This window comes from Dermacentor variabilis, chromosome 1 (genome assembly GCF_050947875.1).
Source record: "Dermacentor variabilis isolate Ectoservices chromosome 1, ASM5094787v1, whole genome shotgun sequence".
Classification (NCBI taxonomy): Eukaryota; Metazoa; Arthropoda; class Arachnida; order Ixodida; family Ixodidae; genus Dermacentor; species Dermacentor variabilis.
In genome coordinates, this window is record NC_134568.1 from 96,396,430 (window position 1) to 96,540,608 (window position 144,179).

Genomic DNA, 144,179 nt, shown 5'->3' on the forward strand with positions numbered 1-144,179 from the left:
TCAGATAAAGGCAACGTGGGTTCGCCCAAGACTTCACGGCACGAATGGTCATATACGAGACCCGACGTGATTTGCATCTCGTCTAACAGCAGAACCGCATGGCGTTCCTCTGGCTTCATGAGACTGACCTGCAGAATGCAAATCAATACTAGGAATGACTCAACGTAAACTCACAACAGTTTTAACGGACGACGTAGCATACAGATCGAAAACGCGCAGGATAGACCATTCAACTAAATAAAGCAGAAGCACAGCAAAAGATGTGGATATACATACTTCACATATTAGCTGTGTACTGGCGAAAAGAAAGGTAAAGAGTGTCGCGCATCTTAGCTTTATAGGATAGCCAGGCAAAGAGATCTGACACTAGGCAAGCCCACAATGTAGCAGGCGTGGGAAATATTAACTATATACCTTTATCTTGAGGGGTTCCAAACTATCAGTAAGCAGTCCGGGTCGAAACTTTGCATGCTCGATGTGCCTTTGCAGGGTGCGTTCTGTGGGCAAAGGGTAACCATATTACCTGGGGAAATTGTAGCCCTGCGTCCCGCATGCCAGCCTCAGCCTCAGTGACATGACAAGTGTGTTAGCTTCCCACCGCGATCCCTGAGTTGACAACCACTCTAGTGATGCCATCCGCTCATTACTGAAAAAGGTGCCTGATTTTTTTCTTCAGCTGTGCCTTTTCTGCTTCGCTGTTCAAGTATATTTTTTGCGGCTTGTAATTTCCTCTTAGAATCCTCTTGATCACGCTCCAATGCAGCTATGCGCTCCAAGAGTGCCTGGTGGGATGCTGAAAAAAGAAAGTTTTTAGTACCTACAATGCATGGGTAGTTTAAGCACACACTGAATCATTAAAAGCATTGCGTGCAGGGCTTGCAGAGAGGAACGGAAAGCCCTCTCTCTGCGACGTAGTATGCAAGAAAGTTGGGGTGTGTGAACAATGCCGTTTCGAAACCGAATCGGATACAGATAGTGTAGCTAAAAACTGAATGGAATACAAATAGAATATTTGTGTGTATATTCGCTACTTGTGCAAATATTCATACAGAACGAATATTCATGCGAAAGAGGTAAGCTCTAGCGGCGAGCCATTGAATTACAGCTCTAGCTGTCGAACGACGCAATTACGGATGTCCACATAGGGGACGCGCAACTCGAAATATGTATATTAACTCTGTTACCTTCATGTAATACTCATAGGAAAATTGCAATTTGCTACTGGTGATGAGAACCTACAAACTAAGGCCAAATTCCATTTGGTGAAAGGAACGAGAATTTGAGTCATGGCTTCCGTATTAAGTATACCAGCAGCGTTTGCTGAACGTGGCTGACTCTTTAGCTGAAACCTGCCGCGTCGCACTATCTTGAAGGCCATAAATGAACATTGTGAATGCGATTTTTGCGCTAATGATGGTTGGATGTCAGCAGAAATTCTTGCTGCTATAAAGGAAAAAGATATGCTTTGGAGTCTGTGTCGCCGAGCCCCTAACTGCAAGACACTTCGGTTAAAATTTAAACTTTGCAGAAATAGGGTTAATGCAGCTATTCGCCTTGCAAAACGCAATCACTTTCGCAACAAGTTTACGAATGCCCGGTTTGATAGCCGTAAAACCTGGTCCCTAATAAATGACCTCAGAGGTGTAGGTAAAAATCTACGCAATGATAACTACTTCCTTTCCCACTTTTCATCTGATAGCCAGAGTATAGCTAATGATTTCAACGATTTCTTTTCTAGAATATCGGGTATTTCTAGACCACACCCGGATACATGTACATTAAAAGCAAGTAACCTACAATCGGCTTATCTACCGTTGCTGACTGATTGTGATCTGAAAACAATCCTTTGTAGTTTTAAACTCAACAAGTCCGTAGGTGCCGATGGCATCTCTGTCATAGAGCTTCGAAGAAACTACAGTTACATCAAGGACGTTTTGATTGCAATAATTAATCACATCTTGTCATGCGGCGTTATTCCAATCAGACTGAAAACGGCAATCATTATACCACTCCATAAGAAAGGATCTCGAGGCAAAGTTGAAAACTACCGCCCCATATCAGTTCTACCTTGCATAGCACAAATTTTAGAGAAACACATGCTGTTCACTATGAATAGCTTCCTTGATACTAACAACATGTTATCACCGCAGCAATACGGCTTTATAAAAGGCAAAGGCACTCAGGCACTTTTGGATGATTTTTCTGATTTCCTTAACCTCTGTTTCGAAACTAACCAGGTAGCGTGCGCATTGTTTCTTGACGTAAGCAAGGCATTTGACAGTGTCTGCCATGACTTGTTGTTAACAAAGCTTTCTATGATGGGATTCCGTGGTTTGTTTCTGTCACTTCTTGATAATTTTCTCCGGGACCGGTTTCAGTACGTTTCAGTTCAAAACTTTCACAGCAGCCTTTCTCCAATCAAAGCCGGTGTTCCACAAGGTTCTGTATTAAGCCCTCTCCTATTTAACATTTACGTTAATGACCTGTCTAAGGCAGTCCCCATTACGATATTTCAGTATGCAGACGATACAGTGTTAGTGTCTCATGCAAGTCAATATTCTGATGCAGCTTCTCATCTACAAGAAGCAGCAACGAAGGCAATAGACTGGTTCGCCACAAATTTAATCGACATTAACGTATTAAAAACACAACTTGTCTGCTTTCGCAGTCCATTAAAGAGAGTACACTTGACTAGGGAAGTAACATTACATAATTCACATTGTAATCCATGTTCTTGCGCCTTTATCAACTACACATCATCCATAAAATATGTCGGTTTGCGTTTTGACAGCGATCTGTCATGGAAATCGCATGTTTCTTATGTCTGTCAGAGGATTCGCTCAGTGCTTTGCTTACTTTATAAAATCCGTCACCTCATGCCTATATCAGTCAGGAAAACCACCGCGCATGCGTTGTGCTACAGTGTTGTCCGATACGGAATTACTGCCTATGGACATTGTGCTCTTCGTTATCAAAAAAGAATTAACGCACTAATGCGCTCCCTTTTAAAAGTTATAGGATATGACTTGTGTCTTGAAGGCAACTCCGACATTTTTAAGGCATTATCCATGCCAGATTATTCTTCGGTTCTGCTGCACACAATAGCCCTGAGACATTTCTGGGACAGTCGTTATAAAGTACCATATGTAACTCCCCGTAGCCTTAGACCAAAATGGAGTTATCAAATACCTCGTTGTGCAACAAAATACCGCAAGAGAATGCGCGAATACTATGTTCCTGCGTTGTTTAATTATTTACCCCGTAACGTGCTGCAATCAACATCAAAATACAAGCTCAAGAAAGCACTAAAGCGTGCGCATTTAAGCGGCTATAACATGTAAAGAAATAAACCTCGCCCACCTCCTCCTGCATTGCGCCCACAGAGTGGCTTTGGTACTGGCATTGGCTGGCACAGAGAAGAAAAATATGATCAGAAAGTTTGTTCCCGCACAGCTTTTACTGAAACATTTGTGGTTTTTGACTCATTTTATTACTTATAATCATCTACTTATTTTGTGCCACGCAAAGTAATCATGAGGCATGTTGCTACTTGTACGCGCCAGATGTCTTTTCAAACCTATATATGTGCATATACGTACACCTGTTATAAATGAGTACAACGTGAGTATCAGTGTATGTATATACATTTATCCCTTTCCTGTATCTCTACTTCTTTCTTTCTTTTTTCTTCGTCTCCTTATTTTTCGATATTGTGACAGTTTGTACGCTGCCTGTCACGCTCTGCCAGTCAAGCCCAATGTGGCTTTGGCAGGCCTGATGAATGTATTTAGTTTTATAGAAATAATAAAAGAGTTTATTATTATTATTTATTATTATTATTATCACACAAAAGGCCCAGGTAGCACAAAAGAGATACGTAACGTTTTCGTAGCGTTTATCCAAGACGATAAAAACGGGTTAAGGAAGACACGAGTGAGAGAACTTCGGCGGGAAAACGTCGTATATCTCTGCTAATGTCCGGCTTAATTACTTTCTTGAGACGATCTAGAACAGGTCTGCAAGACGTATTCGCAAAGCTGGTCTAGAAATAGGATTGGGAAAGACACAAGTAATCCCTTTGCCAAAACTATTCGTAACCAATTTCTAAACGTTTTTAGGACGTTATCAAAAAGCTGGTCTAGAAGCGGTCTTGAAGGGTTTACGATCATCTGAAGCTAATTTTCGCGGGTGACGGGCGCGATCAGACATCGTTGTTCAAAACACGCGTTTAGTTTCGCCTCACGCGAAACAAGCCTCATTGGCCTAGGCCGCTGGCACAGCATAGGCCAATCGCGTGAGGTGAAACTGATCGGGCGTTTCGAACAACGATCTCCAATCGCGCCCCAGATGAGTAGAAGCGTCAGCGGTGACTGTAAAAGCCATGGCGCAGTGTCAAGCACTGTTCCCCGCATGGCCGGCGCATCCTCAACCAAGTCTCACGAAAATGAGCATGTTAGGAATAATGAATCCTCAATACCACCTTTAGTAAGCTACGATGCTTACAACCACAATGGGAATGACATCCTGCAAAGAACAAATGGCCACGTCTTGGCCGGTGGCCAGACCAAGCCCTTCATGCCAAGAGTGCATGAAATGAGAACATTGTGACAAAGCAAAAACACTTTATTCAAATGTAATGCTTATGCAAGGTTCGAACAAACTGTGTGAGAAATGCAAATAGAAGTAAAAGTACATCAACAATGACAAAAGTCGCAGAAATGATTCGTATTGAACTCGAAAGTGAACATTCACTAGCACATAAACAAAATTCCAAGTACACATACAAAAATGAACAGAAAAACCTGGAGTGTACTAAAGTGTCTAATTTATCATAGTAAAGTGCACGTGCTATTAGATGGACTAGAGTTATGCAGAAGTGACATCGGAGCGAATGGAAGAAGTAGACTGAAAAATGCAAGAGTATGAATGGGATGGTAACTGCCTCCAAGGAGTGTTACCAATCAGCTAGAAGCCTGAAAAGAGCACAAAAAGAAATACCACCGCATACCATCATAAAACAATCCTGTGGCAGAAATAAAAAAATGGGAACAATGCAAAATTGGAAATATATTGCCTTTAGGATATATCAAAGAAGGTAATGGCGAGAAAAAATAACCATACAACAAAAAAGCAATAAAGTGAAATTAGTGCACAATACTTAAACGTGTAACAAGTGTAACAAGTGAACACTTCCGTAGTACAGCGAACGATGAGACAGTAATGCTGCATCTTGCCACTCCAGAACGTGAGAAATGAATATGCAAGCCTCATATTAGAAACTTACATAAACATGGAAATAAACTGGAATGCACTGGAAGCTGCATTTGTGTAACAAAGGAAGCAATAATCATAATAAATAGTAAGTGTTTTATCTAAAAAGCCCTTTACAAGAGGCAAAGTTGTACCTCTCTGGCAAAAACAAAGTTGCAACGAATAATTTGCAAACCAGCAAATACATTAATTAGCACACTGACATGTCACACTTTGCGCACATCTCCAGTCTCCTAAAGTAAAAAAAAGCACTCTGAAAGAGAAAAACGTTTAACACATGTAGCCCAGAGCAAATTCTTTGCCAGTTCACTCACACTTTCACGTCCAAAAACATTTGCCACGAAGTCCAGGCACAGTTCCACTGATGTTTACCAATTCACCCCCACTATCACGTCCAAAAATATTTGGCACACAGTCCAGGCAGAGCTTCATAGATAAACAGCTTGAGAGCACCCTACTGATTATTGTGCAGTCCCGCTAGAAATAGAACAGCCGCACATGCTGGTGGTGGTTTCAATGTAGACACACTTGCTGCCCTGGACAGGTATGCTCAGATATCTGCACTGGTGCTCCATTTTGTTGAAGTAGACACATTGATGCACTACGCTGGTAATTGAAATGTTTTGAATGCACAAGTATTGGCTTCACCAGAAAGACTTGCCCACATACCACCACTGGCATATATATGCACTTGCTCTTCACTCAGTAGGATTGAACTTAAAGTGTTCCCTATGTGGGAGTCATGTGTAAAACCGGTGTCACACGACCACTCTCGATCGCGATCAAGCCCGATGCGGATCGAAATTATCGATGCGACTGGCTCACTCTCGTAGCTTGCGCAGAGGAGCCAATCACGACCGAGAAATTCGATTTGTAACGGACTGGATAGCGGCTAAAAGAGCCCCGTGTGAAACCGGTATCAAATAATGCACAGACGTACGCTAGGAAAATGTGTTGCACAAGGACAAAGAACTGCGACATGCCCTGTTGTGCGAAGCGCGTGAACAGAACACATGTATATATATATATATATATATATATATATATATATATATATATATATATATATATATAAACAGCCAGAGTGCTTCGCGAACTCTATGCGCACACATGGCACCCGCACGAACTCGGCAGGCCACCGTAAAGCGCGAAGGGAGCACAGCGTACATTCCGACACATGTCTCAAACTGCAAACAATCGTACTACCTAACGCATACAAGTTATTTTATACCAAGGGCATACTCGACTCACGTATGCAGTATCCACAAGCGAGTTATGCAGCGTACATGCTGTATCCATTCGCCAAATAGTAAAATTGATAACAAGCACAAAGCTACAAGGGACTCAATACATTACTACCATTTGAGGCGTCAAATAAAATCGAATTTGGCCGTTTCATATATTGGACACAATATATGGACACATGTGGTACCCGGTAAGACCATGAAATACCCATCACGTGGGTAAAGGGGGCGAAAACACAATCGAGAACCTGAAGCGCAAACGATAAAAGCACGGTATGGTGCACGCAAAATTCTGTCAGTGCGCTGTAGCGCGAGGGAAGAAAATAGGGCGAGCACTCGACCTCACCTTTTGGGATACCGCACTAGTACTGAATCATTAAAAAAAAGCCTGTTTGAACCAGTTCCCTTGTCTGCAACACTCTTGCTAAACGGAAGACTAAAATACCACGATGACGGCTCTATTGCGGAGATCGGCAAGGTGCGCACAGACAGAAATTTTGCCGCCTTTCTTCGCATTCTGCAAAATGCTTTCTTGTTAGGATCACGCATAGCGGCCGATCCCGACGCTAGGGACACACAGGCACGATTTCGTCCCTCTAACTTTCGTCCTTATACTGCCCTTAACGCCTTAATTACAGCGTCAGTGAAAAGGCGCCTCACATAACATGACAATGAACTTGAAGAGCTGATTAGTGCCCTCCACTCCGCGCCCTCCAATTGAAAACACTACTGATTTCCAAATTAAACTACACAAACAGATCGCACAACCCAAACTAATCACAGAACGTCGTTTTCTTGACGGCAAAACCCTGCAACAATTACATGACAAAAGGCAGCGGCAGCACATTCAGAACAGCCGCTATCATACCACAGCGCAATGCAAGTGCGATAACGCTATTATGCCCGGCTCAAACAGATCGCACAACCCAAACTAATCACAGAATGTCGTTTTCTTGACAGCAAAGCACTGCAACACTTACATGACAAAGGGCAGCGGCAGCACATTCAGAACAGTCGCAAACAGACCATAGTGCCATGCGGGTGCGATAACGCAACTATGCCCGGCTTCACGAATAACGTGGCCGTTTTGGTCACATAACAATTGAAAACACTACTGATTTCCAAATTAAAACCATACAAACATATCGCACGACCCAAACTGATCACAGAATATCGTTTTCTTGACAGCAAAACTCTGCAACACTTAGATAGCAAAGGGCAGCGGCAGCACATTCAGAACAGCCGCAAACACACCACAGCGCGATGCGAGTGTGGTGACGCGACGACGCCATGACGACGCGACTATGCCCGGCTCGCCCGGCTGCCCGGCCAGCCCGGCATCACGAATCACGTGGCCACCTTGGTCACATGATTTGACGACGGTATCACCACCTTGCGCAAAGTTGGATCGCGTTGATGGGTTGTTGAATATTGTAGAGGCCGCTAAAGAGGCTGACGCGCCGTGGCGTGGCGGTGGCGCCTTGAGTCGTTTTCAAAACGTATTCACCCCTCGTTTTTAAGCTGCCTGGCTTCCAACGTTATCAAAACGTATTCACCCCTCGTTTTTAAGCTATCTTGTTTGGAACGTCTTTGATGCGTCGATTTTGGTCAAAAATCCGTTTCAGACGTTGAATCCCTTAATACGACGTTTTCAAGACTTTGTGTGCTACCTGGGGGACAGCGTCGCGGCATTTAACCCGCCTTTCTGTCTGATCGTGGCAGTATGCTGTGCGGCGTCGAAATGGGCTTCTTCTTCTTCTTCTTCTTTTTTTTTTGTACAGTCCTCGAGAAAACTGGACAACGCACTATTCTCACTTCGTGGTATTTATTCGAACACTATTCGAAAACTTGAGAACGAATTCGATTCATTTCGAATAATGTCATTCACTATTTAATTCGCTTACCCAATCGAATACAAGCATATTCGATTCGACATTCGGAAATTTCGAATATTCGCACACCCCTACAAGGTCTGGTGGCAGCAGGGACTGCTTTGAAGATCACAGTGCCATTGGCTACCACTACGTAATGAATAAAAGGTGCCATTTACTAATGGCCAAAACCGGTTCATGGCAAGCAACAGGTAGGTCACGGCAGTCTTGAGATGGTGCTGATGGAGGAATTAGAATTACTGCATGAGCGTACGGCCGCTCACTGACTTCGTGTGTACTTAAAGAAACAATAGCTTAAAGCAGGATTCACTTGGTGAAGCCACAGGCCCTATTACCGGGTCATTGTTGTTTTCGGGCAAGCATGCATGTAGTGGCCGCAGGCGCTGTGTAAAAGATCGTATATAAAGCCGTAGGATGCAACAACAAAATGAATAAAAGGTGCCATTTACCATTGATAAGATTTGGTTCGTCGCATGCACCAGGTAGGTCGCTGCAGTCTTGAGATGGTGCTTATGGAGGAATTAGAATTACTGCATGAGCGCACGGCCGCTCACTGACTTCGTGTGTACTTAAAGAAACAATAGCTTAAAGCAGGGTTCACTTGGTGAAGCGGCAGGCCCTATTACCGGGTCATTGTTGTTTTCGGGCAAGCATGCATGTAGTGGCCACAGGCGCTGTGTAAAAGATCGTATATAAAGCCGTAGGATGCAACAACAAAATGAATAAAAGGTGCCATTTACCATTGATAAGATTTGGTTCGTCGCATGCACCAGGTAGGTCACCGCAGTCTTGAGATGGTGCTTATGGAGGAATTAGAATTACTGCATGAGCGCACGGCCGCATGCTAAATTCGTGTGTGAAAAGAGAAAATGGCTTACAGCTGGGTTCACTCGGAGAAGTGGCGGGCCTTATTGCAGGCACATTGTAGTTTGCGGCAAAACCTGCCGTGGCGACAGGCCCTGCATAAAGGGTCATAGTGTCCTTGGATGGGTCGTTAAACCACCAAGAACATTGCTGCTGAAGTTATTAGAGGTCGGACAAACAGCAAGCAGCAGCAATCACTTACTACTGTTAGTTCGAGGTTCGTGTCTCTCTCGAGGGGGCTTCCTGTGCTTCACGACAGGTCGGTGGGAGAAAATTGTTGGAACTGGTTGCGCTTCAGCTTTTTCTTCCCAAGTTCTTGCAATATGCGCGGCTCAAATTGGTCTTCAGTGAAATGTAGCCAGAACAATTAGCGAAGAGTTAATCACTCAGGCAGGATGTATAAAACGTCTTTATACATTTATAATAATACGTTGCACTGCTAAACATTATGGCCTGCAGAATATTATCTGCATTACTACATCATTTCCACAATTACGATTGATTGCTCAACCTTCATAATCAAAGCGCATTGATGCAATGATTTCGGCTCGTGTTAAATCGATGGAAAAAAATTACCCACCGAACAAAACTGCTGAAAGGTGGTTTTAAAACATTCGCTATTGAAGCGAAGATTCCCGGCCTCCGCCTAGATGTCGATATCAATAGCAAGCATGCGCAATCATGTGAACACCCCCTGCGAATTGCCTGTATCCGTGAGAAAACCAAATAATAATCGTCGCCCACTCACGCGTGCGTGGAAGCGCAGTTTATAGCAAATGCCAAAAATCAAAGGTGTCGCTAGCTATCGCCCAAGAGACGGGAATGCGAAAGCGTTGTAAAGCCTACTGTAATTCACCTTAATCCCCTTCAATAAATCCTAATCCACGCTAATGGGTATTAATCCTCCATAAATCCCAATTACCTTAATACACACTAATCGACCTTAATCCTCCCTAATCAACGCAATAATTCTTAATCCTTGTTCAAGTTCTTTAATCCATCCTAATTCCCCTTAATCCATTCTAATCGGTCTTAGTACTCCATGAACCCTAATCCACCCTAATCCACATTAATGCTCCTTCATCCACCTTAATACAACTTAATACTCCCAATCCACCTTAATACACCCTAATCCACCTACATCGCCCCTAATCCACTTAAACCTACCCTAATTGGTCCTAATCCTCCTTTATCAACTCTAATTCACCTTAATTCACCCTAATCGACATTAAATCTCCTTCATCCACCTTAATACTTCCTAATCCTTGTTCATGCACCCTAATCCACCCTAACTGGTCTTAATACCGTTTCATCAACCCATTACCTTAATCCACCATATTTGGCCGTAATCCACCGAATCCTCCTTAATCCCTGTTAATCACCTTAATCCACCCAATTCCTTTTAATCCATCCTAATCGATCTTAATACTCAATTAACCCTAGTTCACCTTAGTGCACCTTAATGCACCTTAATGCTCCTTCATCCACCTTCATCCAGCTTAATACTCCCAATCCACCTTAATACACCCTAATCCACCTACATTGTCCCTAGTAACCTTAGGCTACTCTATACGGCCTTAATCCTCCTTTATCAACCCTAATCCACCACAATCCGCTTTAATCCTCCTTCATCTACGTTAATCCTTATTCATGCACCTTAATCCAAGCTAATCCTGCTTAATAGTCCCAATCTACCTTAATATATTCTAATCCACCTCTATCAAACCTAATCCAGCTCCACGGTCCCTAATCCACCTTAATCTACCCTAATCCATCCTAATCGGTCTTAATCCTCCTTTATCAACCCGAATCGCCTTAATCCACCTTAATCGACCTTAATCTTCCTTCATCCACCCTAATCCCCCCTAATCCTTGTTCATGCACCCTAATCGGCCTTAATACCCTTTTTAAACCATTCACCTTAATCCACCATATTCCGCCTTAAACACCCCGTTCACACTGAGACATTCGGCGTCTGGAGCGGCGCCCAGTTCGGCGGAACCCAGTTCGGCGGCGGCGAGATCCGCCGGAATAGCCCCTTCCGCGCCGATCGCTCCCGTCTCCACCCACCTTAATCTTTATTCATGCATCTTTATTTTTAATGCACTCTAATCAACCCTAATCTTCTTTAATACACTCTAATCAACCTTAATTCTCCCTAATCCACCTTATTTCAACCACTAATGATTCATTAATTAACTTGGGTAATCATTCTCTTACACAAGGGTGGACATGCTCTGGGTCACCTCTGGCCTTCCTTGGGTCACGTGATATTTCCAGTTCACAACGCGACCTCAAAACATAGAGATCTAAAGGCTTTCGCCTTAAAACTTAAAAAAAACGCAATGTGGACTAGCTAACGCTAATCACCTGCAATACCACGGGTATACTTGCCACTAATTTTTTCAGGGCGTAAAGCAGAACCTATAATGCTACACTTCCGACCGAATAACAACAGTTGGCGACGTGCGATGTGATGCAGCTGCCGCAGATACTGAGGACAACCGCATTCTATGCGACGTACAAATTTCTGCAACAAAAACGCTGGTCAGCAGACCGGAAGCATTACTAGATGTATTACGAGATGTTTTGCTACGAGCAATAAGAAAGACGCCTCACCTCGAAATAACGCTGTTCTTTGTCGGGACAAAGTTAATTCGGCCAATGTTATGCAGCCACTGCTTCCTGTGCAAGCCGTCACGCTTTCCTTGTTGTATCATAAAAACGGCATAATCATCTTCAGGCTTCTTGCTGCAGTTATATGCGCAGCAGCACGGCATAGCGCTAGCACATAGAGCAGGAAACACAGCGTACAACATCCGCTACGCCGAGCTAAAGCGCCGAGCCAGCCGTGCTCAGGAGAAAAATGGCGCGTACGAAAAAGAAAAACACAAGCAAAACTCAAGATCCGCGCGTTTCCAAGGGCAACTGCAGGGAGACCAATCGTCGTGCAGAAAAACGGGGGCACAACTGGTTGCCGCCAGGGTGGGGGGGGGGACGCGAAAAGGGCGAGGAGGAGGAGAGGAAGTCGCGCGGCGGCGGCAGAGTTCAAAGAGTGTCGTTACTTTCAAATTATCAAGGGACTTTACCGCTTCTCCCCTTCGTCTCGTTTGAGCGCATTGCGGCCGTGCGGGGACCGGTGCGAGGATGCCCAATACCCTTGCGTTTAATAAGTTTTCTCGCTCTCTCCCCTTCCAAATTCCAGCGTGCGTCACTCGAAACCTCGTGTTTAGGCGACGCTGCTCCTCTTTCTGCTCACAGCGCGATTCCTAGGTGCAGCGTCCGATGCGGGACGCCTCTGACGTGATCGCTGCGCCGTAGCGCGTCTGGTGGGAAAGCGTACCCTGCGATGTGTGCCGTGCTGCTGGCGAGGAGTCATGCGTCTGCGTGGTGCTCCCAAGCGAGATAGAGGACGATCCTATCGAGGCGTCAGCCCCATGATCGCGTCCGCCTTCATGGCGCGTCGCGGACCGGCTGTCCGTGCTGATCACGACGTTTGGCTCGCGTAGATCGTTATGTCTTTGTGTGACTCAAGAGCAAGCCGAGCAAATAAGTGGATGGTGCGAACGGGGTGCGATAACGCTATCGCGTTCTACTTTTGAAGGCGAAGCTTAAGCGTCCTCCAATCTTTTTCGCCTCTGACGGCAGCGCGGAAAAATTTGTTTCCGACACGAAATAACTCAGAGTAAAGTGACCTCGAAAGTGTGCATCTCATAAAACGTTGAAGTAGTAAATCATTGGCGTGACTTTGACTCTCAAGCGGTCAGCGCAGCCGCCGCAGCAATCATCTCTGCGAAGCGGCTTGCCTGGCTAACGTGTTTTCTCATCGCTACCAACGGCGGCGGGAAAACTAATTGTATTGTCACTTATAAGCAACATAAATGCGCAGACGTTGATTGTGTTGACGAATATAGGTGCTTTACTACGAGCTGTGGACGGATCGCATGTGCCGTCGGCCTCGGATCCGACGGCCAACAAGCTAGACCTATGCCGTTTCCTAGCGATCGCCAGCTCGACTGGCTTGCTCGTTCGATACTGTCGGCGTACTTCGATGAGCGGCAGAAGTGGTCCGAGTTCGCGCACGCCGCTGGACGCTTAGAATGTACCCCGTTGAAGAGCAGCGAGATATTTGCTCATTTCGAGCGCGCCCGGTATAAACAAAACCCGCCGAGCTTAGAGCAGACCGATGATCTTCCACCAAGACTACGTACAGGCGCCCAAATCTTTAACTGGTGTGCGCGAGCGGCGACTTTTCCGTGCGTCAGCGCCGTATGACGGGGCGCGGCTGGAAAGAGTCTGAGGCTAAGCGCATGCGGACAAAGCGCGCTCAGCTGGGCCCATCGTCTGCTAAGCTGTTTCCAGCCTCGCCCCGTCATACGGCGCCGACACACGGAAAAGTCGCCGCTCGCGCACACCAGTTAAAGATTTGGGCGCCTGTACTCCCAAGCCTAATGCTGTGCCGACTTTTACCCCGCCTTGTGTCCTGCTCCGGAATATGCGTCATTCCCAAAGCGCCCTCGACGAATGGTTCGTACTACATGTACCGGTACGCGCGGATATTGGTAGCTGTCTAGCCGAACTTTCCGAGTCGCTGCTTTGTGGTGGATCCAATCAAAAGCGGTTGGCCACATCTAATACGGCGGCAACTCCCGCCTGCAGGAAATAGTCGCCGCTGGTGGACGAAAACAAGGACGGTGATGATGGCGAGGACATCGCAAAGCACGCGCAGACGTAGCAGACGAACTAGCAACACGAAGCTCGCGCGCGTACGTTACAGTTTTGTGCGATAACGGGGCCAGCTGTGTTTACTTTCCTTCTTCGGCCATCTCGTTGCTCTCTGACACCGAAACTTGGACTGGTCGCTACAAACAAGACTCCAAATGATTACCTGTCGTGCTCTGAAGCAAATGATGTGTCGTGCCGTGATTACTGGGTCATTAGCTACTTATTGCAGCGGAAAAACCATGACCGAACATTTTTGTGTCAGTACTCCTTTAAGCTTCGCCTTTAAGAGTAGAACGCGATAGCATTAAAAGACCCCTGACTGCTTCGCACGCGCGTAATGTTTACCGGGAAACGCTCGCGGCGGACGCTACCTGGTAGAAACGCGCGGCCTCTTGCGTGGCCCGTGATGGATGGATGGATGCTATGAGCGTCCCCTTTCGAACGGGTGGTGGGTTGCACCGTCAAGCTCTTGTTATTTTGCCTAATGCCCTACATATTTAAAGAAGAAAAAGAAAAGGAAAAAAGTTCACGATGAATTCCCTTAACCAAACTTTCTGAACCCTTATTGTGAACTTTGTTTTTGTATGCCTCCGTTGTTTGTCGTTTCTCTACTTTTCTTCCATCGATCTTTCAATCGCCTCTTACTAATGTCTATTGCGGACATGGTTACTTTCCCGCTGCTCTCGCTAAATCCAAGGGCTTCAAGGAGGCCAGAGGTGCCTAAATCACCCGCCGTGGTTGCTCAGTGACTATGGTGTTGGGCTGCTGAGCACGAGGTTGCGGGATCGAATCCCGGCCTAGGCGGCCGCATTTCGATGGGGGCGAAATGCGAAAACACCCGTGTGCTTAGATTTAGGTGCACGTTAAAGAACCCCAGGTGGTTAAAATTTCCGGAGTCCTCCACTACGGCGTGCCTCATAATCAGAAAGTGGTTTTGGCACGTAAAACCCCAAATATTATTATGCCTAAATCGACCGCTGGGCAGATATCTCCACATTCTAATAAAACATGCTCCATTGTTTCCCAAGCTTTAGAGCAGCAAGCATATGCTTCTTCTTCCTTCTCGCATCTCGCTTTATATGTGCGTCTTCTAAGGCATCCTGATCTCGTCTCAAAAAGTAATGAGCTTCCCTTTGAGTTATCATAAATTGTTTCTTTACTGATTTCGTTTTTACAGCGAAGCTGTATACCTCTTCCGTCCAAAAACATTTTCGTGTCGTAAGCGAAAAAAACTCCCCATACGTGGGCCAATCCGGGAGATAGTGCTATGCCGGGCAGACACGCGGCGGAGGTGAAGCAGGCGTAATCCCCATACGTGGGCCGATCCCGAAGATAGTACAATGCCGGGTCGACCCGCAGCGGAGGTTGTTGCATTTGGAGGCGATCCCACCGCTAGCAACCAGTTGTAAGAGTTGAGGAGGACGTCGGGATGATGAAACTTAGGAGGTTTATTTACATTATTTACAGTGAGAGTTAATTAACAGTCTTAAAGTCATTAGGGGCCGGCAGCAACTCGGACGCTGCGGCCCGTGGCAAGAAGCACGAAAGAGATGAATCAAGGAATGCTCTAGGAATGCTCCCCTGCTGCTTCCGGTTTATGTCTTTTAAGCACTTCGGTGTCTCGAAGACACGTCACGTTCGGCCACCAATGGGCGAGCCCTCTCAGATGACGCCATTTTCGGCCAATCGGCGAGTCCGCTCAAGTGTCGTCGTTTTGGGACAATGGTAGGCGCCCGTGCGATGGAGTCACACCCGGCGAAGAGAGTCGCTGCTTGGTCCCCCTGCGGTCTTGCCTTGCTGACTTGCAATGCGCCGTCACAATAGAAGGATGGGGGCGACGTCGCCAGGTTTTCACGGCGCATTACAGCCGTCTTGCTTCGGGACCCACTTTACCCGCAACAGTGCCAGGCTCTCGCTTCACTTTCGGGAAGAGTCAAGCACTGAATAACTCCACCGGCGGCACACGAAGTGGGGGCCGCCAACTAGTTTGCACGTGCCGCGCCTCAGGAATGTGGTATCCGTGCTTCTGCGCTCCTTAATCAGCTGTGGTGCGATTCGATGTGGTCTGGGGAAATCGAAGTAGGCTCAGGAAACGGTCCCGTATCTAACAAGGTGAAGCAGGCGTTAAGCGCTTACCATACGTGGGCCGACCCCGAAAATTGTGCAATGCCGGTCCGACCTGCGGCAAGATAGTGCAACGCCGGGCTGGCTCCCGGTGGAGCTGAAGAAGGCGTTAAGCACTCCCCATACGTGCATCGATCCCGAAGATAGTGCAATGCCGGGGCGACCCGTGGCGGAGGTGAAGCAGGCGTTAAGCACTCCCGATACGTGGGCCGATCCCGAAGATAGTGAAATGCCGGGCCGACCCGTGGTGGAGGTGAAGCAGGAGTGAAGCATACAACATACGTGGGCCGATCTTGAAGATAGCCTGGCCGACGCGCGCGGCGGAGGTGAAGCAGGCGTTAAGCACTCCCCATACGTACAGTCTTGGTCAAAAAACTTAAACCCGCTGTGAACGGCCGGGGAGCAGCTGCGCTCCGCTATCGCGGCGCTGCCATCGTCGGCGCACGCCGCTGTTCGCTTGCGCCGAGGATAAAGAGGGCGAGGAAGCATGTCTCTCACTCTCAAGCGTCGTTTGATAACAGCACTCGTGAAAAGCTAGTACGACGAGCGCGGCGCAAACGCGACGGTGGCGAAGCGGAAGCCACACGACCGGCTAGCATGCTGTTTGCAGCGTATGCTGTATGAGCGGGCGGGGCTCTCTGGCGACCGCTGTCAAACGTGATAGGCTCAAATTTCACAATTCCAGGTATCGTAATCATTAGTTATTGTTTTCAGGGACCAAATTAAAGGAACAGCGCTTTGAATAGCCCTGCGCATGCTCGAACAAGGGCACCTTGCGAGGATCGTAGCTGATATCCGACTTCAGTAACTTACTGATATATTAAATAACGTGCCACAATGGCATCTCGAATTTGTAATCATGAATGTCACAAGTAGCAAATTAATCAAGAAAGCATAAGCTTCAGGGTGGCACCAGCGTCTCTCGACGAAATCACAGGGGTTAGCATGCCTTCAAGGCATTGTGTGTGGCTTGGTCTGTGGTTGCCCCGAACAATTGCAGCTTACCCATGTGCTTGACTGTAAACTAGCCAAGGTCTCTGTTTGAAAGGACGCTACGTATAGCACTTTCTTTTAAACTTCCTGTGAAACCCTCTCTAGTAGGGACGAACAATACCTGAGTAAACTATATCTAAAATACTCCTTCCAGTGAACCCGTGACAGCGACAGCACCGCCGGTGTGACGCCTTCACTATGAGAGAATCCTATAATCTTGTGGCCCTGGTCTACTTTAGGCGATTCAAACGCGTGATGCCTAATGCAAAGGGGATGAAGCTACACTGGCCTCATGTGTGCATGAAAGTGGGCCCTAACGACAATGAGGCAGTATGCACGAAGATACGAAAAAAGGCGAGGTATTGGGCACTTTCCAAAATGCCCAGGGAATGGGTCTAACTCAATCGGCTACCGATGCAGGGCAAACATCTTCTAGTCCCGAAAGGTTTTCATAATCTCACTGTGGGTTTAATTAAAAAACTTGAACGCCAAACGCACTCGTTTGGTCGTTTCTTAATGGAGAAGTGCGGTCAACGTATTTCAAATATTACAACGGTGGTTACAGGCCCTTCCCCAAGAGAGCCTTTGTAGTCGAAATTGCTGCTTCTGGTCTTTTCTAAACGAACGATGATTGAATTGCCCGCATATTATAATAAAACCTGGAACAACGCTAGACAGCACTGAGAGATATTAGTTTATTTTTTATCTTTTGTTTTCATCGCACTTAGAAACACATTCAAAATGTTTATCTAAAAGCATAATTTGAGGGCTCTCGCCTTTTAATGTGTAGGATAAAATTGAAATAAATTTCGATAATTAGGAAAATTTTGTACTATAATGCGCTGCATGGAAGCCGGGCAGTTTTGCCCAGACGAGCGCATTTGCTTGCACAAAGCGCCGTACCACGGCGGCCGCAAGACGACCTCGCAGCTGGCAGAGTGAACGTTGCACTAGTTTTTCACGAGCCCTGTTATAAAAGCATGCTTGAGAGTAAGAGGCATTCTTCCCTCGCTCTCTTTATCCTCGGCGCAAGCTAACAGCGGCGCGCGCCGGCGGCGGCAGCGCCGCGATAGCGGAGCGCAGCAGCTCCCCCACCGTTCACAGCGGGTTCAAGTTTTTTGACTAAGACTGTACGTGGGCCGATTCCGAAGATAGTGCAATGCCGGGCCGACTCGCGGCGGAGGTGATGAAGCAGCCGTTAAGCACCAAATATGAACTACTTCTCTACAAGAAAAGACCTAGAGGGCGGTGGTTATAGTGAATGGAAAGCGGCGTCCGAAAGCGAAATACGGCTTTTCACTGGTGACGGGTCCCCGGTGCCCAGAGTGGACTCGCTACGAATATTGGGGATGTATATCGAGTCTAACGGAGCCAATGGAACCGCACTCAGAAAGATAACCGCCAAGACGGAGAGTGCTCTCGGTCTCATCCGGAGGATCGCCAACAGGCACAAGGGAATCAAGGAAGACAATCTGATCCGCATTATACATGCTTTTGTTCTCTGCCACCTTTCATACTCGGCGGCCATGCATAATTGGCATGTTGCACAGAGGAACAAGCTCCAAATCTCTCATCAGAAAGGTCTTCCAGCTTGCCCTCGGCTTACCTGTCAGCACCCATACCGAAAACCTGCCTAAGAGTTCACAACACGCTCGAAGAAATAATCGAGGCACAAGAGCGCGCTCACAGCTGCTCAGGCTATCCAGCACCCAGGCGGGCCGCAAGATACTCGACGAGATGGGCCTCAACCCTGTCGACCAGTGCCCCGACGCCAGGCGGATTCCCAACGACATCAGGTCTCAACTGCACATCGCGCCCGTTCCCCGCAATATGCTCCATGCAAACAACGTCGGCAGACGTCGGGCCAGGGGTACAGCTCTACTCGAGCATGTCCGCAACAACCACATTGAGGCAAGCTTCGTGGATGCCGCGGTATATGTCCATCAAGAGGCATTCGCCGTCTCCACTGTCGACTCCAATTCAAGGCTCACTTTCTGCGCCATGGTACGCACTTCGAGGTCCGTGGTAGCCGGACAGGTTGCAATCGCGCTGGCTGTGCTCGATGGTCGCATAGAGGCAATATATAGCGATTCAAAGGCAGCCATTAAGGCCTACCAAACCGGAATGGTCTCCCCTCAGGCCCTCCGCATTCTCCAAAGCGCCAAAAGTATATCTCGGCATCCTATCACTTGGTTTCCCGCTCACTTGGGGTCGACTGAGGGCTCTCCTTCTAAACCTAGCGAGGGTGCGCACGAGGCCGCCCGAGGACTCACTGACCACGCCACCTCTGCAGTTCCCGTGCCCCGCGAGGAACCCTTGCTCACGTTCCATGAGGTTACCTCACACTACTACCTGTCAAGGCGGGCATTCCCCCTCCCGCACACCGCCTTATGCAGGGCGCGGGCGGGGACCCTTCGACATTTACAAGCCCGTGCGTACCCTAACCTTGCGGTTCTTCATGCAATACACCCTGAAAGGTATCCCAGTGCTGACTGCCCTGCCTGTGGACTAACGGCAACATTGGACCATGTGTTGTGGAAGTGCGAAGCCATCGGCTCCTCCTTCAGCGAGGATAGGTGGGCTGCGCTCTTGGGCAGCCCCGAACTCAACGACCAAACCCAGGCCGTCCAGAGTGCCCGCGATCGGGCCGTCAAGCTCGGCTTGGTGGTCCCTACGTGGGACTAGCCGGGTGGCGTGGGGTCTCCCCTGCGTCTTCTCTGGATCTATTAAAGTTATCTCACTCACTCACTCACTCACTCACTCACTCACTCACTCACTCACTCACTCACTCACTCACTCACTCACTCACTCACTCACTCACTCACTATACGTGGGCCGATGCCGAAGATCATGCAATGCCGGGCCGACCCGCGTCGGAGGTACAGTTTGCCATTAAGGGGCCCTACACAACTTCACTGGTCATCCTTTACAGAGTAGAAGGGCACTGAGTTTTTTTTTTTATTGCGATAGAAATTGTAGGAACACTCCTGTCGAAATGCCGCTGACGCGGACGTGCGCGTGAATTGTGGCACGGCCGCTGGATGTAACTGCAATGTAATTTTCGTACACATTACTGACACGTTTTGTTGCATACTTTACAGCCATGCTGTGTTCCTACCATCAGCCTGCATGTTCCCGCGCATCTGTAGGGTCGAAGGTCGGGTAAGCTTGGCTCTGGAAACGCATCGCAGCTAGAAGCAGCAGGAAGCGATCGCTTGTCGCTGCTGCCTTGCTTCATCATGCCATCGTTCCTACAGCGTGTTTACCGTCAGTGAAATATGCGTTCATGTTTGGCTTTGCGCACAATACCAAGTTTGTTAATTTAACAAGGAAGCGAAGGTTTACTGTAATTTACACTGGCGATATACACGTACAGCTGGTTAATTATAGCTGTCTGGTAATTTGCTGTCGCAATCGCTGCTTCGCTTTTCGGACGAAACTGCGATGTTTTTTGCTGTTATCAGCTCGCTTGACATAGCTGCTGACGTAGAGACTAGAATAATTCCTTTTATCTTTGTACAGAGTTGAAATCATTACAACTTATTTTCTGATAACTGTTAGCTCAGAAAGTTTGTACAAAGCCACAAGGAAGCAATGTTGCTGTCAGAACCAACAGATTGCTGTTAAAAGTGCAGGTTGTTAACATGCACACGGTGGATAGTAATTTTCGTACACATTTCTGACACGTTTTGTTGCATACTTTACAGCCATGCTGTGTTCCTGCCATCAGCTTGGTACCATCTTGGGTCGACATCATTCTTCATTGATGATCAGCACAGAAACAAACGCACGGAAAGCTGCTTTTTTAGTACCCCCGATCTCAACAGTGAATTTTAGTGTCTGCGACTGCTGGAACCGATCCTGCAGAATGACTAGCAAATTGTGTAACATACCAGTGATCTCTTCTGTTCTACATCTGCAACCATGGATGAAAGGCTACACCCAGCGTGTGGTAACTTCCTTATGGGCCGATGTACCTGTGAACTCTAGGTAAATTTTGTCTCTGTGACTGTTCAAGCAAGTCCACAGAAATGCTCGGCTAGATTTCTTAGTACTTATAACTGCAATGTAATTGTCTGCGACCGCTGAGCTAGCCTGCAGCGAGCCTTAGTAAAATGTTTATTCGCCAAGATGCCTGTGATCTTTTCAGAAGTATTTGTATCTGCTGCCAAGGAAGAATAGCCACGCTCTGCCTCTGGTAACAAACCACCGAGACTGTCTGATACCCGTGAATTTTTAGGATGAACTTGTGTTTGTGTGTGGCCGCTGAAGCAAGCCCACACAAATCCTCTGTTAACTTTTGGTACAAGTGAACTCATAACAGTGCATTTTTGTGTCTATGACTGGTGAAGCGAGCATGCTGCAAACCTTTAGTTAATTACGTAGTCGCCAAGGTACCTGCGGCGGCTTCAGCAATATTTGGCTGCGACCACGGAAAGGTCGCATTCAGCTTGTTTACTAGCTTAGAGGCATTCGAGCCTGTGAACACTTACGGTGAATTTGTGTCTGTGACCGCTCAAGTACAGCAAGTATCTTGTAACTTCTAGTACCTGTGAAATCAGTTTGGTTTTGTGTCAAAGCAAGTGTCTTAACTGCTTTTGTACCTGTGAACTCTCCCGTAATGTTCGTTTTTGCAACTGCTTGAGTGATCTTTGAGTAATTTTATTAATGCCCATCTATCAAATCTTTAGTACTGTTACTGCGTGCAACCACCGAAGCAGGCCTGCAGAAAGTCTGGAGTAGCTTCCTTCATGGCTAAGACACCTGTGAACTGTTCAACAAATATTGCATTTATGTGCCTGCAACCGTTGAAGTGAGCCAGCCCGCAGTAGCCCTCCTACTAACTTCCCTTGTACGCCCACCCTTGCAGAGGGCTTTTAGAGTTCTTTTACTGGCAGAGGTGCATCTGCAAAATATTAACCCAACCGAAATGGACTCATCACTACATCAAAGTGTCAATGTTTGCTCTGGCGACTTTTACCAGAACTTGTGGATGCATAGTGCATTTGTTCTATAAATGGGTGATCATACAGCAGCTGTTTGTGTCTATATATGACCACTGAACTAGTCTCAAGTAATTTCATTAATGGCTAATGTAGTTGTGACATCTTTAGCATAACTCGCGTTAGTGTGTGTAACTACTGAATATGCCTAAGGAAATGCTCTGGCAACATCAAGTGGCTAACGTACCTCAACTGTTCAGCAAATTTAGCATTAATGTGCCTGCGACCATGGAATTGCGCCCACAGCAAGCCTCGTGATAACTTTCGTAGCGGCCCCACTGCGAATTCTTGAATTTTATTGCTACCGAAAGTGCATTTGTAAACAGTTTAATTTATGGGCACTTTTACTAACCATTGTGCGTCATAAATAACTCCTAATGGCTGAGCTTGTACGATGAAATTATTGAGTTTTATTTGTTCGCATTGATGTGCTTTACTGAAAACTGCTGAGTGCATTTGAGAGTTGAACTCATGATCTTCCTGAAACGGTTTTGTTGAAATAAATGCTCTATTTTTAATGAGATTGACAAAAGATTCAGAAGCCTGCAGAACTTAGTTCTTTATAGCTTCGTTCCTGTTAGCACAAAAAGTATAGCTTGCATGTGTATATGTTTTGAATTATAGTATATTTATCAAGTTGTATGTAATGTATTAGCTTACCATAGCAAGGAATTATATGCACAATGCTTAGCTACACTGCAGCCTTCTTTAACGTGCTTTGAGATGCGGTGGGCTGTATTCTTGGCCCGTCTCTTAGTACTTAAGCTTTTACATGACAAAAATGTTTAGTTGCCTAATTGGGCCGCTGGGATGAACCTTCAAGCCATGCAATTCCTTTTCATCATGGCCCCACAAGCCAACGGAAAACCAAGCCAAACTTAGTTTGTTAATGGTATGTAAAATGCAGCAGGCCTGCTGCACTGCTAAGACACATTATGAGGAACGTCCCTATTTTGTTAATTTATAATCAGTAAGGACGTCCAGTGGATATCCTAAATTCACATGCAAATGTCCCACAAACGTCCTTTGGATGATTGGTAACACAATGTCCCAGAAGCGTCCTACATCACAAGAAAAATGTCCTTAGGATGTACTCGGGATTATGCAAAAGAATAATTCATATTTAAACATCTCTTGGACGCCCAGATATCCCATTATGATGTTCGTGGGACGTTTCTATGAACGTCAATTCGCGTGCATGGGACGATCCCATGGACGATCCAGGGACGTTCGAGTGTCCCGTTTTGGATCTCTGTTGGACATCTGTAGTACGTTGGTGGTCCAATGGGTTATCACCAAACGTCCTGTGGACATCTGAATATCCGATTTTGATGTACGATGGACGTTCTTTGGATGTGCTTTATTGCGTCGGACGAGCCTACGGACATCCGTAGTACGTCATTGGGACTTCTGTGGATATCCGACGGACGTCATAATATAGGTTGTACGATGTCCTTTGCTTGTTCACTGGACATCTGTGGTCCAGTATAGCGAGTCTGCAGTACTTTTTGATAAACCTTCATTCTGCTCCATAACAGCAAATACTAACATTAAAGATTCACTGAAAAGAATAAAGAAGGCTACTAGGAAAGCTAAGGAAAATGGAACGAAAACATTTGCAAAATACACTCGCCGGTAGGAGCGCTCACTTGTGTATGTACGGCAAAGCAAACAACATCTTGCATGTATGGTACTCAGCAATGTTACATTCATAAATTTTCTTACACACGGATGAAAAAAGGAAAGGAAAAGAAAGAGAGAAAGAAAAAAAGAACCTTTCGTTGGCAACAATTGTGAAGCATCAACTATCACCCCGTCTGATTCGCCACCTGTACAGTAGCAGGATACCATAGTTACTGCACTGCTGTGTCACTTACCTTGATGGTGGGGGGATCAAGGATGGGGTTTTACGTGCCAAAACCATGTACGACATTATGAGGCCCGCGTGGCGGACTCCGGATTAATTTTGACCACCTGGGGTTCTCTAACGTGGACCCAATGCACGATACACGGGCGTTTTTGCACTTCGCCCCCATCGAAAGGCGGCCGGCGAAACGCGGCCTCGACGGCCAGGATTATATCTCGCGCCCTCAGGCTCGTCAACGCAACGCCAAGGCGGCGGGTTGGGGAACCACTAGAATGCCATTTGTTCATGAAGTGAAACTGACATGGATGTCTGTAGAAGGGTAAACCAGATCAACTTGACCACTCAGCCTTTATGCGACATTATCTGGGCTGCGGCATGCATTTTCTCTCTCTCCTTCGAGGTGGTGCAGGGTCCTACAGATTTTGGCTGTTCGTACGATGACCGCAGCATACGTGTTCAAAGCACTGGAGTGCCTCCTTTGGTCATTACCAAAGAATGTGTTGAGAAAGAAAGGAGGCACAGCATACATTTGTAGATGAAGCCTCTACTCTCTTTCTCTTTTAACCCCATCACCTCCACCCTGCTGGCGCTGAGCCGTGCTGCCGCATGGGTTGCAGAAAATAGCGCTAGCCTTTTCTCCTTCCCCTCAAGAACCACTTCTCTCCTGCATTCTTGTCGTCTCACCAATTGGAAATCTTTGACTGATCATGACAGTTGGAGGAACAAGCAGGGTTGAGAGCAGCACATTAAACTGGCCCTGAACCACTTTTTATCGAAGATGGAGAAAGGAACTTGAAGTGAAAATAGGCTATTTCGGAAATACTTTGCCGCAAAAAGTATTTCAATGTGTTCAGCAGAAGCGACGTTATTGGCAATCAAACACGGCCGCCGCTATGCCCCCGCTGTGCAGTCGTATAAGGGAATGACGAAATACTGTGTTCGAAAACGAAATAGTACGTCTAGAAGAGTGAGGACAGGGATTTCTGTTGAAAAGAGAGCGTTTTAGAGAAAGGTGAATTCGCGATCCGCTTGCGAGCTCCACACACCGCGTACGGCAGTAGAACCTGGCTGAGATGTTCACAGCAGCGTATTCTACCCGCGGAATAAATAGTACGTCTAGAAGAGGGTGAGGACAGGGATTTCTGTTGAAAAGAAAGCGTTTTAGAGAAAGGCGAATTCGCGATCCGCTTGCGAGCTTCACACACCGCGTACGACAGTAGAACCTGACTGAGATGTTCACAGCAGCGTATTCTACCCGCGGACTATGTTATTTTGCCAAGCCCGAGGGATGGTTCATGCCCCTTTAAAGTGAAACACTAAATCTGCTTAGATTGATAATGCATGTTTTCAAAACTCTATTTTCGTTTTAATTTCGCAGTAAGAGGATATGGTTACTATTGTTGCGACTGGGGGTCCGAAGAATTGTGGCATCCCTTCAGCATGGAGGAGGGAACGTGGGGCTGGGCTATAGTGTACTGGAATAGGGTAGTGTTATGGTAGTGTGTCGTCCGGCGGCGAGAACGTGCCTCTTTTTGCGATGACAGAGGAGAATTTTGGAGCACGGATGGATGGATGGATGGATGTTATGAGCGTCCCCTTTGGAACAGGGCGGTGGATTGCGCCACCAAGCTCTTGCTATTATACTGCCTAATGTCCTACCCAAGGTAAAAAAAAAAAAAAACACTATCAACTCCCATAATCTCTATTGCGGACATGTTTACTTCTCCCCTGCTCTCGTTGAACCCAACGGCTTCAAGGAGGCCAGTGGTGTCTGAATCGACCGCTAGGCAGATGTCTTCACATTCTAATAAAACATGCTCCATCGTTTTCCTAGCTTTACCGCAGCAATTGAGCACATGCTTCTTCTTACTTCTTATATCTCGCTTTATAGGTGCGTGTTCTAAGGCATCCCGATCTCGCTTCGAAAAGTAATGAGCTTCCCTTTGAGTTATCATAAATTGTTTCTTTCCTAATTTCGTTTTTTCCTCTTAAGTAAAGCTACTCATGGCAAGTTTCTTTTGCATTGCCGCCACCCATGAGAATATTTCAGCTTCTCTGATTTTCCGTCTCACGTTCTTTGTTGCTGTGTTGCCCACCCTACAGGCCGCATACATGCTGGTAAGCTTCCTAGTTCGTTTCCTCCACTGTGAATCAATGTTTTTCCTGTACAAACACCTCAACACTCTCCCAGCCCATTAACTTTCTTCCATAACGCTCACTCGTTCTTCATAATCAATTTTACTACGAGCTTCGCTCACTTCAAAACTTTTCCAGCCCATATAACCCTGCACAACTTCATTTGTAGTCTTCCCGTAAGCGCCCAATGCGAGGCGACCTTTGGGTCCCATCGAGTCCGGATTGTATCCCTGATTTTAAGCAAACAACCGCATTTCCAAAAGCAAGTCCTGGAACCTTTACACCTTTCAACATACCCCGGAGCACCTCGTACATATTGTATCCCCATAACGCTGTGCTTCATTATGGCTGCATTTATCTTCCCCTTCACTGTTATTGTTTTTTCCTGTGTTTCCATATATCTGTTGCCTTCATTTATCCATATACCAGGGTATTTATATTCTCTTACCCGAGGTATTTCCTGGCCGTGTATTGCCACTGTCTGTTCACTGTTTTCATTGAATACCATAACACCTGATTTTCTAACACTAAATTTCAAACCTAAATTCTTGCCTCCCTGTCCACAGATATTAGCCAGACGTTGTAATAAAAGGCGCCGGTCCTGTCGTTTGTGTTCTTCTTGCGTCCTGGTCTATTGCACCTTGCTCTTTACACATTCAAGCATGAACCAACTAACCCAAGAAAGAGATTTACTTGAGTTGCAAATAACTTTGCTTTTAGCTAGCGACACAATGTCGCCCGCATAAAATAAACCTGGAAGCTGCTGCTCTACCACTGTACCCGCCTGTCTGTATGAGAGATTAAACCCCATATTACTTCCTTATAGCGCCTTCTCCATGCATGCTCACCAGGTATATCATAAACAGCATTGTGGATAAAGGGCACCCCTGCCTCGGTCCCTTGTTAATATCAACTTGCTCCTCGCTCCTCATCGTTTCCCATCCAACGCAAATGGTATTTTCTAGGTAAATCTTTCTCAAAAGCTGTAGGCAATCATCACCTAAGCCTTCCCCTTCCAGAATATCCCACAAAATGTTGCGGTCTACGTTATTATACGCTCCTGTAATATCTAAAGAGGTGACATATAACGGTCTGCATTCTACTCTTGATATTTCAATACACTGAGTAAGAACAAATAAGTTATTGTCCAAACGCCCACTTATCCTGAGGCCATTCTGAATTTCTCCCAAAATGTCATTATTCTCTGTCCATGCTTGCAGCTTTAATTTGATTGCCTGCATTGCTCGCCTGTATATTACCGATGTAGTGGACAACGGTCTATACGAGTGAATTATATATTTCTCCCTCTTAGCTTTATAAATTAAATTCATTCTACTTTGTCGCCAATTGTCTAGTATTCGTCTATCATTTAAAGTTTTTTCCGCTGCTTTTACCAGAAGTTCCTTATTTTTGGTCCTATAGTTCATTAATCAGCCTAACAGAAACCTCGTCTAGCCCTGTGGCTGTGTGCTTAGGCATTTTCTCTTCGGCTTTCTTCCTGTTGAAATTTTCAGCACCAGCTCCTTTTCCACTTCGGTCTCTTTCATGCTCTCTTTTCCTTCAAATACAACCTCGTCATTGGTTTGGAAAGAATCGGCTCTTATTTTTCGGATGTAATTTATTGCCGCTTCTTCTTCCAGTCTGTTTTCATCTTCGTCTAGGATATGTTGTTGTATTGTCGTTGACTTCCTGCCTAATAGTTCTATGTGGTTCCAAAATATTCTAGTTGCGGCCTTCTTTCTCTCACGTATTTCTGACAACCAATTAACGTTCACTTTCACCTTTTAATTTTGCTTTCACCAGTATTTGAACCATACACTTTTTCTCCCAGTATATTTCCCATTTACTGGTTACTTCATCCTGCGGCAACTGCGCCTTCTTTGCCTGCCTGTGCTCTCGGGATGCTTTCTGTCGTTCGGCGATCACTTCTCGTATCTTCCTGTTCCACCAGCTTTTCGGTTTCTTTTTTCCTTTCCAACGAACATGTTGTTTCTCTTTCCGTATTTCTGTCGTTATTACACTTAGAAGCTCACTATATTCCCACTCTTGGCCATTTGCCAAGTTCTTCCTCGACTCTAATGACTATATTTGTTATTTCTTCAGCGTTCAAATCTGGACTAGCCATTTTGCACTCCTTGCTCTCTTTCCCCACTACACATACCATTTTCCAAATGATGCGTTTATGGTCACTCCTTATGCTGTTATACCCTTCCTCATCAATGACCATTTCTCTCAAATTATCATAAATTCCTTCTGTCATCAAACAGTAATCAATGGTTGATTGCCGGTTTCCCACTTCACACGTGATCTGCCTTTTACACTTAGTCTCAGCATTCACAATAACGAGGTTATGTTGCTCACAAAGGTCTAGCATTGACTTCTTGCTGTCGGTATAGCCATCAAAATCCTGTATGTGGGCCTTCATGTCACCTAATAGGATAATTTCAGCATCATTCCCGAAACCCTTAATATCAGCACTTATGCATTCCACTAACTCTTTATTCTTCTCTGCGCAATTATTCCAGGTCCGCAAATATGTAACGCCCAGCCAAGTTTTTTCCCCACTCATTGTACCTGATAACCAAAGATGCTCATTTTGAATTTACTCTTTCCCATTTGGCTCCCTGATGGATGAGCATTCCGACTTCTCCTCCCTTTTTTTCCGACTTATTTCCGTTGCACCCTTCGCAAACATAATTCTCGATCACTGGCGGCTCTTCCGAGTCTCTAAGGTGCGTTTCTGTAACCGCACACACCCCTATTTGTTCTCTATTTAACTGCTCCTCAATCTCTGCTCACTTTTCCTTTCTTCTGCCGACCTGCATGTTTATGTAGCCTATTGCATGGCGAGCTCTCTTTCTTGCTTTCCTCCTTTTTCTGTTATTGACGGCGATGCTATTCTGAGGCTCCCTTGACGTTCCTTTCAGCACGGATGCATGGATGGATGTTATATGAGCGTCCCCTTTGGAACGGGGCGGTGGGTTGCGCCACCAAGCTCTTGCTGTTATACTGCCTAATGTCCTACCTAGGTTAAACAATGAAAAAGAAAAAAAAAACACTACCCAAATTTTCTGATCCCCTATTGCGAACTGTGCTTTTGTACGTCTCCATCTTTTGTCGTTTCCCGACTTTTCTTCCACCAATCCTCCAATCGCCTCTTATTAATGCCTATTGCGGACATGTTTGCTTTACCACTGCTCCCGCTGAACCCAAGGGCTTCAAGGAGGTTAGTGGTGCCTAAATCGACCGCTGGGTAGACGTCTTCACATTCTAATAAAACATGCTCCGTCGTTTCCCTAGCTTTATCGCAGCAAGCACATGCTTCTTCTTTCTTCTTATATCTCGCTTTATAGGTGCGTGTTCTAAGGCATCCCGATCTCGCCTCGAAAAGCACGCCGGTCTACTGCAGCGCCATCTGTCGCTGCAGCTTGGAGTCATTGCTGGCAAGAGGAAAAATAATGGTGCAACACAGGGCCTGCGGGATTGGCAGTTATAGTTGTCGCGGAGGTCATGCACTTACGTTTGGAGCTCGCCGATTGCTTGCTGTGGTTTTTCCCGCCGCGTTCGCACATCCTTTATGTGCACGGCAAGCGCTGGTTTTGCAAATGTACTGTGTGTGTGTGTGTGTGTGTGTGTGTGTGTGTGTGTGCGTGCGTGCGGGCGTGCGTGCGCGCTTTGAGGTTCCTGCGTGACGATCACAACTCCGGGCTGCTTCAGATCGGGCACATTGAGAACATAGACTGTATTCTTGCCCTTCGGCGCCCTTTCACAGAGCGAAATATCTAAACGTTAGCGCATGCATTCGTCAAAGAGCAGATTTTTTTTTTCTTCAGTGAAACCTGGTGACCGCTTTTCTGGCCGATACAAAGTTAAAGGAATCTCGTGCAACCATGCAACCAGGCACAGTGGAGGCGCTCTTTGAGGGCTTTTCATCCTCGTGTCTTTCGAAATACTGATAACATATGCGTGCTTACCGAACGGAACAAACAGACGAGTGTTTGTTTGTCTTTGCAACCGAAGCGCTGAGCCATTGACTGAGCAGACGATCAGGAACACTGCATGATCTGTGGTCGGAAACGTGCAAGCATAGACGGCGTTATTGATGTATCTTAACAGTTCGTGTTATTTATTTTTTGCAAATTATAAGACTTTCGATTGTGTTTTGAGAGCGTTTTAGTTTATAAATGGAGAAAGATTTCCACAAGATGTTTAAATTTCGCGCGCTGAGCACGCCGGTCGATCGCAGCGCCCCGCTGGTGGCGTCAACGCAGAAGCGTCCCCAGTTCTCCCATTGTTTTTCCGTACAGACGAGACACTGCCCCACCCCATACACCATAGCTGGGCCTGATATCCAAGACGTTTTATGCACACACGTTTATGTTACATTGCTTTTCATGAAGTACAAAACAGAAGTTCATGATCAAGTTCTAAGCCAATCTCTCCAAGCGTCCATCTCTCTTCTTTTAACCCCTGCATTGTCATTGTCCAGTCGCCTTCCTCCAATCCTGTGTTAGGAGACGGATGATGCCATGTACCATCAATCCGGATGAGGTAGCCCTTTCCCATTGAAGTGAGCTATGCTCATAACTGTACAAGCGTCTTTCTTTCCTGCCTGGGGCAGTAGACGGTGCTGCCCACGAGGAAAGGAGCTGAGGGACGTCCTCCAGCAACTGGGCCTGCAGATACTGAACACCGGCCTACCAACGTTCCATGCTTAGGCCGGGCAGTCCGCTCGGCCATTGACATCAGCGTGGCCACAGAGGGCTATCGGCACTCCTGGGCGCCACTCCCGGACACCTGGGGGTCTGACCACCTGCCTCTCCTGCACTCTCCATTCCAAGGCAAGACACCTAGGAGTCAGGAGCGCCACATCGCGGACTGGCGGGCCTTCAGACGGATCTGCCATCAGGACACCTCCAGCAGAGACTTCCTCCAGCTGGTGGTCGATAGCGCCAGGGCCGCAACTGTCAGCACGACAGCACAGGTGGGCCAGCCGGTTCCGGATCTGAGGCACCTGGCCCCGCGAGCGGAACGGCGCCAAGCAGAGTGCCAGGCACTGCGCACTGCCCGGCCGGAGCTTTGGACTTAGTACCGCCGAGTGGATGCCGTCTGCAGACGCCAAGCACGGAGACGCCGGCGCCAAAGCTGGAAGGGCGTCTGCTCTTCTATCGGCCGAACCCAGGATGGCACTCATGCGTGGCGCCTGCTGAAGTGACTGCTGATGGTTCCACAAGCCACACGCCAGGTGCTGTCAGTTGCCGTACACCTGGGAATCAGCGCCGCTGCCCTGGTCGAGCTCTTGGATGACCGGTTTGCTGCCAGAATACCTGCTGTGCTGGTCACACCACCACCGGCTGCTGCACTGCAATATCCTGCCTCCTGCCATCGTCCAGGATGGGTGGCTGCACAGATCCAGGAGCTGTGTAGCGAGCCCATGCGGATACACGAGATGGAAGGAGTGCTCAGCAGTCCCAACCGCCGGAGCACGCCCGGAGCTGATGGCATCACATTCCAGATGCTGCAGAATCTGGAGGATGCTGGTCGGCAACGGCTCCTCGAGTGCTTCAACATCTGAAGCTCAGGCGACATACCAGAGAGCTGGCGAGCGGCAGTGGTAGCGCCAATCCTGAAGCCACGGAAGCCCGCCACAGCACTGTCTTCGTACAGGCCAGTCTCCCTCACCTTTGCAGCCTGCAATGTGCTGGAGAGGGTGGCCCTGGCGCGATTGGAGTGTATTGCGGCGCAGCTGCAATTCTTCCCAGAGCAATAGTCGGGCTTCAGGCGCTACCGCTGCACGGCGGACTCCATCGCGGACGTCGTAGCCACTCTCGAGGATGCCAAGAGCTGCGGGGATGTGGTCATGCTGCTGCTGCTGGATGTGGAGAGTGCTTTTGATGGCCTCCCACACACAGTCGTCGAGGCTGCCATGGACCGACTCGGCATCAGTGGGTGCCTCCGCGGCTTTGTCACCGGATTCCTGACGGGAAAGACCTTCCGGGTCCGTGTTGGAAGGGAGCTGAGCGAACCCAGGGACATCACAGCAAGTGTCCCACAAGGGTCAGTGCTCAGCCCCTTGCTCTTCAACATGGCACTGGCAGGATTTCCGCCCTCACTCCCAGCCGCCGCCCGATTACTGACCCGCTGCTCCATTTATGCGGACGATGTGGCACTATGGGTGCAGGGACCGAGTCAATCGATCCCGGCCATCAGGAGGTCGCTGCAGGAGGCCCTGGATGCGGTGGTCTTTTATCTAGGAGGCATTGGGCTCAAGGTCTCTGCAGCCACGACGGAGGCCTTCTTGATTCACCCACTGACCTCGGCCCGTTTGCAGGTCAAGCAGCTGAAGGTTGGCGCCAAAGCACTACCATGGAAGCCAGTGGTTACGTACCTGGAGCTCACCATCGACCACCGGCTTACCTGGATTCCAGCTGCCAAGGCGGCCACGAACAAAGCGCGCCGAGTCCAGGGAACAATCAGCAAACTACAGCAGCATGGCATTGGATGCACCACGAAGTGGGAACTGCGGCTCAAGCAGGCCGCAGCACCATCTGCTCTCCTCTAAGCCCTCCCACTGGTGAACCTGTCTCCAGCCAGGAAACGCCTACTGGAGGGACTGCACAGGGGTACCGTGAGGGCCATCCTGGGGCTCCCCAAGTATTCCCCAGTAGCAGCTACACCCGCCGTGGCCAACGAGTGGCCTCTCTCCGAATGCTCCAGCGAGCGCTGGGACATGTGGACCGGCTGCACCGGACACCTGATGGCAGGGCCCTGCTAGAACGGCTTCGCAGCCTACCCACGGATGCCTTCTCTACGAGCAGATCGTCACACACCCACCAGTGGCGGTTGCCTCACCACCACCACACCACCGGCCACCAGAGGTCCACCTCTCCCTCGGTGGGGCTACAAAGCATCGGACACCTGTGGCCGCTCTGCAGCAGGCAGCATCCTGCAAACTCCAGGAACCGGAGGGTCGGCTGCAGGTGTTCACCGACGGATCCGTGATGCAGGATGGGTCAGCAGAAGCGGCGTGCGTCATTCCTGCCAGAGCCATCAGCAGGCAATGCCGTCTCTCGTTCCCAGCGAGTTCGACAGCGGCGGAACTGGCGGGGCTTCACCTGGCCGCTGATCTCCTGGCTGAGGACCCACCTGCACATCCGGTCGCTGTGCTATGCCACAGTAAACCGGCGCTGCAGTCCCTCTCCAATTGCCATCGAGCTGGAATGACGGGGACCCTCCTGGCCGCGAAGTTCTCGGCACTCGCCTCCTCAGAAGTATCCGTCTCCTTTCACTGGCTGCCCTCCCATGTGGGCATAGCTGGTAACGAGGAGGCGGACACCCTCGCCAAAGCTGCCCACCACTCAGGAGTCACATTCACTCGAGCAGTGGCTGCCTCAGACTACTCGATGCTATGACTGAAGCAGCTGCTACTTGCAATTCACCCAGACCCGAGGGTGGCTAAAGGCAAGGGACCTAAGGAATACATTGTTGCGACCCGAGCTGCTCCCAGAGTCTGGCCTCACCAGGCGAGATAGGGCCACCCTGCTGCAACTCCGGACTGGACATATGGACAGCAGCCAGACTTCACGCCAAAGGCCGACGCGCCTCCTCATCTTGCCGACGATGCGGCGATTCCGAGACCCTCGAACACCTCCTATGCGACTGCCCGGCCCTAGCACAGGAACGTTCGAGGGTCACCCGAGCCTATAGACTGCAGGGCCTTCCTGCTGGTTCACTCTCCGACCTGCTGTTCCCACCCCGCTACCATCTCCCCGCACTAAACAGCCTTGAGGAGTTCATGGAGGCGAGTGGGTTAGCAGCATACCACTGAGCGCACCTGCCCCTGCCGGTCCCTGCCTCCTCTGCTGCCATGCATGTGCGGATGAGCCCCAAGAACCATCTCTCACCTCTTTCCTCTTTGCCTCCTACTCCCCTCTCCCCTCTCCCCTACGACGCAGCGCCGTGCTCGCTGATGGGCTACACAATTTAAGCGTCTATTTCCTCCTTAGTAATCACCATATATAGCGTCTTTCTTTGCTTTAGATCACTATCATCATCACTGTACATGCGCGAACAATCGGGGCGGGGACGACACTCACCCCTTCTCCGGGGCGGGCGCAGCAACTTGGTCGGATGACAGGCGAAGGACTGTCGCCTCGTTATATGCCCAAACCCCTCCTGATAGAAGTACTCCTGGAGGGACCTGTTTTGGGAGATCAGCAGGTATGCGTTTTTAAATGACAAAGCATACCTGTACTTGTTTTCAGCCCTTTCAATAGCTACTGCGCTGGTCACATTGACCAGTAGCAACAGGGCTACAGTGAACTAGAATATTCTAGTTCACTGTAACAGGGCGGCCACATGGGGCGGCGCCCATGACTCTATGACTGATATGCCGTAAATGTCGAGTGCCTACCATCGGTCGGTGCTCGGTGGATCGTAAAAAGCTTGGACCGTAATAAGGCCGACCTATGTTGCCGAGCCCATCAGTGCTGGCTCGGCAGTTGGTTGTTTATTCTATGGCTCGGTCACGGATGGATGCTGGCCCGGATGCCTATAGGGCTGCGTAATACAGAGCGCGAAAGTTTTGGCTGGCTAGAGACGTCGGCTTCAAGCTGGCGTGATGCCGCTGCCTAGTCGGTGCCTGAAAAGATGTGCGCCTGGAGCGGGGTGGGTTGACGGGGGGAGGGGGGGGGAGGCGAAAGAATAAAGTCTGGACCTCTTGCGATTTTGCACTTCTTGCTACGCGTGGGCTGCTCGCTGCTGTTTGGCCGGCGAAAACGTGGATGGAGGGGGGTTTAGCCAGAACCAGCCAGGACAATTTTGGTTTGGCTGTTCTCTGGAAGTTCTCTGGCTAGCGTGCCGTAGTGATTGGCCGCACTCTGTATTTCGAGAAATCAACGAGCGGTTCCCCTGCCTTCTCACCACTGGAAATACCACCAAACGACGCTACTCTGCGAGCGGCATCGATCGAGACCAAATTCTCCAAGATCTGCGATCCTCACATTTTATTGACTTTGGAAGTTTTGGACCACCGAGGCCGCCGCGCTGAGCCTTTCGCCTCGCCAGCCTAGACGCGGGCGCGCCTCCTTTAAAGGGCCCCTGAAACGGTTCGGACAACTTTTGTAGACGCGTAGGGTACAGCTCAAGTGAACATTCCCACCACAATTTAAGTCTAGCGTTACGTATTAATGGAGCTACAAGCGATTACAAGTTACCCTCATCCCTAGCCATGCTTTTCCTCCTCGTTCGCCGATCACGGGGTAAGCTCCACCTTCACTGGTTCTGCGTCACGATGCGACGTCACATCGTCCACTTCCGGTTGTTTTGGAGCCCGCCCCCGCCCGCGCGAAGCCTCTCCAACAGCCGCTTGGCCGTCGACCCCAAGCGAGTGCTATCGAAGCAGCGTGCGTTGCGAGCATTCTCTCGCAGCCCCGAACGTGTCTGGTATTTCGTTAACCGCACACTAGCGGAACGTTTCGACGTAACGGTGGAAGCATAAACTCAAGCTGATGAAGGAACTGATGAAGCGTAGACGTACGTGAGCTGCCCGATCGGTCTCCACGGTCCAGCCACCCGTTGGCGCACTAAAGAAAGAGCTAATATTGCTCTAAGTGTAAACCATGTTAAACATTTACAAAAAGAACGTGTTAACGATTACACTCCTGCGAAAAATTTACACCAGCAGCAAAGAATACATTTTGTTACTGCTACTTGTCTGGTTGAGCTCTAAGCCACCAGGTGGCTGCACCGTGCAGACCGTTCACATTTGCGCTTTTGTTCGTCCCATGAAACGACACGCAAGCGGACACGGCCAGGCCCTGTCCCCTTTGCGCTTGCGTTTACCCTAATACCAGACTCGCGAAACGCTATTGCGTTAGTAATCTTCCGGTGTAAAGTGACGGCCGCAATCGCACAAATCCTGGCGCCGATCGAATAGCGGCAGTCCGATGCGCTGCAGCCAGTCGGCTCGTCTACTTGCTTGCAGAGGGACACGATGTCGCAGCTTGACATATTGCCAGTCGCTACGTTTGCAGTCCACAACGCAACAAAGTCGAATCATAGCGCTCGCGAAAAGACAGACCGACACCGACGGCGGAGCTCTCCTCAGACGGAGCACGTTGTAACACAAGCAGACGATACTTGCTGTGTGCCGGAAGTGCTCAAGTGTACTGAAAAATTGTTCTTGTGCATTTGATTAATGTTACTTTCTTTCTATAAAAACAAATGAACATTCCAACTATTACGAACATCATTTGTTTACCATAAAGTTGGAAAAATTATCGATCACGCGCCCTGGTCAGCCAATCGGATAGCTCGCCCCACTGACGTCATAGGGGGAATTTGCGTCATATGGGTAGGGGCGGCTCAAAATTCCGCCGCGCAGTGTGCTGCGATCGGCAGCCATGTGTATTTTTAAAACCTTATAATTATTTACACGCTTTATGCAGAGCACTTAGATGTGTCAATTAATGATCAGAAGGACCTACTCTAACGACTCAGTATGTTTGTAGAAAATAGACAAAATCGTTTCAGGGTCCCTTTAATTCCCACGCCAATTTACTCCACTCAGATGGAGACCGACGGCACCTGCTCCCGACACCATGGACGCCGATGCTTCGTCTGGTCAGGCTGAGAAGGACACTAACTGGTCTCTCGTGGCTCGGAAAAAGAAACGCTTAGCTGAAGCTACTGCGAACCTGCCGCCTCCTCCGGAACCCGAATCACCCCGCAAGAACACGCGACTCCCACCACTGCCTGTAGACGACTCCAAGATTTTGTTCCGCCCGAGAGACGACCTGAACTTCGGTGCGTGGCCTCATCCTTCTGTTTCCCGAGCCACTGGCATAGCAGCGGGGCTGGAGAGCGCCGTTCTCAATGAACTCATTATTCGCATCCGTACTGAACAAAATCTTGCTGTGCTCAGCACACCGGAGAACCTCGCGGCACGGCTGCAGAAAGTTCAATTCATCTCCATGGGCCTCACTCAACACGCCGTCCAAGCATACGTAGCTGCCCCAGACAACTCTTGCAAGGGTGTAGTCTCAGGCCTTGAGCCCAACACCACTAGGATGATGCTGCTCGAGAATCTCTGCTGCTTAGAAGCCCGTCTTACACGCTCGCATGATGGGACCTACGAATACGGCCCTGGTCACATTCTCCGGCACCCACGTACCCCGCTACATCTGTGTGTATGGATAACTCCACTGCCACGTATACCGACCGCGGCAACAGGTGTGCAGCTTGTGCTTGTCGATGGGCCATTGGGCGGACGTCTGCCCCATGCCCGACAAACCACATTTCCCAGCGTCTGACATCTCCAACCCACCGAAGGAACATGAGTGCACACCTAAATGTATTCACTGCAACGGCACTCATCCTGCTACTGACCCTCGCTGTACATCGCGAGAACTGCCACCCCACAACAAATCGCGTGTGCTTCGTGAAAAAAAAAAAAAAAAACATACAAGGACCAGCGCCCCCCGCCCGGATCAGCGCAAGGCCAGCCTGGGACGACGACTCAGCAGAGTGCTTAGCAAAATATGACCCAAGCAGCAACAACACCGGAAAGCTCGGCGGGGAACCCTGGGACTAGAGAACGCAGCTGCATTTGCGGATCACCCAGGGATTGCCGTCAAACTGACCGGAGTCGCTCCAAGGGCTGGACTCCCAGCAGCGGCTGTTCGAGAGACCGTGGCCATAAAGGAAATGGATCCGCCAAGAAGGAGCAAGTGGTAAGCTGGGCAGTGCAGTTCCCACCTCTATCCACGTCTCCACATCCCTTCTGTCACACAACACTCTAAGCCCAAACCCCCTCTGCAACCCATATGACCGACAATGAGCTGTGTCTTAATGACTCCGTACAAACCTCTCACACCGACTACTGTACGCAACAGGCACTGAATGAAATGGCTGTCTCTCTAAAGACAGAATTGGTTGCCATAATGCAGGCAGAAATGCAAAAAATGGAGGAGGTCATTATGGCTGAAGTCACAGCTCCACTTCAACAGTTAATACAACAGGCCCTGCAACTCGCTGTCCAGCAGATAGCGGCTGATATTAAACAACAAATAGCGGCTGCACTCGGCCAACTTTCAATCTCTCCATCTTCATCCAAACGCTCCCTGTCCCCTTCACGTGAAACACAAAGATCGCATCCTTACCTTCGTCCTGCCCGATTACTGTCATCGGACTGAAAACCCGCCTCACTGGGCCCGGAACACTCCCTTCACGGCACCTCCCAGGTCAATGAGCCTTCACCCGGACAGCCACCGGGCATAAAACACACACAAATAATACTTGATCATGGCCAGAAACCGTAAAGGGACACTCATTACCCCCCAACTCCTAAGCATGTGGCAATAGAATTGCAGGGGCTACCACCGGAAACGCGGCTCCCTTACGCAACTCATTGCCACACCAGCCCCATCCCCCCGGACGTAATAGCGTTGCAGGAAGTGCATTGTACTCCTACCCTTCCCGGCTACAACAGATACACAGACACAATAAATAGTAACACACCACAACTCACACCCACATTAGCGTACAAACATTTGACCATTTTCGAACACACCCTCAATACCTCACCCCTACCACACGTACTTCTCAAATTGGTCCCGCACTCTCGCTCCCATAGCAGCCTGTTTGTGCTTAATATCTACAGCGCACCTAATGCGAGGAAGTATGAGTGCAGACATCTTTTTGCACATCCATGCAAAGAGGCTAAACAGATGGTCATTGTAGGCGACTTCAATGCCCTGCACCCAGCCTGGGGTTACCAAACATAACACCGAAAGGACGCCGGCTTGCTCAGGTTCTTGCGCTCTATTGCACGACTCTGTTGACAGAACCAGATCACCCAACATGATCAGGCAACAACGTAAGCAGAGACACGTGCCCTGACTTCACAATGGTCAGAGGGGTAGGTCAACACTCTTGGAGTGATCTCGTGGAGAACTTGGGCAGTGACCATTACATTCTAGCTACTGAACTGCAGGTACAGCCAGCCCGCACTCCTGAACGAACTGTTAAGATAACAAATTGGGATTAATTTAGGTGTAACCGGTCCTCCCTAGCTCCTCAGGACACTCCCTCCCTTCAGGAGTGGATCAAACAACTTCAAACTGACCTAAAAACTGCAACTCAACACATCACTGCAACAACAAAGATGCCCAATGTGGACCTCCATTTGCTCCATCTCTGGGAGGCCCGCAGAGGCCTGACCAGGCGGTGGCAGCAGCAAAAACATAATCGGAAACTTTGTCTGCGTATCGCCCGCCTAACTACAGAGGCAGATGACTATGCGAACGCCCTTACTAACAACAATTGGCATCGCCTTTGCGATCGCCTCAGCGGCACGCTAAGAACACCTCGGACCTGGTCGCTACTCCATGCATTATTAAACCCAGTGCAAACTAAAATACACGCTAGCAACAGAGTCTGCACTATCCTCCACAAATCAGGTCTCTATGACTATACTTCACCCTCTACAGCAACCCTACATTGCTACAGGCACCCGCCCCACCTACAGAGAATACCCACAGATAGACGCCACCCCCCTAGACGCTGATATTACAGAAGCGGAGGTTAGGGTGGCCTTGCAGGGCACACCCCTGCACCGCACCCGGGGCTGATGGGATTTAGTACACACTCCTACGTAACCTAGATGATCGGGCCATTCAGGACTTAACTGCATTCTACAAGGACCACTGGAAAAATGGCACGGTTCCACAGGAATGACGCCATGCGGACATCATACTAATTCCTAAGCAAGGCAAACCACTGTCCCTCCAGAATCTCCGACTTATATCCTTAACTTTGTGTGCAGGTAAACTCTTCGAGTGCGTTGTACTTTCCCGGCTACAAACCTTTCTCGATGACAGCCAATTCTTTCCGGATACGTGCTTCGGCTACCGCCCTAACCTCTCTACGCAGGACATTTTGCTGCAGCTTAAGGAGTTTAAGGAGGACATTGTGGATGGCGCCACTGCGGCACAGGCCAGAGCTATTCTGGCCATGGACCTCAAGGGGGCCTTCGACAATGTCTCCCACGACCTAATTATCGACAATCTGGCTTCTTCACAATGTGGCAGATGCACCTACAACTACATAAGAGCTTTCCTTTCGGACCGCACATCCACTATTGGCATAGGAGAGCTCCGGTCGGACGTCATCACACTCACAGGTACAGGAACGCCACAGGGCTCGATCCTATCGCCCACCCTCTTCAACGTGGCCATGGCTAAGCTGCCCCCCTCACTGGACCAGATACTCACCATCCGGCACGCTCTCTACACTGAAGAAGTTACGATCTGGGCAACGCAGGGATCCGACGGGGCCATCCAGGATGCTCTCCAGGAAGCTTTGCGTGTGGTGCAAAACTATGCAGCCACGGGAGGCCTTGCCTGTGCAGCCGAAAAGTCCGAATTGCTCCTTGTGCACAGGCGGCGGCGCAGAACCGACGAATCCCCTAATATGTCCCCGTTTTTACACGGCAGCCCCATCCTTCAGGTAGCTAGACTCCGTGTCTTGGGCCTCCACATCCAGTCTGATGGCAAAGCCTCGCACACTACGCACCTTTTGGGTCAGCAGATAGCACAAGTCACGCATATGATAAACCTCATTACTAATCGCAGACGTGGCCTTCGCAAGAAAGATGTCCTCCACGTAGTACAGGCTCTGATAATCAGCCGGCTCACCTATATCACCTACCCTATCATAATCTCACCCTCATTCAGACTCGGAAGATGGACGCCTATCTACGAAGGGCAGAGAAAGTGGCTCTTGGGCTGCCTCCACATGCTTCCACACAATGGCTTCTTCAGCTTGGTATCCACAACACTGTAGACGAGCTTGTCGAGGCTCATCGCAACGGTTAGCCCCAACGACTCAGGCGCAGCCGTCAGGGCTGCACTATACTCTCTCACCTTGGCTACCCTGTCCCTGAGACACCCACACACATCCAACAATATCGCCTTGCTCCTGCTCTACGCGCTAGCATAGAAGTTGCTTCGATTCCCCGCAATATGCATCCTGAGCGACACGCTGGCCGTAGACGCGCCCGAACTCAGGCCCTGGCACCCATTTTTTGAGACGGCACCACAATGACACCGGTTTTGTACACTGACGCTGCCCGCTACCCAGGGAGGCGGGCCATGTGTTTAGCTGTAACAGACAACACAAATGCGCTTAGGGTGCGTGCCACAGTTCTCACAATGTACAGCTGCTCAGCAGAGGAAGGAGCTATCGCCCTGGCCATTGTCCACGCCTCGACCCTTCCCACACATGACACCCCCATCACCATAGTGACGAACTTGCAGGGTGCCTGCTGGGCCTTCGCGCAAGAAGTTGACTGCACACACATCGAATTCTTTCCTCTGTTCCCCCTCCTGCGTTACGCAGGGTGCGTATGATCCGGACCCCTCGACACGCCTCCCTCCATGGTAATGAACACGTTAATGCGGTAGCCCGAGGTCTGACTGGTCGGGCACCATCAGAAGAGCTGTCTAACCCAGACGACGCACCGCCAGAGCCCCTACACTACACAGAGACACTCGAGTACTACCGACAAAGCCGCCATAACTATCCCCTTCCTCATCCTTTGCTTAATAGGGCAGATGCCGCTGTCTGGCGGCAAATGCAGACCAATTCCTTTCCTTGTCTTGCTAGATATCTTTCTTCCCACCCTATACCCTTCTTATTGTCCCCACTGTGGGGCCAAACCCACAGTGTACCACTCCACATGGGAATGCCCTAACCCTTCGGGTGTTCCCCCTATACCCAACCCTACCAATTCCTCTTGGGAGTCTGCGCTGCTCAGCACAAGCCAGCAGGAACAGCAACGGCTGATCCAGCGGGCTTGCGAAGTGACGCATGGCAATGGAGCCCTGGACTGAGGGCCCCACTCATCGAGGAAAATTTCCTACTTGTTTTGCCAAATAGATGCTTATTCTCTCTCTCTCTCTGATTAGCAAACGACTAAAAGAGACGATGAGCGCTCGCCGCCATCTTTGCGAGGTCTTGACGGATTGTAATGCGGGCGCTTGAAGACTTAACTCGCTCAGCCAACTGGCTACGGTCATCTTCGGATTTTCTTACTTCTAGCGTTATCTCCTTAGGTTCTAACGCATTGTTCCGCATTGCGAGGCAGTGTGATACGAGTGGCGGTGAACCATTTGAAGCTTTTGTGTGTTTGTGTCTCGTGAAGGCTTCCCAGCAGTGAGCAACTGGGAACGAAGTGCAAAGTGTCAATTCATTGATGAATTCAGTGGTAGTGAATGGTAACACCAAAGGTAAGGCAAGTTAAACAGCGGCTAAAGCAATGGTAAAGCCAAGTGCAAGCCGTTGATTTAATGACTTCAATGAGAAACAAATATGCTAGGTTTTATGTGCCAAAACCACGATATGATTATGAGGAATGCCGTAATGGGGGACTCTGGATTAATTTTGGCCACCTGGAATTCTTTAACTTGCTCCCAATGCATGGCACATGGGTCCTCTTACATTTTGCCCACATCGAAATGTGGCCGCCATGGCCAGGATTCAATCCTGCGCCCTTGCACTTAGCAGCGCAATACCAAAGCCACTACGCCACCACGGCAGGTACTTCAGAGAGAACTTTTGACAGCTACATGCTGTCTGTGTGATGGCAAAGTATTATTACGTGTAACTCAGGATGTTAGGCGTAACATATTTGAAAGCACAGGTGTCAAACCAATTTTCAAGTGCTTGTTGATGTTCCCCAGCACATAAAATATTACTCATTTCTTATAACATACTTAAGTTGATGTTAAAGACTATGTAGCGGCCAGTTTTTAACCTCTTCAGGCACCAATTAATTCTGCAAGTTAAAAATTTAGTTAACTACGTTTTTTGCATCTTCAGAATCATGAAAAGCAAATGGATTAAGAGTTTTAAATTCTTCATTGAGATCTGTTGTTTATGGAATGTGGACTCCATGTGAGAACTCTTAAAAGGAATGCCAGACATGAGAACAAACTATGTTATGTCTTGGCATACTAGGAATGCACCTACCCGACCACTTGAAAAAACATGTCCGATATAAAACAATGTGAAAAGCAAAAGTAGTGAACCTGCTACACAATGTACTGATACTAAGGGCAAACACTCAGTCATCTTCTTTACAACTTCTTTTACTAAAACACTTTACATATATTACTCAAATTTGCAGCGTAGCTCCAATCACGTGTTTTTGAGATGTATGCAAGACATTGTAAGTAACATTATTTTGAACAACAGCGTTTACTTTTGACGCACTATCATGGCATGCCAAATTGTGCACGCTGCACCTAAAGAGGATAACTTCATTACAGTGCAACACTGCACACGTTCCCATGACATGCTTCAGATGGTAGTAGATGAAAAGCTAAGCACTACACAACATGATAATTTGTGCTGTCAGTTGTCTGGTGAAATGCTGACTCTATTCTCTGGGCAATCAAAACTAGAAATAATCACTGCAATTAAAACCAGAATTATGCAATTCAGCAATGTGGCTAAGTGTAACAGAAACACGTAGAAGCTTCAGGAAATGGGTACACAAGAAGACCCCCCCCCCCCCATGTTGGGACTTCTAATCCAACTTTTGGCAACAAGATATACATCTTTTTAATACAGCTACTTTTAGTGTATCTTTATTGTGCCAGCTTCCTCAAGTCACAATGCAAAGCGAGTCCAGGGGCACAAGAGCACATATTCAGGGAGATTTTTACAGGTCACGCTGTAAAAAGCAACGAATAGAGGGTCTTTGATTTTGTACAATCAAACGCTGAAAAATGATTTGAAGATGGAAGTTTTGGGTGAGGTGACAAGATTCATGTTGCAGTTCTACTGTACTATACACGCAGCACAGTGGTGTAATGTCATCTTGACATCTTCTGGGGCCGCCTGTACGTTCTTGGCTGGTACTGGATCACGGGCTGCCTCACTGCTGCAAGGCGTGATGGGGCAGGGGGTGTAGCCAGCAAGCACTGACCTAGGTCTTTCTCTTTGTCCCTTTCCATGGCTCGCAGCTTGGCTTCAATTGCGTGAATCTGGCTGTTTACACTGCATGAAAACATGCGACATTTAAATGCAAGCAAAGCAGGATTCCGTAGCAAAAACAACCTGCATAGTGCAGGAAGCTCTAGTTTGGGCAATGTCAGTCATATTTCAACTAAATTGGGGTTATTTTATATGCACCACGCAATACTTTGTATTAAATGCAGTCGTGTAGGCCGAAAAACCGGCAGTTTGCAAATACCTAAGCAGTCCCATTACAATAGGCACACAGCACAACAGTAACAGAACACTGTAATGATCTTTAGTGATGTGTCAATTAGGCATAACAAGCTTAAACAAAGTCTGTTACAAAATCGCAGTACTCAGAAATGATACTTTGCAACACTTTATTACTTGCAGAGATCTAAAATTGCTACTCTGAGACATGGGTAATGTGAAAGAACTATGCAAAAATTTTGCAATGTAGCCGCAGCTCTAAGTCAATGCTAGGACCTACTAAAACTGGTACTAACATGCTATACCAACTGGACTAAAGACATTTTGAGTGTCAAAATTTTGTAAGGCCGTACCAGGTGAAAATTATTTTCGGGAGAACAGACATCAAAAGTCATCATGGCCATGGCAGAAAGTTCAATTTCGTCACAACAGTTGGATCACACAGAAGCGTACAGTGCTGACATGACTGATTGCACTGTGACATTTGTTCATTAACAATTTCACTGTAAACTTTGTAATTTAGTTTAGGACTCATATCTCAATTGTAGAAGTGAAACTAAGCAATAATGAAATCATATCCATTTAGTAGAAATTCAGTGCTCAGCATCAGTTTCAATATGACTGCAGATTCTATGGAGAAATGAACTTATGTTCCAATTAACATTTATCAGCACTTTGGAAGAATGCAGTGCTGATAAGCGTTAACTATAACATCACTGCCTCTTGCAACGGACTTTGAGGATAAATTTGCAGAAGTTGCCTCAGCCCCACAAGAGCACCGTCATCATCCATTAAAAATAAACTTGTGAGGGCCATTTGAGACAGCAAACAGTCAATCTCAGATAAGTCCCTTGTACTGGGACTGCCTGCTATACCTGGCATTTGGTTTGTTATCAATGCTCAACACATGTGAAAACTTATTACTGGAGAGATGTGCCATTATGAAGATGCTGACTTGGATGCTCTGTGTTCAGTATTTGGTTGGATGTTCCTTGGACCAATAAACCCTTGCTGCATTTCTCTTTGAATGCTTGTGTCCCTAGGTTAAGAACTTCTTGTGAATCAACAGAAAATTTCGCCTGAGGTTTTGAGACTTGGAATGCATAGGAAGTTAAGATCAGCCCAAGGCATTTTGTGAGGAGACAGAAGCTGCTGTCAATGAATTTGAACATAATAAAGATGCAGAATGGTCATTGCAAAGCTGCACTTCGCTTGAAGGAAACCAAGGCCAACTTGTTTCATAATAATGCTCAAGGTCTCCGAAATAATTTCTGGCGTGCCTAATGGCCCATTCACAGCAGTAAATTTATGTTTAGCAATGTCTTGGGACAGAAAAAGTCATAGTTGTGCCAATCAGACCAAGACTGATTTTCATCGCCAGAAGAAAGGCAATGCTTGCCACAAGTTAATCATAATGTGCGATTACAAGAGAATGGAGAGGCTAGGGGTGGTTATGTTCACAGTATAAGAAGGGTGCTCTGATGAGCAAGGGTGGTGCGTCTAAGAAATGTTCAATTACGTTAAATTATGTTGGTGGCTTGTCACTCTGCCGCTTTTGCTAAACGTCCCAACAAAACCAACGAAGCGGCAGGTCACCAAGATGAGTGCTACTCCCTGGAGGTACCTAGGCCCAAACAATGTAACGTTCCTTTCCTTCGACCGCTTGCTAACCTTACGTGAAGCCTCCTTACAGCGAAGGACTGATGGAGGAAGCAAGCGTACTCTGAAAGCTCCCTTCACCTGTCTTCACGTAAGGAACGGTTGCCGCATGCCTGGGTTCGACAGGATCTCTTAAAAGCTTTATGCGAACGCCATTATTCAGTAAAAAGATGTATCGGAGCTTAATTTTTAATTTGAAGTGCTAATATAGAGATGCATGCACACTTCCTTCTAGTTTTGTTTACTAAACGTAAAAGAGTACCGTATTATAGTGCAAAACTTGATGTGCTCCAGCAACACTGGCACTGCCGGCGTCGTGCAACACCTAGCAATGCCACGGAGCGCTACTCATGCCGAACGTGCGACTGAAACGAACATGCCTGGCAAGACGTGGCATGCTCGCACTTATCCGCAGGCGGGGGACAGTGCGCATGCGCAAGCAAACATCACATGGCTAAGCAGTGAGGTGAAGCGCTCGTTCAGGGCCAGGAGCGGCGCAAGGATGCATGAAGGCAGCTTTGGAGCTACCTTAAGCTGAGGAAGCACCAAGGAAGCTTTTACTGAGGGCCCCTCAGTAAGGAAGCTTTCGGAGACACATAAGGTGGCCTCACAGCAATGAAGGCTTCCTTACTGAGGTAAGGAAGATTTCATTTGTTTAGCCCCTAACAATTATTTGGCCACTGTAGGAGCTCGTTCTTTTGTTCACCGTGCATCCAGTTAGCCATTTCGCAAATGGAGCAGTCATAGCTGGTCCCATTGTTGTTTGCAAGTATATTTGTTGGTATTTTGTGCATTGGTACCGTGCTTCACGCGAAGAGAAGCCTACAGGACAAGTGTACTACTATGCAGTACATGGACGTTATGTGCATTAAAATAACTGTGGATTAAGCATGTCTGCATTTCCCATGTTGGCACCAGCCATATCGGGCTTTCACCATGAGTACGGAGAATTTTTTTCTCTGTGCTGTTTGTGTTGGAAAAAATTAATGTGATCATTTCACCCTGTTGCAGAAATCATTTGCCAGCAAATAGGAATGCAATTTAGCCTGCACTGTTGTTTGTGCAGGTATGGTGCAATGAAACTTGTGAGAACAAACATCTTGCTCTACAGAGTAAATGGTTGAGACTGGCAGTAAAGCCATGCACATCCTGTAGCTGCAAGCACTATCAACACGGTGTTGTTGGCTGGCACGCTGTCATTGTAGCTACAGTGTGAGTGTCTGCGATGCTAAAGTGGCACGGAGGCAAATGAGACGTGAGTGCTATTCAGGATTTTTATGGAAGCTTGTTACCGTATTTGCCCACGTAATATAACGTCTGCATCTGTTGTTTGTGCAGTGTATTTCATTCTTTTTTTTTTATAGAGACATACAAACAGTCTTGCATAATCACAAATTTGGAGCAAACCTGCTAGAAGTGGCTTGGTGAGTTACAGCGAGTCTCATGAGAGTTTGCGGGCGGCAACGACAATTTCATTGTGCGCTACGAGAGATCAGGCCTGAACGCACCCATTTTGTCACTGACAATCGCGTGGCTCCTCATGCAATAGCAAGTTTCTCGACATGAACGCGCCATAGGAGTACCACCAGTAGTTCCCCTACACTTCCCCTAGGGAGGGTGTACACAGCCCCTTGCATTTCTGAATACACTCCCTTACCTCGTAGTAATGATTTTTTTTTCTATGCAACAGGGAATTTTATTTGACAGTGTCGGAAGAAAGGTATGTACGCAAAGGGACACACTGTCCGTAGTTGACCTGTGATGGAAGAAACCACAACTTCTATGAAGAAGAAAGTATGGCAAATACGACGATCACCTGGGCTTCAAAGTGTCAGGGCCAGGGCACAAGCATGGGAAGCGTGCAGCAAGACGGGAGCAATTTGAATGCGGAGTAGAACATCTTCCAATGACTGAAAGGGGACTTGACATCTACAGCATTCCTATGTTTGCTTCTCGTTGTTACCTACTTTGATCGTCGCTATATGTTTCCCTAGTTGCAGATGTCGTAGGTCATCTTTTGATGCTATGGATCACAAAAGTGACCGTTGAGTGCTCTTATCCATCCAGCCCTCAGCCAGGTTTCATCGTCAGAAAGAAGCCGCCTTCCCCCTAACCCCATGAATGAGCTGCTGAGCATCACCATTGAAGGCTTGGAACTGCCAGATGCCCAAGATGCCATTGACAATGACCAACGTGTTTTTTATCGATTTTATTGAAAAACTTGTGGGAAACTTTGGTGGATTTAATCGTTCGAAATGTGGTTGAGAAATCTGTAGATATATATGTGGTGGTTTAGTCTTTTTATTAGTACGAAGTACATAGATGTCTTGGTTTATAATTCTTCTACTAGTTCAGTTATTGCATGAATGGTCGTGGGATGTGCAAAGTATGTGCTTGTACGTATTCAACCAATTTTTGTGTGTAGCAGCCATTAGTTATTTAGATGTGTCCATGTCATGCAAATTGTCATGGCTGATATCAAAGCTCCAATATACACCTTCCACATGTGCGTATGTGTGTTGAGCATGGATTTGACTTCCCCTGTTATGATCAGCTTGCAGGGGTGCAGGGGTACTGCTTTGCAAACCTATCTTAGCCCGCTGCAGTTGTTTCGATCGACCCGCGGGGGTGGCGTTCTTCAGAGAACCGGAGACGCCGTCAACACTAACCGACCATGCACTTCCTTTGGAGAACTGGAGACCACAGCAAAGTTAATCCACCATGCGCCTCCTTCGGAGAGTCGGAGACGGCAGCAGGTAAAGCCATGTTTGGCGAACCATGTATTGTTGGTTGATTCGCCACCACCTTCATGGTCTATTTGCAGCAAGAGAGCTTCTCGGAAAAGGGTGTTTTGCAGTGCCTTTTTCCTCGGGCCCCAGGATTTGTCACAGTCTGCTGACACTCGTGGCGGCTACCGGAGAAGTCAGCTCTAGAATTAAGAGGCGCCGGCTGGGGTCAAGCGTGACAACCTGGCTACAAGGACCCGCTCAACTCGCTGGGCTCTGGGAATACAAAGTGTGTATGTGAGTGTGCGAGCCCTCCCCCTCAAAGGCGGGTCGACTACACCCCAATGACTGTGGACGGTCCGATTGGATGAAGGTTGGACAGCAGTTTTCCCTTCCCTAGGGATCTGGGGAGGACAGAGGCTTTTTAAGCAGAAGTTTGTCGGCTGCTGTGCAGGGTACTTGGAGCTTTGTGCTCGTGTGCTGTGTGCTGTGCGCTTCGTGCTCCTTTTTGCTGTCACGCTAGGCTGTTGAAATGTATCTAGTTTTTAATGTAAATATGTAAATAAATCTTGTACTCCTAGTTCTCGATGAGAGCAAGTTCTTCCCTACAACCACGTCCCAAGTGTGGACGAGTGGCATGGGTCAGCTACCACATAGTTCATGCCCGACTACAAACCTTACAACTGCATGCCAGCGGTGAGATCGTCCTACAACTCTAATACCCCATGTTTACGTAGAGGACACATTTTATGTAGTGCAATTATTCTTCAGTTTTGTCTGTGTATTAATACGATTTTATTCCTTCTGTACAGTGGATTGTTTGCAATCTTTGCCATGAGGATTGGAGCTATAAATGGTGCTAGTGCTACGTGAAACATCAACAACAAATAAAATATGGCTACCACCCCTATATTTTCAATTCCTGAGAAAACCCCTCCATACCACTTAGACATAGTATATCTCATACATCAGCATGTTATTTAAAAGAGCTACAAGTGGTTTAACATTGGCTTCTCTAATGTTAAACCACTTGTTAAAGCGAGTGTACCTGTATAATCTTTTAGAAAGGTGAGCCAACAGAGGGCATGGTGGTAGAAACTGCTGTGAATGGTCAGTCAAATAAATAAGGGCAGCAAAATTTTGAAACTGCCCATACAAGAGCAAGGCACTCATGTTCTGTAATTAAGTAATTTCGCTCCGATGCGGACAGCAACCTGCTTGCATAAGCGATGATGCGGTTCACTCCACATTGACAATGGACCAACAAAGCGTCTATTCCATAACCACTGGCAGTGTGCTTAACTTGGAGAAAGCCGTGGCTTGTGCAGGGCCCCAGGCAAAAAGGGCGTCTTGTTTAAGAAGGTATGCGGGCAGTTTTGCAATCACTACAAAATTATTCACAAACCAGTGCAGAGCATCACAAAGCTGTGAATATCTCTGGTGTACTTGGGCACAGGGAAGTCTATCACGGCTAAAACTTCCTCTGGGTCAGGTTGTATGCAGGCAGCGTCCACAATATGGCCAAGGATCGTAATGTGGCGACGGCCAAAACGGCACTTCGATGAATTCAGCTAAAGTCAGGCACGGCAGAACACGTCAAAAATCACCGAAAGGCATTCGAGATGCGTATCAAATGCAGGCAAAAACATGATTACGTCATCTAAATAACACACTCATGTGCACCACTTGAACCCATGAAGCAGAGTCTGTCATTCGCTCGAATGTGGCTGGGACATTACACAGACCAAAAGGCGTGACCTTGAACTGGTAAAACCCATCTGGTAAAGCCCATCGGGAGTTACAAACGCCGTTTTCTCTCGGTCCATAAGGTCCACAGCAATCTGCCAATATCCAGATCGAAGGTCGATAGAAGATAAACAAGCAGCGCCATACAGACAATCAAGGTCATTATCAACTTGCAGTAACAGGTAAGAGTCTTGCTTTTTAATGTTGTAGAGGTGGCGATAGTCTACACAAAAGCACTGCGATCTATCATTCTTTTTATCTAAAACCGGGGACACCCAGGGACTGTAGGATGGCTTGATAATGTACTTCGCAAGCACCTCGTTGACTTCCTGCTGGATGACGCTTAGCTCAGACAGAGACACTCGATAGGGGTGTCAGTGCTTAGACGCACTGCGTTCCCAGAAAAACTACAAGGTCAGCTACCCCCCCATTCCGTCCTTCTCATTAGCTCTATTATAATCACTGTCTAAAGCTGTATAAAGGATAATGACACCACCGAGAGCCGTCAAGGTCGCCTGCTTTGTGTGAATCTCGGTGCCATAGTGCGACTGAACATTCTTAACAGCCACCCGGGAATGCGAGTGTTCGGACAACAAGAGACAAGCATATGAGACGAGAGCATCATACGACACTCGGAACCTATTGGTAAGCGCTGAAAGAACTTTTCCCTTTTTATTTTTGCGCACAAGTGCTAAGCGCTGTTCTAATTTAGCAAAAATGTATTGTGTACCTAGGCACGCTCAAGTCCGCATGCATGCGTAAGACGCAGGAAACAAGAGGCTAGGGCAACCGAGAATTGACACTATGTCATGCAACCTATACCGATCAGCAAAAACCTGCAAAGGGCGAACAAATTATTGGATCTCTTATGCATGAAGGGCCCTCTGGGCCGTACTTGGCGGTGACAAGGTAGCCTAGCTGCTTGCGGCATTATCTTACTGAGCTATGTCTTATCCTCGGTGGCGGTAGTCGGAAGTTCAAATCTGCCCCCTATTTCGCTGTCTTTTCTTTTTTTCTTTGTTTTAACGATGGTGTATCTGCGTATGACACCCTCCAGTGCACTACATCTGCAGGCTTGGAGTGGCGCCTGACACCAGCGAAAGATGCCGAGAGCGAGTGGGGCTACACTAATCAAGGTACAACCAAATTAGGAAGGCCCACTAAGCTTGAAAAAAGACACTCCCTCACCAGAACAGGAATTGGCCTCCCTGGTGCAGTATTCGGCCACAACCTCCCTAATGAAATAATCTCTGCAAGGAAATGGCCCTCAGTCCCCAGTGTCTGTGGAGCACCTGACCAAGGCGGCGGTCAGACTTGCAACGCAGCAGAGGGTGCCAAGAATATCTGGGTCCGCACAGGCCGCCAAAGGAAACTGACCCTTGCAGCGTTTAACACCCGAACCCTCTCGAGTGAGGCAAGCTTAGCACGACTCTTCGAAGAACTATCCGACATTGAATGAATGAATGAATGAATGAATGAATGAATGAATGAATGAATGAATGAATGAATGTGTGTGGTTTAGTGGCGCATGGGCCAGATATGGCCAAAGAGCGCCAAGACAGTGTTAGTGATTTCGCAGTGGAATGATGAGTTCTGTGAAGAAGATCTGACTTGGCTGTAAAGTGGCCTAAAAATAGTCGCTGTAAAGTGCGTAAAATCTACGTGCTATAAAATTATGATGATGACTAATGATGAATACTATGAACATTAAAATTCATCGTAGAAGAATGATGCAAAAAAGAAAATATATAAGGTGGTAAAATTACTTGGAGCACTGCTGCCTCGCCAGAGCCCTTGAAACACAAGGGCCTAGAGGCATGTGCTATACGAAAGGGCTATCACAGCGGCATCCTCTGAAGAGAGGACCTGCTACGAAAGTGTGGGGCTAACAACATGCAAGACAACATCGTTCAGAAAACTTAGGACTGCGTTGGTGTCAAATAAAGGTTCTGGGCTGAGTAGCATTACGGGATGTAGGGGGATATGCTGCCAGTATGCTAGAGAAAAATGTTTCCTTCTCTCAGATTCGGCTGCCCGACACTCCAGGAGGACATGGAGGACGGTCAGCCTCTTCCCGCATCTACCACAGGTTGGAGGATCATTTTCAGTGAGTAAAAAGTTATGCATGCCAAATGTGTGTCCTATTCTGAGGCGACAGAATAGGACATCTGTTCGCCGTGATTTTGTTACAGAGGGCCAAGAACCTAACTGTGGCTTTATCACGTGCAGTTTGTTATTTACTTCGGCGTCCCATATACGTTGCCAGTGGTTTCACAGTTTCCTTCTTAAGAAGGCTTCAGGTCTGTGACAGGGACCGAAGCAGTAGGATTAACTGCATGCAATGAAATTGATGTGGTCATCTGGTCCACTAGAATGTTACCCTGGATGCCCCTACGGCCAGGCACCCAGCATATAATCACATGCTGGTTAGATACATATGCTTTACATAAGACGGAATAGAGTTCAATTATAACAAGATTTTTGTGCTTACAGAACGATATCAAAGACTTCACAACACTTAGGTAGTCCGTATATATAACTGATTTTTTGAGTTTTGATTTCCTTATATGCCTCACGGTCGACAATATTGCGTAGGCCTCAGCCGTAAAGATACTAGTTTCCGGATGCAGTACATCGGATTCTGTGAAGGATGGACCGACGGCTGCATAGGACACCCCGTCGTGTGACTTCGATGCGCCTGTGTAGAACTCCGTGCAGGAGTGTTTGTGCTGGAGTTCCCGGAAATGCATTTGGATTTCAATCTCTGGAGCATGCTTTGTAACTTGAGTGAAAGATATAACGCATTGTATAAGCTGCCACTCCCAAGGAGGTTGGCTGGATGCATTAGGCGAAGCTTGAAGAGTGGGACATGCATTTCTTCACTAACCTCCCTCACACGCAGCGAGAAAGGTTGTCTTACGGAGGGACGATTGCAAAAGAGTGCAGCATATGTCATATCATTAACGGTACTAAAACAGGGATGTTGAGGATTAGAGTGCACTTTCAGAAAATATGTTTGGCTGATGTATGTTCTCTGCAGATGAAGTGACCACTCATTTGATTTTGATTCTACATATAAACTTTCGATGGGACTTGTTCTGAAAGCGCCCGTGGCTAAGCGGATTCCTAGATGGTGGACCGGATCCAGCACCTTTAGCGCGCTCGGGGCGGCAGAATGATAGATCACGGCACCATAATCTAATCGTGACCGAATCAGGCTTTTATAGAGTTTTATTAAACACTTCCTGTCACTACCCTATGTAGTCTGGGATAGAAGTTTCATTATGTTCATTGTTTTTAGACATTTTTCTTTAAGATGTTTATTTAATGTGGGGGACAGAAAGTGAGTCTGCAGTCAAGTATAAAACCTAGAAATTTGTTCTCTTTGTTTACAGGTATTTGTTGTCCACCCAGTTCTAAGCAAGGATCTGGGATCAGTCCTCTCTTTCTTGCAAAAAGAACACAAGAGCTTTCGTTAGGATTGATCTTAAATCCATTCTTGTCTGCCCACATTGAGACTTTGTTCAGGTCATGCTGTACCTGTCTCTCGCACACTGCGAGGTAACAGGATTTGAAAGCTATTTGTATGTCGTCCACGTAGACAGAATAAAAGATTGCCGGTGGTAACGAAGCGCGAAGCGTGTTCATCTTCACGACGAAGAGTGTGCAGCTGAGCACGCCTCCTTGGGGTACACCCGTTTCTTGTGTGAAAGGACGCGAAAATACATTACAGACTTTTACCCGGAAGGTACAACTGGACAGATAGCTTTCTATAAGGTTTAGCATATTACCATGGATGCCTTCTGACAAGTCTCTTAAGATTCCGTAACGCCATGCTGTATCGTACGCCTTCTCCATATCGAGGAATATGGATAAGAAAAACTGTTTTTGTACAAATGCGTCCCAGATATTTGCTTCTACACGTACAAGATGGTCAGTTGTGGAGCGCCCTTCTCTGAAGCCGCACTGATAGGGATCAAGGATTTTGCTCAGTTCAAGGAAATGAATGAGCCACCGATTAATCATTTTTTCAAATACCCTATAAAGGCAACTTGTCAGGGCTATCGGGCAGTAACTTGCCACTGAGGAAGGATCTTTGCCTTGTTTCAAAACCGGGATCACAATGGCTTCTTTCCATGCAGTCGGAAGGTATCCTGCAGCCCAAATGGTGTTGAAAATTGTGACTAGTGTAACTTGGGTGTCTTTGTCTCAGTTTTTGATCATTTCATACATGATTCTGTCAGATCCCAGTGCAGAGCTCTTACATGTGCTCAAGGCAGCTCTCAACTCGGCAATACTAAAAGGACAGTTGTATGGTTTATTCTGTCGACATTTTCTTATGAGTGGCTTACATTCTTCTATTTGTTTATATTTCAGAAAGGATTGCGAGTAATGGTTGGCACTTGACATGCTCTCAAAGTGCTCCTCAAGTGAGTCCGCCTGATCTTGTAGGGTATCGCCTTGTGTGTTTACCAAAGGGAGTGAATATGCTTGTCGCCCTCTTAAACCTATTAACCATGTTCCAGGCCTTGGCCTCATCAGTAAACGAGTTGATACGTGATAGAAACTTCTGCCAACTTTCTCTTCTGGCCTATCGGCGGGTTCTCCTGCCTTGGGATTTTACTTTTTTAAGGTTGCTAAGATTCTCCGCAGTGGGAGAAGCGCGTAGCAACCCCCCCGCCCTGTTCTGTTTTTTTATGAGCGATCCTACAATCGTCGTTCCACCCCGGGACACGCCGTTTGCACGCCAAGCCATTTACTTCTGATATGCATTTAGATGTGACATCTATTATGAAGGCTGCAAAGAACTCCACTGCAGCATCAATTCCTAACAAAGACATGTCAGCCCATGAGATACTAGTAAGAGATCGAAATTTCTCCCAATCAGCTGTCTCAATCTTCCACCTAGGAGCGTGTGGTTGATATTTCTCTTCTTTAGGTGATCTTAGCAGTACAGGGAAGTGGTCGCTGCCGTAAGGGTTGTCAGTAACCTCCCATTCAAGTTCAGGCAGTACAGACGGGGAGACTATGCTAAGATGTATTGAAGAATAGGTTCTGTTTGCAAGAGAATAATATGTGTGTTCCTTCTTATTTAACAGGCACGCACCAGAAGAAAAAAGGAACCGTTCAACAAGACGTCCTTGTGCATATATACGAGGGTCGCCCCACAGGTAGCTATGTGCATTGAAATCGCCAAGAACAACATAGGGTTCTGGCAATTCATCTATGAAGGACTGAAATTCATGTTTGCTTAGTTTGTAATGTGGGGGTATATAAAGCGAGCAAATAGTGATAAGTTTGTTTAGCAGAACAACTCGAACCGCCACTGCCTCAAGCGCCATTCGTAGCTGTAAACGTTGACACGCTATGCTTTCTTGAATTACAATTGCAACACCGCCCAATGATGCGACAGCATCATTGCGATTTTTGCGAAAAGTAACATACTGTCTAAGAAAGTTTGTGTATTCTGATTTTAAGTGTGTTTCCTGTAAACACAGCACTTTTGGATTGTGCTTATGGTTGAGTTCTTGCACATCAAGATTCCTAAGAAGACCTCAGACATTTTATTGAATGATTTTTGTATTCATATTTAAAGAAAATTGGTGCTGTGTTTACGGAAACGGAATGGATGCCTTAGATTACAGAGCTCTTTCGACGCCCTGTAATAGGGGTTTTGCCCTTTCTGAAGCATTCGAGCGAGTCTTGGCGCTCCTTAGGCATTTGGTGCGCGTTGAGGACAGGTGTAGTGTCTATTGAATCCCGTGAGACGCCGGACAAGCGCTCTTGCGAGTGAGAGGTTTTCCGAGAGAGTCCTGCCCCGGAAGGCAAGACCCCTCCACCCACCAGCCCGGAGGTCGATGGGGCTCCCTGAGGGATTTGGCTGCGCTGGCCGTCGCCAGCGCTGGAAGGGGCCTCGAGGGTTGCACCTTCAGGGTCGATGGCCCCGTCTGCTCGGTTGGCGGAGCAGCGCTAGCTGCAACCACTGCGGGGGCAGCTGGCATAGCTGCCGACTCACTGCTTATGGGTCGGACAGCCGCGGAGGCCGTTGTGACGCTGCCCCCTGACGCGCCACATCGGCAATGGTTTTCTTGGGCAGGTACGATACCCGCCTGCGTGCCTCCTTGAAACTTATATTTTCCTTTACTTTAACTGTTACAATTTCCTTTTCCGCAGAGCTGCCACGACCGCGAGTACGCGGCGTGCTCCCCATCACAGTTTACACAGTGGACAGCATTCTCACAAGCTTCAGATGTGTGTTCATGGGCACTGCATTTCGCACATGTTTGGCGGCCTTGGCAGCTCTGCGAACTGTGGCTGAAGCGCTGGCATTTGAAACATCGGAGTGGATTGGGCCCGTACGGCCTGACACGGAGCTTGATGTACCCGGCCTCAATTGACTCGGACAGGACACTTGAACCAAAGGTGATTATTAGGTGCTTGGTTTGGATCTCTTTACCATTTCGCCTCATCTTTATTCTTCTGACATTGATAACATTTTGCTCACTGAAGCCCTCCAGGAGTTCCGCTTCAGTCAGCTCAAGCAAATCATCATCAGACACAACACCACGGGTGATGTTCATTGTACGGTGCGGCGTTACTGTTATGTGAGTCTCCCCAAATGACACTAGTTTCTGTAGATTCTCATATTGTTTCAGATCGCGGAGCTCCAAGAGGAGGCCACCGCTTGCCATCCTCGACACCTTGCAACCTGGACCAAAAACATCAGTTAAGGACTTTGAGACAAGGAATGGTGAAATGGTTCGGACTGCTTTGTTTGGCTTTTCAGAGTGAATAATGTGGAAGCGGGGGAAATACTGGATTTGGTGTCCAAAAAAACATGAAGACATCTTCGGTGCACCCTCGTTTCTGAGGGCGATCAACAAGGGAGGGGAAAGAAGTTTCCATGAGAATATGTATACATTCGGCAACAGCACCGACCGCCCACCAGGGAGCCCAACGAGGGGACGCGGCAGAGCTTGCATACAAGTCTGCATGACCCCAGTCGTACGCCATCACTATAACCGAATATGGTGTACCCGAGGTTGGATAGCCACACAGGGTTAACCCTTGCCACCAAGGAGAAAGGAAGTAAACAGAAGAGAGAAGGAGACAGGAAACAACTAAAAGTGGAAGGGAAAGACGAAGGTTTCAGGAGAGAGAGACGGGAAAAGGCGACTGCCGATTTCCCCCAGGTGGGTCAGTCCGGGGGTGCCGTCTATGTGAAGCAGGGGCCAAAGGGGTGTGTTGCCTCCGCCGGGGGGCCTTAAAGGTCTAAATACCCAGCATCGGCTCAACCCCAAGGATACCCCTTTCCCCAGACATGGCTAAGCCGCGCACGGCTACACGCGGGAGGGTCCAACCCCCGTGTGCTCGGGTACGTGGTGTCTCAACACACCAAACGCCTGCTGACGCAGACACCCCTGTGGGGATATATCAGACATTGGTTGGGATATTATCGGCCTTAGTGAGACTACAAGACCTGGTGAGGCTTACACATTGCTCAATAACAGCCATGTACTCTGCTATAGAGGTCTCCCGGATAAGAAGCAATGTGGGGTAGGATTCCTAATCCATTAAGACATAGCGGGCAACATTGACGAATTCTACAGCATCAATGAGAGGGTAGCAGTAGTCGTAATCAAACTCAATAAAAGGTATAGATTAAAGATAGTACAAACCTATGCTCCAATTACGTCCAGTCATGACGATGAGGAAGTAGATCAGTTTTATGAAGATGTTGAATTAGTGATGAGAAAAGTGCAAACGCAGTATACAGTAGTAATGGGGGACTTCAATGCAAAAGTGGGAAAAAAGCAGGCGGGCGAACAGGCAATTGGCCACTACGGTGTCGATTCTAGAAATGCTAGAGGTGAGATCCTGGTAGAATTCGCAGAAAGGAAGAAGCTGAGAATAATGAACACTTTTTTTCAGGAAATGTAGCAACAGAAAATGGACCTGGAAAAGCCCTAATGGTGAAACAAGAAATGAAATTGATTTCATACTTTCTGCCGATCCCTGCATAGTACGAATGTTCAAGTAATAGGTAGCGTAAAATATAGTGATCATAGGTTAGTGATGGCCAGGATCCACCTCAATTTAAACAGAAAAAGAGTAAAATTAATCAAGAAAGAACAGGTCAACTTAGACGCAGTAAGGGTAAAAGCAGACAAATTTATGCTGGTACTTGCAAACAAATATGCAGCCTTAGAACAGAGAGATGATGATGATGACATAGAGGTAATGAATGAAACCATAATGAGGCTAGCTTCAGAGGCAGCGATCGAAGTGGGAGGCAAGACACCAAGGCAACCAGCAGGGAAGCTCTCCCAAGTAACAAAGGACCTAATAAAGAAACGACAAAGAATGAAAGTGTCCAATTCAAGAGATAAGATAGAATTCGCGGAACTGTCAAAACTGATCAACAAAGCGAAAATAAGTGATGTTAGAAATTATAACGTGAGAAAGACTGAAGAAGCAGTAAATAATGGATGCAGGCTGAAATCAGTGAGAAGAAAACTTGGCAGAGGTCAAACCGAGATGCATGCACTGAAAGATAAGCAGGGTAATATCATTAGCAATCTGAAAGATATAGTAAAGGCAGTGGAAGAATTCTATACTGACCTTTACAATACGCAGACGACTCAGGAGCGCTCTATTCAAAACAATAGTGAACAGTATACAGAAACTCCTCTTATATCTAGAGATGAGGTCAGAAAGGCCTTGCAAGGCATGAAATGGAGAAAAGCGGCAGGAGAGGATGGAATCACAGTCGATCTAATCAAAGATGGAGGAGACATAATGCTAGGAAAACTGGCGGCTCTCTATACGAAGTGTCTATCGACTACAAGGGTCCCGGAACTGGAAGAATGCCAACATTATACTAATCCACAAAAAGGGTGACGTTAAAGAACTGAAATATTATAGGCCCATCAGCTTACTCTCAGTATGATATAAAATATTTACCAAAATAATCTCCAATAGAATAAGGACAACACTGGAATTTAGTCAACCAAGGGAGCAGGCTGGCTTCAGGAAACGTTACTCTACAATGTATCACATCCATGTCATTAATCAGGCTATCGAGAAATCTGCAGAGTACAATAAACCTCTCTATATGGCTTTTATAGATTACGAAAAAGCATTTGATTCAGTAGAGATACCAGCAGTCATAGAGGCATTGTGTAATCAAGGAGTACAGACCGCTTACGTAAATACCCTAGAAAATATCTACAGATTCTACAGCCCCCTTAATTCTACACAAGAAAAGTAGGAAGATACCTATAAAGAAAGGAGTCAGACAAGGAGACACAATCGCTCCAATGCTATTCACTGCGTGCTTAGAAGAAGTATTCAAGCTATTAAACTGGGAAGGCATAGGAGTAAAGATCGATGGTGAATACCTCAACAACCTTTGGTTTGCTGATGACATTGTTCTATTCAGCAACAATGCAGACGAGTTACAACAAATGATTCAGGACCTTAGCAGGGAAAGTGTAAGAGTGGGACTGAGGATTAATATGCAGAGGACAAAGATAATGATAAATAACCTAGCAAGGGAACAAGATTTCAAGATGGCAGGTCAGCCTCTAGAGTCTGTCGAGGAGTACGTTTACCCAGGTCAACTAATCACAGGGAACCCGGACCATGAGAAGGAAATTCACAGAAGAATAAAAATGGGTTGGATCGCATACGACAGACATTGTGAGCTCCTGAATGGGAGCTCACCGTTATCATTGAAAAGGAAAGTATACAATCAGTGCCTTTTACCAGTGCTAACATACAGCGAAGAGACTTGGAGGCTGACAAAGAAGCTTGAGAACAAGTTAAGGACCGCGCAAAGAGCGATGGAACGAAGAATGCTAGGCATAACATTAAGAGACAGAAAGAGAGCAGTTTGGATCAGAGAGCAAACGGGCATAGACAATATTCTAATAGACATTAAGAGAAAAAAATGGCGCTGGGAAGGTCATGTAATGCGCAGACTAGATAACCGTTGGACCATTAGGGTAACAGAATGGGTACCAAGAGAAGGGAAGCGCAGTAGAGGATGGCAGAAGACTAGATGGAGTGACGAAATTAGGAAATTTTCTGGTGCTATTTGGAGTCGGCTGGCACAGGACAGGGGTAATTGGAGATCGCAGGGAGAGGCCTTCGTCCTGCAGTGGACATGAATAGGCTGATGATGATGATGAAGTGAGTAGAAGACAGGAAAGAATGAAAGTGAGAGCGAAGGATAAAGATTTAAGAGGGAGACAGGAAAAAGTGACTGCCGATTTCCCCAAGGTGGGTCAGTCCAGGAGTGCCGTCTATGTGAAGCAGAGGTCAAAGAGGTGTGTTGCCTCCGCCGGGGGGGGGGGGGGGGGGAGGGGGCCTTAGAGGTCCGAACACCAGTCATCGGCTCAACCCCCAGGATCCCCCTTTCCCGAGACATGGCTAAGCTGTGCACACGGCTACACGCAGGAGGGTCCAACCCTCACGTGCTTGGGTAAGTTGTGTCGCAACACACCAAACACCTGCTGACGCAGACACCCCACAAGGGTGTGAATGTTCGCTTGATGCACATTCGCTTGGAGTTTCTGCCACCAAACAACACGTCCTTGCTGCAACCCCTAGACCAGGGCATTATAAAGAGTGAGAAAGCAGAATTTAGTAAGCGTTTTGTGCAGCGGCTGATTATGAACCTCTGCCTAAAGCAGCCGACTGCAATCAATATTCATCAGGCAGTGGAAATGCTCACAGGAGCTTGGTGGCACTTGAAGGTGTCTACCATTAGCAACTGCTCGTGAAAAGCAGGGCTTGTCAAAGCACCTGTGCAGGTTGAAGATGACCTGGAGGTGGCCGACAACAACCCAGGAGACCTGTGGATCGAGGTTGTGGTACTGCTGCCTGCTGTCTCTTCCTTCGACGACTACATGGAGAGCGACAGCACAGCACTAACAGCAGCGGACCTGACAACCTAAGAGATTGTGAACTGCATTCGTGACGTCTCCAGTGACGATGACGACCCAAAGGAAGACGGCTGTGGGTCACCAACACAGAAGATGAGATCCTGTCGAACATTGATGTTTTAGTGCACATGAACATCCACACTTTCATTGCTCAGTGCGATGACGTACCCGATGAGGTATTGCCCAAAGTGAAAGATGTAGACACATTCCTAATCGGTTAACGTGCTGCACGCGCCAGAAGAAAATCACTGATTTCTTCAAATAAAGCAGCTTCGAAATGAGTGAAACATGTTTATTTGAGAGTATGCTTGTCTGCACATGCTACTGTCTACTGCCAAGGTAAGTCATTTTCCTTCTTAGGTTTGTCCACTGGCTTATAACCGCAAGTTTTCCATTACAACAATATTTCAAAATAACGAACAATTTTCGGCAGTCCCAAGTGAGTTGTTATATCGAGATTTGACTGTACTATGACTATAGGGGCAGTATTCTACGTCATTCATTTTCAGGAATACAATAATTTTTGTGAGATATTGCATAACTAGCACTGGATGAATTGGCGTCTACGGGTGACAATGTCCCTGCCGCTGCACTAAAACCGCATGCTTTGCACAGTGCTATTGATGCTGTGACATATAGGTATCAAAGCGTCTGGTACTTTTCACGCGAACAAACTCTCATGAATGTTATTGCATCACAGAAAGTAAACGACGAATAATACATCCCCAGGACTCTGACCATTTAATTTCCATGGAACTCATCTTTGGAAAGGCTGGTGTTTTGCCTGTGAAAAGAATCACACTTTCTTGGCTGGAACATATGGGTAGTTCTATTTCGTGCTAAAATATCCAATTTTCTTGGAAGCTGCTCAAATCGTATGCAGGACAGTTGCAATTTACTTATCAGACAGTTCAAGCATAGCTCTTCACTGGCTAAAAGGAAACTTTTACGAGGGACTTCAATGGCAAGAAGAGAGCAACACATTTAAAGCTGCCATGACAAAGATCAATGAAGACACTATCCCTACAGTGAAAACTCTGTGGATTGCTTGAAGCATGGAACTTCATTATGCTACTTTCATTGAGACTGACAATGGTGGGTGGCATGGGCTGTTGTGGCTCTCAACCAATGCAGATGATTGGCCAACTGTGAATGTGTATGTTTCATGTTCTCAACATATCATTGTAACAGAAGAAATGAAAGGAGACACTATTTTGCAAGTGAGAACTACCATGTCCATCTTGGACTTCACTCATCATAGTCTTCTAGTTTTGGATATAACTGCATAGGTTTCTCCCGAACTATAATAACTGCCAAAGAGCTTTCAATGCAAGCTGAATCCCATGTGAATGCTGATGAAATTCAGAAAGCATTTTATTGGGAGAGAGCAGTTAATGAGAATGGCTACACTGATAAGCTTTTACAACTTCGTCAGAAGCATACTGTGAGCTCGTCACAGAGTTTGCAGAAGCAGAGTCCCTTCTTAGATCGTAATGTGTAACTACAAGTAGGGATTGCCTACATTTACTTGAGCAAAACAAAGATGTAAAGCCTCTGCTCATATTGCCTTGCCACCATCATTTCACTTGGATTATCATACACAATGACCACTGAAGAAACATTGTGGGATTTCAAAACACATTCACTATGTCACAACAACGGTGGTATTTGAGACACACTAACTGAGCACAAGAAAAGTACTGGAAATTCAAGCGGCCGACAGCAAAGAAGTTGGAAACAAATGTGATGTTTACCTAACGATGAGTTCTAAGCCAGGCAATGCTTACAATGCACTTTTTATCTACAACTCCAAATGGTTCAGTATGGTGGTAGACTCTGCTTACATTCTTGTTCTTTTTCACATTCCTAGGAATCACAGTACAACTAGGTATTCTCTTAGTAACACAGTGACAATGCCAAAACTTTATGCCTCTGGAAACTACTCAGGCATGTAAGGCTTACGGTTGAGAAGCTACTTACACATCTCCACGAAGTGGAAAGTACAGTAAATTCTTGCCCATTGGCACCATCATTCTACTTCTCCAGAAAAATAAATAGTGCTCTAATTTGCACAGGAAAGAGACTTAGTACCCCACCATCTTTTGTGAACAATGACAATGGACCAAATTCACCAAAGGGAGCAGCGAGATTATGTTGGAACTAAAACACAGCAAATGCTGCATCACTCCTGGAGCCCACTGGAGGAAAGATAACATGCTGTCACCTAAATCTGGCCACACTTCTGAAAACTGGATTTAGAGCATTACTACTGGAGACAGTGCTTGTTTATGAAGAAAATATTCCAGGCAAGTTGCTTACTCGGTTCACCTCACAGCGAGCAATGCAGCTCCTTTACTATCTCGAGTTCTCGTCCTAAGTCTATCACTTCTGAAGCTGGGAGATATTTTTTGTCATGATCTCGTCACATTTCAATCTAGTGGGCAGAAAGAAGGTTAAAATGAATTCGGCAGAACCCATCTCACGACAACTGTCGACGGTCATGCCTTTATCATTGAATAAACTATAGAAACACAACAAATTGCCACCATTGAAATGTGCTATGTACAAGGCGTGTAAAGCAAATGGACTCCTCTTTCCGACTGCATTAGCCCTTTAGACCCAAAATGAATTCCTGTAAAACGTACCAAATTCCCCAAATTTCTTAATGTAGTTGTAACATTTTCTATGCCATTATGATTCTAAAATCATGTTACTTGATTGGTTTCTGGTTAGAATTAACACACTAAAAAGAGAGAGAGAGAGAGAAGAAAAAGCTGCTCTTTAGGCTTTCCCTCAAGACATACAATGCATTCCATACAATGGGATACAACGTACTGAAATATGCCGTATTTATCTGAACCGACAACATGCCGTAAAATAGCAAAGTGCGCAGATATGCTTCATACACGCACAAACAAGATTTCATCAATTTAGTAATCCAATTTTGTGTGGTCTCAAAGCATGGTGTTGCACAAAGTCCAACTTGGCAGTCCTCACATCATGTCCTTGTTTCTTTGCATCGATTCTTTTCTTCATCCTTCGAATGGGCACGAAAGCACACAAGTCACCTCCATGTTGACTCCTGCTTTTTTAGTGTTGATGGGACTTTTAGGGGAAAGTGGAGGCCATTAAGCCTTGTCATAGGGGAGTGGGATCTGCGACCTGGTCTTGTTCGGGTGTCAGTGTGAACGTAAGATCTTATCTTACTCCGCATCTTACTCCACAAGTAATATGTGGAGAAGAAGGCTCAATGTTCCTTCTGACTTATTGAAGGCAAAAATAGGCCTTATTATAGGCAAAAGGCATTAAAGATAGCCACGCTAAGAAAATGGTAAAAGAGTGTCTTGTAGTAAACTTTGTACCATTTGCACAGTGATAGATAGTACGACAAAATTTGGTCCGACTGGTTGACACCATCCATTGTGCTGTTTAGGCTAGAGCAATCGTAGGCTTCGAAACTTGTTCATTCTTTCCGTTGATGACATCTTCCATTGTGGGCAAATGAATTCTGCTTAGAAAAGTGACAAGCTTCTTGTCTGTCTATTGCAGGGTGAGACATTTCCCGTACTAGAAAGCAGCAATCCCACCTTTTTTCAATCTGATGTTTTTTGAATGCAGGCATGTCCTTTCTTCTGGGATGAACTGTTTCATAAACATCAGTTTTCCGCTTGAGAAGCATATCAGCTAGCTCTGGGGAGTTGTAGCAATTGTCATCTGTCAAGGACCTTTGTAAAGAAAGGGCTGCACAAGGTCCATCACAACCATAGTACCCATTCCTTCCTTGCTGGCCACATCTACTATGCCTTTGTCGGTGCAGACTGTCAAATTGCAGACGTAGCTAGTGGAGGATTCTTACAATAAGACTTTCACGCCAAAACTCTCTTGTTTTAGTGGCAGATACTGCTTCCATACTAATCTTCCCTTAAAAAGCAAGAGGCTCTCGTCAACAGATACATCTTGCTCAGGCACATAGGCTGCAAGGAAGGCCTCGTTCAGCTTTGACATCACGGGCCACAGCTTCCACAGCCTGAGGTTAGGTAGGTATCTTTGCCCATGATTTTCATGTTGAAGTGAAGCCAGCACCTCAATGCCTGGAAGCGGTTCCTGCTCATGGCTTTTCAGAACAGAGGTGCCGCCGAGACTTTTGTTGACCAGTTCATCTCAATTTGTGGTTCGCCAACAATACCCTGCAATATTATGAGTACAAGGTATACCATCATCTCATGACGTCTACCAGTTTCTATGTAGAACCCCGAGCAGCAAAATATGGGGCCAAATAACAGTTTGCCTCGGTCACAATAAGGTCAATAATGTCCCAGTAAAAAAAACAACGCCTGGAACCAGCCGAGAATTTTTCTCGTCAGTGGGCTGGGGCAAAATCCCAGGCACTGAACAAAAGAGAAACTGTGGAGGCGTAGGCGGTGGTTTCTGTGTGTTCATGTGCTGCGACTCATGTGCACTACCCACCACATCATCGTCACTGTAGCCGTCGCTCTTGCCGCCATCTGAAGCCGTCTCGTACTCGCAAAAAAAAGGCAGAGTCGGAAACAAATTCGAAGTCTTCAGCAGCTCTCCTGTCAGGACTACTCCAAGAAGGAGCTCTTTTTCTGGACACACCGCTGCCACTGGCATTCATCATTTGTGTCGCCATTTTTAAATCACTGTTGCCAGGCTTAACTCGCCGTAAAGGCACAAAACGAAATTTTTTCCGGACTTCTACAGCCCTCTAGTGTTGAAAGTTGAAACCAAAGCCCATTACCGACTTGTAACTCATCTTTGGCGGTGGGAGCAGCACAATATGAGGCTGAACGAGTGTGATTCGTCATTGGTGATATTGGCACAATCTCCCATGACTAGTACAGCTCAGGATTGGGGGTTAAAGGGCTAACTGTGGCACCACTGCAAAGCCTGCACGTCGTCTCCTAAATGCATGGCGTGCCAGTGTGTGCCAACACTGAAAAATGCATTATGCAGCAGCCGGGCTCCTCTCTCGCACTTCTTTCTGGACGTGCTGAACCATCTAGTGGCACTGCCGAGAAGTCCCCATGTAGCTTCCAAGATGAGAAGTGTGGCACATCAGTGCATGCGAATGCTGAGAATTGTTCCCTTGCTTGCCACACACCCAGTGGCACATACATAGTGACCCAAGTTGGCGAGAGCTTCATCGAAGAGCGGCGCATACGCAGCGCATTCATGGCACAGCGCGCTAAAGAGTTGGCGTGAGAGACATTCATTGAAAAGCAGCACATACGCAGTGCATTAGTGACGCAGCCTGCTAAATTGTAGGGTTGCTGTCCTTGAGGAATCCTGGGTTCAATTCTGCCCAACATCTGTGAGGATGCGCGACTCTCACGCGTCCCCTGAAATGCTGTTTTCCCCGCATTTACCCGTCTTACGTCTCCTGTGATTTGGCTTCTCCGCTTAGCCTAGTGCCGGCAGCGGTCAGTCTGGTTGCAGCGCATTACGAGAAATGCCACGAGTGTGGCACTGCTAGCGCCACCTAACAGCGGGGTTGGTCGGCCATGACAGGAAGTAAGCTCTTCCTCTTGGGCTCGGCGTCGGCAAGCAGCGCCGACGTTCTGCGTGTGCGCCGACCGTCTCGCGAGGCCTCATTCGAATGCGCCAGCATTCGCGTGACCATACACGCGAATGACCAGGCGTTAGTGTCCAGCATGAGGCGAACATATTCGCTCTCTATCCGGTCGCGATGAGTCGGACTTCCTCGAGTTGTCGTGCACCCATCAGCATGTTTTGTGGATAGCAACTCGGCTAGCAAGCGTAGTGTATGAAAGGTGCAATAAACGCCCCTGTGATTTTTTGAACTACTGCATTGTTTTTCCTTTGCCTCAAGAGCACGGGTGAGATCCACACAAAGGATAAATTTAAAGGATTTTTTTGTCATTGTAGAGCAGCAAATACCTACTGGCACATATTCAGTGCTCCAAAGTTGGCATCGAAGAGTTTTGTTGAAGTGCAGTAGATACCCAGTCTCGTATCTACAGTGACCCATGTCAGTAGGAAATAGCTTAGTTGAAGAGCAGCACATATGTACACGCATACTGAGTAACTCAAGTTGGTCTGACGGTTGGTCTCGAACCCTGCTCCCTCCAAAGCAGCCTGATGCTCTAACCATTCTACAATGGATTACACAGCGACCCAGGTTGGCAGGAAAATGGTTGGATACTAAAATACAAACGTACATAGATAGAGATAGTTATCCCTTGGAAAGTGCATGAACTACCCTAACAATGCTAATGCATTAAAAAGTAAAAAACCTTGCAAAATAATAAGCATGAGCCAAGCCCTGTATTTAACAATTGCGTCACAGCAGTGTGCTGGACTGCACTGCCAAAGTTTGTCTGGATCATGTAAAGATGTGAACGTACCAAGGATCACCTGTGGCTGGCTGAAAGTCACTTTGCAGATATTAGAAGAGACATATGCCTGGTGGACAGTGAAACAAAGATGTTGGTGCATTCAGCCTGTCTGTGTGCTGCCCTAGCTAAAGTAATAGTTTTCATATTTTCATTGTTGCTTAATGTGTTTTTGTGGCATATCTTTAGGAGCTTACAACCATAAAACTACAGGAACAAGTTGGTAGCACAGCAAATGCATTAAGCAAATCAAAAGTTCACGTGCAGCTGGGGACTTCTTTTCCTTTTCTTAACTACTATGAACAGCAGTTATGAGGCCCTGATGACTTAGTGCACTTAACGGCTCCTTCACAATCTTGAAAAGAAACTCCAACACGGTACTCCAGGAAAACTTCGAGTGATAGCTACTCATGAACAATGCAAAGGAGCTCCCTTGAAATCTAAAGCAGCAAGTAGCTTCCATGCAACAGCGAGCTGGCGCTTATTTATGTGTCAGTCAATAAAGTGTTGTCATGTCATCGTGTTGCTGTGATTACTGTGCTGTCATCATCATCACTGCTGTCACTGTGGTGCTGTTAGTCTTACCGCTGTGCCACTGTCATCATCAAGCTGGTGTTTTCTTCATTGTTCTGTCGTCACCGCCATACTGCAGACGCTGTCAGTATCACATCATTGTGCCATTAACTGCGTTTTTAAAGGGGCCCTGCAACACTATCTAACGCAGTACAGAAATGCATATGAAGTTAAACTAGACTATTTCAGAAGTACTTTGCAGCAAAAAGTACTTCAATGCATTCAGGAGAAATGCAGTAATTGGTTATCAAAGATCACCTTTGATCCCCTTCACAATGCTCCCGCTACTTTTTCAATGCCTTGCACTGCGAAGGCTACAGTGAATTGAGGCATGCCCACAACACTCCTACTGAATGTCACCGTGGCGCAGAGCTCAAATTAGATTTCGTATGTTTGCGTAGACGCCAATATTTCCAATTTTGGTGCCTACAATGTGCCAAACACAGCTGTACTCAGCGAGCCACAGTGCGCTCAGCAAGCGGGATCGTCGCGGCACTCCGTGGCGGCACTCCGTGGCGGCCACGGTATCTAGGCTACGTAGCACACTGCAGCTACATGCAACTGTAGTGCGTAAGCGCAGCGTTTGCTTTGTGCATGACAGGGCTGGAGTGAGTGCTTGGTGCCAATGCACTTCAGTTTGACTGTGCTATGTGGCGCAGATCTGTTTTGTCCTGTGCCAGCTTGATCGATGGATGGTAGCCACATCCAAATTGTACATTTTGAAGAGCTGTCAATAGCTCAATAAAGGCGATGTCTGCCAATGCATCTAGCCAGAAGCAGCTGCGAGTGAGCACGCACTGCCAAGTGCACATGCGGTCTGAGGCTAGTTGAGTGTTCAAAACTAACAGAAATTAGCGAGACCCAATGGGGCTGACAGTCTGCAGGTTTGAACTCACCGTGGCATGACCTGCCAATGGTCAACAAGTTAGCTGGGTAGTATAGAAAGTTTGCCGTTCCACAGAGTAACAAAGGTCTCTCCTGTTTTGTGCTTTGTTTTGAATTCTGTGCGTAGCTCTCGCCCTCAAAAAGTGTTTGATATATACGTAGGGCTCTGTGCGCTACCAAATACAGTACAAGTCATGGAATGCGGGTGCCTTTTTGTCCAACAAACCGTGCTGAAGGTGGGCAGACCCGGCGAGCTGGTAGCAAACTCTAGGCGAGTGTATGCTAAATATGCTAAACTACGCTGAGCAGCGCACGGACCCCAATCATGGTCACCGCTATAGTGATGCATGATGAAATGTCACGAGGGCCATGTGCCTGACACGCTGTGCAACGACTTGGTGACGAGTGACAAAATTGGCTGGGTAGTATACAAGTCGCACTATTCTGCAAGTTATGCTGTCACCGGGCTATACATAGCAAGTCTCGCTTGCTTTATGTGTGTGTTCAGGGTTCATTTCTTGTTTCATTTTGGTGTTCAGCTATCACAAAAGGCACCTGCTGTCGCTGAGAGTAGCCTGTTGATCATCTCATCGAGAGTGCGCCCCATTTTAGCTTAGCCATGAAAAATGCAGTCGTCCCTAAAGGTGTATGCGGATCATTTTTTTTTATTAGAAAACTGCCATGTACAAGAATTTACAGGACCTAAAAGAATTTCTGACAGCGAAATGGCCCACCTAATTAAGCGAAAGTTCATATAAAGCAGTTGAAACTGTTTTAGAAGCCGTTGCTGAGAGAACAAGCGAAAGAAAATGGATCGATTGACGTGGCACAGAGAGTCAGTTGTGGCAATAAGATAGGGAACTGTACATAAATAGTGGTGCAACCCCTCACCACGTTGCATGCATTTCACATACTTCGCTGACACTCCATCTACTGTCACGTCGGGGGACTGCGTTCCATTGTCAGACCATTCTTGTTTACAATGGCGGCCCTGTTCAGCTTTTTTTTGGCAGCTTCAAGTCTTTTTTCCACTACCTTCTGTGCATCAGGCTCCATATTTAGCTCATTTCTGAGCTCTTCAACCTGTATGACAAGCTCTTCCTGGAAAGCCTCAATTTTATTCAGGCTAGCCTCGATGTCACAGTGTGTGCCGATTGACTTGATTCCCTCTCCATTCTCATCCGTCTCCTCATCTACCTTGAGGGACCCCCCCCGCACACTGCTCACTTTCCCGGCTTTCTTGCAATGTATTGCATGGCGTTTTCTAATGCAAATACCATAATACTATAATAATGCAGAGTTCATGCCTTCTAGCAAAAACTGATACACACAGGATCTAAACCTTTAAAATGTCTCAAAGCAATTCTCACCAATGTATTAAAAGCAATCAATGCCGCAGATACTTAAGGTATGACACATATTAGTTTGTGTTTAACCACGAGGCCACGCTCTCACCTACCAAAACACATACTGTAAAACCACTAATACCTATTAGTCTTGTCACTTCCAAGCTACTATTTAAAGGCTATAAAGACTTAACGTCCCAGTGGGTTGCACGTGTTGAAGCATGTGGCACGAAAGGACGCTCTGACTATCCTGCAGAAACCAAATGCACACGAAACACATCCATGACACGAAAAAAGAGAGACAAAAAAAAGAAAACTCTCCAATTATTATTTAAAGGCTAAAAAAAACAGCAAATCAAGAACAGAAGCAAGCTCAAAGCATGCACAAAAGCTTATCATTTCGTCGCCGCCACGGAGCCCTAAAAAGCATGTCCATTTGCCACAATATCTCAACCCAACTACCTGTCGGCTGCTGCGTGCATGGGACGGCGCCGACTGCGGTTTTGTTGTTGCTTGTCGTTGCCTCCGTGCACATCAATGATATCAGTGTTTCTATAGGTTTGTTTGTGCTAGTTTCCAGAAAGGAGATGTACGACAGCAAACGGAAGCGCAAAACGATATCAATCGAGCAGAAGGTGGCTATGCTGAAAGCCGTCAAGTCCGGCGTGAAAAATAAAGTGGCTGAAGATTTCGGCATAGCACTGAGCACGCTGCTGACGATTTTGAGCGGCAAAGAAGTTGTCACCAACAGAAAGAAGCTGCAAGCCCTTGCTTTCGAAGCTGTAGAGAAGGCGGTCTTCAAGTGGTTTTTGGACGCAAGTGAGTCGGGCATTGTTGCAGCACAAAGTGAGGCATTTCGCGTGCATCATGGGGCATGATGATTTTGTGGGGAGTGTTGGCTGGCTGCAGCGTTTCAAGGAGTGCCATGACATCATCGGCAGGGCTGTCAGCAAGGAAGTGCAGTATGTTGACTACGAAGCTGCAGTGGCGTGGGTCGAGACCAACGTTGGACAGCTGCTGGAAAAATACAGCGCCAAGGATTTGTTCAACGCGGATGAGACAATCCTCTTCTACCAGATGCTGCCACAAAAAACATTGGCCCTCAAAGGTGAGCACTGCCAGGACGGTAAGCAGAGCAAGGTCCGCGTAACCGTGTTGCTTGTGTCAAAAATGGACGGGTCGGAAAAGGTGCCGGCCCTCGTGGTTGGCAAAAGTGCGTCACTATGATGCTTCAAAGGCAAACGAAGGCTCCAAGTGAGTTATGTGTCCAACCGAAAGGCTTGGATGACGAGAGAAATTTTCGTGCAATGGCTGCGGGAGTGGGATGAGCGGCTGGGCAAGCTGAACCGCAAGATGTGCTTTGTACTGGCTCACTGCAAGGCCCCCCCACACTGCCGCTTAGCTCAAGAACATCGAGCTATGCTTCTTGCCGCCAAGCTGCACTGCAGTTGTACAACCCCTCTATCAAGGAGTTATCATGAACATTAAGTTGGGCTACCGCAAGTGTGTGATCGACCGGATTCTGCTCAATATGAGCATGAAGCAAGAGTCCACGATCGACTTGCACATGGCGATCGAGATGCTACAGGGTGCTTGGATGGCTGTACTGGCAAGCACGATCGCCAGTTGTTTCCGGCATGCCTCATTTGGCGTCAGCAGCAGCGGTCACAGTGAAGATGTCGGTGCTGCCGCCAATGAGGGTTGTAAGATTTGGCAGTCGTAGCTGTAGAGAGGACCTTGATTCTTCGTTGGGATGTAGGCGAGCAGGATTTATTTACAGTATTTACATTTTAAACATGCGATACATTTACACAGTCTAGTGTGGCTCCCAAATGGAGCCTGCAAGACGAAGCATACAACAAATGAGCACACAGCTCACGAGTACATTCACGAGCACGCAGCTCACGAGCACAGAGCACACCGACGAGCACACACTAGCAGCCGACAACAGTCGTTTTTAAACACTTCGTGTTCCCTAGATCCCTAGGTGAGGCAAAACGTTCGACGTTATCTTAAAGAAGCTGCCTCTCTGCGGGACCGTTTACACACACACATACGCACTTTCACTGCACTCGGAGCTGACCTTCGCAACGCGGCTGTCGTGTTGTCCATTGTCCTGTGTCCCCGTAGCCAGATGGTCATGCCCGACCCCAGCCGGCACCTCTAAATTCCAGAGCGGACCTCGCACAGTGGCCTCCGCCGCTGCCCATTGTCTGGAGTCTTCAAAAGCCCGTGAAAAGGCACAGCAAGGCATCTCCTTCCAGGAAATCCCCCTGCTTCAGTCGAACCATGAAGGCGTTGGCGATTTCATTAACAATAGCTGATCGCGTTTAGTCATGTGGCACCGAAGGGTTGTTGACGCAGCACCTCGCGGCCCCTACGAAACGAGTCACCGCGGCAGGTGTTGAAGGCTTCTATGGTATCTTTGGGGAAGCTTGCCACGCTCGCAGCTGCAGCTGGCTGCGAAAACTTGTATGTTGCCACCTCGGCAGGCCATTCCCAACAGGGTGCTGCGGGTGACCAAGCCCTCAAGCGTCATCATGGGACGCTCTCCTTGATGCCGGCATTGTGCGCGACTGTGACAGCTTCTGCACGTATGTCAGTGCCGATGCTTACGCGGTGACGACGGAAGAGCTAACAGAGGCGGACATCGTGCGCGTGGTGACGGGTGTGCCTATAATGACGACAGTGACGAATGTGTCGACGACAGCCTGGAAGCCTGATATTGGCAAACCCGATGTACTGACGCCTGCACAAGCACTGGATGTGGCAGACTTGCTGCGCTGCTTCTTTAGCGCTCACGATGACGACAAGGATGGGCTCGAACTAGTGCCTGCTGCTGAAAAAGCCATAATTCACCTGAAGATGCGGCAAAAATCTATCAAGGACTTTTTTTCTGCGAAGTGAGCCGCCAGCTGGTGTGTTGTTGATCGATCAGTGATGAGCCGTTTGCGTGAATAAAGTAGCAATCCGTCGCTGTCTTTTTTTCACTTGTTTTTCTACGTGTGACGGCAGTATTCTTTTTCGCGTGGCGGGCTGCTGTGGGATTTGGTGGTGAGTACATCCTCTCTTGCTTGCTAATTGTGGATAGAAATGGCTAGTGGCTATAACGAACTAATGGTTATAACGAAGTAATGACGACCCCGTCCTTCAACTTCATTATAACAAGGTTTTATTGTAATTTATTGTTATTGGGTCATAGTTGTGAGTTGGTGCACATGCTTAAACTAATGGATGCATATTGCAGCAGTCTGTTGTTGTAGCTTGGCATCGTGAGACTTGGGCAGCACACCCAGGATAGCGAGAGCGCACCGAAACAGCGTCTGCGACTTCTCGTGCGCAGTACATGCATTTGGCCCAGCACTTTGCTTCCTTGGCGACTGAAGGCATGCTACAAAGCATCCCAGCACGAAATTCTCCAAAATTCTGAGACGAGCAGATATGCCGTGGTACCATGCATTCACCAGCAGGGCATCACATTTTGTACTACCCGAAACCTATTAATGTTGCTTGGTAGGTTCTGTTGACCGGCATTGTCGTGGCACCACCTGGGCAGCCGTCAGGCCCATGGCTACGCCACTGATAAGCAGCATGGCCACAGTTTAATTCCCAAGGGGGTGGCCACGGCCGAGCCTGAGGAGACTATTGTCAGCTTCTTCCAGTAGTACCTAATTCTTATTGAATTTCGAAAACAGATTTTCGCTTACTTCAGCCTGTTTATTAAACTGCGTCAATAGATATACACAGTAAGTTGAAAAAAGCGGAATGATCTAAATACCCTTCTTGATTGATGTCAGCTATCAGCCAGTAGCACCCGTCCATGGGAATCGTGCATATGATGACATATGAGAGACGCTGGCAGCTTTGAAGTTGATGAGGAGAAGGCCATGTTTTAAAAGAGTGTTTGAGAAAAATTTGACTTCGTGCTCTGCTTGTGAGCTTTATGTGCTGTGCACGACTGCAAAATTTAGTTGAGGTGTTCACAGCAGCATATGCTATCCACGGATTGCATTTTTTTCAACACGCGCGAGAGGTGTTTCAGGACCACTTTAAAGCCTTTTTTATGTGCTGTGCCTGAACAAAAGTGTGATGAATTAGTTAATGAACACAGTAAACCCATTTCCTATCTCATAATTGCTGTTTGCAGCAAAAGGAACTAGAGGGACAATGCAATATCAGGCATGTGTTGAATGACTATTTTTATCCGTATCTGTCAATGCTATTTGATTGTTGTGGCTACAGCAATGCCAACTCGTAGGTTAAAAACTCCATGAATTACTGGAGGAACGATTTCACTGGTAGGAATTCCACACTTTATCAGGAACAATATTCGTGCAAAACAAGTTACACCAATGCAACAAGTGAAGGAAAGCTGAATACCACATTTTAAAAAAGGTATAAAAATGTAAAAAAGTCAAAGGTTAAGCTACTCATTATGGCTGAAAGTGAATACTATAGACTTTAGTACAAGAATGATTTGGTTTCATAGTATCTATATGTTTCCAACAGGTGTTATGAGAAGTGTGATCAGGATGGATACAGTCGAACCCGGCTATATCGAACTCGCAAAAAAACGCCTATCAGTTCGATATAGAGCATAATTCGATATAAGCCTGCTAAATAATTGGATGTCATAAAAGCACATACCATTTATAAAATCACTTTATTGATTAAGCTAGCTTAGTTTCGCACGAAATAGTCCTGCATTTTCTTCTGCTTTGGCAATTTCACTGCCTGCGACGCACGCACTTTTCCACATTAAGGAGTCGGAGCAGCTGAGGCCGCAACTTTCCGCATTCGCGCAGAAGCACCGGACTAGTGCGAGCGCACCAATCACTTCGGAGGATGTGGGCCAAGGACCGTCGTTGCTTTCCTCATTGTGCCCACTTTCACTTGTGCTCGGTACGATGTTGGCAATATAGTCTTCGTTTTTGGGCTCTCCCGTGGTCGCGACACATCATTTGCGCTCACAAACTCATCCACCGTTGATTCGTCAACAGCTTCCGAAAATTCTGACAGTTCGCTTTAAACTTCGGCAACACTGGCAACGGCTTCGTCGCATTCATCAGAATTTACGGTCATCACCGAGCACGCGGAAGTCGGCACGGCTGAAGCAATTTCAGATTAACCACTCGTACGCGGCCGTGCGTACGGGTCGGGCGCCACGGGTACCGGGTCGCGAGTTTGGACGCTTTAGCCCTAATCTCCCCCTTATTCTTCAAGATCGCGCCGAGAGTGCTCCTTGGAATGTTGTGCTCTGCGGGGACATCCGACTTCTCACCGCGTTCGACACGATTTATGATTGCGAGCATCACGACGAAAGGCAAATTCTTCCGCTTCATCACGGCAACACTGCGAGAGAAGGCCTACAAGGCGCACAGAAAAACGGCGAGACAAGTCGCACTTTCGCCATCTTGCATGACGAGGGCACAAGAGCATCTGATTGGCTGTCTGAGCAAGCGCTGTGGGCGGGCCAGGATCATTTTTTGCAAGGGGGGTGCCGACGGCTCGTCCGAGGCAGCGCAGTCGGGCGCGGTCACAGTAGGGAGAGCGGTTGGATGGAGCCGCGCCGCCGGGTTTTCTCCGCAACCGCGAGGGAAAGCCAACTTCCGGGGGCACTTTCTGCCGCTTGACGTTCGATATATCGGGTGTCGCTATTTTTGTTCGATGTAAGCGTAATTTTTGCGATATATACTCATTGTAACTATATCGTGTCCAGAAATTGTTCGATATATAGAATAATTCGATGTAAACGGGTTCGATATAGTCGGGTTCGACTGTAATAAATAAACCTCAGGTTGAATAATAAATAAACCCAAGGAAATGCAGAATGGAAACTACAGCAACATAAACTTACTTGGGAACTGGCTTCTGCTCTTTCTTTGCAACTCCAAGACTTAAGCCTTGCCTTCTTGTTGCTAGGTCAACCTGATGAACATATGATAAAAAGAAGATGCAAGTCAGATGCAAGCAATAAATGCTAATAAACATTTCACACATAGTAGAGTCTTCAATAACAATGACGGTACTACAAATAGCTGTTCTGCTTTACATAAGCATGTCGTCACAACACTATGTCACCCCACTTCAAATGTATGGTTATAACAGCAACCAATCAAGCTAAATTAGAAGGACAGCACGTAAAAATAAAATGTTTATTAATCTTTGGATAACAAGAAGTTGCATCTCAAGGTATTTTATGTTGAATTTCAATGGTAGATCGCGAGCGCTCGGCCGGATCACGAACAGAGCACGTCGCTCTGACTGAGATCGCTCTCATGTGCACACACCATATCTGCGAAGGGAATGCGTGTGCTCTCGCAGGGGCACTTAGTACAGGAAAATCAAGTGAGAGGGCGCTAGAATAGAGAGAGGCACAAGCGCTTGGAAGCGCAACCCACCACCCCACTTCACTGTCCGTGTCAGAAAAATCATCACTCGACTTGGAAATTGTACTGTCCGAGTCGGAGCTGTCTAGGAGCGCGAACAAAATCGCACGGCACGAAGCGGCGTCCACGTTTCCCATGTCATCCATAGCTGCCCGCGACCGGAAACAGGCGACCGTGACAGGAAGCAGAGGCGGGTGAAGGAAATACGTCACGAGGAGTTCCGGTCAAATCTGCCGATTTCAACGGAGCAAATATTTTTGCTCCACGGAGCAATCTGGGATCAGCGGCTGGTCCCAATCTGCGATTGGAACACACAGCTCACGCTGCCATTCTGCCATTGGAATAGGATTGCTCCATACAGAGCAGAAAAACTTGATCTGGATCTGCCATTGGAATTCAACATTAGTTTGGTTTTAGTCCCTTTGTAATCATGGGCTGGTTCTGCTGCGCAAACTGGTGCATTGCCATAACAAGGTGACACCCACCTCAGCTTTATCCCAAATTTCCCAGTGCCTTTGTGAAACTATCAAAATAGCAATTAGAATTTCAGTGGAGCAGTTACAGCATTGTGTGTTCCTCGCACGACTTTAGAAACAACTTATACAGTTAAACCTCGATATAACGAAGTCGGTAAAATCGGCAATATGCTTTGTTATATCGAAATTTCTTTGTATTGAAAATCGACCTTTTATGGAACTAAATACAGTGGCCGATCAAATTTTCTTACGAACAAAAGGGCCGCAGAATTTTTCGAATTATTGCGCAATCGAAAAAAAGAAACTGTGAATGATAAAACAATTAATTTTAATAAATTTGGGAGTCGGCGATGATCGAAAGATAGGGTTTCATGCTACAGTGGTCAACGATATCTGCTCGGCAGTACGAATTAAGCGAAGCCAGCCAGGCTTTCACGTGCACTCTGTCTCTGCGGCTGATAAGCGTTGCCCGCACTGGGACGACGCTATCAAGAAAAGCGCCGGCAGCGGGGAATGAATGCTTCGTCTGCTTCTCGCTCCAGCGGGTCATCGAAACTCGAGATTACGCAACCTTCAATACTAAATACGCGATAAGACGGCTTATATGGTGCCTGGCTGTCTCGGCATGCACACTCTTTGCACACGCGGCAGATTACCTCTAAAGCAGGGTGCGCGGCTGTGTATGCGCTCAGCTGCGCTTACAGCCATGCACGAGACGCGCGCCAGAAATCAAGATGCGCGCCAACCTACCCCCTACCACGGCCGGTACAGCGTGTCGAAACCGGCCGTGATATCATCATGCAAGTAACTACAGTAAAGCCTATATGCACATCATCAATATATACAGATTAAAACATGGTGTGTGGAATGATTGCATGAAGTGAATTCATTTGGGTGAATGTTCTAGACAAACTGTTGCCCACTCTTACATGAGATGTGCGATCAGAGAGTTAGCTTCCGATTGTGCTCAGCATGTTGCCACGAACACCCATTGTGGAAAAGTCCCGGCAAATACCGAAATGCCATGTCGTACCATAAGCCTTCTCCAGGTCGAGAAACAATGAAAGAAGGAAGTGTTTATGTATAAAGGCATCCCTGATGTTGGCCTTAATGTGAACGAGGTGGTCTGTCGTTGACCTACCTTCTCAGAAACAACACTGGAAGGGGTCTAGTATTTTATTTTCTAAGAAACAGATTATGGCGCCGGTGTATCCTTTTTTTCGAATAGTTTGCACAGACAGCTTATTAGAGCTATTGCTCTGTAACTGCTGGCTGGAGACGGGTCCTTCCATTGTTTAAGTATGGGTATAACAATAGCTTCTTTCCAAGCAGATGGAATGTATCCAGCTGCCCACATAGCATTGAAAAGAGACAGAAGTGTTTTTAAGAGTTTCTGAGTGTATGAGCTTGATCATTTCATAAATGATGCAATCACTACCTGGCTCCGAGTCTTTGCAACTATTGGGTGTTGCCTGAAGTTCAGCTAAGCTGAACAGGCTTCTATGCTTCCACATTTGCGTTCAAGGTGCTGTCACTCTGCATTTTCTTTGAACCGCTGAAAAGTGTGCGTGTAGTGCGATGCAGTCGAGATTTGTTCAAAGTGCTCACCTAGAAGATCTGCCCAATTTTCTAGGGAGTCTCCTTTGGTACTTATTAGGGGTAGAGGATGAAACAGTCGGCCTTTTAATTTCTTTACCCGGTTCCAGACATTTCTCTCATCAGTGTATGAAAATAATACTGGATATATACTTCTCCAAAATATCTCTCTTAGCTCATCGACGCGCTCTTCTGCCCTGCGACTTTGCTTGTTTAAAATTAATGAGATTTTCAGCAGTTGGGCAGTCATGTAGCAGATCCCAAGCTTTTTGTTTTTTCCTTGCCTTTTGACATTCGTCATTCCACCAGGCGATGCGGCATTTATTAGACAGTCGATTTGTTTGTTGGATGCATTTTGTGGCAGTGTATGTTATAAAACCTGTCAAGTAAGCCATGGCATTGTCTATATTAAGACCAGCAATGTCCTCCCTGTCTAAACATGTAGGTGCTCAGAATAATTCCCAGATGGACGGAATAATTCTCCTCGATGGAAGTGAACCTTCCATCGAGGAAGACATGGGGAGAATTCATCCTGTGTTGAGACTTGTGTGTGAGTGGTCCCTTCTGTAAGGGTTCTTAATAACATTCCACTCGAGGTACGGCAGGAGAGTGCTGGATGATGATGATGATGTATAGGGTTTTGTGGCGCAAGGGCCAGTCATGGCCAAAGAGCGCCAAGCAATGGTGTTATGTACTCTGCGAGAAAAATAACAACAAAGGGTATGGTGGCTGTCTATGACGAGATAGTGTGGCTGTATAGAGGCATAAGACAAGAAGCAGGATATGAACATGTTAACATAATGACAATGGCTTGTAAGGTGTGCTGTTAACCTAAAAGTTATACCATGAAGGTGTGAGGTACTAAAAACGTATATATGTCAGTAGCACTACTGCCTCAACGAGGTCCTTAAGTGAAAGGGCCCGGAGGCAAGTGCTGTACAAAGCGCTGCTTTCGCAGCAGGAGCCTCAGATTAGAGGCCGTGCTACGAAACATGTGGGCCTAGTATTTGTAATGCGTCAACATCCCGTAAAAAGTTAAAAACGGTTTTTGGGTTAAAAAGTGGGTCAGCACCAAGGAACATACATGGGTGTAAAGGGATCTGCTGTCGGTACGCTACAGGGAAGTGCTTTTTCTTTTGAGATTCCGCTTCGCAACACTCCAACAGGACATGGAGGACGGTCAGTGTCTAACCACATTTACAACAGGTTGGAACTTCGCTACCGGTCAATAGATAAGAGTGTGTGCCATAGGTGTGGCCTATCCTAAGGCGGCAGAAAATGACTTCAGTTCGCCGTGTTTTTGTTATTGGTGCATAATTTCCTAAGTGTGGCTTAATTAAATGGAGTTTATTGGAACTTTCAGCATCCGACATCTGTTGCCAATGCCTGCTAAGTTTTTTGCGCAAAAATAGCTTTAGGTCTGAAGGTGCAATACCTATGGAAGACTTGCCAGCTTTTTTTGTAATGCATTTGGCAATTTCATCAGCAAGCGTATTGCCCTCGATGCCCCTGTGCACCCAACATACTATGACGTGTTTATTACACGAATATAATTTGCACAGGAATGAATATAGATTGGCGAGTATGGAATTCTTGAGGTTCTTGAGTGACATCAGAGATTTTACGACAGATAGAGAGTCTGTATATACAATGGCTTTCTGTAGCTTTGTTTTCTTGATTTGTTGAAAAGCAGAGAGTATTGCTTAAGCCTCTGCGGTGAAGATGCTCATTTCCGGATGCATAACGTTGGATTCGGAGAAGGATGGGCCAACAGCTGCGTAGGAAACGCCAGCATGCGACTTCGAAGCGTCAGTGTAAAATTGCGTGTACGGGTACTTGTGCTTGAGTTCTAAGAAGTGCATTCTTATCTGTGCCTCTGGAGCATGTTTTGTAACCTCCACGAAGGATGTGTTGCATTCTATGTGCTGCCACTGCCACGGCGGCAGTGGCTTTGCTGGGACCATAAGGCTTTGCTCAAGAGTGGGAACTTCTATTTCCTCAGAAAGCTTTCTAACGCGCAGAGAAAGTGGTTCTCTAGCTGCAGGTCGATTATCAAACAGATTTGCAGATGCGAGGTCGTTTATGGTTTCGCAACACGGATGGTCGCGGTTCGCGTTAACTTTCAGAAAGTAAACTGCAGTACGACCTCTGAAGATGAAGGGACCACTCGGTGGCTTCAACGTAGTGACTCTCTACAGGACTCGTCCTGAAGGCACCGGTAGCCAGGCGGATATCTAAGTGATGAATAGGGTCAAGAATCTTTAAGGCGCTTGGAGTGGCAGACTGGTAAACCACGGCCCCGTAGTCTAGGCATGTACGTATAAGGCTTTTGTAGACATTCATCAAGCATTTTCTGTCACTGCCCCATGTTGCATGCGACAAGATTTTCAGAATGTTCATTGTTTTTAGGCATTTGTGCTTAAGATATCTTAGGTGCGGAATGAAAGTTAATTTTTTATCCAGAATAATGCCCAGAAATTTGTGTTCTGTGTTTACAGGTATGCGCTGTCCATTTAAGTCTATAGTATTGGGATCTGCGGTCAGTCCTCTCTTTCATGTGAATAACACACATGAGCTTTTATTTGGATTGATTTTAAAGCCATTTTTTCTGGCCCATTTAGACACTTTGTTCAGTCCAATTTGGATGTGTCGTTCACAGATTGCGAGGTTACATGACTTGAAACCGATCTGTATATCATCTACATATAGGGAGTAGAACATGCCGTGCGGTATTGCTGAACGCAAGGAGTTCATTTTTATGATGAAAAGCATACAGCTGAGTACGCCTCCCTGCGGCACCCCAGTTTCCTGTGTATATGGTCTGGACAGAGCATTCCCAACTCTAACGCGGAACGTGAGATTTGATAAGTAGCTTTCAATTATGTTAAGCATGTTCCCGCGGATACCAATTTCTGAAAGATCTCGTAATATTCCAAACCGCCACGTTGTATCATACGCTTTTTCCATGTCGAGGAAGAGAGACAGAAAAAACTGTTTGTGTATAAAAGCGTTGCGGATATTTGCTTCTATGCGAACAAGAATGTCTGTTGTAGAACGGCCTTCTCTAAAGCCGCACTGATAAGGATCAAGCAGTTTGTTTTCTTCAAGGAAATGTAAGAGCCTGCGGTTTATCATTTTTTCATAAAGTTTGCAAAGACAACTTGTTAAAGCAATGGGACGGTAACTTTCCATGGAGGATGCATCTTTACCTTGTTTTAGAATGGGTACTACAATGGCTTCTCTCCACGCCAGTGGAATGAACCCAGTTGCCCAAATAGTGTTAAAGAGGGACAGCAGAACCATTTGAGCGTTAGAGTCCAGATGCTTGATCATCTCATACATAATACGGTCGGCTCCGGGAGCAGAGCTTTGACAAGTGTTTAATGATGCTCTGAATTCCGTAACACTGAAGGGACGGTTGTAAGGTTCGTTTTCACCACACTTTCTATGGAACGGCTTGCTTTCTGCGGATTGTTTCAGTTTATGGAAAGACTCCGAATAATGTTCGGAGCTGGACACATGCTCGAAATGCTGTCCAAGGGCGTTAGCCTAGTCTTCAAGGTTATTGCCTTGGACATCGACCAAAGGCAGGAGGTAAGGTTGGTGGCCTACTAATTTTTTCAACTGACTCCATACTTTTCCTTCTTGTTTGTAGGAGTTAATGCCCGACACGTATTTTTCCCAGCTTTCCCTTTTAGCAGTGCGCCGTGTTCGTCTTCCTTGGGACTTTATATGTTTGAAGTTAACAAGGTTCTCAGTTGTTGGAGAGTGGCGCAGCATGTCCCAAGCCTTATTCTGTTTTTTCTCTGCATTCCTGCAATCCTGGTTCCACCAGGGCACTCGCCTTTTCTTCGGGGCCCTGTTCGTTTGTGGGATGCACTCCAATGCGGCGCTGATCATAAAAGCGGTAAAATAAGCAACAGCGTCATTTATATTAAAATTGTTAAGAGCGTTTCGAGGCATATATGTCAGCGTCTTAAATTTTTCCCAGTCTGCAGATGCAATCTTCCATCGAGGGGCATGTGGGGAAGGATCATGTTCTTTTGTAGATTGCAGGATCACAGGAAAATGGTCACTGCCATAAGGGTTCTGGATAACTTTCCAATCTAAACGGGGTACTAAGGTCGGGGATGCTATGCTTAAGTCTATGGAACTGTATGTGTTATGTGCAAGGCTGCAAAATGTTGGTTTCTTCTTATTTAGCACGCAGGCGCCTGAACAAAACAGGATTTGTTCTATTATTCGACCTCTTGCATCGCATCGGGAATTCCCCCAAAGAGTGTTGTGTGCATTGAAATCCCCAACCAGTATGTATGGGTCTGGCAGGGCATCTATAATTCCCTCGCGTTCTGTTCGATGGAGCCGAAGGTTAGGTGGTATGTAGATAGAACAAATGCTAATTAATTTTCTAAACAATAAGGCCCGAACCGCAACTGCCTCAAGAGGTGTTTGAAGTTCCAGAGCACGGCATGCAATGGACTTATCAGCTATTATTGCTACACCACCGGAAGAGGTGTTGGCATCGTCACGGTCCTTGCGAAAAATGGCGAATTGCGTCAGAAAGCCCGACTGTGTTGGTTTTAGATGTGTTTCTTGTACACACAGCACCTTGGGATTATATTTATGTAACAGTTCTTTGATGTCGTCGAGGTTGTGGAGGAGACCTCTAACGTTCCAATGTAATATTGATGTATCCATGTTGTTATTAATATGTGCTGTGTGTTTAGGAAAGAGAAGCTACCTTAGGCCCACAGGGCTCTTTCCAGGCCCCGTGATGCGGGTTTTGTCCTTTTGGCGCGCTCCTGAGAACTGCGCCGAGCCTTCGGCGTCTGGGACGCCAACGCACTTTGTGATGTATCCATCGCCTCTGATAAGGCGCTGGATGTCCGCTCATGGTGTCCGCTCGCGGGTGTTTCGGGCTTCTCTACGTGTGCAGAGGCCCTTGAAGCACTAGAGACCGCAGACCCTGAGGGCTGCTGGCTCTTGCTGGGTGGCGGACCAGCACTAGCTGGTCCCGCAGTGGGGGCGAGTGGCGATGCCGCCGGTCCACTCTTGGTGGTCCTAACAGCCGCCGAGTACCGTTGTGGCCGTGCCCCCAGCCGTGCCACTTCGGAAAATGTAGGTCCCTGTGCAATAGAAAGACGCTTGCGCGCTTCTTTGAATGAGATATTCTCTTTTACTTTAAGTGTTATGATTTCTTTTTCCTTCTTCCATGAAGGGCAGGAGCGAGAATAAGCGGCGTGTTCGCCGTCACAGTGTGCACGGTGAAGTAGGCCGTTGCAGTTGTCCGCAGGGTGGTCATGGGATGCGCACTTTGCACAGGTGGTACGGCCTCGGCAGCTCTGAGAGCCGTGTCCGAATCTTTGGCATTTGAAACATCGTCGTGGATTTGGTATGTACGATCTGACATTAATTTTCATATAGCCTGTTTCGATGCTTTCGGGGAGTGTGCTGGTACAAAAGGTAAGGATCAGGTGTTTTGTGGGTATTTCCTTGTCATCTCGGCGGATCTTGATTCGTTGTACATTCGTGACATGCTGCTCCTTCCAGCCCACTAGCAGCTCTGCCTCAGTCAGTTCTAGAAGGTCCTGCTCTGAAACTACACCTCTTGTGCTGTTGAGGGAACGGTGAGGGGTTACTGAAATTGGGGTTTCACCAAATGAAACAAGATTTGTCAATTTGCCGTGTTGTGTTTTGTCACGAACTTCAAGGAGAAGGTCGCCACTGGCCATTTTGGTAATTTTGTATCCAGGGCCTAGTGTGTCAGTGAGGCACTTCGCAACAACAAATGGAGAAAGCGTTCTTACAGTCCTTTGGTTCGTTTCGGTATGGATGACGTGAAAATGTGGGAAAATATCTTTGCTCTTGGCGAAAAAGTTGAAGGGTTCATCGGTGCGGCGTCTTTTCAAAAGAGGTCGATCAGGTAGCTTTGGGAATGAGCTAGAAGCCATAGAAATTACTGAAATTTCGGCAGCTGTGCCAGCCACCCACCATGGAGCCCAACACGGGGACGTGACAAGATTCTGTATAAATGCAGCCTGCCAGCGCCAGCAGTACACAGCCACTATAACCTAATGTATATACCCAAGTTTGGATATATTGTTACGTAGGAAGACGCAGACAAAAAGCTATGTACAAGTATATTAACAACAAAATACGCTGCGCTTGGCCAAGAGGCAACAGTCCGCGCTAGCTTCTAATCGTCGTCGCCTTCTTCTTACTGCTCGGCTCTTCCTCATTGGAAATACTATCCCGTAGCACTACCCCCGGCGGCAAAAGCGCCGTCCCGGAGCGACTAAAGGCCGGAGTCTGAAGCAGTGTAGTTGGTCTTGAGCCTACTGACGTGCACAACATCACTAGATGCCAGAGTAGATGACGAGGTTGAGCTCACAGGAGCAATTTCGTACGTCACAAGCGTCACCTGGCGCAGCACGCGGTAGGGCCCTGTGTATCGCGAAAGGAGCTTTTCTGAAAGTCTGACGTGACGAGAGGGCGACCACAGGAGCACGAGTGCACCAGGCGAAAACTGTACGTCATGGTGGCGGGCGTTGTACTGACGCTGCTGCGTGGTTTGCGAGTCCGTCAGTCGAGCACTGGCAAGCTGGCGTGCATGGTCGGCGAGGGCAATGGCGTCGCGCACATACTCGGTTGTTGAGATCGCAGCAAGAGGAAGTACCGTGTCAAGGGGTAAGGTTGGTTCGAGACCGTAGAGTAAATAAAATGGAGAAAATCCGGAGGTGTCGTGCCGGGAAGAATTATAAGCAAATGTGACGTAAGGAAGGGCAACGTACCAGTCGTGGTGGTCCTTCGAAACGTACTTGGACAGCATGTCGGTAAGAGTACGGTTTAACCGCTCTGTCAGGCCATTGGTTTGAGGATGGTATGAGGTAGTCAGCTTGTGTTGAATAGAGCAGGAACGCACAATGTCGGTGATAACTTTCGAGAGGAAGTTACGACCACGGTCAGTAAGCAGCTGTTGCGGGGCGCCATGCACTAAGATAATGTCACGCAAGAGAAAGTCCGCGACGTCAGTGGCGCAACTGGTAGGGAGAGCCCGCGTGATAGCGTATCGGGTGGCATAATCAGTTGCGACGGCTACCCATTTGTTCCCAGAGGATGACGTGGGAAAGGGACCGAGGAGGTCTAATTCAACACGAAAGAACGGTTCCACAGGGATGGTGATCGGCTGGAGATGACCGGAAGGTAGCACCTGAGGTGTTTTCAGACGCTGGCAGGGATCACAGGCAGCAACATAGCGTCGGACGGAGCGAGCGAGACCAGGCCAATAGAAGTGGCGGCGGACGCGGTCATACGTGCGGGTTACCCCAAGATGTCCTGCAGTGGGTGCGTCATGCATCTCAAAGAGCACAGTCTGTCGTAGATGTTTTGCACGACAAGAAGATCAGGGCCATCAGGGAGGAAGTTCCTTCGGTACAGAATGCTGCCCTGGAGGATGTACCGGCGAACGGATGCGTCGGTAGGTGTAGAGCGCAGACGCTCGATGAGTACTCGCAGCGATAGGTCTTGGTACTGTTCATCAGCGATGTTAGCGAAGGCAGACACAGAGAAAATGCCATCGGCAGTACTACTGTCAGCGTCGTCAGGCTCGTCTACCGGGTAGCAAGACAGGCAGTCAGCGTCCTTGTGTAGTTGGCCACATTTGTAGGTGACAGAGAACGAATATTCTTGGAGGCATAAGGCCCAGCGACCAACTCTTCCTGTAGGGTCTTTCAATGAGTATAACCAGCAAAGCGCGTGATGGTCTGTGACAAAGGAAAAGGGTCGGCCATATAAGTATGGGCGGAACTTCGCAACCGCCCAAACTAGGGCCAGACACTCACGCTCAGTGATGGAATAGTTGCCCTCCGTGGGCGAGAGGAGCCTGCTGGCGTAAGCGATAACACGGTCGTGGCCACGCTGGCGTTGTGCCAGTACTGCGCCAATTCCCTGACCACTGGCATCAGTACGGACTTTGGTAGGCGCAGAAGGATCGAAATGGGCCAGAACAGGAGGCGTTGTGAGAAGGTCGATTAGAAGTGAGAATGCAGAAGCCTCGTTATCGCCCCACTGGAAAGGGACGTCTTTTTTCAAAAGCTCGGTTAGTGGTTGTGCTATGGCCGCGAAATTTTTCACGAAACGGCGGAAGTACGAGCAAAGGCCGATGAAGCTGCGCACATCTTTGACACACTTTGGAACAGGGAAGTGCGTAACAGCATGAATCTTGCCTGGGTCCGGTTGCACTCCGTTCGCGTCAACGAGATGTCCAAGGACGGTAATCTGGCGACGGCCGAATTGGCACTTCGATGCGTTGAGTTGCAGACCGGCTCGCCAAAAAACTTCCAGGACTGCTGAGAGGCGCACGAGGTGCGCAGCGAATGTTGGGGAGAATACTATAATGTCGTCCAAGTAGCACAGGCACGTGGATCATTTGAAACCGTGAAGAAGGGAGTCCATCATGCGTTCAAAAGTGGCAGGAGCGTTACATAGACCGAACAGCATCACTTTGAATTGATAAAGACCGTCGGGTGTTACAAAGGCAGTCTTCTCGCGGTCGAGATCGTCCACGGCAATCTGCCAATAGCCGGAGCGAAGGTCAATAGAGGAGAAATAGCGAGCACCGTGGAGGCAATCAAGGGCGTCATCAATCCGAGGTAGGGGATACACGTCCTTTTTGGTAACCCTGTTAAGGTGCCAATAATCCATGCAAAAGTGCCATGAGCCATCCTTCATTTTTACCACCACAACTGGTGACGCCCATGGACTACATGACGGTTCAATAATGTTCTTGGCAAGCATTTTGCGAACTTCGGTGGTGTGAATAACTTGATGCTCAGCCGGTGATACTCGATACGGGCGGCGATGAATAGGAGGGGCATCACCGGTATTAATGTGATGTTTGACAGCTGTTGTTTGGGCCAAAGGACGATCGTTAAAATAAAAAATATCTTGGTAGGAAATCAGAACGCGGTAGAGCGCACGAGCGTGCTCGGAAGGAATGTCGGGTGCAATCATTTTCTGTAAGCTGGCGATGGTACAAGTTGCCGACTGCGACGGTAGAGGAGGATCGGCTGAATTGTCGTCTACTGAAATCGATGCTACAGAGTGATCCTCGAATGAGCAAAGTTGGGCCAGAGACATCCCGCGTGGCAACACTTGCATCGTCAAGCCAAACTTGACCACTGGCAGGCAGACACAATTCGTCGTAATAGATAAAACTGCGTGAGGTACTGTGATCCCGTGTGTAAGGAGGACGTCTTGCATAGGAGCCACGATGTAGTGACCGTCGGGGACTGGTGGGGATGACACGAAGTCAACGTAAGTCAGTGCCGAAGGTGGGAAGCGAACGAAGTAGACGGAACTGAGGCGAGTAGGGTGTTGTTCAGCGGGATCCAGAACAGGCAGGTCGAGGCGGAGAGTACTGGCGGAGCAATCAATGAGAGCAGAATGTGCGAAGAGGAAGTCTAAGCCGAGGATGATGTCGTAGGGACAGTGAGCGATGACTATGAATAGCACGATTGTTGAGCGATCGGTGAAGGAGACGCGGGCGGTACACATACCAATTACGGGGGCTGTTCCACCATCGGTGACATGGACAACAGGCGTTGTGGCAGGCGTGATAATTTTCTTGAGCCGGTTACGAAGGTCAGCGCTCATTACGGACAAATGCACCCCAGTGTCTATGAGTGCAGACACAGAAACACCGTCGACTTGCACGTCAAGAAGGTTCAGATGAGTGGGCAACGTCAGTAGCAGATTTGGCGGCGTAGGGAGCAATGCAGCATCACGTCGCGGCGCTGCATCGTCTAGTTTTCCGGCTGGGAGCGGCGTCCGAAGGGAGTCGGTGAATAGGAGCGACGGGGTTGGGGAGAGCGAGATTGTCGTCGTTGGGGTTGGGGCGAAGGCGAACGAGAATAGGAGCGGTTCGGTGCAGGAGAATTAGCGACGGCGTTATTGGAGCGTGCGGCATAGGCACAACGGCCACCTGGGGGCGAGAGTAGGCAGTATAAGTAGGCCGGGTCGGGGAACTCCAGCGACTGCAACAGTGCCGAGAAATGTGCCTGATTCAATGGCAGTGGAAACAAATGGGCTTGTCGTCAGCAGTGCACCATTCAGATGGGTTGCGGAAACGTGGCGGGTAAGAAGATGCGGGACGGGGCGGAATCGAAGAAGCCGGGCGGGTATCAGGACGATGGACCAAACAGATGGTGTGAAGACTCATGTTTTCGAACTCTTGGCGGACAACTGCCTGGATCAGTGAGACCGTGACTGCAGATGTGTTGGTGGGACTGGAGTCGAAGGCAGCCGGATAGGCGGCCTCGATCTCACGCCGGACGATCCTGGTAACATCGGCAGTGTTGTTGGGACGAGGAGTGTCGGCAAAGGAAGATGTCGCTGGGGTGTTGGGCAGACAGGCAAAATGCTGGTCAATACGTCGGCTTTTAGCGAGTTCCAGGCGGCGGCACTCTTTTATAACAGCATCCACCATCGCTACGTTGTTGCAAACGAGCAAGTTGAAGGCGTCATCGGCAATGCCTTTGAGGATGTGGGCAACCTTGTCGGACTCAGTCATGTGGGTGTCAACTTTGCGGCAGAGAGCCAAGACGTCCTGAATGTACGTGACATAGGGCTCTGTTGACGTCTGCACACGGCCAGAAAGCGCCTTCTGCGCGGCAAGTTGGTGACCGTAGGGGTTGCCGAACAAGTCTCGAAGCTGTGTCTTAAGTGAATCCCAACTGGTGAGCTCATTTTCGTGCGTGCGATACCAAACTCTAGGTGTGCCACCGAGGTAAAAGACTACGTTGGCGAGCATAATAGTAGGGTCCCACCACTTATTGCGGCTGACGTGTTCATACAGGCTGATCCAGTCATCGACGTCTTCCCCATCTTTTCCCGAGAATACGCCAGAATCACGGGGAGTGGGGAGAGTGATGTAGGCCGTCGAGGTGGCAGCAGGTGTCGGAGCCGGCGGAGTCGGGTTGTCGTCGCCGGGAGCCATGAAGGAAGGCTCGACGTACCATCTACTGCGAAGCTCCATGACGAGGTACAGAGAACATCCACCTCCACCAAATATGTTACGTAGGAAGACGCAGACGAAAAGCTATGTACAAGTACATTTACAAGAAAATACGCTGCGCTTGGCCAAGAGGCAACAGCCCGCGCTAGCTTCTAATCGTCGTCATCTTCTTACTACACGGCTCTTCGTCATTGGAAATACTATCCCGTAGCAATATTACACACGGTTAACCCTCGCCGCCAGGAAATATGGAAGCGAGAAGAAGGGAAGAGAAGACAGGAAAGATGAAAAGGATAGAGAGCAAGGCGAAGATTGGAGAGGAGGACAGGAAAAGGCGACTGCCGATTTCCCCCTGGTGGGTCAGTCCGGGGGTGCCGTCTATGTGATGCAGAGGCCAAAGAGGTGTGTTGCCTCTGCCGGAGGGCCTTAAAGGTCCAAACACCCAGCATCGGCTCAACCTCCAGGATCCCCTTTTCCCCAGACACGGCTAAGCCGCGCACGGCTACACGCGGGAGGGTCCAACCCTCATGTGCTCGGGTACGTGGTGTCGCAACACACCAAACGCCTGCTGACGCAGACGCCCCTGCGGGGAGGAGAGTGCTGGATACTATGCTTAAGTCAGTTGAGGAGTAGGTGTCTGCAACGCTATAGTACATCAGTTCCATCTTATTGAGCAAGCATGCACCAGATGAACAGGGAAAGTTTTCTACTAACTTCCCTCTTCTATCGCAACGGGAGTCTCCCCACGAGGTTTTATGTGCGTTTATATCTGTGATAACAATATATGGCTCAGGGAGTTCATCAACATAATTTTGAAATTCGGTTTTATGAAGTTGATAGTTGGGAGGGATGTAGATAGAGCTGATAGTAGCTAAGTTATTAAACAACACCACCTGAACAGCAACTGCTTCTAGGGGCGCATGGAGCTTTTTGTCGTGACAGGCAACACATCTATCGACTATAATAGCTACGCCCCAGATAACACGACTGCATTATCACGACCTTTACGAAAAATAGTATATTGTGGAAGAAAACTTATTTGTGTGTGTTTGAGGTGCATTTCTTGAACACACAGCACTATGGGACTAACTTTGCGGAGGAGTTCTTTAACATCATCGAGATTAGGGAGGAGACCTCTGACTTTTTCAATGAACTATTTGAGTGCCCATGTTAAAAAGAGTTTTGTGCTGTGTGTTTCAGAAAAGAAAGTTAGTTTACAGAGGCCTTTACCGGCCCTGTGATTCAAGGTTTCTGTTTTTTGGAGCAGTCAAGAGACTCTCGTCGCTCTTTAGGTGCTAGCTGTGCTGTTTGGCTGGGAGTCGTGTCCATCGCCTCTTGTGGGGCGCTGGATACCCGCTCTTGCGAGTGCCGTGTTTGACATGAAGGCCTCGTCTCAGTGGACGAGACTCGTGTGGCCACTAGCCCGGAGGTCAATGGCCCCTTCTTCTGGGATGGTAGAACAGCGCTAGCTGTAGCCGCCAGGAGGAGGCGGATGGCGTCACTGCCGGCTCACTGCATGTGGGCCGGACAGCCACCGGACACCATTGTCTTGCCGCCCCCTGACGAGTCACTTCAGCAAAACTAACTTTAGGAAGGTAGGGCACCCACCTGCATGCTTCCCTGAATGAGATATTTTATTTTACCTTTATTATCACAATTTCTTTTCTTGTTTCCAGGATGGGCACGACCACGAGTATGCAGCATGCATCCCATCACAGTTCACACAGTGAAGGGAGTTTTCACATGATTCATTTTCACAGCATTTTGCACAATTCTGACAGCCTCGGAAGTTGTGTGCACTGTGGCCGAATCCCTGAAAATTAAAACATTGCAGGGGGTTCGGGACATACGGCCCGACTCGGATCTTCACATATCCTGCCTCTATAGTGTCGGGCAGGATGCTTGAGCCCAATGTAAGAAATTTCTTTTCCATCATGCCTCATTTAAATTCGCTTAGCATTGATCACATTATGATCACTCCAACACTGTAGAAGTTCAGTTTCAGACATGTCTATCAAATCAGCATCGGAGAAAGTCGCGGGTAGTATTCGTGGTACGGTATGGGGTCACTGTTACTACCCCCAAAGGACCCAAGATTGGGCATTTTTTCATGTTTCTGATCGTGAAGCTCCAGAAGTAGATCACCGCTTGCCATTTTCGATGCTTTGTAACCAGGACTGAAAACTTCAATCAGAAATTTCGAGACAATGAAGGGCGAGATTATTCTCACCGTCTTTTCAGGTTTATCATAGTGGATTACGTGAAAGCGGGGAAAGTTCTGTGTTCGAGTGCCAAAAAAACTTAAATACTTCTTCGGTGCAACCTCGTTTCTGAGGGCGATCAGGAAGTGGGGGAAAGAAGTTGCCATGAATACACATAATAAATTCAGCAGCAGCACCAGCCATCCACCATGGAGCCCAATGAGGGGACGCTGCAGAACCTTGAAAGGGCAGGTCTGCATACGCCAGCTGTACCCCACTACTATAACCAAATATGGTGTACCCAAGGTCGGCTACCCCCACAAGGTTAACCCTTGCTGCCCAGAAAATTGGAAGCAAAAGGAAATAAGGAGAAGATAAGAAAGATTGAAAGTAAGGGAGAAAGACAAACATTGGTGAGAAGAGTAGGAAAAGGCAACTACCGATTTCCCTCGGGTGGGTCAGTCCGGGTGTGCCGTCTACATGAAGCAGAGGCCAAAGAGGTGTGTTGCCTCCGCCAGGGGGCCTTAACAGTCCGAACAGCTGGCATAGGCTTAACCCCCAGGAGCCCCCTTTCCCCAGACACAGCTAAGCCATGCACGGTTAGACGCAGGAGGGTCCAACCCTTGTGCGCTCGGGTACGTGGTGTCCCAACACACCAAATGCCTGCTGGCGCAGATGCCCCTGTGGGGAACTATCAATCTGGCCCTAGCAGGAGGGGCTACAATATGAAAATACCAGACAATTGATAGATGAAAGATACAACAACAAACACAATTTGCAGGCTATCATTACAAGCAGTATCAATAACACAATGTATACATTTCTGCTTAAAAGGAAGAAAAGAATTGCTCAACTGCAGCAACAGAATCACTTGATACAACAGCAGTAGTAGGAAATAAGTTCGTCTTCAACGGTTTTCAGAAAAAAGCTTATAACTGTTTGTCTCTGCAAATACAGGATCAAGTGAATGTTCCCGGCTATGACGTGTTCTTCGAGTGCCGAGGAGACGAACACAACATGGCAGACTGAGATTAAGTTTGCCTGTCAGGCATTTGTGAAGTCAAGTGATTAACTTTCCTTCGAGTTTCTAGTTCCGGTATGTGGTTTGGTGTCATAAGCAGTAATGTCATAAGAAGCACCCATCAGCACTGCAAGACCATAAATCTAGCAATATAATGTCACCCTCCGACTCCCTGCAGGTGTCTTGATCATAAAAATCTGATGTGTCGCAATCACAGCCACACACTTTTTTTAAAGGCAAAGACCATGTGAATTTTTGCCACAATGTGCATGCCTCAGTTTATCAAAATTTGGATCAAAATGACAGTATGCCACAGAAACGGAACCGAACCTGATTCTGAAAACCTTTTTTCTAAGCTGCCTGTGGGATAGCATTATGTGTCTGAGAAACGGTTTAAGTGAGCTGAAATCACTGATTCAAATGATTCATCGCCAGTGACCAATTTGAATAGGCATGGTAATTAAAACGTTAACAACGCTAACCTCATGACCGTAAAATTCTGATCAAGTGCCCCTACCCGTGCAAGCGCCCACCCTCCACTTCCGAGTGATTTGAAATTGGCGCCAACTACCAAGCAAGTGTCCCTCCCCCTCCCTTTCTGCACCCTGTTCACTATCTCATACATTTTCATTGGACTGCTTGGCTACATTTCTTCTGGCATTTTTTAATGAAATTGCATATTAACTTACATAACATCGTGAAATTTAGTGAAAAAAGTTTATTGTTTAGCCGCACTGCTGCCGAGGTGATAGTTCATCATAGCCAGGTATCAGCATAGCCGTAGCCTTCGTCAGTCAGATGAGAATTATGCATCACAACTGCTACGATTAAATTATTATTTAACTCTTTCCCAAATGAGCTCTTGAATATAGTGAACTGTTCACTACAATAAACATGCATGCCGACCTCTTGAAAAGTGCAAAAATTGTCATTTTCCTTAAAAATCAACACCTCCGATATATCTTAGAAAACATTTGGCTAATTGCCCTTCCAATGAATCTAGTCAAAATTGTAGAAAAAGTAATCCATGACCAGCTCAATCTATTTCTTCTCGGAGTATTCTGATTTAAAGACAAATATGATTTAGGTGTCAATGTTCCATATGATCAGCTCCCGTTGATTTAGAGAGCCGGATTCGACTCGCAGGACTATCAGGAGATGTATCAGCACGGGTAACTTCAGATATTGCAAAAGCATATTACAGAGTCAAACTTGGAATATTAATTCCTAGATTAGCAAGCTGCGCTGTTCCTGACTATTTAGTGGCTTGGATACAACAGTTCCTTTTGGGTAGAAAATTCTTTTGTTTAAAGGATGGGGTGACATCAGACAATGAACAGACGAGAGGCGTACCACAAGGATAAGTTCTTTCACCACTTTTGTTTAACATTTGTTATCTTCGGTCCTAGTTCATCAGGATGTGTAACTCCTCTATGCTGATGACGTTGCATTTTTCTCCTCATCGTAGGATATCAATATGTTATACCGAATTTTGCAATCATATTTGTCTGAGTCCGGGCTGGGTGGACTGTCTTTTTTGCTTAACGTCAAGAAATGCTTGTTCCTTGTGTTTCCACTGTCAAATTCGGTTTTTATTTCTTTTTATTACTGAAATGAGCCGATAACGCAAATTGCAGCTTTTAAGTACTTAGGGTTAACTTATGATGGTATGCTAAACTGGCAGCAACAAATAGAATCAAATGCTGGTAAAGCAGAATGTGCAATTGCATTGTTGCGCCAGTTCAGTAATAAAAACACAAGGATGCATAGAGCTATGTTGTGATGATTTATAAGCTTTATGTCCATCCCATTTTCAAATTTGGCTGGATTCTTTTTTCAGGATATGCAGCATACAAACTAAGACCTTTAAAACCACTGGAAAGGCAAGTGCTATGCCTCTGCCTTGGGCTGCCTGGCTTTGTGGCTAACAATGTGCTTTATCTGGAGTCTGGAATTATTCCACTTGAATGCAGATTTAAGCAATTTACTGTCCTAACCTTCCTGAAGCATTATGATGCATCTCCCTCCTGGATGCAACCCGTTTTCATCAATTCTCCCGAACCATTTTTCATAACAGGTTGGTGGCGTTACCAACAGCCACAAGTTGTTTTTGTTCAAGGGCTGTTATCAAAACTTCAAGTTCGTCTACCGAGCTTGATTTCTCCAAAATCTAATTCATTCAAGTTAAAAGTTATTTTTCATGACATTTTTCCAAAACATGCAAAACTTCTTTGTGCACGTATACTTGAAGGTCTACTTGAAGATCATCTAATCAACTTCTTCCTCATTTGATAATTTCAATGGACCCAACAAAAAAATTTAGAGAAGGCCAGTGTTGGCATCTTTTCAAATCAGTTTAACTAGTTTTTTGCTCTGTCTTGCTGATTACACCCCAATATTCCTTGCTGAATTCCTCATGATAATTCTGGCCATCCAAAAATTGAGTCCACAGAACTCTAATGTAGTAATGGTTACAGATGTGCTTTCAGTCTGTACACATTTAACTTTTAATAATCGGTCACACCTGTTGAGTATATTTTTGACTCTTGTCACAGACTGATGCCTACTTTGTCTGGGTTCCCAGACATAGTGGAATCTTTTTTAAATGAATCAGCTGACTTGCTCGCATTGTTATCACTAAGTGGTCCGGTCTTAAATGTTCTTCCTGATTTCTCTTTTATAACAGTAGATAGATTCAAATGCCTTTTATCGTTGACTTGTAATGAATCAGCCATACTTTCCGCAGATGATTTTCGATATCTAAAATTTTGGTGGAACACACGCAAATGCCTTTCACGCCAAGGCAAGACGACATTAGCAAGTTTCCACTCTAGAGTTCCGTGCCTAAATTTTTACTTTCATAGATCTAGTTTATCCATAACTAACCTCTGCTCTTTATGTAATGAACCAGAAACTATCGTTTTTTTTTTTTTTTTTTTTGCAGCCACTTCTCCTTCCTCTGCAGAATGTTCGATATATTTCCAACTAGTAAACTGGGTTTAGTACTCACAACACCAAACGTTTTGTCTTTTGGTGCCTGTCAATTAGGCACAAGCCATGGTTCTATGATTAGTGCTTTGCACAAGTTCGTTGAAGCATCCGGAAAGTTACACTGCTAGGGTACTGACCGTGGGACACTATTTTATTATTATTTTTCTTTAGTTTTTGTTTCATTTTATTTTTATTTACTTAGTTTATATATAGGTACTCTCAAAATCTGTGTTTCCAGTTAAATGCCAAATGATTTGTCCTAAAAGTTTGCTTTAACCCTTTTGGTAAGTTGTTGGGTGTAGGTTTCAGTCCATCCAGTGTGACCAATCCCCGTCGTCAGTACGAGCCATGTTTTGTGGCAACAACAACAACAACAACAACAACAACAACAACAACAACAACAACAACAACAACAACAACAACAACAACACGTGAATTAAGCGCGAGACACATGGCATGATTATGCGTGCAATCCATTATACGATGCATCGGAGCCCGACTTGCTACACACGACGATTCGGGACACATGGTACGAATGATCGAGCGACGCGTAGCTCCACCCAGAACCGGCGCCACTCATGGACGCTCGGAATGACTTTGCAAATAAAGTGAAAACAAACGCGTTTGCCGCAATATAAGCAAGACTATGCAAGCAGCATAGATGTGTTTCAGCAAGGCTACGTCCGCAATGTCAGCTCCATTGATGACTGCCGATGACTATGAGCTGTCAGGCCTAGCTCACCAAGTCATCAAATGGGAGACCGGAGGCACTTGGGACATGACTGCATGCAGCTCATAATGAAGTGCCTTCAGCACAACGTGTACACAATTATGTCGCGCTTAAATTGCATTACATTTAATTTTATCGACGTTGAAGGAAGCGAACGAGCAGGCTGCGCGAGCTTGCGATCCCTGGGACTAGGTATAAGCGTAGCTCGCTGGCTGCTGGATTCTGGGCAGACAGCTCTAGGAACTTTCGTCCGCAAGCGAACAAGCCCCTCCCCCCCCCCCCCCCTTCCCCACATGCAAACTTTCTTGGATATTTTATGGGGGGGGGGGGGGGGTTGCTCAGAATTTTATGGGTAGACTGTGTTAAGACTGTGACCGCATAACATCTCAACAACGTAACTGATTAAAATATTCTATGGCCCAAACTACAGTGGACTCTCTTTGAACGGAGCCTCAAGGGACCAGGAAAATTGGTTCCGTTTATCAGAAGTTCCATTTACTGAGAGCCAAAGCTGAGTACAATTGCATGAATACAAAACCAACCAACCATGAAGATGGTGTTCCATTTAAGAGGCAGTTCCGTTTAAGAGATTTCCGTTTATTGACATTCCACTGCAGATGCGAACAAAGAACACATAGGACAGGATGAGTGCTTCCCTCTACGTTTCTTCTGTCCCATATAGTTTGCACCTTAGAATTTCTTGAATATGACACATCAACTAGCTCAAACCCAGATTCTGCACGACTGATTGCAAGTACTGTGGCATCTGGGGCTCACAATGAATGATTGGGTGTGGCTTTTTGCGCCCACTGGTAGCCAGAGTATGAAAGGTACTTTTGATGACCTCTCAGAGAAACGACAATGCCCTGCACCATACTGGTGCGATTTACAAAGGATTCCCACCCCTAATATATGCAAGGCCCCAGTGTTTCTAAGGAATGCATGCTGCTTTCTTAACCTGAAAGAAAAAAAATTATCATCTTCACTTTCTTGCGCTTAAACATAGATCCAGTTCCCTGGAACAAAATCTGCTGTGCATACTCACACTTGGGACGTTATTAGCCCACTTTGCCACAAGTGTCTTTGAGAAAACCAGTTTTCCATGCAAGCAGCTCAGAGCACGTTCAGCCTGTTCTTTGGTTTCATAAGTGACAAAGCAGTAGCCTCTGGGATGGCCCTTCAGAGGACCAGCCTTGTGGAAGAGGAAGTCAAATTTCTTAACATTGCCATACTTCTTCAGTACTTTAATGAGCTGAAACCTGAAAAAGAAAAGAAGAAAGTTCTTGGCAATATAATCAAGCGCTCTGATGAGCCATAATGTGGACACACATTTCTTAGAAACCAACTGATGCAGAAAGCAACCTCAGGACACCTTCGTAATTCCTCCCCCCACCAGAGTTCTTTTAAATAAAACCTTTAGGCACTGCATTCATATTGCAGAGAGAGAGAGAGAATCTTTATAAAGGTCCACAAGAAAGATGATGGCAATTTAAACAGACAGACAACCGCTCAGAACATGAATCGAGATAGCCCCGCTGATGGAATGATTCCATCATAGTGGCTAAAACAAGCATGTTTTTCTCATTAAACGTGGATTTATATCTTTAAGTCATCACTAAAGGTAGCGAAAAATGACCTATGGCACCCCACATGGCAAAAACATGAAGCTGCATAATAGGTCCACCACGTGGCCTTCTACTAGTGTACGCGGTTACTGGTCTTTTTATTAGCATTGAAATGCAGTATACTATTTATTGTAAGTTTTTCCTGACTTACAATGTGCAGATAAGCCTTCATTTGTTGTGAGTAGAAAGTGACACTGCCTTCGCCTTCGATGAGTTGGCTTGGCTCGTCTATTGATAGAACGACGACGGGGGCCAGCCAGCCATGACGTAGGCGTGCACTTGGGGGAAAAACGCGATACAAATATAAGAAATGTCTGTACAACAGCGCAAACTTATTGCACCACCTTCTTGTTTTCAAAAGTAGTTGAAAAGGTCAAAATGCAGGCAGTTAACCACAGTTACACACTCACTCCTGTGAAAGCCGAATGATGGGTGGCTTTGCGGGGCGGGCTATCAACATCGCTCTCACTTTTCAGTGTTGCTGGAGTAGGGACTCTTACTTTCTTTAGAGGATGCTCAGATCGAAAAATTCTGCTTACTAAATATCCACGCGCTTTTGGAAGCAACCGTTTCAGATGTAAACACTACCGAGGGTGAGCTTTGCGTTGCGCCATAAAAAACTAAGTTCTTAAAAATCGGTTGTCAGTCCCTTTAAGAGCATGACAGTAACACGATATTGGAAGCCTTATCAATAGGAGCACCATATAAATATCTTCTCAATGTTTTAATGAACTGTGACATCATCAGGTTTTCTTGTAGCTATATGCAATTCATGTGTGTTAGTAACTTAACAGCAAGTTTGAGGTCACAATGTGTGAGGCGTAGCAGGCACAATAGTGATACGACGATACCACTGTAATGCATGATGAAGCGCTACAAGCACTGCATACAACCTATTGCATGTCATGTTCGCAGTCACTGGACAGAGTGGACATGGCAACAGGGCTGTCACTATGTCACCTCATCTGCCTCTTTTCCTGCAGAAGATTTTTGGATGCTATTTCAGAGCATTTGGATCAAAACTGCACACAAACAAAGAACATCGCTGGCTGCAAGCACAGCTGAAATCGTCTGTATGGCTAGAGGTAGGCTTCCCCCATGGCACACAACCGTTGGAATCACCTGTGGACAGTGCATTCTAAGCGCCACCTTCGAGCACTATGATGTCACCAGGGCAACAGCAGCATTCCATGCTCCTTGGCTTGAAAAGAGGCATCAGCAGTTACATTCTTCAGTGGAAACGGCAACAGTGCTGCGACTATGTCACCTCATGTCCCTCTTTTCATGAAAGTCAGTAACAGAAAATATGGCTTTTATATCGATTATATTTGTTTGGTTGTGTTGCCATGTCCACACTCTGTTCTGATTTGTATAAGTGAATGTTTTTCAATGGCAGGCTTGTCGTTAAAGCTACCTAGTCACAAAGAAAATCCTAGACTTCCTAGACTTACTACCGCAGGTATGGTTACAGAAGTCCTATAAAAACAAAGTAATCCAACCTAAAATTTATGAAATTCAAGAAAAGCAAGTGTCCACTGATGCGAACTTGTCTGAAATGCAAAGCAGGCATGTAATCATGAAAAATAAACGGGAAAGCTATTGCTGCTGCTTATAACAGGCTCGCCAAGCTTGAAGACTGTCTTGGTAAAACTGACACGCACTTTATGATTTCCACTGGTTGATCTAGTGCAAGTTTACGGTTTCCACAGGTTGATATGCATCAACCCACTCCACAACGGAGCGCTCCTCGTTAATCTTCTGGGCAGAGAAAGATTTAACTGGTACTCTGATGATGCGTTTCTGTCAGTTCCGGATTGGCCAAGTGGCTCAGCTGCTTTCAGCTTTTGAAGCACTGTTTGATATGGTTAGTCAGTTAATTCAGGTTTAATAGCGTAAAAGTGACTAAGGCCATGCTGCGCCACACACAGGACAGTATAAGATCCAATGTTAAGGCAGCAATAGCTGCGTTACTTTAAAGTCGATGTAGATAACCGGTTTCATCTAAAAACTCAAACAAGTTAGTGAATGGCACTAGTGGATAATCGCCCAATATTAAGGCAGGGTGCAAAGGTGTATGTAAGTGATAAAAATTTTTGAAATGTTTCCACCTCTGTGTTTCAGTGTGTGGAGATGATATAATGATGTGGGTTACTGTAAGCGATTCATGGCATTTCTCGCATGTTGGTAGGTTTTCGTTTCGAAATAAAAAATTGTGAGTTAGATGCATGTGTCCAATTCGAAGTCGACATAACATTACCTCATAGATCACCGTTCTTGGTGAATGCATGATTTCCACTCGTGAAGCAGGGGTTTAGTCACATGTAACTTGTTATTTACGCACGAGTTCCATTCTTGTTGCCATTTTGATGCTAAGGCCTTATGAACCGCTCGGATACTGTCTTTGTATGGAAGTGTTGTGTGTGTTATACGTGTTATGCTTTTGTGTGCTGCCATGGATGCGCTTCTATCTGCAGCTTCATTCCCTGCTATCCCAACCTGGCTTGGGACCCAGCAGAATCGTGTGGTTCCTCTGTATTTCTTGTTAAATACTATGTTTAAGATATCGCCAAGCAGGGGTTCAGACGCAGAATTTAAGTTTAGGGCTCTTAGGGCACTTAACGAGTCTGTATAAATAATGGCATTCTTCTACTTGTCGGTAGTAATTTTCTTAACTGCCATCCATATCCCATAAACTTCGGCGGTAAACAATGAAGAAAAATTATTTATCCAAATGCTATTTTCCCAATTTTTCATTACAATCCCGACACCTATGTATTTTTGTGTTTTAGAGCTGTCAGTGTAAAATTCCGCGAATTTTCGCGTAATTTTTATATTTTTCTTTAGCTCAGAACTCTTGTATTATGTGTTCTTGTGGAATGTCTTTTTTCTTTACATGTGTTAACGTCCAGTCACATAGCTGTGCAAAATTGCATCACGGGGGCAATCTTGGTAGCCTTTTGGCAACCTGCAGGGCTTCAGGAGGAACATCATTAGTCTGACAGTATTGTTCGTGTCGTAAGATAAGTGGCCGAATCATGTTTGGTTTATTTGTGTAGCGCACTCGTGATTTGCACTGTGTTACGATGTTGTAGCATATATGTTGTGGTGATGACCGAATTCTTAATAGATAGCAAAGTGTAATTTGTGCTCTGCGGTGCTGTAATGAAGGCTCACTGCAGTCAACATATAAATTTTGTACAGGTGATGTTCTGTAGGCACCACTCGCCAGTCGTAGGCCGAGATTATGAACGGGATCAAGTCGGTTAATGTAGGACTGCCTAGCTCCACCATAAACTACACTGCCGTAGTCGAGGATGCTACGTACAAGGGACCGGTATATATGTAGTAGACATGTTCGGTCAGATACCCAGTGTTTATGCGATAAAACCTTGAGGATATTTAGTGCTTTATTTGCTTTAATTTTAGTTGCGTTAATGTGGACCAGGAAGTTCAGTTTTGTGTCAAAAGTTACGCCTAGAAATTTGTAGCATTCTTTGACCGGCAGCATTGTACCATGCAATGTGAGAGCTGGAGTGCAGTGTAACCCTCGCTTCTGGGAAAAGAGAACTGTAACAGTTTTGTGTGTTAAAGGGACACTAAAGGTTACCAGAAACTCAAGTTAAAGTGGTAGAGCAATGTTCTAGAACGTCTAAGGCGTCAATATAATCGCGAACAGAGCTTTAGTAACCGAGAAATTGAGGTAAATGCATGACACGATTTGAGACCCCCCAGCGACATTCCGGTACTAGCCCGATGACGAAAGGTCTCCTCATAATTTGTGTTACTAATACTCAACTACTCGTATTAAAAATATCATTTCATTTGATTATAAGCCGGAAAAAATGCTACTTGTCTACGTCTATTCGATTCTAGGAAAAAACATTTTGACGTTACCCTTCAGTAATATGGGTGTTCGAAAGGTTTCGTTTTCGCTCGACTCTGCGCCGCGCACGCTTTGGAGTTTCAGTAGTTTCGTTATCGCGTCGTGCTGTGAGGGTTCTGCTCGCGAAACTTTCATTTGGAACAAGCAGCGAGAATGCCACGTCCATGTGATGTCGTGGGAAGCCCTCGCTGCTTTCCCGCTCCGGAGAGCCGGTGTCGAGGCCGCCGTCGTAGTACGCAACGACGCCGGCAGTGCGAGCCCTCAGAAGCAGGTCGCGCTCGTCGGTGCTCAAATCGCTGAAGTTGAGCCCACCATCGCGAGCCAATCTGTCGGTGTCAGGGTCCATTGCGACGAGCGTCGAAGTTAGCGTCATAGAATGAAGTACCAGCTTATGGGCGTCTTGCGCTGGAGTGTGAGGTATAGTAGCGGCGCCTGGTGGCGGTGCGGGAAACGACATCTGGGTCGTGCCAGCTTGGGTCGTATTGAGCCCTGGCTGTGGCGAAGCACGTTTCTAGGCCGAGTTTTGCGTCGATTCGCACATTTTTATGCCCTGTTGCGAGTGCGAAAAGGCTCGTCGCTTCTCATAGACCACGCCGACCACGCTGCGAGCTCGCTGCAGCCTATAGTTTAACGAAAACGGACTCTCCGTGTGCCGTGGGACGTAACGTGGGAGGTAATTCGTTTCTCCTTCCGCTAGCCACCATACTCCCGCTTTCGCTCTGCTGTCGGCTCTGTCTTGGCTCTGTTTCTGGCCGCGCGTTCGCGTTTTGCGCAGAAAAGCCGTAGCGCCGTCTGCGGACGCCGTTCTACTCATCGATGGCGCAACGTCACTATGAGACCATGATGTCAGTTCTCCTCGATCGGAGGGCGGGCGATTTGAACTGCGCTAGATGTACGCGGACGCTTCAGAACGCATTTTCTCTTAAAATAAGTCTCTCCTTGGCACGAAACAAGCGTTTCGAGGTTTCTGGGATGGTATTTCAACAGTCCACGTTGACTTAATAGTAACCTTTAGTGTCCCTTTAAGAACTAGAAACCATTTTTGTCAGCCCATTGTGTAAGATTATTTATCGTTATTTGTAGTTGTCCTTCGCAGGTGGGTAAGTTTGAGGTGCGGCAAGCCACTTGCAAATCGTCGACATATATTAAGTGCATAACAGATGATGGGATGATCTTATTTACAGAGTTCATTTTGACTATGAAGAGCATCGTGCTCAGAATGCAACCTTGTGGAACGCCATTTTCTTGTGTGAATGTGCGCCAGAGTATTGTGCCAGGATGTACTTAAAATGTTCGGTTTGACGTGAAATCGCGTAGACAATTTAGCATTCTTCCGCGAATTCCCATGTCAGCTAGGTCTCTAAAAATTCCATATTGCTATGTGGTATCATACGCCTTTTCTATATCAAAGAAAACCGCGAGGCAGTATTGCTTGTGAAGAAACGTGTCACATATTTCATGCTCTAGTCACACGAGATGGTGAGTGGTGGAGCAGCCCTTTTTGTGCCCGCACTGGTGCTTGTCTATTAGGCTTCTTGATTCAAGGATGAATGTGAGTCTTATGTTTATAATACTCTCATAGGATGTGGCTAGACAACCTGTTAGTGCAATGGGTCTATAGCTGCTAGGGAACGTTGCGGGTTTACCAGGTTTTAGAAAAGGCACTACTACCGCTTTTTTCCAATCTGTAGGCATTACATCAGACTCTCATACCTTGTTGAAGAATTAAAGAAGTGCCTCAACCGATGCCAGCATTGTGTAGTGGGCACAGTCAAGACCTGTTGCCGTTTTTTTACCAGCAGAAAGAACTCTGTGTAATTCATGTATTGTGAGGGGATTATTATACATTTCAGCTCAAGCCCCAGCGGTGGGCAGTCTCTTTTTCTCTGCCGACTCTTTATACTTTAAGAATGTATATGAATTGTTTGCTGAGTTGGATATGTTATAAAAGTGTTCACCTAATAAGTTGGCCTGGTCCTGTAGTGTTGTTTGTGTGCCTGGACATGTAAGTGGTGGTATTGTGTATGATGACTACTCACCTCTAAATTTCCTCACCTGGTCCCACATTCGTTTTGATGTGACTGTACTATTGATTGAAGATATGTATTTTTGCCATGATAATTTCTCCGTATTTCTTCGAATAAATCGTGCTTTGGCTTTGGCCTGTTTGAAATTCAGAAGATTGTTATAAGTGGGGTACCTCCGTAGGATTCCCCAGGCCTTATTTTGTTCTTTTTTGGCTTTAGTACATTTGTTTGTCCACCAAGGATTTAGCTTTTTGCGCACAATACCGAATGACTGGGGTATTGTCTTTTCTGCCGCTGAGGTTATAACTTCAGTGATTTTTTTATTAAGTTCATCAATACTAAGCTCTGGCGAAAAGACATTTTCCAGTTTCGCGTTCTCCATAAAAACCGGCCAGTCAGCTAGCTGTAATTTCCATCGGCGTGGTCTAGTTACTAAGGTTTGTGGTGATGATAGGATTTTGATGAGTGGAGGTAAGTGATCGCTACCATATGACGTGTTGAGAGCTTCCCATTTAAGATCAGTAAAAAGAGAGGGCAAACAAAAAGCTAAATCTAAACAAATAAAAGTGCAGGAAGTCTGTGAGAAATAAGTTGGCACACCTGAGCTTAAAAGACAGATGTCATTTGACAGAATAAAATCTTCGAGTTGCCCTCTTTGGTCAGTTTTGACACTGCCCCAAAGAGTACAATGAGCATTAAAATCTCCTACTAAAACAAATGGCTCCAGTAAATGATCTGTTAGATTTTCCAAATCTCTAATAGTAAAATGTGTGTGAGGTGGAATATACAGTGAGCAAATGGTGATGGTTTTGTAGAATAGAATGGTGCCAGCTACGGCCTCTGAAGATGTAATCAATTGGACATTTCGGGCAGGAGTGCCGCCCTGCACAGACTATAGCCACTCCACCAGACAAACGGCTGGAACATTCGCGGTCCCTTCGGCTAACGGTGAAACCTTTGAGGGTTTGGCTATTTTTTGGACCGAGATTTGTTTCCTGGAGACATACTGCAACTGGTGAAAAGCTGTTGATGATGTCTTCGATGTCACCAAGATTGTGTATGAGACCTCTACAATTCCAATGGAAAATAAAAGCCATTTTGGAATTGAAATGTAAGAAATGGCACTACGGAAAGAATAAGAGGTGAGATGTTAGGCGACATGGATTTAAAAAAGCTAATACAAATGAGCAATAACCTTTAGGTTATCGCTTTCTTATTTTGAGTGGTTATTGGGATTTTGTCATTCTTACCGCGCTCAAGAGCGCTTGTCCTTCAGTGTCAACGACACCGGGGTTTTTGTGTCAACCTCCATCGCTCTCTCTGAGGCGCTGGAGGACTGAAAGTTTGGCGCCGAGACACGTGTCTCGGGCCTTGGAGTTTGCTTGATCTTTGGGCCCTGCGGGACTGGTGTCTGCAGGGCCTTTGAAGAGGATGGAGCAGCGTCGGCTGCTTCCATCACGGGGGCGGGAGGGGTCACTGCGGGACCACTGCGCGTGGGCTCGGAGGACTCCTGAGGCCTCTGTGACGCAGCCCCCATCTGCGTCACATCGGCATAACTTCTTTGCGGAAGGTACGATAGCCGCTTTCTGGCTTCATAGAAAGAGATTTTTTCCTTAACAGTTAGTGCAATTACTTCTTTTTTCCAGCAAGGGCAGGACCACGAGTAAGCTGGATGATCTCCTTTGCAGTTAACACAATGTGGCGAAGAGGTGCAGTTGTCAGATTGGTGATCATTGGAGCTGCATTTAGCACAGGTTGTTTGCCCTCGGCATGCATGTGAAGCATGTCTGATCCTTTAGCACTTGAAACATCGTCTGGGATTCGGGATATATGGTCTCACATTGACTTTAACATACCCTGCATCGAGCGAAGTAGGCATTACGCTTGTTCCGAAGGTGAGTTTAACATGCTTAGTGGGGATCTCTTGGTCATTTCTGCGGATTACTATACTTTGTACTTTAGTAACATTTTGTTCCTGGAAAACTTCCAACAGTTCCACATCGCTCAAGCCTATAAAGTCTTCTTCAGATATTACTCCCCTGCTTGTATTAAGTGTTCTGTGGGCTGAAACTGTGACTGTCGCGTTGCCAATACTGGTAAGTTCAGAGAGCTTCTCTGCTTGATTTTAATCATTCAGTTCTAGGAGGAGGTCCCCGCTAGACATTTTGGAGGCTTTGTATGTCGGTCAGATTTTATCTTTCAGGCATTTGGCTACCAGGAATGGAGAGAGCTTTCTAACTGGCATGTTGCTTGCGCTGTGGATTACATAGTACTTGGGGAAAGATGGGGCATTGCTCCAAAAGGAGAATTGGAACGGTACTTCGGTGCGGCATCTTTTCAGATGCCGATCATAAACAACAGAGGCTTGCGCTGCCATAGAAAATGTGTATGTTTGGCAACAGCGCTGACTGCCCACAACGGAGCCCAACGAGGGGACGTGGCAGAGCTTGTGTACAAGCCTGCACGACGCCAGCCATACGCCGTCACTATAACCAAATATGGTGTACCCAAGGTAGGATAGCCACACAAGGTTAGCCCTTGCCGCCGTGGAGAAAGGAAGTAAATGGAAGACAGAAGAAGACAAGAAAGGTAAAAAGTGACAGATAAAGATGAAGATTTGAGGAGAGTGAGACAGGAAAAGGCGACTGCAGATTTCCCCCAGGTGGGTCATTCTGGAGGTGCCGTCTATGTGAAGCAGAGGCCAAAGGGGTGTGTTGCCTCCGCCGAGGGGCCTTACACAAGGTCCAATCACCCAGCATTGGCTCAAACCCCCCCCCCCCCCCGATCCCCCTTACCCCAGACACGGCTAAGCCACGCACAGCTACACGCGGGAGGGGCCAACCCTCGTGTGCTCGGGTACGTGGTGTCACAACACACCAAACGCCTGCTGATGCAGACGCCCCTGCGGGGTTGGATATGATGGGTGGATGCTGCACTCCCTGCAAGAGCATGTTTATTTTTCACTGGTCGATCTGGATTAGGTCACCCCGCACCAAATTTTGTTGCTCTTTCACGGATTTGGAACTGCGCTCTAGATCGACCAGAGAAATTCACTATTACTGTCTTTCGCCGACAGACGCCTTAGAAAATTGTTCATGAAGAGGGTTAGAGGAGGAGGAACTGACACTGAAGAAATTTTGATGAAAAAAGTTAATGCCGACGCCTTTGGTGGTATACTGAATCATAAAGTTATCAGCAGTGAGCAAATTCACTGGCTCGGTAAAAATATTCATGGTAGAGAACGTCCTATCATAGGGTTGCAGACTTCAGAGACAGGCGAAAGTAAAATCCTAAGCAACTGTTCTAAGCCTAAAGGATCTCAAATAAGCATAAGCAAGAACTTTAAGGAAATAATTGTCACAAGCCAGTAATGCTTAAGGCTTTTTTCATCTGAGGAAAGGTCGAAGGGAGCTAAAGTTGAATTGGTTTATGACAAATTAACCACTTCAAGGGCTATGCGCACAAATGTGCATGGGAAGACAATGCGTCAAAATCAAAAGCACATATTAATATTATGATATTTAAGAAGAGTTGCAAAGATTTTGAAATATTTCTGACTAGACTTGTGCTGCAAATCTGAATATGTACAAAGTGCTTTAGTAATATGAGTTGGAAAGTAAATAGCTGGTTATATGCCCTCGGAGTCATTGTTTTCACAATGTTGTACATCAGGCATACATTTCAAGCGTCTGGATAGGTGCTGTACAAGTATACTAGGCATGAAACAGTTGAGGTTTGCATATTTGACGCTCATGTAAAAAATTATTGCATGGAGTCCACATTCTGTAAGCTTGACAAAGCCTTCCGAAGAATTGGACATTCCTAATTTGGTCTGCAGCTGTACGGTTTTCATGATTTTGAAGGCACAAAAAATGTTATAAAACTAAATTTTATATGGACAGAATTATTGGCAATTGAAAGGGTTAAAAGCGAATAATGTTATTTACACCTGCAATGAGGAAGCCCAAGAGCGTGATAAGTGTTGCGCACCACTGCAGAATGACACTGCCTGATGCTGCAACCTTCTGAACTTCAAAATAATAAAGAAAATGTGAGAAGCATCGCGAATAAGGTTGCAGAATAGAAGCAACAGTTTTTGAACATGGGCCAGATGTTATAGTAATCACCGACACCTGACATCATAAGGATACTCTCTACACAGAAGCTACACCCCTTCCTATGTATTAGTTAGAAAGGATTGTAATGCAAGTGGCGGTGGGGTTCCATTAAGGTTTCGTGAAAACACAGATTTTCCCATACTCTTATGTTGAGGGTGACGTTGAAGCACTGTGGATTAAGACTATGCAGCACAACCACACAGTTTACATCAGTGGCATGTATAGGTCTCCACATGTCCCAGTTCAAGTAATTTCAAGTCTTCAATGCTTTATGGACAATAATTTGCATTATGATGATATCTTACTGCTACAGAATTTTACTTTTACAGGAATTGACAGTAATAATTTTGCATGTGGAATCATAGAAATCTCTAGTTGTGAACAGTTACTGGGGCTTACTTTCTGCTACAGTTGAACCCAAATAACAATTTCACAAGAACCTTTGCAAGTACTTCAGCTATCTTCGACTGCATTAGGCATCTTTTGCTCATACATGTGAACCTAGCAAGGTGTGTCAGACCATAAGAAGGTAGTATTGTCCTTAAACAAGTCCCCAAGCAGCTTTTGCCCTTCCTTCAAGAGCCTTGGTCTTAACTTCGCTGCTGCTGACAATGTAGGTGCTCCAGAAACTCTAGAGGGCTCTGTTGAGTGGTTCACTGCACTTTATCAATCAAATCACACTACAGATGACTTCTGGGAGTATTTCTTTAACTTAGTGATTCAGTGTATTCAACTTATACGGGTGTAACTATTTTTAAGTTTTCCGGAATTTTTAGAAATCGCTTGTTGCAGATAACGTAATTCTAGTCCTTGAGCTGGATTATTTAGAGAGGCGGACATTACTTGCAAGAGAAATCTAAACACGCAGTCAACTAATTTTTAAAAATTGCTAATTAACTTCTTAATTACTTTACAGCACATAGTGAAATTCCCAAATTGTAGCCAGCGAGCTTGGAAAGCGATGTATGCACTAGGAATGAATTTCTACAATGACACCGTTTTGGAGATATGTGCCACCAAACTTGCTGTTAAAATGCATTACTGTTCCACTTACTTTTACAACAAAACAATATTTTATGCATTGATGCGCAAAAGTAACTGAAATGCCCATGACATGGGCATTTCAGTTAACACATGGCATGTGTTTATTTCGTCCCACATTTTGGGGAACATCTCAAAACAGGTGTCATCCTGGAGATTCATTTCAAGTGGATACGTCTTGCAAACTCACCGGCTACTATTCATAAATTGTAATACATGCCGTAAAGTAATTAATTAGAAAGCTCATCAGTGAATTTTCGTTAATTATAGAATACATGTTTCGATTTCTCATGCTACTAACCTCCATCTCCTCAAATAATCCAGCTCAAGGGTGAGAATTATGCTACCTGTCACAGGTGATTTTCTTAAAATTATGGTAAACTTCACAATGATCACCCCATATATGTAAGTAAGTATAAGTTTATTTTCCAGGTTCAACTGGAGGGTTTTCTGACAAAGATCCTCAGGCTACCAGAGAAATAATACAGGAAGAAGAAAGCTACAATGAAAGTGTAATATGTGCACGAATAACCCCAGTGTGCTTGTGATCACTTAGCAAAGATCGCAAGCAGCTCGTGGAAGACTCCAAACAAAAGTCTTTTTTTAACATCACAATCCCTAGGTTCCTAAGTGAGGCACCTGACAAATTTTGGAGGTATGTCAACCCCAATCCAAGATGCAACCTTCCACTGAAAGTTTCAATAACTACATCGGTTTACACTGCAGATATACCGAACACAAGATCATCAACAGACAGGCTACCTATAACAGACGTTAAAATATCTGAGCAAGGAGCAAGGAGTGTTTAATCATTTATTAAATGTAAAGATGAAGAGCCCAGGACTGAATAGTATAATAAATTTCTGTACTGGTACACCAAATGGGACTCAAAATACTTGGCTTTTACTTTCTGCTCCTCTCTTAGCAATGGTTCTTTTCCCAGGGCATGCAAACAAGCAAGAACTTGTCCTTAAAAGTGGCAGTTAAAAAAAAAAAATATCGACCAATCTCGCTCGCAAGCACTCACACAAAGCTGATCGAACACATTATGCTGAACATACCTTGACTTATAATAACATTACCACACATAATTTGTTAGCTGTTGTTGCGGCTTCGGTGGCGTTAGGGCAAACAATCCACCAAGCCCATCGACAAATATGTCAGGTAGTAGGAATGAAGGAAAAAGGGTATATTGGCTTGGTTACATGGCTCCAGCTAGGAAAGCCAACTCCATGCAGGAGCAAGTTAAACGTCCAAGTTCACATCAGGACCCTCTGTCCTTACTGCCCAAGAAGTCTCTGCATTTAATACCGTCGTATTCCCTAGGCACTCAACTAGCAAATCTGAAGACTGTTTAGCAGCAAATCCCAATCATCGAATCCATTGTAATACCACGTCCATGCTCTCGCAACGCTCCGCAGTAACACTGCCTCCGAAACCCTATGGTATGGAATATACGGCAGGATAGCAACCTGCGAATCCAAGGTCGTCATCATTATTCGGTAGCATTTGATGTTGGCTCTCTCATCATTAGCTCAGGCTGTCAGGTAGTGGTGGGGGTAGTGGTCTTTTGTGGACCCGTCAACAGTTGGTGTCCACACTGCATTGACTTCTGGATAGGCACTGATGGATGGGGGGGTGCCTTGTGGCAAATGTCTAATTAATGCCCTTGTGGTGTTGAGATGTAACACTATCAACACGGCCTTCAGAAAGCCCTATACACTACCTCTCAGCTTATCTAATTAGTTCTGTACTTTTTGGAAATTATTAACTCTCGCAGCCATCAAACATAAGTTTCATGGATTTTGCAAAAGCATTCAATGAGTTCTCTAGAGAAAAATTATTAAAAATAAAAATTATGGTTAAGAATGCTTCTCTTGTGCAATGACTTTTCTTATTTGCATGTTTGTGAACAGTATGTAGAGATGTAGGAAACAAAATCTAGACTTTCATTTGCATTCATCTAGGATACCTCAGTGTACTTGGCCCCATTCTATTTGTTAGATTTATTTGCGATTTCCTGAACAACATAAAAGAGGGTACAGATTGCGGGCACCCTCTTTTAAGGCAATTCACCAACCAGGCTTTTTGCAGATGATTATACCTTACACAGCAAAACAGAAACCCACAATAAACCAAGAAGTGTTACGACTGTAACTTGCAGAAGAACAAAAATGTGGTGATGAATCCAAATTGAAGCTAAACATAGTTAAAACAGTAATGATTATTTCTAGAAAGAAAACACTCCTAGACTAACAGCATTGATAATTATGAACTAAAGACAACCTCAATACAAGTTCTTAGGTATGCCATTTAACCCTGATCTGCAAAGGAATGACCATATATAGATTATGTATGTGCTAAGGCTAACAGGCCAAGATGTATGCAATGAAAGATAAGCAAGGTAATATCATCAGCAATTTAAGATGCAAAAGCAGCGAAAGAATTCTATACTGCCCTGTACAGTACTTGGAGCAGCCATGATACCTCCATTCGAAGTAGTAATGAACAGGTTAAAGAGGTTCCTTCTATAACTAGCGATGAAGTTACAGGGGCCTTGCAAGACATGAACCGGTGAAAAGTGGCAGAAGATGGAATAACAGCTGATTTAATCAGATAGAGGTGATATAATGCTTGAAAAGCTTGCGGCCTTCATACGAAATGTCTCACAACTTCCAGGGTTCCAGAGAACTGGAAGAATGCCAACAATACACTAATCCACAAAAAGGGAGACATCAAAGAATTGAAAATTTATAGGTCCATTAGTTTACTTCCAGTATTGTATAAAATATTCACCAAGACAATTTCCAATAGAATAAGTGCAACACTTCAGTCAACCAAGAGAACAGGCTGGCTTCAGGAAGAGGTATTCTATAATGGATCACATCCAAGTCATCAATCAGGTAATCCAGAAATCTGCAGAGCACAATCAACCTCTCTATATGGCTTTCATTGATTATGAAAAGGCATTTGATTCAGCAGAGATACCAGCACTCATAGAGACATTACGTAATGAAGGGGTACAGGACGTTTACGCGAATATCTTGGAAAATATTTACAATGATTCCACAGCTACCTTGATTCTCCAAAAGTAGACAGATACCTATAAAGAAAGGGGTCAGTCAAGGGGACACAATTTGTCCAATGCTATTCACTGCGTACTTGGAAGAAGTATTCAAGCTATTAAACTGGGAAGGCTAAAGAGTGAGGACCAACGGCGAATATCTCGGCAACCTACAGTTTGCAGATGGCATTGTCCGGTTCAGCAGCACTGGGGATGAGTTACAACAAATGATTGAGTTTCTAACAGAGAGAGAGTGTAAGAGTGGGATTGAAGATTCATATGCAGAAGACAAAGATAATGCTTAACAGCCTGGCAATGGAACAAGAGTTCAGGATCACCAGTCAGCCTCTAGAGTCTGTGAAGGAGTGTTTACCTAGGTAAATTACTCACAGGGGACCCTGATCATGAGAAGGAAATTTACAGAATAAAAATGAGTTAGAGTGCATATGGCAGACATTGCCAGATCCTGACTGGGAGCTTACCACTATCACTGCAAAAAAAGTGTACAATCAATGCATTCTGCAGGTGTTAACATATGGGGCAGAAACTTGGAGATTGACAAAGAAGCTCGTGAACATGTTAAGGACCCTGCAAAGAGTGATGGAACCAAGAGCGTTAGGCGTAACATTAAGAGACGGGAAGAGAATGATGTGTATCAGAGAGCAAACGGGGACAGCCGATATTTTAATTGACGTTAAAAAAGAATGGTGCTGGGCAGGCCATGTAATGCGTAGGTTAGACAACCGGTGGACTATTAGTGTTACAGAATGGGCACCAAGAGTGCAGTTGAGGATCGCAGAAAACAAGGTGGGGTGATGAAATTAGGAAATTCACAGGCAGAAGTTGGAATGAGTTGGCGCAGGACTGGAGTAAATGGAGATTGCAGGGAGAGGCCTCCGTCCTGCACTGGACATAAAATAGGCTGTGATGATGATGATGGCTAACAAAGCGTTGTGGGCGCCTCAGGCATAGCTCATATCTTGCAAACAACAAAATACAGAGCTTAGCTTACAGAATGCTAGTTAGACCAATCATTGGGTATGTGAAGATAGTCTGGGATCCATACACAGTAAGCAATATCTTGAAAACTGAAAAAATCTAGCGTCTTGCCATCAGGTTCATGCTTAACAGCTACCCCCCCCCCCCCCCCACTGCTCGGATACCTCCTCTCTTTGTATAAGTGCTAATCTTAATTCCTTACAATCAATCTAAAACTAAATACGAAAGACAAAAATACCTTTATCTTAAAATTTATAATCATGTCCATGTCAATTGGCCCAATTATTTTGAGGTTCATTGCAATGAAGCCTCTAGACACCGACATTAAAGATTCATCTTTGTTTTTGCTCACTGCATCGACTGGGTTAAGTTGATTTTTTTCACTACAAATAATCAATGAGTGGAATTCCCTTTCCAATGCGGCTGTATCATCCTATAAGTCGACGCACTTATATACTGCATTATTGCCCTTCTTGTATGTAACAACTAGATAAGAAATAAAAGTACAAAGGGTTTCTCGATGAAGCTGTTATTTAGGTTGTTGGTGCTTCGCTTTTTTTACTGCAGTCATTTGTTTCTTCCTGGTTCTACTTTCATTGCTTTCTTTGCTTTACTGTCTACTTTGGTGGTACATGCATTTGTTAGCCAACCTGATACGACATACCATTTCCTGTTGATACAATCCTAGGTTTAGTTGTCGTTTGTAATGTATACACGCATTGTTATTCATTTTTGAAACTGTACAGGGCTGACAGTATTCGTAAATAAATTTCATAACACCAAATGACGCCTTAAAGCCATAGTCAGCATAATAACATTAGTTTCAACAGAGGAGTCTGGTACGCGTATTGATTTGGCGCAGCGCTTAACAAAACAGTTATGAAACAACGTTTAACCACTAAATTTGGTTCCTATGTAGACAGCGAGATGCCGTTGCCACTGGCCAACGCAAACAGCGGGTAAATATGCAGTGCCAGTAAATGCAGCAACGACAGACACTAAGCTAGCTTTATAAATGCCAAGCACAGAGGAAAGTTGTTCCGAAGATCCTTTAAGAAAGCTTGACGCTTCCAAACTCACTCGGTCAGACGGCTGTCAAGGTTTCCGACCCATATTCGTTTGTCGTCTGTCTCATGGGGTAATGGTTCCACAGGCAGCGGTATCCTGGCGTCCTTTGCACAAGCGAAAATCGAAACGTGATTATTAGACACAGACACTACACGGAACAGGTGAACGAACCGTAGACATGCAAGAGCAGGAACACCGGAACGCGAACAACACAGCTATTGGAAGAGATGACCTAAGAAAATGCCAATAAAATTCACATTCTCCTTACCATTTCTACTCAAGCTTTAAGTTCTTGTACAAACGTCATGCAACATCACAGCGCAAAAAGGCGCAAACCCCTTTTGCCTTCCGCCGCGTTCACGCTAAACGCTAAACCATGCTAAACTACGCTCAACAAAAGCTGGCTCAAAGACGGAAACGGAACCAGAGGAAGCGCTGGCGGCATAGTGCTAGAGTGCAACAAACGACGTCAGGCGGAAAGTCAGAGAGGTTGAAATAATCTCAAGGGTGGCGGCAATGGATAAGAAACCTGCCATGAATAACTACTTAAGTGGAAACAACGAAATCAGAAAAGAAACAATTTATGATAACTCGAAGGGAAGCTCATTACTGCTCATTACTTTTCGAAGCGAGATCGGGATGCCTTAGAACACGAGATATAAGAAGGAAGAAGAAGCATGTGCTTGCTGCGCTAAAGCTAGGGAAACGATGGAGCATGTTTTATTAGAATTGAAGACGTCTGCCCGGCGGTCGATTTAGGTAGCACTCCTTGAAGGCCTTGGGTTCAGGGGAAAGTAAAAGTAAATTGGGCTCCCTGCAATGGTCAGGCGGCGCAGCGATCGGCTCAGCCGCCAGCGCCACCGTCCACCGGGTCAGTTGCGAATCACCGAGGCGGCCACTGGACGGAGGCATGCTTCGGCGGGGGGCGTTTGAAACCTGTCGGACGTTCTAAATTGCGGTTTTAAGGCAATCGAAAACATCGAGGCCTATTTTGGACCACCGGTGCTTGAGAAAGGACGTCAAATTTACGACTGCAACCATGTATGGCGTGTCAAAAAAGTAACGGACATCACAGCGAGGTGCTTAAATTATGGTGTTTTAGGTGCCAAAACCATGATCTGATTAGGAGGCACGCCGTGGTGGGGGACTCCGGAATAATTTGGATCACCTGGAGTTCTTTAACGTTGACCTAAACCTACTTACAGGGGTACTTCGGTATTTCGAATCCATCGAAATTCGCCCGCCGTGATCTGATAAGCAACCACCGCAGGTCGCGAAGTGTTTGTCACAACAAAGCAAGCATGCTTACGACGTCGAACTCAAAGTGAGTTAACAAATCATTATTTTTTATTATTTTATTTTATGAGCAAATACGACTGTGGACGTCTTTGAACTGTCATTTGTTGTCGCTTCATTACTTGGAGTGTGCCTTAATTGCACCTCACAATTGTAGAGGTTAAGTAATTAAGTGCTTTTTTTCTCCGTTGACAAAGTGCCTCGAGCATATTGTGAGAATGTGAGAAGGCATTACCGCTGAAGCATCATAGAGAGCAATCAGCTGAGACTAAACAACGTGAAGACTGAACGAATATGCGCTAGCGTGCGCGAGAGAAATGTTAATTTTCGAATACTCGACGTGTGCTGCAGTGTACTCCAACCTTAGTTCTGTTCTAGCCGTGAGAAAACATCGGCATGAGTGAGCTCGGTTCCAGCATTCGCGTCTTGATCTTGGCACAGGAAGAAGCACAGTGTGCACAAAGCTCCAGCGCGGAGCGCTTACGAAGCTAGATTTGAGAAGTAACCACTGCGCGTTTGTTTTGGAGCAAAACGAGCTAAACAACTATCTAAATCGATTTACAACAGCGGGAATCAGTTCACGCGTTTTTATGCAGTTGGCCCTTTATTGTGCGTTTTTACGGATGCCGCTACTGGTTCTTTTTTATTTCTTTTTTCTTGTTTTTGCATTTACGTCTTAGTTCGTTTAAGAGAAATTCGCATGACAGACACGAACCGCGACGATCCATCTTAAGCCGCCGTGTTGCTTCTCCCGGTTTTGAAATGAAGGGGTACTATTTGATGGCGATATCCCCTTCGCGGTTGTGATAATCCTTAACGCAGCAGTATCTGCGCTTGTTCTTTTTGTTCACACTTCTCAAGAAGGAGCTGCCAAGAGGCCGCGGTGAATCCATTGGAAAATTGGAAAAGCAGGCTTTCAGACAGGCCTGAGCGCATCACGGACATTGGTGAAATCGTGAAATGACGGTGAGGGCATAGAATAAAGCAGAATAAAGACCAACTTTGTGAGAGCCTCCCCGCGGGTGCTCACGGTAGGGTGCCTCGATCAATGCCTTTCCTCGATGCTTGCCATATGCTTGCCCCCCGCGCCGCCGTTCGGCAGACGCGCCGCCATTTTGGTTCGACGTTGCTGCCCGCCGCACGTGTCTCCCGTGCGGTCGACGAGTTGGTGTGGCGGCATTTTCGTGCTCTCGTGAGCAACCGATATCGAAAACATTTTCGCACACGCTCTTGCAGTGTAACAGTATTCTTATCGTTCACCCGTGGGTGGGTGAACAAGATAAGAGAATGACGGGCTGCTGCGTTCCGCTGTGCACCGGCTCATGGAAAAAAGTACTGCGGACTTTTCGGTTTCCCCGAGACCCTGAGAGAAGAAAGAAGTGGGAGGCTCAAGTGAAGCGCATTGAAGCGGGAGAAGTGGAAAGTGACTGACACATCTAAGATATGCGAGGTATGTGATCGAAGCTTGCTTGTGCCTCGGAGTTTGATAGGGAAGTTGTCTAAGTTGGTCGGCCGTCGTTTAACGCGTAGCATTTCTTCATACCTGACGTGTACAGAATGTGTCCGCGGTGGCTGTGCAGCCTATGTTTAGTATACAGCCGCAAGTGTTATATCGTTGGATAGCTTATGTCCAGTATAACTACGCTGCGCTCATTAGAGGTTTCAATTATTTACTGCTAGTTAATTGTAATTAAATTGCTGTTTACGCTGCATTATTTAGTCATATATTTTTGGAAAACCTATGTAGGGAGACTTAGGTGCCTTCGGTAGTTTTCCCTTTACTGTTCTGTCTTGTTTGTTTGCAGGTGCAGGTGCGCATGCGTATGTCGCTCTACTTAGTGCGCGCAACGTGTCGCGACTCAGTGCACCTTCACTGAGATCCTGATAGCGGTACGTGAATAATCGCGGTGGTATAAGCCGAAAGTTCGATGATGCGAATTTGTTTCAGCATCCCAGTAAATAACCAAAATGTTAGCAGTGATCAGCTCGGTGGTGTCAATATGACACTTTCGTGAATATAAGTGCCTCTGCATGATAGTTCAGAAGAGCCTGTCCCGCTTACTCTGTGTGCTTGCATGTGTGGTCTGCTTGTCTCTAAGATTGCTTCCGTGTTAACATTTTCTAGCGTCACTTTGAGCCTGACCAGTACGAAAATGCCAGACAAGACGGGCGGCGGCTGCTGAGGTCTACTGCAGTTCCGACTCTCTTTGATTTTAGACGTAAGTAATGATTTCTTGTGAGTCACTGTGTTGCTTCCAATTACAAGCGTTATGCGTATTGAATATGAATGCCTTTATTTCTCCATGCAGCGCAACCGAAATGCAGGAAACCTCCTGTGAGGCGACGAAGTTTAGCTGATTCTGCAACTTCAGCTACCGAATCATTTCAGTCGAGAGATATTGACTCACCCGGACCTTCATCTCCCAACGATCCAGAGCTAGACACAGGTGAACTCTGCATCAGCGATAGCACAGAAGAAGAGGAACAGAAGGAGCACTGTGACATCCTGGATGTTGACTCACTGTCAACAAGCGAAATACGGAAAGCTCTCCAGGACATGCAGAAGAAAAACTCTCAGCTTAAGGAAAGTCTGTCTGTCGCTAAAAAGAAGATGAGGACTGCTACGACGCAAGCAGCCAAGCTGGAAACAAAGGTCACAATGTTGACTGTCAACTTGAAATATCTGAACGAAGACCAGAAGACAGCTCTAGAAAGGCAGGATAGAACATGCCGCACGTGGAGTGCCGACACAGTAAAAAAGGCACTGCAACTCAAGTTCGCCTGTGGAAGTACAGGTTATGACCTCCTCATAGAGCAAGGCTACCCCCTGCAATCACGGCGCACACTATGTAGAAGATTGCAGCATCTGTCTTTCAAGCCTGGCGTGCTGCATGAAATATTGTCTGCAATGCAAACAAAAATATCTTCAATGAAAGATATCGAAAAAGATTGCATACTATTTCTTGATGAGATGGAAATCCAGAGTGGGATAGAACTTGACTGTGGCAACGATACTCTGCTTGGAATGATAACATTACCTTCATCTGACCAGCCAGCAAAGCATGCGCTTGTCTTTATGGTGGGTGGCACAAATACCCGTTGGAAACAAGTAATTGCTTTTCATTACACAGGTGCTTACGTCAGTGGAGATGTGCTCAAAGACTTCGTATTCCACCTTATCAAGCTCTGCACAGACATTGGCCTTCGTGTGCGGTGTGTCACTTCTGACATGGGAAGCTCCAACCGCGCGATGTTGAGGTCACTGAACTTAAGCAGCTCTCGCAACGCTGTTACAGTGTCCAGTGTGCCGCATCCCTTCATAAGCAACGAGACACTACATTTTATGCCAGACCCTGCCCATGTGCTGAAGAACGTGAGGGGACATTTTGTTCGGAAAGATCCGATGCACCTGAGTAGCGAGATAGATTCACGGTTCAACTTACCGACAACTGAAATAACAGTCGAACACGTTGAGGCTCTTTTGAACTTAGATAGCGATCAGCTACAAGTTGCACCTAATTTAACCCATGTGCATGTGTCCACTGGCCACTTTACAAAAATGAAAGTAGGAATAGCTGTACAATTATTTAGAGTCGCCTGCAGCTATTCGGTATTATATCGAGCAGCGGCTACTACCACCTGAAGCTGAGACAACTGCGTGGTTTCTTGAACTGATCTCAAAGTGGTACTCCCTGATGACAGCTCGCCACCCAGTTGTGGCTCTTAGCTTCACGAATGAAGAGAAATACAGGGAAGCAATTTCAGTGCTAAACCTCACTGTTGAGGTCATTAATAGCCTAAGCATTGGTGTGAAGAAGGTATGGAAGCCATGCCAGGCAGGTGTTGTTATGTCGACGAATGTTATTTTGCAGCTGCACATTTTTCTCCTGAAGGAATGTGGATACAAGTTTGTATTAGCAGGACGGTTTGCACAGGACTGCCTGGAGAACTTATTCTCTGTTATAAGAATGCTGAAACCAGTCCCGAGTCCATATGACGTGAAAAATTCCATAAAGATTCTTTCCGTGAGCCGGTTCTTGAAAGTGCCAAAATCCACCAGTTATGACATTGATGACAGTGAGTACCTCGTAGACATTTTTTCTACAGAAATTAGGCACGTACAGCAAGAAGTCCCAGTTGACGTAAATGATTTTGATTTTGAAGATCTTGAGCCTCTTTCTCATATTGAAAGCAACATTGTGGCCCATCTAGCAGGGTTTCTGGTTAGGCCACTGCTGTCAACTGTATATTCTTGTGCGGTGTGCACAAATGCGCTTACTGCAGAAGTAGTAGGAGAGGAACATGCTCTTGTACAAATGAAGAAATATGTGAGTGGTGGAAGGAACCTTACTTACGTTAGTCGTGGAGTACTGAGCCTCGTTGAAAGCTGGGAGAGTGCCTTCAAAAAGTTTTCTGAGGAAAGTGACATATGCCGATTGAAAAGCCACATGAAAACTTTGAGGCGCATCCTGGAAGAATGTGTACCTCCTTTTTCGGTGCACTGCAGTGACCACCCCACTCTGAACAAAAGACTACTTGAGCGCTTTGTAACGCTGAGGCTACGCATCTATTGGCGTTGGCTGATGCAGCCTGATGATTCATGTGACGGATATGGCAGCAAGACAGTCGCTGGTGCTAACCTTGAATAAAATTTATTTTGCAAAGTCTACATTTTCGCAAGCTACCTGTTTTCTGCAAACCTCACTGGGTGCATGAAACGACCGCTGTTATTAAAAACACATTTAAACCTCCGCATTTGCTTTAGAGATATGATTATGCAGAGTGCTATTATGCCACTAATACACTAATTGGAAGCTCAAAATTGTAGCTCGTGTGTAATCTAGACAACGTGTACAGGATCACTGTGAAATAAAAATACGGCCGGGACTCTGTGATATAAGGCCGTGAACTGCTGTTAAACGCAGCAAACGAAACATGTGCTTCAATGTTTCGAGGGAGCCTACCAACACGTGAACAGAAAAGCGTTGTGTAATTTCACAAACGGTTTTGTCAAAAAATTTTTCCACCGTCCAAACGAAATAATATTGCGACAGTGAAAACTCAATTAACATTCCGACTCGTCAATCGCCTCTCCTCGTAACACCGCAGCGCTCTGCTAACATTACTGTGCTTTTTTACAACAGAATATGAGCTCTGCATTTCAGCATGAAAGCATAATTCCACACATGCCAGAAATTTTCAGCTTCCGATGCGATTGGTGAGAATCCTGCCCTCTGCAACGATAGCTCGGCGGGCGCGCGAGGCGCTTCTTCAAACCAAAATGGCGGCGCCGCGGGGCTGTCACCATCCTGGACGGCGGCGCGGCGGGCAGGCATCGAGGCACGCTAGCTCACGGCTGCTGCTAGGTGGCGCGACATGTACAGGCAGGAGCCCAGGGGCCAATGCCCATTGTCGAGTCCGAATCACGCGGAAAAGGACAAAGAGAAGCAGGGCGAGGTAGGAGAGAGTGAACGGGTGATTATCGCTGGCCACTCAAACCTGGCTGGGTGCTCAAAAGCAATAGTGGAGAGGGTGAAAGGCGACAAAAGAGTGGCGGTAGGGACATTTCCAGGGCAGACACTGGGTACTGTCATGGAATGAGCAAAAGAAAAGCTCGCGAAAAATGCCCACGTGCGCAACCTTGTCATAGTAGCAGGTGGGCTAAATGACGTCCTAAACCGGAAAGGGCCAGGACTAGCCCAACGCTTGGCGAAGGGGGTGGATGACTTGCGCGATCTATCCCCTCAGGTGCAGATCGTGGTGTGCACGGTGCCGGAGGTGCCTGTCCGTGACAGTCACGTACAAAGAGCCGCAGTGGCTGCTTATGAGGCAATATGGAAAATGAGCTGAGAGAAAGACTTCGAGGTTGTCAAAGTAAACAGGGAAGCGATAAGTTGTGGTGGTTTTAAACGAGACGGGATCCACTTCAATTACAGGCTGGCACGAGAAGTGGGCTGGCGACTTGGTGGTCGCGCTGTTGCTTGTTTAGGGGGCCCGCGGGCGCTCAGGAGGTCAGAGTAGATAGTAATGATGAAGGTCCCCTAGGGGAACATCAGAAGAGCATCGCCGTCGAAAACAGAAAAAGGAGGAAAGCAAGAAAAAGAGCTCGCCATGCAATAGGCTACATAAACATGCAGGGCGGCAGAAGAAAGGAAAAGTGGGCAGAGATTGAGGAGCAGTTGCATAGAGAACAAATGGGGGTGTATGCGGTTACAGAAACGCACCTTAGAGACTCAGAAGAGCCGCCAATTATTGAGAATTATGTTTGGGAAGGGTCCAACAGAACTAAGTCGGAAAGAAAGGGAGGGGGAGTCGGAATGCTCATCCATCAGGGAGCCAAATGAAAAAGAGTAAATTCACAATGTCAAGAGCATCTTTGGTTATCGGGTACAATGAGTGGAAAAAAACTTGGCTGGCCGTTACGCATTTGTGGACCGGAAAAAAATTACACAGAGAAGAATAAAGAGTTAGTGGAATGCATAAGCCCTGATATTAAGGGTTTCAGGAATGGTGCTGACATTGTCCTATTAGGTGACATGAATGCCCACATACAGGATTTAGATAGCTATACCGACAATAAAGGGAAGTCAGTGCTAGACCTTTGTGAGCAACATAACCTCGTTATCGTGAACACAGGGCCTAAGTGTGAAGGGCAGATCACGTGGGAAGTGGGAAACCGGCAATCAACTATTGATTACTGTCTGATGACAGAAGGAATTCATGATAAATTGAGAGAAATGGTTATTGATGAGGAAGGGCATAGCAGCATAGGGAGTGACCATAAACGCATCATTTTAAAAATAGGATATGTAGTTGGGAAAGAGAGCAAGGAGAGCAAAATGGCCAGTCCAAATTTGAACGCTGAACAAATATAGTCACAAATATTTCGCAAATATAGTCACTAGAGTTGAGGAAGAACTTAGCAAATGGCCAAGTAAAGAGTGGGAATATGGTGAGCTTCTAAGTGCAATAACGATAAAAATACGGAAAAAGAAACAACATGTTCGTTGGAAAGGAAAAAAGAAACCGAAAAGCTGGTGGAACAGGGAGATACGAGAAGCGATCGCCGAACGACAGAAAGCATCCCGAGAGCACAGGCAGGCAAAGAAGGCGCAGTTACCGCAGGATGAAGTAACCAGTAAATGGGAAATGTACCGGGAGAAAAAGTGTATGGCTCAAATACTGGCGCAAGCAAAACTAAAAGGTGAAAGTGAACGTTAATTGGTTGTCAGAAATACGTGAGAAAAAGAAGGCCGCAACTAGAATATTTTGGAACCACATAGAACTATTAGGCATGAAGTCAACAACAACACAACGACATATCCTAGACGAAGATGGAAACAAACTGGAAGGGGAAGCGGCATTAAATTACATCTGAATAATAACAGCCGAATCTTTCCAAGGCAATGACGAGGCTGTCTTTGAAGAAAAAAAGCGCATGAAAGAGAACCAGGAGGAAAAGGAGCTGGCGCTGACAAATTTTAACTGGAAGAAAGCCGAGGAAAAAATTCCTAAGCGCACAGCCACAGGGCTAGACGAAGTTCCCGTTAGGCTGATAAATGAACTATGACCAAAAAGTAAGGAAGCTCTGGCGAAAGCAGTGGAAAAAACTTTAAAAGTAGACGAATACCGGACAGTTGGCGACAAAGTAGAATGAATTTAATTTATAAAGGTAAGGGGGACAAAGACAGAATTCACTCGTATAGACCGTTGACCATTACATCGGTAATATACAGGCTAGCAATGCAGGCAATCAAATTAAAGCTTCAAGCATGGGCAGAGAATAATGGCTTTCTGGGAGAGCTTCAGAATGGCTTCAGAATAGGTAGGTGTTTGGATGATAACTTGTTTGTTCTTATTCAGTGTATTGAAATATCAAAAGCAGAAAGTAGATCGTTGTATGTGGCCTTTTTAGACATTACAGGAGCCTACGACAACGTAGACCACAACATTCTGTGAGATATTCTGGAAGGGGAAGGCTTAGGTAACGATTGTCTACAGCTTTTGAGCGAGATTTACCTAGAAAATACCGTTTGCGTTGAATGGGAAGGGATGAGGAGCGAGGAGAAAGTTCATATCAACAGGGGACTGAGGCAGGGGCGCCCTTTATCCCCGCTGCTGTTTATGATGTACATGGTGAGGATGGAGATGGCGCTTTAAGGAAGTAATATCGGGTTTAATCTCTCATACAAACAGGCGGGTACAGTAGTAGACCAGCAACTCCCAGGTTTACTTTATGCGGACGACATTGTGTTGCTAGCTAATTAGCAAAGTGATTTGCAACGTCTGGCTAATATCTGTGGACAGGAAGGCAACAATTTAGGTTTGAAATTTAGTGTTAGAAAATCAGCTCTTATGGTATTAAATGAAAATAGTGAACAGAAAGTGGAGATACAGGGCCAAGAAATACCTCGGGTAACTGAATATAAATACATTGGTATATGGATAAACGAAGGCAATAGATACACGGAAACACAGCAAAAAACCATAACAGTAAAGGGGAAGAGAAATGCAGCCATAATGAAGTACAGAGCGCTATGGGGATACAACAGGTACGAGGTCCTCCGAGGTATGTGGAAAGATGCAATCGTTCCTGGCCTTACTTTTGGAAATGCTGTTGTTTGCTTTAAATGAGTGGTACAATCAGGATTCGACAGGAACCAAAGGTCAGTGGGTCGCCTCGGATTGGGCGCTCACGGGAAGACTACAAATTAAGCTGTGCAGGGTGATATGGGCTGGACTAGTTATGAAGTGAGGGAAGCTCGCAGTAAAATTGAGTATGAAGAACGGCTGAGGAATATGGAAGAAAGTAAATGGGCTGGGAGAGTGTTCAGGTATCTGTACAGGAAAAAAGCATTGATTCACAGTGGATGAAAAGAACGAGGAAGCTTACCAGCAAGTATGCGGCCTGTAGAGTGGGTAACACAGCAACAAAGAGCGTCAAGCGGAAAGTCAGAGAGCCTGAAATAATCTCATGGGTGGCGGCAATGAAAAAGAAACCTACCATGAATGACTACTTAAGAGGAAAAAACGAAATCAGGAAAAAAACCATTCATGATAACTCAAAGGGAAGCTCATTACTTTTCGAAGCGAGATCGGGATGCCTTAGAACATCATCATCATCATCATCATCATCATCATCATCATCATCATCATCATCATCATCATCATCATCATCATCATCATCAGCCTAGTTACGCCCACTGCAGGGCAAAGGCCTCTCCCATACTTCTCCAACTACCCCGGTCATGTATTAATTGTGGCCATGTTGTCCCTGCAAACGTCTTAATTTCATCCGCCCACCTCACTTTCTGCCGCTCCCTGCTACGCTTCCCTTCCCTTGGAATCCAGTCCGTAACCCTTAATGACCATCGGTTATCTTCCCTCCTCATTACATGTCCTGCCCATGCCCATTTCTTTTTCTTGATTTCAACTAAGATGTCGTTTACCCGCGTTTGTTGCCTCACCCAATCTGCTCTTTTCTTATCCCTTAACGTTACACCCATCATTCTTCTTTCCATAGATCGTTGCGTCGTCCTCAATTTCAGCAGAACCCTTTTCGTAAGCCTCCAGGTTTCTGCCCCATATGTGAGTACTGGTAACACACAGCTGTTATACACTTTCCTTTTGAGGGATAGTGGTAACCTGCTGTTCATGATTTGAGAATGCCTGCCAAACGCATTCTAGCCCATTCTTATTTTTCTGGTTATTTCAGTCTCATGATCCGGATCCGTGGTCACTACCTGTCCTAAGTAGATGTATTCCCTTACCACTTCCAGTGCTTCGCTACCTATCGTAAACTGCTGTTCTCTTCCGAGACTGTTAAACAATACTTTAGTTTTCTGCAAATTAATTTTCAGACCCGCCCTTCTGCTTTGCCTCTCCAGGTCAGTGAGCATGCATTGCAATTGGTCTCCTGAGTTACTAAGCAAGGCAATATCATCAGCGAATCGCAAGTTGCTAAGGTATTCTCCATCAACTTTTATCCCCAATTCTTCCCACTCCAGGCCTCTGAATACCTCCTGTAAACATGCTGTGAATAGCATTGGAGATATCGTATCTCCCTGTCTGACGCCTTTCTTTATAGGGATTTTGTTCCTTTCTTTGTGGAGGACTACGGTGGCTGTGGAGCCGCTATAGATATCTTCCAGTATTTTTACATATGGCTCATCTACACCCTGATTCCGTAATGCCTCCATGACTGCTGAGGTTTCGACTGAATCAAACGCTTTCTCGTAATCAATGAAAGCTATATATAAGGGTTGGTTATATTCTGCGCATTTCTCTATCACTTGATTGACAGTGTGAATATGGTCTATTGTTGAGTAGCCTTTACGGAATCCTGCCTGGTCCTTTGGTTGACAGAAGTCTAAGCTGTTCCTGATTCTATTTGCGATTACCTTAGTAAATACTTTGTAGGCAACGGACAGTAAGCTGATCGGTCTATAATTTTTCAAGTCTTTGGCGTCCCCTTTCTTATGGATTAGGATTATGTTAGCGTTCTTTCAAGATTCCGGTACGCTCGAGGTTATGAGGCATCGCGTATACAGGGTGGCCAGTTTCTCTAGAACAATCTGACCACCATCCTTCAACAAATCTGCTGTTACCTGATCCTCCCCAGCTGCCTTCCCCCTTTGCATAGCTCCTAAGGCTTTCTTTACTTCTTCTGGCGTTACCTGTGGGATTTCGAATTCCTCTAGGCTATTCTCTCTTCCACTATCGTCGTGGGTACCACTGGTACTGTATAAATCTCTATAGAACTCCTCAGCCACTTGAACTATCTCATCCATATTGGTAACGATATTGCCGGCTTTGTCTCTTAACGCACACGTCTGATTCTTGCCTATTCCTAGTTTCTTCTTCACTGTTTTTAGGCTTCCTCCGTTCCTGAGAGCCTGTTCAATTCTATCCATATTACAGTTTCTGATGTCCGCTGTCTTACGCTTGTTGATTAACTTAGAAAGTTCTGCCAGTTCTATTCTAGCTGTAGGGTTAGAGGCTTTCATACATTGGCGTTTCTTGATCAGATCTTTCGTCTCCTGCGATAGCTTACTGGTTTCCTGTATAACGGCGTTACCACCGACTTCTATTGCGCACTCCTTAATGATGCCCATGAGATTGTCGTTCATTGCTGCAACACTAAGGTCCTCTTCCTGAGTTAAAGCCGAGTACCTGTTCTGTAGCTTGATCCGGAATTCCTCTAGTTTCCCTCTTACCGCTAACTCATTGATTGGCTTCTTGTGTACCAATTTCTTCCGTTCCCTCCTCAAGTCTAGGCTAATTCGAGTTCTTACCATTCTATGGTCACTGCAGCGTACCTTGCCGAGCACGTCTACATCTTGTATGATGCCAGGGTTCGCGCAGAGTATGAAGTCGATTTCATTTCTAGTCTCACCATTCGGGCTCCTCCACGTCCACTTTCGACTAACCCGCTTGCGGAAAAGGGTGTTCATTATCCGCATATTATTCTGTTCTGCAAACTCTACTAATAATTCTCCTCTGCTATTCCTAGAGCCTATGCCATATTCCCCCACTGACTTGTCTCCAGCCTGCTTCTTGCCTACCCTGGCATTGAAGTCGCCCATCAGTATAGTGTATTTTGTTTTGACTTTACCCATCGCCGATTCCACGTCTTCATAAAAGCTTTCGACTTCCTGGTCATCATGACTGCATGTAGGGGCATAGACTTGTACCACCTTCAATTTGTACCTCTTATTAAGCTTCACAACAAGACCTGCCACCCTCTCGTTAATGCTATAGAATTCCTGTATGTTACCAGCTATTTCCTTATTAATCAGGGATCCGACTCCTAGTTCTCGTCTCTCTGCTAAGCCCCGGTAACACAGTACATGCCCGCTTTTTAGCACTGTATATGCTTCTTTTGTCCTCCTAACCTCACTGAGCCCTATTATATCCCATTTACTACCCTCTAATTCCTCCAATAACACTGCTAGACTCGCCTCGCTAGATAGCGTTCTAACGTTAAACGTTGCCAGGTTCAGATTCCAATGGCGGCCTGTCCGGAGCCAGGTATTCTTAGCACCCTCTGCAGCGTCACAGATCTGACCGCCGCCGTGGTCAGTTGCTTCGCGGCTGCTGGGGACTGAGGGCCGGGGTTCGATTGTTGTATTCATATAGGAGGTTGTGGCCCAGTACTGCACCAGGGTGGCCAATCCTGCTCTGGTGAGAGTGCGTTACCGGTTCTGGTCACCGGGATCAGGCCGCACTCCAGGCCTGTTTGTGCAATTTTCTCAACACACGTCTTTTTTTTGTATTTTCCGGTGGAGAATTGCGCTGCACCGGGATTTGAATCACTGTCCTTTTGCACTTGAGACGGATACTCTACCGTCCCCGCAGGAGTTAAATTAAAAATTGGAGAATGGGGTTTTGCGTGACAAAACCGTCTGATTATGCACGCCTTAGTGGAGGACTCCGAAAATTTCGACCACCTGGGGTTCTTTAACGTGCACCAAATTCTAAGTACACGGGTGTTTTCGCATTTCGCCCCCATCGAAATGCGGCCGCCGTGGCCGCGGTCCGATCCCGCGACCTCGTGCTCAGCAGTCTAACACCATGACCACTGAGCAACCACGGCGGGTCCCGCAGGAGTTGTACGCCTCATTTAACCAACAGTGGTGCCCAATATGATCAGTCAAGGTGGGCCAATCTGAGCTCGGTTATACCGCATGGATGGCACTCGGCTAGAGAACCTGGTATTTATGACCTGCACATGTGTGGCCACACATAATTGAGGATATATAATTTTTCTTTTAGGAGGGTTTACGTACAGTGATAAAATGAAGGAAAAGACATTAAAAAGAAAGAAAAAAAGGGGAAAAAAAGGAACATAACTTGTGATTTGAACTCGTGATCCTTCAATGTTGCCCGGAAAGGTAGCTCACTCGGTTGGTTCGTCAAGCCAGCAGTTACTTTCAAGCGCCATAGCTCCTGCTCCGAGCCTCATACTTATGTGGAATGGGGCTGGTGTTGTCCGTGACAGTGGTTGGAAGGCATAATTTCTTGGAAAAATGGCCGCCAGAGGAGCAGCGTGAACTCGAGCGGCTTTAGAGACTAGGAAAACTGCCTTACAATATTTAGACTTGAGGGGAGGCTTCGTTAACAAACTATAACACGGCAATCAGCACTCGAATACGACGAGAGAAATTATTGAGACGTGGAAAATTCCCTTGAAATAAATCTGGTTTGCGAGACAAATGCTTGTATGTATTGAATCTCTTAAAAGATGAGGGGGGAAATATGCGCTCACCGAGAGGGCATCGTCAGCACGAGACCACCACCAGGCTCCTTACGGGGATGTGGAGAGCTTCGCGGCCGGAACGAAGCCTCCCCTCTCCGCCGGCCAGGCGTGGAAAACGCGCTTTCCGATCGCTCAAGGTTGCGCAGGAATAGTATAGATCTAGCGTCTAGGAAAAGCTTTCACAGGTGCGAGGGCGGCACGCATAGCGTGGGAAGCTAGCCGCCGGAATAGCTATCTTCGAGAGCTATTCTATATTATATTATATTATACTTCGAGAGCTATGACTGATGCTTTTCTATATATATGTATTCATCTCATCTATGCGATCGCATGCGCGCGCTATTTCGTTGTCTCTGCGTGTAGTAGTTAAGAGAGCCAGTTTAAGGGCGGAGAAGAGGGAAGGAAAGGAAAGCAAACTTGCAGCGCCGTGGTTTTAAAGCGCAACCGTGGTAGAGAAACGGAAAAACGATATAAGCATGCGTGGCCATGATACGCACACGACAAACTGCCTTACAATATTTAGACTTGAGGGGTAGTTTCGTTAACAAACTATAACACGGCAATCAGCACTCGAATAAATTATAACCCTAATAATAATTGTAAATTATTCATCTCATCTATAGGATCTAAAGCGCGCGCTGTTTCTTGCCTCTGCGTGTAGTAGTTAAGAGAGCCAGTTTAAGGGCGGAGAAGAGGGAAGGAAAGGAAAGCAAACTTGCAGCGCCGTGGTTTTAAAGCGCAACCGTGGTAGAGAAACGGAAAGGCGATATAAGCATGCGTGGCCATGATACGCACACGACAAACTGCCTTACAATTTAGACTTGAGGGGTAGTTTCGTTAACAAACTATAACACGGCAATCAGCACTCGAATATAATTATAACCCTAATAATAATTGTAAATATTCATCTCATCTATAGGATCTAAAGCGCGCGCTGTTTCTTGTCTCTGCGTGTAGTAGTTAAGAGAGCCAGTTTAAGGGCGGAGAAGAGGGAAGGAAAGTAAAGCAAACTTGCAGCGCCGTGGTTTTAAAGCGCAACCGTGGTAGAGAAAGGGAAAGGCGATATAAGCATGCGTGGCCATGATACGCACACGACAAACCGCCTTACAACATTAAGACTTGAGGGGAAGCTTCGTTAACAAACTATAACACGGCAATCAGCACTCGAATACGACGAGAGAAATTATTGAGACGTGGAAAATTCCCTTGAAATCAATCTGGTTTGCGAGACAAATGCTTGTATGTATTGAATCTCTTAAAAGATGAGGGGGGAAATATGCGCTCACCGAGAGGGCATCGTTAGCACGAGACCACCACCAGGCTCCTTACGGGGATGTGGAGGGCTTCGCGGCCGGAACGAAGCCTCCCCTCTCCGCCGGCCAGGCGTGGAAAACGCGCTTTCCGATCGCTCAAGGTTGCGCAGGAATAGTATAGATCTAGCGTCTAGGAAAAGCTTTCACAGGTGCGAGGGCGGCACGCATAGCGTGGGAAGCTAGCCGCCGGAATAGCTATCTTGGAGAGCTATTCTATATTATATTATATTATACTTCGAGAGCTATGACTGATGCTTTTCTATATATATGTATTCATCTCATCTATGCGATCGCATGCGCGCGCTATTTCTTTGTCTCTGCGTGTAGTAGTTAAGAGAGCCAGTTTAAGGGCGGAGAAGAGGGAAGGAAAGGAAAGCAAACTTGTAGCGCCGTGGTTTTAAAGCGCAACCGTAGTAGAGAAACGGAAAGACGATATAAGCATGCGTGGCCATGATACGCACACGACCATGAACACGCACCTATAAAGCGAGATATAAGAAGGATGAAGAAGCATGTGCTTGCTGCGGTAAAGCGAGGGAAACGACGGAGCATGTTTTATTAGAATGTGAAGACGTCTACCCAGTGGTCGATTTAGGCACCACTGGCCTCCTTGAAGCCCTTGGGTTCAGCGGGAGCAGTGGTAAAGCAAACATGTCCGTAATAGGCATTAGTAAGAGGCGATTGGACGATTGGTGGAAGTAGGGAAACGACAAAAGACGGAGACGTACAAAAGCACAGTTCGCAATAGGGGATCAGAAAATTTAGGCATGGTAGTTCATAGTGTCTTTTTTTCATTGTTTAACCCAGGTAGGACATTAGGCAGTATAATAGCAAGAGCTTGGTGGCGCAACCCACCGCCCCGTTCCAAATGGGACGCTCATAACATCCATCCATCCATCTAGTGTTCCTGTATATATGGGAGCATATACGGGAACACTAAGGCAAACTTCATTGCAGGCCGGTGCCCTATTAGTAAGATGCGATTGGAAGATTGGTGGAAGAAAAGTAGGGAAACGACAAAAAACGTAGACGTACAAAAGGAAAGTTTGGGGCGACCCAGCCCCAGCGTCCTCCATCGTGCTGTAGCAGCCCAGGGAGCCTCCGACGTTCCGCGGTTCAACATTCGAGGACCCGAAAACCTGGCTCGAGACGTATGAGAGAGTCGCTGCATTTAACAGCTGGAACAGCGACGACAAACTGCGACATGTCTTCTTCGCATTGGAAGACGCTGCCCGGACGTGGTTCGAAAACAGAGAAGCCACCTTAACGACCTATGACCTTTTCCGAAGCGGCTTCCTGCAGACATTCACAAGCGTCGTACGCCGAGAACGAGCCCAAGCACTACTAGAAACCCGAGTGCAGCTGCCTAATGAGACCACCGTGATTTTTACAGAAGAAATGAGCCGCCTATTCCGCCACGCCGACCCGGAAATGTCCGAGGAAAAGAAAGTCCGGCTACTGATGCGTGGTGTAAAGGAGTAACTTTTAGCCGGTATGGTACGAAGCCCACGAAAGACGGTCGACGAGTTTCTTCGCGAGGCCACTAGCATCGAGAAGACACTGAAAATGCGGAATCGGCAATTCAACCGCCGCACGAATTCGACAAGCTACGCCGGAGTTCAGTCACTGGCCACCGACGACCTGCGCGAGACTATCCGAGCGGTTGTGCGGGAGGAGCTACAGAAGCTGTTCCCGTCATCACAGCCTCAAGTGGCTTCGATTGCCGACGTCGTACGTGAGGAGCTCCAACAACTCGGAGTAGCCCCGGAATCGCCGCAGCCTCAGCCGCAAGCGATGACATACGCCGCTGTAGCCCGCCGTCACGTTCCCCATCCGCGCCCACGACCGGGCCCAGTGACGACACAGTTCCGTCGTCCACCACCACCCCCGCCGCCAGCACGCTAACCCGTCACCCCACGCGGCATTCCAAGGAAGACTGACGTTTGGCGCGCCCCCGACCACCGTCCGCTTTGCTATCACTGTGGAGAAGTCGGGCACATCTACCGCCGATGCCCATACCGAGATGGGACTCCGAGGGTTCGCCGTTAACGCGCCGCGACCTCAGATTGGCGAACGACCTCGCGATATTGCCGACTACCTCGCCGCCGCTCAGTGGAGCCCTCGACGACCGTCCCGTTCGCCGTCACCAGGCCGCTACCTGTCACCGCAGCGCCGACCATACACCGGCCCAGCCCGGGGCCGCTCTGCGAGCCCATATCCGGAAAACTAAAAGCAGCAACCGATGGAGGTGCGGTTGCTGTTCGTCGAACTGACGAAGATTTTCCGCCGCCGACGAAGACGATGAAGAGACCATCTCGACGACACAATAACGACACGCCGCCGTCCGGACGAAGTCAGGCAGCCAAGACTACACCGACGAAAGACGACTTGACGACACGACGTTCCAGCTTCAGTTCAACACGACGCAGCCGTGATCCGACGCCAAGACCTAACTGCAACGCCAGACAAAGAACCACCGACCTCGACGCGCTTCTCGACGGCCACGCAGTTATCGCCTTAGTGGACACAGGGGCTGATTACTCCGTCATGAGTGGACACATCGCCGCCCAGTTGAAGAGTTAAGACTACATGGGAAGGCCCTCAAATTCGGACCGCTGGAGGACACCTCATAACGGCGACTAGAATGTGCACGGCAAGAATTACCATTCACGACCGGACTTACCCTGCCACCTTCGTTATCCTCCAACAGTGTTCACGAGACGTTATTCTCGGCATGGACTTCCTGAATCAACACGGCGCCATCATCGACCTGAAGTCGAAGTCAATAACGCTGTCAGAAGATCAAGCGATACCGCCGGATAGCCTTCCTAGGCAGCGCGCCTTGAGTGTGCTCGAAGATCAAGTGAGCATCCCGCCTTTCTCGAGCATTGTTATTTCGGTCGGCACCGAAATACCCCGCTGACGTAGAAGGCGTCATCGAAGGCGACCAACGTGTACTGCTCGACCGTGAAATTTGCGTCGCTTGAGGACTCGCTCGACTGCACGCAGGAAACACGAAAGTGTTGTTGACAAACTTCAGCCAGGAGCTCAAGCACATCAACAAGGGCACGACGATCGCATACAACGACGAAATTCTAGAAACCAGCAATACGTTTGTCCTCTCGGATTCTGCCGCATGTACCCCGACAACCGTAGTTCCCGAACCAGACTTCGACATAAATCCAAGCCTCTCCATGATTAAGCAACAACAGCTGAGAAGCTTACTTCGACAATACAAAGAGTGCTTTTCGACGTCATCAAGGATTCGACAAACACCAGTCGCAAAGCATCGCATAATAACCGAAGAGTGTGCTCGACCACTCCGCCAGAGCCCTTATCGAGTTTCTACGCTAGAACGTGAGGCTATAAGGCACCAAGTCGACGAAATGCTGCGCGATGACATCATCCAGCCGTCTAAAAGCCCGTGGCCATCTCCTGTAGTCTTGGTGAAGAAAAAGGACGGAACCCTGCGTTTCTGCGTCGATTATCCTCGTCTGACCAAGGTCACGAAGAAGGACATATACCCCCTCCCACGAATAGACGACGCGTTGGATCGGCTCTGCAACGCTAAATATTTCTCGTCGATGGACCTCAAGTCTGGCTATTGGCAAATAGAAGTCGACGAAAGAGATCGCGAAAAGACGGCCTTCATCACCCCAGACGGCCTCTACGAGGTCAAGGTTATGCCATTCGGACTGTGCTCGGCGCCTGCAACGTTCCAGCGCGTGATGGACACGGTTTTAGCAGGATTGAAGTGGCAGACCTGTCTCGTTTACTTGGATGACGTCGTCGTCTTCGCCGGAAATTTCGACGATCACCTCAGGCGGCTTGATACAGTACTAGAGGCCATCAAGTCATTAGGGCTTACTCTGAAGCCGGAAAAATGCCGCTTCGCTTACGATGAGCTTCTGTTCCTTGGCCACGTAATCAGCAAATCTGGTGGCCGTCCAGAACCGCAAAAGACAGCTGCTATCGCACGGTTCCCGCAACCCATCGACAAAAAGGCAGTGCGTAGATTCCTTGGCATGTGTGCCTACTACAGGCGCTTTGTCAAGGACTTTTCACGTATCGCTGAGCCGTTGACACGTCTAACTAAATGTGATGTTGAGTTCAAGTGGGAAACGCCGCAGGCCGACGCATTTGAAGAACTCAAACGACGCATGCAGTCGCCGCCGGTACTTGCGCACTTCGACGAGTACGCCGATACAGAAATCCATACTGACGCCAGTAGCCTAGGCCTCGGTGCTGTTCTACTTCAGAGGAGAAACGGAGTCGTACAGGTGATAGCTTACGCTAGCCGGTCGTTGTCAAAAGCTGAAGGCAATTATTCTACAACCGAAAAGGAATGCCTCGCCATCGTTTGGGCTACAATGAAATTTCGCCCTTACCTATATGGCGGGCCATTCAAAGTCGTCAGCGACCATCACGCCTTGTGTTGGCTAGCGAATTTAAAGGATCCTTCAGGACGGCTGGCGCGATGGAGCCTCGGACTACAAGAATACGACATCACTGTAACCTATAAGTCCGGACGAAAACACTCAGATGCCGATTGCCTATCACGCGCCCCCATTGACCCGCCGCGGCAAGATGACGAGTATGACGACGCCTTCCTTGGAATAATAAGCGCGGAAGACTTCGCTGAAGAGCAACGAGCGGACCCGGAGCGAAAGGGCCTCGTCGATTATTTGGAAGGACACACCGACGTTGTCCCCAGGGGATTTAAGCGAGGGTTGTCTTTGTTCTCGCTTCAAAACAACCTACTCGTGAAGAACTCACCAGTGCGCGCAAACTATACCTTCTTTTTGTCCCGTCAGGACTTCGTCCAGAAGTATTGCACGCCCTACATGACGATCCGACCGCTGGACACCTCGTATTTTCCCGGACGCTATCTAGGATACAAGAAAAGTATTATTGACCGCGCCTGACCGTCGACGTCGCCCGTTATGTCAGAACATGCCGAGACTGTCAGCGACGCAAGACACCACCGACAAGGCCAGCCGGATTACTACAGCCAATCGAGCCTCCTTGCCGACCATTCCAGCAGATCGGGATGTACTTGCTGGGACCCTTTCCGACGTCAACAACCGGAAATAAGTGGATCGTCGTGGCGACGGACAACGTCACCCGTTTCGCTGAAACTAAAGCACTGCCGAAAGGTAGCGCAGCCGAAGTGGCGAAATTCTTTGTCGAAAACATCCTGCTGAGACATGGCGCCCCAGAAGTCCTCATCATCGACAGAGGAACGGCCTTTACAGCGGAGCTCACCCAAGCCATTCTGCAATACAGTCAGACAAGGCAAAGGAGGACAATGGCCTACCACCCACAGACGAATGGTCTTACGGAGCGGCTGAATAAGACCCTCGCCGACATGCAGCGATGTACGTCGACGCCAAGCACAAGACCTGGGATGCCGTCCTGCCGTACGTAACATTCGCTTACAACACGGCGGTGCAAGAAACAACACAGGTCACGCCGTTCAAGCTGGTCTACGGCAGGAACCCGACGACGACGTTCGACGCCATGCTGCCGCACGTCACCGACGAGGAGAATCTTGACGTCGCTACCTATCTCCAGCGCGCCGAAGAAGCCCGACAGCTCGCCCACCTGCGGATCAAGAACCTACAGAGGACCGACAGCCGAAACTACAACCTCCGACGACGCTTCGTCCAGTACCAGCCCGGCGACCGTGTTTGGGTTTGGACCCCGATACGCCGACGAGCACTCAGTGAGAAACTACTTCGACGCTATTTCGGACCCTACAACGTCGTATTCGACGTATTCGACGTATTGGCGCACTGGACTATGAGGTCGTGCCAGACGGCATTTCGCGTTCACAGCGGCGCCGCACACCATCTGAAGTGGTCCACGTGGTGCGTCTTAAACCCTTTTTCGGACGCTATCGAACTTTCCTTATGTTGTTTTCTTTGCTACGAGTGCTTCTTTATTACTTCCGTTTGTTTGCAGCATCGGGTCGATGCTTTTTAAGAGGGGGGTATTGACACGTGTACTTGTCTTTACCGGGGGACACGTTCCGCCGCCTAACAAATGTTATAGCACAGCGCGGGACGCGCCTGCATGTATCCGAAGTTTCTGGAAAGTTATCGATGCTTCTATCCGCTGTCTGTTGTCGCCGAACCTTATGTTATCTGATTTCATCGCGTGATGCGAATGGTGTAGAACTTTGTGGAAGAAACGCGGGTCCAAGCGATTAGTCTTGTACATTCGACGACTGCTGTCTAAAAGCCGACGCCCTCGACCCGCTGATCAGATTTTCGACGATCGCCGACCATGTTCGCAGTTATCGTTGTGCTACAAGTGTAGCCTGTTTTCGTGGGCACAGGTTCGCCCAATAAAACTTAGTTTTGTCTTTCACAGTATTGCTACTGTGTTCTTCAACGTCACCACCCCGTGACAATATTTACATTAAAGGGAAGCTGAAGAGTCTGTCGAATTCAATAAGACGCTCATATACGGATGCGGGAACCTTATAAACCATGTAGGTAAAATTTGGGTTTTTTTTTCAATTAGGAGCGACGTAATCGTCGGTAGAAATTGCGCTGTAGCTCCGCCCCCCTTTGAGTGAGCGAGCGGAGCGGAGACCGGAAACCGCGGTGTTGTGACGTCAACTCTGCTTCGTTCCTTCGCAGCGTCCGCGACCGTGCCTGACCGCGCTTGTTTCTGCGTGCGTGCCATCGTAATCTGCTTCGATCGACCCTGCATTCCTTTGTTGGTGCGTCTGCGTGTATGTAGAGTGGTAGTCAACGTGCGTGGTAGTCAAAGTGAGTGGTAATTAACGTGATTGGTAGTCAACAGATGAAGGTCACTACACGTACTGCATGAAACGGGAAGCTTTTCACGCGTTCAAACCGTCTTTGTAGATTGCCGACAGCTTTGGACAGCGCACAAATGCCGACGATCGCATCCCCGCTTACGTTCCCCGAGGAGGCATGCAGGAACACAACACTACAGTTGTTTGACCGGAAACGAGCTCACTAGATCGGCGAAACATCGGCGAGATCACTAGATCGCTTTGCAAAAAACATACTCACCAAAGAGCATTTCTAACACGAGGAGATCCCAAGACTTTGCTTTCGTTCGCGTCGAAAGCACTGCTGGCACCAGCATCGTTTGCTTCTTCGAGAGGCCGGCTCTTCGCAATCGGCTCGTACATGTAGGGAGTAACGCCGAACTCCTCAGAAAAACGCAGTCTCTCTAACTTTTCCATTACCGTCTCAGAAAAACAGCACCAAACTACCTGGCACCGCGCTTCATGTGTAGCGGCAGCGGTCGGCAGCGGCAGAGTTGACGTCACGAGGCGCACCGACCAATCACAGGCGGAAACGAGACGCGCGAGCTGGGCGTGTCCGCTGCTGCACTTTTCGTCGAAATAAAATATTTTTGCGCTTTCTTTCGCTCAATTTCGATACGATATTCGAATTCGGAGGGTTTAAAACCATTATGTACAGATGTTCACTCATTTTTTCAAGGAAAACCTTTCAGCTTCCCTTTAAAACAAGAGATACATTTCGACAGCCTAGAGTGACTCCCAAATGGAGCACGCAAGACGAAGCGTACAGCACACGAGTACAAAGATCCAAGCACACCGCTTGTCGAGCACGAGCACGACCTAGCAGCCGACAAACTGCTGCTTAAAAAGCATCTGTCCTGCTGTCCAACCTTAGTCCAATCGGACCGTCCACAGTCGTTGGGGCGTAGTCGACCCGCCTTTGAGGGGGAGGGCTCACACACTCACATACGCACTTTGGATTCCCAGAACCCGAGTTGAGCGGGTCGTCCTAGCTAGGTGGTCACGCTTGCCCCAGCCGGCGCCTCTTAATTCCAGAGCTGGCTTTCTCCGGTAGTCGCCACGAGTGTCAGCAAACTGTGACGAATCCTGGGGCCCGAGGACACTCACCGCAAAACACCCTTTTGTTAGAGAAGCTCTCTTGCTGCAAATAGACCATGAAGGCCACGGCAAATCAACCAACAAAACACGGTCCGCTTAACGTGGCCAGCCCTGCTGCCGTCGCCGACTCTCCGAAGAAGGCACATGGTGAATTAACGTTGCCGTAGTCTCCAGTTCTCCGAAAGAAGTTCATGGTCGGTTAGCGCTGTCATCTTCGCCAGTTTTCCGAAGGACGCCACCCCCGCGGGTCGATTGAAGCACCTGCAGCGGGCTGAGATAGCTTTGCAGAGCAGTACCCCTGCAGGCAGATCGTAACAGCTCCTCGATGGCCCGGAAAATCTCGACTGGCCAGTGCTGACAACCGCCGGGCAGGAAGAGAATGGCTGGCGAGCAAGAATACGGCTTAGCTCTCCGCAACAACTGCGCCCTTGGAATGAAACCATCTCACAACAACCGGCGCAGAAGAGTCGATCCCGGCAATACAATACCACTCAGCGTGCAAATGCCTGGAATCGGAACCCACCAGGCTTCCTATCAAAATTTCAATGCAAGCCGCTCAACTGGGAACCTCAAAATTTTGTGCCGCCAAAGCGAGCGTTCACGTTCCCCCTGAGTTTAACCAGATTTGACTGTCGTGCAGCACAAGAGCAAATGTTTACGCAAAACTAAGGCCCAAACAATGAAACGTTTCTTTCCTTGGAACGCTTCCCACCCTTACGTGAGGCCTCCTTACAGCGAAGGACCGATAGAGGAAGCAAGCGTACTCTGAAAGCTCCCTTCACCCGTCCTCACGTAAGGAGCGGTTGCGGCATGCCTGGGTTCGAGATTCTCTTAAAAGCTTTACGCGAACACCATTATTCTACAAAAAAAAAAATGTTGTATCGCCGCACAATCTTTAAATTGAAGAGCTAATATAGAGAAGCGTTGACGCTTTCTTCTAGCTTTGTTTACTAAAGTTTTAAAAAAGTAGCGCATTACAGTGCAAAACTTGATGTGCTCCATCAACGCTGGCACGCCGGCGTTGTGCAACGCCTATCAATGCCTAGCAACGCTTTCATGCCACACACGTGACTGAAACGAACATGCCTGGCAAGACTTACCGTGTTCGCATGGTGCTCGCGTGCTCGCGCTACCATACTCGCGCTTCTCCCCAGGTGGGCGACAGCGCGCATGCGCAAGCAAACGTCACGTGGTTAAACAGTGAGGTGAAGCGCTCGTTCAGGGCCAGGAGCGGCGTAAGGACGCATGAAGGTAGCTTTAGAGCTAGCTACCTTATGCTGAGGAAGCACCAAGGAAGCCTTCACCGAGAGCCCCTCAGTAAGGAAGCTTTCAGAGTGACATAAGGTAGCCTCACCGCAATGAAGGCTTCCTTTCTGAGGTAAGGAAGATTTGATCGTTTGGCCCTAAGCCGAAGGCTTTCAGCCACCAATACCTGAACATAACTTAAGCAGCCTAACTTCACGAACAGCGTGTTCTTACCCTATCGCAGTGGCGCACATATCGCACGTACTGGCGCCACTGAACAGTTTGGTCAACTCCACAGGTACGTAATCACAATCGCGCTAGCTTTGTGGTCCCTATTCAGAACGCGTACTTCCGTCGTACGCAAATGTTTCATCACGCTTACGTTTCTCCCTCTACTCCATACAGGACACGTACCTTAACCGAGAAACTAAATTTGCGTAACTTACGGACTCCGCAGAGCCCCTAAACAAATGCGTCTTCTAATAACTAGTTCCACGCACGCTTACTAGAGAAGTCAGAATGCGGCCACCCTCTACACACACGAGCAACCCAGTCATAAACCTTCTGCTTCCTTCCGTCCGCACAGGACACGCGCTAATGGAACTAAGAACGCTGAGCCTTTGACAACGTGTCCCACACCGCCATTATGGAGGGGATTAACACCACTAATTGCGGGAAGAAAGTCCATGACTATATCAGAAGCTTCCTAACCGACAGAACAGCGACAGTAGGCCTGAGAGACCTACGGAGTGACGCCTTTCAAACGCCATGCAAGGGCACTCCGCAGGGCTCAGTAATCTCGCCAGTACTCTTCAACATAGCAATGGTCAACCTTACCAAGAAACTTAGCAAGATCCAAGGAATCAGTCACGCAATGTACGCGGACGACATAACGATCTGGACTACTCAAGGCTCACTAGGGGATAAACAAGAGGTACTACAAGAAGCTGCCGCCTGCATCGAAGAATACACAAAGCAAAGAGGCCTCAGCTGCTCCACGGAGAAATCTGAACTCCTCAGGGTGGGCAGACACCCCACTGATGCCCTGTTCAAAGTAAGGCTAGAAGGACAGAACATCCCGGAACAAAAGATGATTAGAGTCCTCGGCATGTGGCTGCAAGGAAGCCGGAAATGCAGCCACACAATCTGCCTGCTAAACAAAGCAGCAGGACAGGTGGGCCGAATGATTAGCAGAGTGGCACACAAGAGATATGGCATGAAAGAGGAGGACACACTCAGGTTGGTCAACAGCCTGATAGTCAGCCGGGTCACATACTCACTACCGTACCATGCAATCACCAAAACCGAAAAAGAGCAAGTGGAGACCATCCTCCGGAAAGCGCATACAACAGCTCTCCACCTCCCAAGGAACACATCCAACGACAAACTCATGCAACTTGGAATCAGCAACACTTTTGAAGAACTAAGGGAATGCCAGCTCAAGGCACAAGTACGAAGTCTCAGCAATACAACAACGGAAAGGGCGCTCCTGACAAAGCTAGGTCGGGAAGTAGAAAAACCACAAAGTAGCAGGGCCACAATACCAGACCCACTAAGAAAGAAACTACGCATACAACCTATCCCTCGCAACATGGACCCAAACCTCCATGCGAGTAGGAGACAGGCTAGGGCAGAGTATTACGAAAAGACGATGGGACATTGGGACAATACAGTCTATACCGATGCGTCCCTATATTCACAAGCACACAAAAACAACGCGGCAGCGGTAGTAGTAAATAATCAAGGAGAATTATTCACAGGACTCACGGCCGAGGTGGCTAACATAACCAAGGCAGAGGAAATTGCTGTCGCACTGGCAGCGGAAGAAGGTTATAGAACAGGAATATCCCTCAATATTCTAACAGATTCACAAGAGGCGTGCCGGAGCTATATAAGAGGCAGAATTAGTAACACGGCGCTCAAGATCCTCAGCAGAGTTCCATTTGCTGAGGGACAACCCACACATAACATTATCTGGATACCAAGCTACGCAGGGATCAGGGGCAACGAAGGGGCAGACAGCCTAGCTCGAGGGCTGACCAGTCGAGCAGGAACGTCAACCGCCCCAGAGGGGCCACAGATCAACTGCGGGAACAGCTATTCAGAGCTATTAAACCTCTATAAGGGGCTAAGATACCAATATCCCCCACCACATAAAGCATTAACAAAGGAGGAGGCCGCAGGATGTCGGAGACTGCAAACGGGCTCCTTCCCAAACTTACACATACTAAGTGTACCAACCAACCTGTCCGTGGTGTGGAGCTAAACCAACATTATACCACATTACATGGGAGTACAAGAAACCAGGCATTCCACAAACACAAAACACCAAGTGCGGAGCAATGGGAGAGCTGGCTCACCAGCCGCGAGCTAGAGGCTCAAAGAGCTCTAATAGCGCACGCGTGCGAGGCGGCCCGGCTCAGTGGAGCCCTGGACTAGGGGCCCATCCATGGCTGAAGAGGACCCAAGCTTCAAGAATGAAGACTTCGGCCTCGACCCGCTAAAACCTTAAAAAAGTCAATAAAGTTTTCCATTCCATTCCATTCCGTGAAAATTACACACTTACAGAAAACCTACGCGCTTCAAATTAGAAACTTCGAAAACTCTTCTAAAAGTAAAGAAGGTTAACTAATACTCACGCGCGTTACCATAGGCCTCTCACCGATAACCTTGACCTTCAGGTTACTCACAAAAAATGCCTATCTACTCATTAATTAACACCTCGCGAAACTAAATGTTTACATAGAACGCATCTTTCTAATCTCGGAGCTTCTCAAACAAAATATAAAGCTCATCATACCTTACTTATTGAAAGAAATTCCAGTGTCAAATCGCGAAAATTTTTAAAATGCTCAAAAATAAGACAAAACAACACGTTTTACTTCTACGGAAGCTCTCTTAGACTCCAGTTCCAAACGTTTACGACTGACTCATACTTTTAAGCTGTACTCGAGGTGGTCGCGGTTCGAACGCTATTCTGGCTATCCAGGAACAACAAAAGGGCTGACACACTATCAGCTCCTTCAAGACGTTACAGTCTCCTGCCAATTTGCGTCCTGGCGCCCCGCTTTCATCACGACCTCGATTGACCGCGTCGCTACTCCCCACCACCTCGTCTCGTCTTGCCACCTTGCGCTCCTTCACACTACATGCTGCACTCCGAAAAGAACGACGGAACTACGAGGAACGTAACTGCCTCGTGCCCTTTGTCCGCGTCCGTGTAGAACATGCTTCTCGGTCTCTTTTTGACCAGTGGCTCGAACTTGCTTGATGCGCACACGTCGTCAACGACGACCGCACCTTTCTTTTCCTCGCGCATTGGCTTTTTGAGACTGTCGCCGTCTTTGGCTGCGTTACATTATTCACCGCATTCCGATCTTTACGGCACTTTCTCTTTGAACTCCCTCTCATGCCGCCTTGTCGCGCCTCGTGCTGGCCGGTACACATTTCATCGGCCCGGATCGCTCTCTTACCCGCACAGTCTGAGTGATTTTCATTTAAATCAACTCTCCCCTTGCCTCGACTGGCGGACAGCTCGACCGAGTTTGGAACAATGCAGCAGTCTTTAGTCGAGTTATGCAACTCGCACTCTTGCGAACTGCCTTCTACTGCCTTACCCAGCTCACGCTGTGCATCGGCACACAGCTCGTCGGTCTCGATCGCTGTCTCACCCGCACAGTCCGAGTGATTTATAGCTAAATCATCCCTCTCTTGGCGACCTAGACTGGCGGACAGTTGCACCGATCCCTGAACGATGCAGTTGTCTTCCCTTGAGCTACGCAGCTCGCAATCCTGCGTACTGCCCTCAATTAATCGTCCAGCTGCACTTCCTTTCGGCACACAGATCTGATTCGACATGAGTGCTTCCGTCTGTCGGGTCCGCAGTACTCTGTACTTCGTTAACAACCTTGTTAACATTGCATGCGACGCACACGCGCGGTGACTGTGCCAATTCAATCACAGCTGGCCTAGTTGTCTCTACAGTGCTCTGTTGGCACATCACCTCGTCGCTCTCACTATGGCCTGTGTTGCCACTAACGCATCGTTAGCTGCTAGCACTTCGAGTTCACCTATGAACGTGCTGGTAACCTTGCAGGTGCTACTCCTTCTCTCAGCTTTCGACCAAAATCTGCAGTCGACTTCCTCCAACTTTCGCTGCGTCCAGCCTACAGATTTCTCAAGCCGCTGGTGACTTCGTTCGCTTTCCTGCTCCAAACTTTGAATCTCTTTGTTCAATGCAGCAGCGTACTGCCTCGTTACTTCTGTTATGCCTTTTTCCTGCGAAATTCCTTTCATTGTCTGCCTAG

The 144,179-nt window shown here is 47.0% G+C and overlaps 1 protein-coding gene across 1 annotated transcript; it reads right to left on the reverse strand.

Annotated features, from left to right (window-relative positions):
- Positions 1–43,251: 43,251 nt before the first annotated feature.
- Positions 43,252–115,278, reverse strand: LOC142581270 (putative RNA-binding protein 18). Its single transcript, XM_075691199.1, has 5 exons — positions 115,123–115,278; positions 114,867–114,958; positions 98,075–98,288; positions 76,469–76,539; positions 43,252–44,182 (listed from the first exon to the last, which is right to left on the reverse strand). Exons 1-5 carry the CDS (start codon positions 115,123–115,125, stop codon positions 43,999–44,001), a joined length of 564 nt encoding a protein of 187 aa, XP_075547314.1. The 5' UTR covers positions 115,126–115,278; the 3' UTR covers positions 43,252–43,998.
- Between the last annotated feature and the right edge of the window lie 28,901 nt (positions 115,279–144,179).

Excerpts from the sequence above, each read along its gene's own strand:
- LOC142581270 (XM_075691199.1), bottom strand. Across the intron at positions 98,289-114,866 it reads CTTGACAGCCGTCTGACCGA|GTTTCAGCTCATTAAAGTAC; the intron begins GTGAGTTTGGAA and ends TTTCTTTTTCAG. Across the intron at positions 44,183-76,468 it reads GAGCAGAAGCCAGTTCCCAA|TGTAAACAGCCAGATTCACG; the intron begins GTAAGTTTATGT and ends GTTTTCATGCAG.